Genomic DNA, 103894 nt, shown 5'->3' with positions numbered 1-103894 from the left:
CGATAAATCCATGATAATCTAACATTTCAATAAGCATTTCTCTACGGCTGGCCATGCTTTCCTCCTGGTTACCCCAGCCAACAGCTCCGTCCCCCCCGCAGATACTTGCCCGAGCCTCTCCAGCTTCTCCTTCACCCAAATCCAGATTGCAGATGTTCTGAAAGAGCTGAAAAACCTGGACCCTGGGCTAGACAATCTGGACCCTCTATTTCTAAAACTATCCGCCGCCATTGTTGCAACCCCTATTACCAGTCTGTTAAACCTCTCTTTCGTATCGTCCGAGATCCCTAAAGATTGGAAAGCTGCCGCGGACATCCCCCTCTTCAAAGGGGGTGACACTCTAGACTCAAACTGTTATAGACCTGTATCCATCCTGCCCTGCCTCTCTAAAGTCTTTGAAAGCCAAGTTAATAAACAGATCACTGACCATTTCGAATCCCACCGTACCTTCTCCACTGTGCAATCCGGTTTCCGAGCTGGTCACGGGTGCACCTCAGCCACGCTCAAGGTCCTAAACGATATCTGAACCGCCATCGACAAGAAACATTACTGTGCAGCCGTATTCATTGATCTGGCCAAGGCTTTCGACTCTGTCAATCACCACATCCTCATCGGCAGACTCGACACCCTTGGTTTCTCAAATGATTGCCTCGCCTGGTTCACCAACTACTTCTCTGATAGAGTTCAGTGTGTCAAATCGGAGGGTCTGCTGTCCGGACCTCTGGCAGTCTCTATGGGGGTGCCACAGGGTTAAATTCTTGGACCGACTCTCTTCTCTGTATACATCAATGATGTCGCTCTTGCTGCTGATGAGTCTCTGATCCACCTCTACGCAGACGACACCATTCTGTATACTTCTGGCCCTTCTTTGGACACTGTGTTAAGCTTCAATGCCATACAACTCTCCTTCCGTGGCCTCCAATTGCTCTTAAAGACAAGTAAAACTAAATGCATGCTCTTCAACCGATCGCTGCCTGCACCTGCCCGCCTGTCCAACATCACTACTCTGGACGGCTCTGACTTAGAATACATGGACAACTTCAAATACCTAGGTGTCTGGTTAGACTGTAAACTCTCCTTCCAGACCCGCATCAAACATCTCCAATCCAAAGTTAAATCTAGAATTGGCTTCCTATTTCGCAACAAAGCATCCTTCACTCATGCTGCCAAACATACCCTTGTAAAACTGACCATCCTACCAATCCTCGACTTTGGCGATGTCATTTACAAAATAGCCTCCAATACCCTACTCAAGAAATTGGATGCAGTCTATCACAGTGCAATCCGTTTTGTCACCAAAGCCCCATATACTACCCACCATTGCGACCTGTACTCTCTCGTTGGCTGGCCCTCGCTTCATACTCGTCGCCAAACCCACTGGCTCCATGTCATCTACAAGTCCCTGCTAGGTAAAGTCCCCCCTTATCTCAGCTCGCTGGTCACCAAAGCATCATCCACCTGTAGCACGTGCTCCAGCAGGTATATCTCTCTGGTCACCCCCAAAACCAATTATTTCTTTGGCCGCCTCTCCTTCCAGTTGTCTGCTGCCAATGACTGGAACGAACTACAAAAATCTCTGAAACTGGAAACACTTATCTCCCTCACTAGCTTTAAACACCAACTGTCAGAGCAGCTCACAGATTACTGCACCTGTACATAGCCCACCTATAATTTAGCCCAAACAACTACCTCTTTCCCTACTGTATTTATTTTATTTTATTTATTTATTTTGCTCGTTTGTACCCCATTATTTTTCTTCCACTGCAAATCTACCATTCCAGTGTTTTACTTGCTATATTGTATTTACTTTGCCACCATGGCCTTTTTTTGCCTTTACCTCCCTTATCTCACCTCATTTGCTCACATCATATGTTTGTTTTACTCCATGTGTCGTTGTATGTGTCGAACTGCTTTGCTTTATCTTGGCCAGGTCGCAATTGTAAATGAGAACTTGTTCTCAACTTGCCTACCTGGTTAAATAAAGGTGAAATAAAATAAATAAATAAACATTGAAGAATCTCAAATATAAAATATATTTTTTGGACTGGTACTGTATATATATAACCAATTATGAATGTTTAGCTGCTTGTTCAGTTTCGATTTATTTTACTGTTTAATACGTTAAATAAATCGACTTTCCGCTAGTTTTGTATCCGTATTGTATTATTTATGAAGAAGCAATGTGTAGACCCATCGCTGTGATTTGCTGTGCTTTTTGACCCTCCGTCGGTCCCGTAGGTAGATCTCGTTGAAGATGACATTCAAAATAGGTACCGTGTAGCTCATTTGATCTAAAAGCTACATATTACTTAGAGTTGCAGATGGCGATGTTATGTGTAAACTCTAGATAGATTATTGTTGTAATTTGTTATCGATTTAATTAGCTAGTCGATTTATTGACGGTGATTTCGTTAACTAGCAATAGTAGCTAACATTAGCTTGCAGGCTACAGCTGGTCTAACGCAGGGTTTTCTGGGTGCACGTTTTGGTTTTTGCCCTAGCTCATCACAGCTGATTCAAATAATCAAAGATTGAAGATGGGTTGGTTATTTGAATCAGCTTTGTAGTGCTAGGGTAAAAAAAAACTAAACGGTGCCCAGGACAGAGTTTGGGATACCCTGCTTTAACGAAACGAGGTCAGGGCTACACTGGCTGTCTCACTACGAAATAACTACGGTCTATGCTCTGAGATTACATTTGGATTATTTTGCCATGTTAACTACATTGACCAAATTTCAAAGCCGAAGATGGTTTGTCCAAGAGATAAGTCGACTATTTGCACAAGTTTGCGTTAGGCACGAGTTCATTGGCAGCTTGTTGCTAGGGCTCAAAAGCAACTTGGCAGCACAGAGGAAAACTGGAATCATGAATGTCAGCACGTCCTGTGCATTGTGCGCCAAACCTCGAATTTCTAAAAAGAAAGAACTTTCAGAAAAGAAACTGGTATGTCATGATATACTAGGCAGATGGCTATCTCATATCCTCTGTCCTCATCACACTAGCCAAGCACACGTTGGTTTGTTTATATTTGCAATACCCAAGTTAGCTAGTTTGTTTAGATTGCTTGTTTTCTTGGTCTTCTGCTTGTTTTCTTGGTCTTCTGCTCTATCATGCACTCACACATGGATAAGTAGATATTGATGACACTTAGTTAAGATGAAACATTGGTGCTATGCCAGTCCAGTGTGATATGAGTTTAGACCAATGACTTGTGTATATAGACTGCAGGTGGCGAGTTAACGAAGCTTATGTTAATGTTCACTTTGGGTTGCTCTGTTGCTCAGACTCGCCACTTTGTGGACCACCGCAATGTAAAGCTACTGGCTGGAGCAGGTGGAAAAGGGGCCTGCACCTTCCACAGTGAGCCCCGGAAAGAGTGGGGTGGACCAGACGGAGGGAATGGAGGTGATGGTGGGAACATAATCATCAAAGGTGTGTCAGACACACCGTCACACTCAAGTGGTGCACTATTCCCAAACAGAATTGTTTATTAGAGGTAGACCGATTTATGATTTTTTTTCACCGCCAATACCGATTATTGGAGGACCCCAAAAAAGCCGATGCCGATTAATCGGCCAATCTTTTTATTATTTAAAAAAATAAACATTTTTATTTGTAATGATGACAATTACAACAATACTGAATGAACATGTATTTTAACTAAATATAATATATCGCTAAAAATCAATTTAGCCTTAAATAAATAATGAAACATGTTCAATTTGGTTTACATAATGCAAAAACAAAATGTTGGAGAAGTAAAAGTGCAATATGTGCCATGTAAAAAGAAGCTAACGTTTGAGTTCCTTTTTTTCTTTTTTTTTTTTTTACCTTTATTTAACCGGGCAAGTCAGTTAAGAACAAATTCTTATTTTCAATGACGCCCTAGGAACAGTGGGTTAACTGCCTGTTCAGGGGCAGAATGACATATTTGTACCTTGTCAGCTCGGGGGTTTGAACTTGCAACTTTCCGGTTACTAGTCCAACGCTCTAACCACTAGGCTGCCCTGCCGCCCCTTGCTCAGAACATGAGAACATATGAAAGTTGGTGGTTCCTTTTAACATGAGACTTCAATATTCCAAGGTAAGAGGTTTTAGATTGTAGTTAATATAGTATTTATAGGACTTTCTCTCTATACCATTTGTATTTCATATACCTTTGACTATTGGATGTTCTTATAGGCATTATAGTATTGCCAGTGTAACAGTATAGCTTCTGTCCCTGTCCTCGCCGCTACCTGGGCTCGAACCGGGATCACATTGACCACAGCCACACTCGAAGCAGCGTTACCCATCGCTCCACAAAAGCCACGGGCCTTGCAGAGCAAGGGGAATAACTACTCCAAGTCTCAGAGCGAGTGACGTTTGAAACGCTATTAGCGCTAACTAGCTAGCCATTTCACATCGGTTACACCAGCCATTAGGCTGATAGGCTTGAAGAGCTGCTGGAAAATGAATGAATGCTTACGAGTCTGCTGCTGCCTACCATCGCTCAGTCAGACTGCTCTATCAAATCATAGACTTAATTATAACATAATAACACACAGAAATACGAGCCTTTGGTCATTAATATGGTTGAATCCGGAAACTATCATCGAAAACAAAATGTTTATTATTTCAGTGAAATACGGAACCGTTCGGTATTTTATCTAACGGGTGGCATCCCTAAGTCTAAATATTCTTGTTGCATTGCACAACCTTCAATGTTATGTCATAATTACGTAAAATTCTGGAAAATTAGTTCGCAATGAGCCAGGCTGCCCAAACTGTTGCATATACCCTGACTCTGTGTGCAATGAACGCAAGAGAAGTGACACAATTTCACCTGGTTAATATTGCCTGCTAACCTAGATTTCTTTTAGCTAAATATGCAGGTTTAAAAATATACTTCTGTGCGTATTGATTTTAAGGAAGGCATTGGTGTTTATGGTTAGGTACAGTCATCCCCAACTTTGCATCGATTATATGCAACGCAGGACACGCTATATAAACTAGTAATATCATCAACCATGTGTAGTTATCACTAGTGATTATGATTGTTTTTTATGAGAAGTTTAATGCTAGCTAGCAACTTACCTTGGCTTCTACTGCATTCGCGTAACAGGCAGTCTCCTTGTGGAGTGCAACGAGAGGCAGGTGGTTATAGCGTTGGAATAGTTAACTATAAGGTTGCAAGATTGGATCCCCCGAGCTGACAATGTGAAAATTTGTCGTTCTGTCCCTGAACAAGGCAGTTACCCCACCGTTCCTAGGCTGTCATTGAAATTAAGAATGTGTTCTTAACTGACTTGCCTAGTTAAATAAAGGTATAAAAAAAATTGGCAAAATCGACGCCCAAAAATACAGATTTCCCATTGTTATGAAAACTTGAAATCGGCCCCAATTAATCGGCCATTCCGATTAATCGGTCGACCTCTACTGTTTATACATTGTTTATAATCTCGTTACAATGTGTTGGTCTTCTGAGGTGCTCTCATTTGACTATTCAGATCAATGTTTTGATCATCAGGAGATCCACAATAGGCTTACAATTTCACAAGGATATAATCAGGCCGAAAAACATTTTTTTTAATTTGTAGGGATATTTTAACCAGGGCATTGGAGACTGTTTTCATATGTGTACTTCAAGCCATCAAGTCCTATTTCCGAATATCTGTGATTTGCGTGCCTCCAGTCGACCTGCAGGTGAAATCCCTGGCGCAGGTCGCCCCCGTTTACAAAGGAGACAACGGCGATTCAGGAGGCAGTAAGAACTGCTACGGACGCAACGCCAGCACAACCTACATCGCTGTGAGTTAGTTCCCATGACTACAGCTGGGGTGTTGCTTTTAATTAGGGGTTCTTTATATTATTATTATTTTTTAAACTTTTGTTTAGCCATGTAATTGCCACAAATACCAGATACTAAAATGCTGACTGTAAAATAGTGTAACTGAATATTGTTTGGTATTTTGTGATGGTGCAGGTGCCAGTGGGCACGGTGGTGAAGGAGCAAGGGAAGACGGTGTCAGACCTCTCCCAGCACAACCAGGAGTATGTGGCTGTGTTTGGGGGGGCAGGGGGAAAGGGAAACCGCTTCTTCCTGTCCAATGAGAACCGCGCCCCCATGACGGCCACCATGGGAGAGAGGGGACAGGAGAGGGTCCTCCAGCTGGAGCTGCGCACCATGGCCCACGCCGGACTGGTGAGACACGGAAGAGGGACTCACTCCACTGACTAGGCCTATCTTATTAAATGTGGGCTGGTTAAAATAATATTCTAGAAATATAAATGGTATGTACTCTATCCCCCCAAAATGTATAACATTTTCTTGATTTACCTGTTGGTGTGTGTCTTCCACTTCAGGTTGGGTTTCCCAATGCAGGGAAGTCTTCCCTTCTAAGGGCCATATCCAATGCCAGGCCTGCTGTGGCTGCCTACCCCTTTACCACCCTTAACCCCCATGTGGGTATTGTCAACTACAGGGACCATGAGCAAGTGGCAGGTAAAGGAGTTTTTGATTTTAGTGTTGTATATTGTTGGGCACAAAGGTTGGTGTTGTAGTTTACTGTCCCCATCCTCTTGTCTAGTGGCTGACATTCCTGGTATCATCTGTGGGGCCCATCTGAACCGAGGCCTAGGGATCTCCTTCCTGCGCCATATTGAGCGCTGTCGCTTCCTTCTCTTTGTCCTGGACCTGTCCTCCCCAGAACCCTGGACTCAGCTCCAACAACTGCGCTATGAGCTGGACCAGTACGAGCCCGGCCTCACCCACCGGCCCCACGCTATCGTGGCCAACAAAATGGACCTGCCTGGGGCTCGGGGAAACCTTGAGGCGCTCCGGGGCCACGTGGCCCACAGGGTGATTCCTGTGTCTGCCCTCACAGGCCAGAACACAGAGGAGCTGATCCTGCACCTCAGGGAGTTATATGATGGCTACCTACAGACCCATGGACAGGGCAGTGGGCAGGACATGCCCACCAGGTGGTAGGTCTGCCCTGGAAAAGGACTGAAAGACTTCCATGCCTTTTCCTCACTGCGCCTCACCTGCTAAGTGTATTTTGTTTAAATTATAGAACTAAATAAATACACTGCTCAAAAAAATAGAGGGAACACTAAAATAACACATCCAAGATCTGAAAGAATGAAATATTCTTATGAAATACTTTTTTCTTTACGTAGTTCAATGTGCTGACAACAAAATCACACAAATTATCAATGGAAATCAAATGTATCAACCCATGGAGGTCTGGATTTGGAGTCACACTCAAAATGAATGTGGAAAACCACACTACAGGCTGATCCAACTTTGATGTAATGTCCTTAAAACAAGTCAAACTAAGGCTCAGTAGTGTGTGTGGCCTCCACGTGCCTGTATGACCTCCCTACAACGCCTGGGCATTCTGATGAGGTGGCGGATGGTCTCCTGAGGGATCTCCTCCCAGACCTGGACTAAAGCATCCGCCAACTCCTGGACAGTCTGTGGTGCAACGTGGTGTAGGTGGATGGAGCGAGACATGATGTCCCAGATGTGCTCAATTGGATTCAGGTCTGGGGAACGGGTGGGCCAGTCCATAGCATCAATGCCTTCCTCTTGCAGGACCTGCTGACACACTCCACCCACATGAGGTCTAGCATTGTCTTGCATTAGGAGGAACCCAGGGTCAACCGCACTAGCATATGGTCTCACAAGGGGTCTGAGGATCTCATCTCGGTACCTAATGGCAGTCAGGCTACCTCTGGCAGGCTCATGGAGGGCTGTGCGGCCCCCCAAAGAAATGCCACCCCACACCATGACTGACCCACCGCCAAACCGGTCATGCTGGAGGATGTTGCAGGCAGCAGAACTTTCTCCGCGGCGTCTCCAGACTGTCACGTCTGTCACATATGCTCAGTGTGAACCTGCTTTCATCTGTGAAGAGCACAGGACGCCAGTGGCGAATTTGCCAATCTTGGTGTTCTCTGGCAAATGCCAAACGTCCTGCATGGTGTTGGGCTGTAAGCACAACCCCCACCTGTGGACGTCGGGCCCTCATACCACCCTCATGGAGTCTGTTTCTGACCGTTTAAGGAGACACATGCATATTTGTGGCCTGCTGGAGGTCATTTTGCAGGGCTCTGGCAGTGGTCCTCCTTGCACAAAGGTGGAGGTAGTGGTCCTGCTGCTGGGTTGTTGCCCTTCTACGGCCTCCTCCACGTCTCCTGATGTACTGGCCTGTCTCCTGGTAGTGCCTCCATGCTCTGGACACTACTCTGACAGACAGCAAACCTTCTTGCCACATCTTGCATTGATGTGCCATCCTGGATGAGCTGCACTACCTGAGACACTTGTGTGGGTTGTAGACTCCGTCTCATGCTACCACTAGAGTAAAAGCACCGCCAGCATTCAAAAGTGACCAAAACATCAGCCAGGAAGCATAGGAACTGATAAGTGGTCTGTGGTCACCAACTGCAGTACCACTCCTTTATTGGGGGTGTCTTGCTAATTGCCTATAATTTCCACCTGTTGTCTATTCCATTTGCACAACAGCATGTGAAATGTATTGTCAATCAGTGTTGCTTCCTAAGTGGACAATTTGATTTCACAGAAGTGTGATTGACTTGAAGTTACATTGTGTTGTTTAAGTGTTCCCTTTATTTTTTTGAGCAGTGTATTTACTCAACTGTGAAAATGGAATTGATTTAATAAATGCGTTTCAGTAAATCTGATTACTCATTGTTTTATTTACACAAGTACTGAGATCTGTGTACAAGGGTTAGTACTGATGACATCAGATAGTTATTGTGATGTCATATGTACTTGTGTTTTCCCTTATATCAACATCACACATTTTACCCCTTGGATGTCTAGAAACACACTTCATCAAAAATGCAAGTACTGGTACATCTTAGACATTTGGATTATTTTAACTACGCTGATAAAAAAATATTAACGCAACAGTTTTCCTTCTATGAACTGTCGCTCAATAAAATCTTAAATTGTTGCATGTTGCGTTTTATATATTTGTTCAGTATAATGACAGGAATTCTCATTGATGCATCTGTCACCTTCGCTAAAGGATTTTTCTGTGTTTCTTGGTTGAAAAACAAAACAGCAGTGAGTTTCTGCTGACCTTTGACCTCTTGAGAGCAAACGAGATCAGGTATGGGCTGGCACACCATGGCTAGGTTTCATTCTAGAAAACTGATCCCTCTGTCCTTGTTATATGGCAGAAACTAGGTGGAGCTAATGTATGTAAAGGGGAAACAATTAGAGAATAGAAGGGGATAAAATAAAATGTAGCGCTTGTGTTGTGGATGGGGTTGGGTCTAGTCATGTGACAAACAAAACAACATCCAATTTAAACTTGAGTGGGTGTGCAAGCAGGTTAGCAGGAAATAGCTAGGCTTTAACAGAGCTCTGTTGATGGTTTCTCACAGATTTTTCACTTTGGAACCTTTCAGATGTGTCTACTTCTTTCTACTCCACTTAGAAACACAATCATCAGCCTACACTCAGACCAGTCAAATAAAAATGGAAAAGACAGTTATACACTAATGCCGCGTTCGTGCTATAAGAATTATCGGAAGCTCCAAGTTCCCTGTGGGAAATTTCGCTTGATAGACACACCAAATCGTAATTACAAGTGGGAAACAGAAAATTGTGTTTGCCAAGTTGTGACTTTTCACTCACTGACCTTTTCCCTTTTCAACCAAAGGATGACAATCAGTTTATTACAATACATATTGACCTTATCAATATGTATAATGTAGCTAATTTGACCATATGTTAAACAAGCTAGCTAATAACTGGGAACTCGGAAAGAAATGTGGTCAAATCATGACATCAGTGATCTTTAGGTCAGAAAGTCGGAACTCTAGTTTCCGATTTAGAATTCCGGGTTGGATGACCGTTCAAAACGATTTATCCTAATCGTGTATCGTTTTCCCCCTAGTTCCCATTTGTCTTGAACACGCTATAGCCGGAGATTTACCAGTTCCTAGTTGTTTTGAACGCGGCATTACAGAGACTCACCAACCAATCGAATAAGAGAAAGGAGGCCTAATCAGTCGGTCGGATAAAGAGTGAAATGTAAATTAGCCAATGAGAGTTAGACAGAGCAGCTGGATATAATTTAGACTAGCCAATCACAATAATGCCATAGAGTGGAATCTGCAGTGGAATATGCCGGAACATTGGCAGTGCATCCTGGGTAAGAAAACATTGACAGGTGAATGAGAACAGTCGAGATAGAGAGTATCGCGCAGGATGAAAGAAAGAGACCTGGATAGAGAGCCGCTGGGGTGTGTAAAGCTTTCATCCTTGCGACAAATGAGAAATAGAACGACAATTGTAATGGCTTCTGAATGATGTTCGGGGAGTTAATGAGTTTAACACTGGTGCAGTGCAGTGTAGTGTGTTGAGCATGGCTACTTCTGCAGCAGACGTCTGTACTTTTAAAGGATGACCCACGACACCTGCCCTCAGGGCGCTGTTATTGTGGTCTGCATGCTGCTGTTGCGTCACATGTTCATTGTCAACTCGACGGGCCTCCACTACAGCTCAGTTTGTTCTCCCCTAAAGGTGAGGTGGAGTGCCTCCTCTCCACATGTATTTAATGAGGACATTGTTGACCTGTGAAAAGGTCTACTTTTAAGTATTGATTCATTCCGTATCATGTTGTTTATTCCATTTGGTTCTGCATTTGAAGTGTCTTTCTCTCCCACAGACCAGCATGTGAGAGAAATGGACAAAGAGAGTGAGAAGTGGGCCAGAATTCTGTGGGACTACCTTTGTCTGCCCCATTCTCTGGAAAAGGCAAGCCTTCATATCTGATTGTACAGACACATAAGATACGTTTTGACTGGATTTAAAATGAACTGCAATCAGAATTGTAAGCAGTATGATGCTACATCCTGCCCCATTATCTTTTGATTTGATATGATTATATGATATGCTCTTCTGGCTTCACCAAAAATAACAACATAATGATCTGTACTCTTTTAGGATGATGTCATACTCCTAGATTTTCTCTCAGGGTTTTGTAACAATCAATGCTGTCTCCTCTGTTGAATAATCATGTATGTTCTGTCAGTGATGTCATCATTTGAAATGCCATGATGTCCTCTGTTGAAGTGCCATAATCCTGTCATAGTGATGTCATAATTTATGTATCTGAAATTGCATCATAATCCTGTCTGATCTCAGAGTGATGTCATAATAGGCCTGGGTTGCCATGATGTGCGTGTGGCGGAGAGGTCAGCCGCTCTCTTCCTGGAAGGGTGGGCTCCTTGGCTGCTCTTCACTGGTTACCAAGGCAACCAGACTGCAGGTCAGCAAGACTGAGCATCATTCTCTCTTTCTGTCCCTCTTTCTGCAAGAAAGCACAAAGGCACACACGCATTCCATTTTTCTACCCAATGTCTGTCTTGTGTGGTCCAGGTGTGTGGTCGAGGCCAGAGGCTGACGTGTTCCTGGATGTGGCTCTGAGGATGGGAGTGCCCAGGGTGAACATACTGCTGGAGACAGAGGCCACCAACACTGGAGACAACATCTGCTTCTCATACAGGCTCCTCAAGGAGAGAAACATCCCAGGTGAGAGACTCCTCATTAGACACAATGATGGAGAACCTTTCTTATGAAATGTCTGTTATTGTTGTTGCGTTATTCTACAGCTAGGGGGCAGGACAACACAACTGAATCACTGGAACACATTTCAGCCAAGCCAATATTTTATTCCTATTACAGGAGGCTGTTGAGGGGAGGACGGCTCATAATAATGGCCTGAACGGAAACCATGGAATGGCATCAAACGCATGGAAACCATGGAATGGCATCAAACGCATGGAAACCATGGAATGGCATCAAACGCATGGAAACCATGGAATGGCATCAAACGCATGGAAACCATGGAATGGCATCAAACGCATGGAAACCATGGAATGGCATCAAACGCCATGGAATGGCATCAAACCAAACCATGGAATGGCATCAAACGCATGGAAACCATGGAATGGCATCAAACGCATGGAAACCATGGAATGGCATCAAACGCATGGAAACCATGGAATGGCATCAAACATGGAAACCATGGAATGGCATCAAACGCATGGAAACCATGGAATGGCATCAAACATGGAAACCATGGAATGGCATCAAACGCATGGAAACCATGGAATGGCATCAAACGCATGGAAACCATGGAATGGCATCAAACGCATGGAAACCATGGAATGGCATCAAACGCATGGAAACCATGGAATGGCATCAAACGCATCATGGAAACCATGGAATGGCATCAAACGCATGGAAACCATGGAATGGCATCAAACGGAATGGCATGGAAACCATGGAATGGCATCAAACGCATGGAAACCATGGAATGGCATCAAATGGCATGGAAACCATGGAATGGCATCAAACGGGAAACCATGGAATGGCATCAAACGGGAAACCATGGAATGGCATCAAACGCATGGAAACCATGGAATGGCATCAAACGCATGGAAACCATGGAATGGCATCAAACGCATGGAAACCATGGAATGGCATCAAACGCATGGAAACCATGGAATGGCATCAAACGCATGGAAACCATGGAATGGCATCAAACGCATGGAAACCATGGAATGGCATCAAACGCATGGAAACCATGGAATGGCATCAAACGCATGGAAACCATGGAATGGCATCAAACGCATGGAAACCATGGAATGGCATCAAACGGGAAACCATGGAATGGCATGGAAACCATGGAATGGCATGGAAACCATGGAATGGCATCAAACGCATGGAAACCATGGAATGGCATGGAATGGCATCAAACGCATGGAAACCATGGAATGGCATGGAAACCATGTGTTTGATGTATTTGATCCTATTCCACTCCAGCCATTACCACGAGCCCGTCCTCCTCAGTTAAGGTGCCACCAACCTCCTGTGATTCCTATGTACAGTATGCCGATGTGTATTTTGTCATGTACCCATTTGTGGTTGTCTACCCCAGCCAACAGGGTGATCCTGGTCCAGCAGCCCTTTATGGAGCGCAGGGTCTCTGCAACATTCCTGCGCCAGTGGCCTGACCAAGGGAAACACACGCATGCCATCGTTACCTCCCCCCAGATGGGCATCTCTGCCTACCCCCATCCCACTGTGGGCACTGCCACGGACCTCATCACATACATGCTAGGTATGTACTCTGTCCATAATCCCAGGACTTGTGTGGTATCTTAAAGCATTTAGACCATGTCAAATAAATATTTATATAGTAAGCCCACCTGTCATCTTTCTAGTGCAGGAATGTATGAAGGATATCAGAATAAAATATTGTAAAAGACGTGGAGAAACAACAGACCAGAATATGATGCTGTGAGTAAGGTGTAAACGTGTGTTCCAGGTGTTCTAGAGAGGATCCGTGACTACCCACAGAAAGGTTTCCAGGTGGAGCAGGAGATCACACCCAGTGCTCTCTCTGCCTACCACTGGTTCCTGCAGGCTGGCTACATTCCCAAGTGAATACATAACACACACACACACACACACACACACTTGTGCTTAAGTTTCGCTATGTTGATGCTGCTGATGGTTGGGAATTTAACATTAAATTTCAGTAAATTCATATTTTGCGAAGATGGTTGTTTCATTGATACCGTGACTTGAGGCGTATGAAAATATGCCACAGAACTCAATTTGTGCTTACCCTTATTTACATACCATATAGAATATACATTAAAAGACAACCTCAAAATATACACCCAAATAAAACAACTGGACTTAAGCCCAAGTGTTTAATTGATAATAATCTTAAACATGACCATCATGTATAACATCATTAGACTACTTTTGTTTTGCCATATGTGGGTAAGAGATGGTACGTTAAAAGAATGACCTCTTTCTCTCTCATTCACCATTATAGCACTATTTCATTGCATCCATCACATTTGTAAAATCAGAGCTAAAAAGTAATTGACATTCAAGTATTTTACACTCCATGTTGCTCACTTCCCTGGTCTGTTCTCAGTGGTGAAATACTTTTGTTTTCTGCTGGCTGGTAAAACCTGGCCAGTGTACAATAGAGTAGAATGTAGCATGATATGTACAACCAGGCTCCCTACGGCACAGCTGTACATAGCTACTGCCCTGCCATGTAAGATCCATTGGTAAATTGCATTTATTTTCCTTCCAGCACTGAGTTCCGTCTTGGTCTTTATATTGGTCATTGATCTCCATAGTCCTGTGTATTTTATGCTTTAAAAAAAGTTAAGTTTAACATTGCTTGTTGTTATCCAGATTTTCCAAGAGCAGGTTTGCTGTTCTACCTAATTTTTATGCATGAGTGATCCAGTTCAATTTATAATCCATGAAAGCAGCCGGTACCTAGCCTGTTATGCCCATGCTAACTAGTCAGTCCTGGCAGAGCCTCTTGCCCAAGAGGGTGAGGGAGAGGTGGGCTTAGGATGCGTTTGGGTATGGGGTGTTGCAAATGGAGGCCAGCGTGTTGAACCTGGCGCCCAAGTAGAGTAGCTTTTCCTGGTCGAAGGGGGTCTCTGATGGCAATAGCACCCAGCTGGAGGTCAGTCTCTAGGTCCCCCTCTTTAGCGTAGGGGTGGGGGGCATAGTCCCCCAGCTCCTCTCCGGGAATCTGCAGAATTAACATCCTCTGGAGAAGGAGGGAGGGATAGGAGGTCAAAGGTTAATGAAGGGATAGAGTTCACCAGAGATTTAAAAAATAAACATTAGAAACAGTTTTTTTTTTGTCACAGTCATGATTGTTTATGACTGCTGTACATTGTTACATGATTGAGTAGAGTCACCAAGGGCCTGGTGTTATTGAGAGAATAATTTTCTCCCCATGAGGAGTATCCTGTTTTTGTCATCATTGATCTGCTCATCGTTGACCCCTGAGTGATCAGAAACATACTCTACACACACAACCAATACAAAGCAACATTAATCAAGTCAACTACTTTTTCTGAGAGTTTCACAAGTTTAATTGAAATTTTAGATCTTGAAATACCTGTCCATAACCATTGGAGTGTAATTTTGTGGGCGCACTCTGAAACCAAATTCAAAATGTTGCAGTAGTTCAGTGCCACTGAAAATGTAATTGACAGGTCAAAAGTGGATGAAGGTAGTAGATTTATTAGACTTATATAGCCTACCTTGCGCAGAGAGGTTCCTTGTTGAAACTGTTCCCGTTGCTCTTGGTATGAGGAAAAATATCCTGAACACACCGGTGCTCGCATACTGGTGGACCTCTGTACAGCCTGGGGAAAGAGTATCATATTTACTTTGCTTGGATCAACAATTTTCCATTTGCCAAATATGCCCAGTGTGAACCAAAACAGTACTGATGAATGGTGATTAAATATGGCTGGTTTCCAAACCGGCATCTTGATTGGTAGAAAAGCAGCTTTTGCTCCCAGCAGACTGTCCACTTTGAGTGTGATACATGTAGGCACCTATGATCAAAATAGCATATTGTGTGATGGGGAAAAAAGCAATGACCAGAGATTAATGTGATGTTAATGTTGTCTGTAGTTACCTTGCAATCAGTTCCTGGGATCTCAATGTTAGATTTGATCTGACGTTCTTCAGAGTTTTCATCTGTCGGGATCAGCTTCAGTTCTCTTTTACTGGTCAACAGGAGGTACAACAGTAGACAACCTAGGAGGAACTCACACTTGAATAAATACAAATCTCCACACACACTGAAGTTCTAACGAACTATACCAAATCAACACTAGGTGGGGATGTAGGCCAGTATATCTTTCTCAAGTGTAAGATTCACATCAATGGTGAACTTTCCCCTAGGCACAGATCTAGGATCAGCTTCCCCGCCCCAATTCTAACCTTAACCATTAGTGGGGAAAATGCAAAACTGGCCCACAATTAACATCTAGGGGAATCTTCACCCTACTCCTAAGATTGACTTACTTTGCAGTAGCAGCGTGACACCGATGACAATCCCTACAGCCCTCGCTCCAATCTTGGTTCCAGAGGCCCTGCCGAGACTGTAGCTGGCCACCAGAGCAGTCATACACGGTGACGGACAGGTTGTGGAGGGCTCCCTGACCCTGCTGGTCCAACACCATGAGCAGAAGGTCGTAGTGACCTGCGTACCCTGGGTTCTCCTTCACCAGGTTCACTGTATCCTGGAGGGATGTGTAGTAAGAAAGAGAGTCATTAACAGCATTAGTTTAGCAAGTTTATGACTGCGTGAAGTGTAGGCTAATAGTATGAGACTTGGGCCTACTTGGTGTGTGAAACCTACAATAGTGGTGTGTAAAGGTCAAAGAGACCATATGTAATAATGGATGAGGAATGAGATTCCAGATAGTGTGTACACACTTTAAAAAAGGTGCTTTCAAGAACCTAACAGGGTTCTTCGGCTGTCCCCATAGGAGAACCCTTTGAAGAACTCTTCTTGGTTACCGGTAGAACGCATTTGGTCCTTCTGTGGCTCAGTTGGTAGAGCATGGCGCTTGTAACGCCAGGGTAGTGGGTTCGATTCCCGGGACCACCCATACGTAGAATGTATGCACACATGACTGTAAGTCGCTTTGGATAAAAGCGTCAGCTAAATGGCATATATATTTTATATATATATTTGGTTCTAGCTATAACTGTCCACCGATGGTTCTACATGGAACCCAAAAGGGTTCTATCTGAATCCAAAAACGGTTCTACCTCAAACCAAAAAGAGTTCTCCTATGGGGACACCCGAAGAACAGGTTTTGACGGTGTGGGTGAAGATTGGCGGATCGTTGACATCCTCCACCGTGACTGTCACCTGATGTGTTGTGCATTGAAGTCCACAAGCAAAGGGAAAAGGTGTTCAGAGGAAAGCGCATAGATGCGAGAAGGAATTCTACAACGAGCAAAATTATCATGCTGTTTGTATGTGGCTGCTATGAAAGGGAACTGTGTTTGCGTGTGATCAGGGGTGTATTAATTCCACCGATCCTGTTGAAAAATGTTTCTTAGAAGTAAAGAATTGGGGATAAAACATGCCTGAATTTGTCCAATAGAATCTCTTGTTTGCAACTATTGAACTGATTACACCCTAGATCAGCTAGACGCAGACAAGAGTGTGCAAGGCGGTATTGAATGTGTCACTGTCTGCCACCTTCATTACAAAATGTTCCTCTCGACCTGTTCACCTAAGTTGTAAATGTTCATTCATAGACTAGGTTTTAGCAACCTCATGATAAGTATAGAGAAATATTAGTATCATGTAGTAGACTAAACCTATCGATGTTATATTGAGCTGGGTGAATGGAATATGAATGACAGTCTATTACCAATATGCTGTAATAGAAATGGCCATGCTCATAAAAAAAACCATTAACGTCACCGACTGCCATTGGTAAATTAAATCCTAGTCTGAATGAACACAGATGGTTCGGTCCCTCTCACAATAAAACTCCTATTCCACAAGTCACCAGAGGGAATCTCAAATGGTCTTCCCAAAACTGTGTCCAAATTAATAGTTGCGCATGATAAACCACTGTCTGTCTGCCCGTCAGTCCATTGACCCTGCATCCCTCTATTCAGCAGATAATCGATAGCAAACATCCATCCTTACCAGTATCATGAGCAGACATGTAGTTGTAGTCATCCTCATCATGTATCCAACTGTGTGAAATGATGTTACTCCAATGCCACAGAGTGTGGGCTTGATCCCTAAGTACAATACAGATACAGTTCACCTGAGGTGAAAACACAGCTCAAGAGACGTGTCCTGGCTTCAGTATTTATTTCTCTCTCTCTTTCGCTCTCTTTTACTCTCTCTGAGGCCTTAGTCAGTCATGCAGTAACTACAGTACCAGTCAAAAGTTTGGACACACCTACTCATTCAAGGGTTTTTCTTAATTTTTTACTATTTTCTACATTGTAGAATAATAGTGAAGACATCAAAACTATTAAATAACACATATGGAATCATGTAGTGACCATACAAGTGTTAAACAAATCAAAATATATTTTACATTTGAGATTCTTCAAAGTAGCCACCCTTTGCCTTGATGACAGCTTTGCACACTCTTGGCATTCTCTCAAACAGATTCATGAGGTAGTCACTTGGAATGCATTTCAATTAACAGGTCTGCCTTGTTAAAAGTTCATTTGGGTTGTGCTTAGTGGGACTATCATTTGTTTTTCAACAGGACAATGACCCAAAACACACCTCCAGGCTGTGCAAGGGCTATTTGACCAAGAACGAGTGATGGACCCCCACATTTTTTGCAAAAAAATAATAACATTCTTTAGGCTTGCCTGTTTTGCATGTTATTTTGGTATTAATACATGTCACACATATATATTATATATACATTATATATATATATAATTTGAGTTAATAAAACCAAGTACAAACATGGTCTCTTTTTTGTTTTCTTGAATAAGGCAGCTACAAAATGCAGGTGTTTCAGCCTTGCTCAGTGCTTTCTGTGGTGGTGGGGCAGTATTCTGGTGGTGGGACAGTATTCTGTCACTCATGGGGACACTACATCACCTGCAAAGTCTTAAGGGGAGACCTCAAACATTCTAGCCCCTTGGGAGATGCCATGGAGTTACATTAGAAGTGCCCATCCAAGAAGGGTCAAGGACATTAGCCACAGATAAAATGACATAAAATCACTGGTCTTATCAGTAGTCTTGTATGTCTTCCATTTCCTAATAATTTATCCCACTGTTGATTTCTTCAAACCAAGCTGCTTACCTATTGCAGATTCAGTCTTCCCAGCCTGGTGCAGGTCTACAATTGTATTTCTGGTGTCCTTTGACAGCTCTTTGATCTTGGCCATAGTGGATTTTGGAGTGTGACTGTTTGAGGTTGTGGACAGGTGTCTTTTATACTGATAACAAGTTCAAACAGGTGCCATTAATACAGGGAACAAGTGGAGGATAGAGGAGCCAATTGCCTAGAGACTTTTAAGGTATACTTTTCGTGGCTGTTTATTTACCACCACAGACAGATGCTGGCACTAAGACCGCACTCAGTCAGCTGTATAAGAAAATAAGCAAACAAGAAAACCACTCACCCAGAGGCGGCACTCCTAGTGGCCGGAGACTTTAATGCAAGGAAACTTAAATCAGTTCTTCCAAATTTCTATCAACATGTTAAATGTGCAACCAGAGGGAAAATAATTCTAGATCACCTGTACTCCACACACAGAGACGTGTACAAAGCCCTCCCTCACACTCCATTTGGTAAATCCAACCACAACTCTATTCTCCTGATTCCTGCTTACAAGCAAAAATTAAAGCAGGAAGCACCAGTGACTCGGTCTATAAAAAAGTGGTCAGATAAAACTACAGGACTGTTTTGCTATCACAGACTGTTCAGGGATTCTTCCGATGGCATTGAGGAGTACACCACATCAGTCACTGGATTTATCAGTAAGTGCATTGAGGATGCCGTCCCCACAGTGACTGTATGTACATACCCCAACCAGAAGCCATGGATTACAGGCAACATTCGCACTGAGCTGAAGGGTAGAGCTGCCGCTTTCAAGGTGCAGAACTCTAACCCGGAAGCTTACAAGAAATCCTGCTATGCCCTGTGATGAACCATCAAACAGGCAAAGCGTTAATGCAGGGCTAAGATCGAATCATACTACACCGGCTCCGACGCTCGTCGGATGTGGCAGGGCTTGCAAAAGCTGTTCTGGACGACTGTGTGATCACGCTCTCCGAGGCCGACATGAGTAAGACCTTGAAGCAGGTCAACATATACACAAGGATGCGGGGCCAGACAGATTACCAGGACGTGTGCTCCGGGCATGTGCTGACCAGCTGGCAGGTGTCTTCACTGACATTTTCAACATGTCCCTGATTGAGTCTGTAATACAACATGTTTCAAGCAGACCACCATAGTCCCTGTGCACAAGAACACAAAGGCAACCTGCTTAAATGACTACAGACCAGTAGCACTCACGCCCGTAGCCATGAAGTGCTTTGAAAGGTTGGTAATGGCTCACATCAACACCATTATCCCAGAAACCCTAGACCCACTCCAATTTGCATTCCGCCCAAACAGATCCACAGATGATGCAATCTCTATTGCACCCCACACTGCCCTTTCCCACCTGGACAAAAGGAACACTTATGTGAGAATGCTATTCATTGACTACAGCTCAGCGTTCAACACCATAGTGTCCTCAAAGCTCGTCACTAAGCTAAGGATCCTGGGACTAAACACCTCCCTCTGCAACTGGATCCTGGACTTCCTGACGGGCTGCCTCCAGGTGGTGAGGGTAGGTTGCAACACATCTGCCACTCTGATCATCATCAACACTGGAGCTCCCCAAGGGTGCATGCTCAGTCCCCTCCTGTACTTCCTGTTCACCCTCGACTGCATGGCCAGGCACAACTCCAAACCATCAGAGACTCCAGTCACCCAAGTTATTGAGTGTTTTCTCTGCTACCCTAAGGCAAGCAGTACCGGAGCGTCAACTCTAGTACCAAAAGGCTCCTCAACAGCTTCTACCCCCAAGACATTAGACTGCTGAGCAATTCATAAAAATTGGGACAATTTACATTGACACCCCCCCCCCCTCTTGTACGCTGCTGCTACTCGCTGTTTGTTTATTACCTATGCATAGTCACTTCTACCTACATGTACAGATGACCTCAACTAGCCTGTACCCCTGCACACTGACTCGGTACCGGTGCCCCCTGTATATAGCCTCCACACTGACTCGGTACCGGTGTCCCCTGTATATAGCCTCCACACTGACTCGGTACCGGTGTCCCCTGTATATAGCCTCCACACTGACTCGGTACCGGTGCCCCCTGTATATAGCCTCCACACTGACTCGTTACCGGTGTCCCCTGTATATAGCCTCCACCCTGACTCGGTAACGGTGCCCCCGTATATAGCCTCCACACTGACTCGGTACCGGTGCCCCCTGTCCCCTGTATATAGCCTCCACACTGACTCGGTACCGGTGTCCCCTGTATATAGCCTCCACCCTGACTTGGTACCGGTGTCCCCTGTATATAGCCTCCACACTGACTCGGTACCGGTGTCCCCTGTATATAGCCTCCACACTGACTCGGTACCGGTGCCCCCTGTCCCCTGTATATAGCCTCCACACTGACTCGGTACCGGTGTCCCCTGTATATAGCCTCCACCCTGACTTGGTACCGGTGTCCCCTGTATATAGCCTCCACACTGACTCGGTACCGGTGTCCCCTGTATATAGCCTCCACACTGACTCGGTACAGGTGCCCCCTGTATATAGCCTCCACACTGACTCGGTACCGGTGTCCCCTGTATATAGCATCCACACTGACTCGGTACCGGTGTCCCCTGTATATAGCCTCCACACTGACTCGGTACCGGTGCCCCCTGTATATAGCCTCCACACTGACTCGGTACCGGTACCCCCTGTATAGAGCCTCCACACTGACTCGGTACCGGTGTCCCCTGTATATAGCCTCCACACTGACTCGGTACCGGTGTCCCCTGTATATAGCCTCCACACTGACTCGGTACCGGTGCCCCATGTATATAGCCTCCACACTGACTCGGTACCGGTGCCCCATGTATATAGCCTCCACACTGACTCGGTACCGGTGTCCCCTGTATATAGCCTCCACACTGACTCGGTACCGGTGCCCCATGTATATAGCCTCCACACTGACTCGGTACCGGTACCCCCTGTATAGAGCCTCCACACTGACTCGGTACCGGTACCCCCTGTATAGAGCCTCCACACTGACTCGGTACCGGTGCCCCATGTATATAGCCTCCACACTGACTCGGTACCGGTGTCCCCTGTATATAGCCTCCACACTGACTCGGTACCGGTGCCCCATGTATATAGCCTCCACACTGACTCGGTACCGGTACCCCCTGTATAGAGCCTCCACACTGACTCGGTACCGGTACCCCCTGTATAGAGCCTCCACACTGACTCGGTACCGGTGTCCCCTGTATATAGCCTCCACACTGACTCGGTACCGGTGCCCCCTGTATATAGCCTCCACACTGACTCGGTACCGGTGCCCCATGTATATAGCCTCCACACTGTTATCCTTACTGTGTTACTTTTTATTATTGCTTTTTATTTTAGCCTATTTGGTAAATATTTTCTTCTTCTTGAACTGCACTGTTGGTTAAGGGCTTGTAAGTAAGCATTTCACGGTAAAGTCTACACTTCATGTCTTCGGTGCATGTGGCAAATAAAGTGTAACGACCCTGGGTTTATAAGCGCGGAAATCGACCCTGCCGCTCGAGCATGCTTTTGCGGCACAGTCGATAGAGCGCCGGACCTCGGGCTCGAAGGTCAAGGGTTCGAGACCTGCTCCCTGCTGTTTCATTACAAAAGTATGATTTGATTTGATAAATTGGACACATCTGAGCGTCATTAATGTCTCTAGGACGGTCTAATAGGATAAAATGCCAGGGCTGAATTCTTGTCCCAGTCCATCCGTGACGGGAAGTCAATTCAACCCCAATGTCATTTACTTTAGAAGGTGGATACTGTATAAAAATATATTAGGACTTGCAATAATGTTACTAATAGAAATTGGTTTTCTAGCAAATGCATATGTATTATAAACAAATCAAACTGTTAGCTCCTTATCGATCCTCTGCTTAGGATATGTATTACATAACGTTGCAGCTCTACTGCAACATAGAGGACAATATTATCTAGTGCTTGATGTTGTGTGCATACTGTTTTTTATATGGCACAAACTTTACAGAATCAAGTCGTGTACCGCACCTCTACACACTCTAGGTCTCTCCACTCCTCTATTCTGTAGTATTACAGAACCTGTTCTACAACTTTGTCTGTAGCATCAACAAGAAGGGAGGGTCAGAGCATGTACTATCAGCATGATTCAAACTCAGTTTGCTGAGGGATCATTAGAATGGGTTAGATATGGGTACAAATGTAGATCTTAATTTGAGCCAGTTTGCTATAGCAGGAAAATAATCCTGCAGCAACAGCAAATGTGCATTATTATGTGGATTATAATTAATGGCCATTTTTTGTAGGGGTTGATATATTCTTCATAAGAGAAAATCAAGTCTGAAATGTCAACGTGGAAATTATGAACTTCCGAAGCCTTTTTAAACCTCAAATACACTACACGTTTTAAGATATCCTGCAAAAGAGTGGGCAAATTAGTGCCAGGACTACACAAAAAATGACCTTCTCCTATTCACATGAATTGTTACAGTGGGTGTGTCAGTTTTACGGAGAACACAAGGGGTTGTTCCAAGGAATCCATGTCATTGAAGTGATGTCATGTTTAGTGTGACTAACCTTGAAAACCGTTTAGGATCATAATCGTGTTTGTTGTGAGGGATGGCTGAGAGATACGGAGACACATTTCCATGATGCACATACTTTAATCAAATTTGAAATATACACAAAAACATTTTGATATATTGACTACTGATACAAAAGCGGCATGGTGGACGTTAGCAGGGAGTAAAAGAGAAGCAAGTCAAAAATGTTAAAAAAGACCAGTGCGCAAAAGTGAAGGAAACCAAGTCTAGTATTATACAGTGAACCTTTACGTTATGTTTAGGATACACAACAGCACAGCTTAGATTGCTCTTAACGGTTTGGTAAGGGCAGGGCACACATTGGTTCCAGGCTCTCAGATTAGCCATGGTTAGGCATTGTCACTTTTCTGCAGATAGGTAATGATTTCAAAATAGCTATCAATTGTTCTCCTGAATCTGCTGTGTCCCAATTCTATACTACCAGATAACTTGTTGGATTCTACTCCATCGAGGTCAAGAAATTAGTTGAAAGCAACATGTGTAAATCATTATCCTAAACAAAGAGAGGTTATGAATTATCATTAGCACAATAGTAAAACTCCCACAGAGGTGATGATGACGTTTCCATTCAAGTGTTGGCATCGAAGTTATCCCATTCTGGCATAGCTCGTAGATCAAGAGATGATAAACTGCTGCTGAAAAGTACTGTGAAGTGTGATAATAAAAAAACACATTAAACAACCAAACAACAGTGGTGGAAAAGTACCCAATTGTAATACTTGAGCAAAAGTAAAGATACCTTAATAAAAAAAGTGCTCAAGTAAACGTGAAAGTCACCCAGTGAAATGTACGGATAGCCAGGGGTACACTCCAACACTCAGACATTATTTACAAACAAAGCATTTGTGTTTAGTGAGGTTGCCAGATTAAAGGCCCTATCGATGAACAGGGATGTTCTCTTGACAATTGTGTGAATTGGAAAATGTTCCTGTCCTGCCAAGCATTCAAAATGTAATAAGTACAAAATGTAATGAGTTATTTTCTTTAGTAATGTATTGGAGTAAAAATAAAAGTTGTCAAAAATATAAATAGTAAAGTACTATAAAGTATTTATGCTCAAGTACTTACTTTACACCACTGCAAAACAATCACCATACAAACACACCCCGGCCCTGTCAAAACATAAATCAATAAATCCATCCGAGCATGATGTGGTTTATTCAGTGCAGTGATTCATTGTGGCTTCAGTCCCTCAGTCCCTCCTTGTGTGGGTAAAAGCCAATCCAGCTTGGTTTTGGTCTGTATTTTCTTTCCCCTCTGTCGTATGATCCAGAATCTCAATGGATGATGTTTGGTGTCACTGTGTCCTCTTCTCCAGCTGATGGCTCTCACCCTATCAGTGTCGTAGAGCAGTTACATTAGAACCATCTCCAGTCCCAGTCCAGCCAGTTGTGTGTGTTTGTGTTTGTGTTCATGTGTGTGCGTGTCTACAGCCTGATGTTCCTCTCCTGCATGTCCTGCCGACAGATGCCCTCCAAGGTGTTGAACTTTGACCCCAGGTCCCCCAGGAACTCCAGGTTGTCATCTAGATTGTTTAGCGACAGCTCGTCCAGTGACTGGCACTTGCTGCCTGTCCCCTCGTAGCCATACCCGTAGGGTTGGTAGTCCACCTCGTCTCCAATCATATGCAGCTTCTGGAGATCCAATGTGTCAATGTTAGAAAAAAGTTATCTTAAATCATATTTGAATTAGATTCTACAAAATCTTATAAAACTCTCAATACTAGTAACTAAACAAGTAGGCTATTTATATGTAATAGATCCAATAGAGGGATACTTCTCACATTACAGAATTTGTATTAATGATAAGACAAATATTACCACCATTTGTTCTTGTTTTGAAGACCATATGGTGCATCACACACATCTTTACCTACATGTCTCTCTCTGTTCCAACACCACAGGCTACTTACTGTATGTAACCTTTTCCACATGTCTCCATGGACATTTTCTGCATGTCACATACAGTACCAGTCAAACATTTGGACATACCTACTCATTCAAGGGTTTTTCTTTATTTTTACTATTTTCTACATTGTAGATTAATAGTGAATACATCAAAACCATGACATAACACATATGGAATCATGTAGTAACCAAAAAAGTGTTAACCAAGACAAAATATATTTTATATTTGAGATTCTTCAAAGAAGCCACCCTTTGCCTTGATTACAGCTTTGCAAACTCTTGGAATTCTCTCAACCAGTTTCATGAGATAGTCACCTGGAATGCATTTCAATTAAGAGGTGTGCCTTGTTAAAAGTTCATTTGGGGAATTTCTTTCCTTCATAATGCATCTGAGCCAATCAGTTGTGTTGTGACAAGGTAGGGGTGGTATACAGTGGGCTCCAGTGTAGCGCAACGGTCTAAGGCAATGCATCTCAGTGCTAGAAGCGTCACTCCAGACCCTGGTTCGATTCCAGGCTGTATCACAACCGGAGGCCCATAGGGCAGAGCACAATTGACCCAACGTTAGGGTTTGGCCGGGGTGGGCCGTCACTGTAAATAAAAACGTGTTCTTAACTGACTTGCCTAATTAAATAAAAAAATAAAAACTGAAGATCGCCCAATAAAAAATAAAAAACAGAAGATCACCCTATTTGTTAAAAGACCAAGTCCATATTATGGCAAGAACAGCTCAAATAAGCAAAGATAATCAACAGTCCATCATTACTTTAAGACATGAAGGTCAGTCAATGCGGAACATTTCAAGAACTTTGAAAGTTTCATCAGACCTAGAGTTGCCTCTGCTGCATAGGATAAGTTACCAGCCTCAGAAATCGGCAATTAACTGCAACTCAGATTTAAGCCCAAATAAATGCTTCACAGAGTTCAAGTAACAGACACATCACTGTTCAGAGGAGACTGCGTGAATCAGGCCTTTGTGGTTGAATTGCTGCAAAGAAACCACTACTAAAGGACACCAATAAGAAGAAGAGACATGCTTAGGCCAAGAAACACGAGAAATGGACATTAGACAGGTGGAAATCTGTCCTCTGGTCTGATGAGTCCAAATTTGAGATTTTTGTGTCTTTGTGAGACGCGGAGTAGGTGAACGGAGGATGTCCGCATGTGTGGTTCCCACCGTGAAGCATGGAGGAGGAGGTGTGATGTTGTGGTGGTGCTTTGCTGGTGACACTGTCTGTGATTTATTAAGAATTCAAGGCACATTTAACCAGCATGACTGCAACAGCATTATGCAGCAATGCACAATCCCATCTGGTTTGCACTTAGTGGGACTATAATTTGTTTTCAACAGGACAATGACCCAAAACACACCTCCAGGCTGTGTAAGGGCTATTTGACCAAAAAGGAGAGTGCTGCATCAGATGACCTGGCCTCCACAATCACCCGATCTCAACCCAATTGAGATGGTTTGGGATGAGTTGGACCGCAGAGTGAAGGAAAAGCAGCCAACAAGTGCTCAGCATATGTGGGAATTTCTTCAAGACTGACTACCTCATGAAGCTGGTTGAGAGAATGCCAAGAGTGTGCAAATCTGTCATAAAGACAAAGGTTGGCTACTTTGAAGAATCTCAAATATTAAATATATTTTAATTTGTTTAAAACTTTTTTGGGCTCTTACCCGATCTATGTGCTCTGAGATGTGCTGGTTTGACAGCAAGCCGAAGGAACGGGAATACCTCGAAGAGTTACTCTGAGGAGAGAGTGGAGAAAACACAAAAAAACAAACATGGATGATTGATGGAGGAACAACAGTGTGTCGTGTGTATGTATGTGTCAATGGTGTGGTGTCAAGTCGACCACATCCTGATAGTGCACGGCAACACTTACCCTCATGGTATTGTTCCTGCTTGTAGTCTGGTACTGCAATTAGAAAATACACATTCATATTATAAGGATCAACTGCATTAATGCACCCACTTCACTGTATAAAACCTTGATAACCTGTAGTTCATCTGTAATAACCTGTATCTATACACCTGTCAAATCATACAGCACTATGGTAAAGAATTCATAAAAGGAGGGTTATGTTTCCCTCTAGTGGCTGCCTGGAGATGTCACTCACCATGCCCCGCCCACCCTGGCTTCTCAGAGTTCCGTTGGCCTCGCCCATTCTCTGGAATGTTCCCCCTCCTGAGAACCCTCCCTCTCCTGACGAGGACACCTGGGTGACCTGGGGAGAGATGGAGGTTGAGTTCTGAGACACAGACGCTGCTGCTGGGACTGTACTGGATGGCTGCTGTTTGGCAAGCTCTGACCCAACTTCACTATTTTGTGATTCTTTTGTCATTCATTTTTACTTTATTTTCATGAAATGTATCCTCTATCATTTCTTACAACCGACAAGGACATTTGAACATCAGATCAGCAGTTAATTACCTAAATTCAGCCTTCATCTTCAACTCATCTGCCCTGAACTCTTTTTGTAATTCCGACCCAATTTTTGGAATACGCAAGAGGAAATGCCGGCATTACAGAGGCAAGAGAGGAAGGATCCTGAAGAGTGTAAGGCGAAGGGAAAATCGGCCACCTCTTCCCTCCATTGTACTTTCCAATGTCATTTGATAATAATTTGCTTCTAAAGTGATTCTCGAACTGCAATATTCTCTGCATTTCTGAAACATGGCTCTCGGTCTCCCTCACCACTAGGGGTGATAAAGTCGTTGACCACTGTTATTTTACCCACAAGCAAGCATACAAGGCCCTCCCTCGTCCGCTATTCGGCAAATCAGATCATAACTCTGTACTCCTGCTTCCTGTTTACAAGCAGAAGTTCAAACAGAAAGTACCTGTGACACAATTCATTGAAAAATGGTTAAAAGAATCAGAGAATATGCTACAGGACTACTTCGTTAGCGCTGATTGGAATATGTTTTGAGACTCCACCGATAACATCAACAAGCTAACAACTTCCCTCACCAGCTTCATTAGGAAATGCATCGGCGAATTTGTCCCCACAGTGAAGGTTCGCTGCGTCCCCAATCAAAAGCCCTGGATTAACACTGAGGTTGGCGCTAAACTAAAGAATAGGGCTTCCGCAGACAGGGCTTTCGCAGCCAACCCTGAGGCTAAGGCTGAGGACTGGAACAAGTACAAAAAGTCCTGCTATGTCCTCCGCAGAGTCATCAAACGAGCAAAAGGACAATATAGGAATAAGGTGGAATCATATTACACATGCTTAGACACCCGCCGCGTCTTACAAAGGAAGACCCAGCCGTAAGCTGCCCACCATTGCCTTTCTATCAGACGAACTCATTGCATTTTATGTGTGCTTCGACAATACCAACATTGTGCCGGGTGTGAGGGCCGTCACCGAACCCAGATGATTGGGTGATATCGCTCTCTACAGCTGTACCATTGAGAACACCTTGACTGGCTGCATGACTGCCTGGTATGGCAATAACACCGCCCTCGATCACATGGCGCTATAGAGGATGGCTTGAACAGCCCAGTAGGTCATTGGGGCCGAGCTCCCCGCCATCCAGAACCTCTATTAGGCGGTGTGAAAGGAAGGCCTGGATAATCGTTGAAGACTCAAGCCATAGACTTTTCTCTCTACTTTCGCACAGCAAGTGGTACCGGTGCATCAAGTCTGACACCAACAGGCTCCTGAACATCTTCTATTCCCAAGCCATAAGACTGCTAAATAGCTAACTAAATGGCTACACGCACTATCTGAGTTAACCCTTGTCACACACACTGACACTCCAACACACGTAAACACTCACTCCATAGTTTGCTCACACACATATACATTTATACTGCCGCTACACTCACCCACTCATATCCAATCATAATTTACTCTGCTGCTACTCTGTTTATCATATATCCTGATGCCTAGTCACCTTACCCCTATACAGTACATATCTACTTCTAGCGGTCCAGTATCCCTACACATTGTAAATATGGTACTGGAGCTGACCCTGTATATCGTATGCTTACTTACTTTCTCATGTTCTTCTTATTTTTATTTCGTGTGTGTTTTTGTTCTACTTTTTATTTTTTTTAGTATTACATCGATATTGATTACTGCATTGTTTATAGTTTGCAAGAAAGGCATGTGACATCAAAACTTGAAAGGTTATATACATTATAATGTAGACTGATGCCCTACTCCAGCTGACTGAATTGTTTACCACTGTTGTCACCACTATTTTGTTGCGTTAAGTATCTAACATGGTATGAGCATGTTAGATAATGACATAGTAAAAGGGAAAATGCACAAAGTGCAAAATGAAAGCATAACTGAGGATTATGAAGAGTTCAATGCTGTTATGTACACTGTGATGTAGTATCACTCAGTGTAGAACTACGGAAAATATACCACTGAGACAGGTAGGAAGGTCATTTAAGATCTTCACTCTTTGAAATGTCTCTCACAAATAGTTGACAGAGGTCAAATTCAATGCGTATCAGTGCTATTGACCAACGGAGTCAAGCTAAATAAAACATCTCCTCCCTGAAACAACGTTTCCCACAGTTCAGATTGAGCTGTAGCCAGTGAACATGGGCAGGCATGAACTGCAAGTATTTCACACTGCCCAAGTGGTTTGATGTGATGTGAGACTTCCATTGACTAGAGGTGAGATGCATCCAAAAGGGAAAAGTATTTCAAGTTATTTAAAAACATATACTTTTAAAAAAGTTTTTAAACAATGCATTGATGTTTGCATTGTGTGGACCTAAGGCTGAAACTTCAATGCTTGAAAATTGTCATTGTCAGTAAGGATGTCACTTACAATGGTCCTCCCTGGGGTTCTGTACATCTCATTGGTCTCTTGGGTGATCTCATTAGTCTTCTGAGTAAACTGTTAAATCATAGAGCAAGAATTAAGCACAGCATAAACAACAGTTATTTAGACTGTGATCAAAGTGTTGTAGTAAGATGGTAGAAGATATAGTAACTAGTCTTGTTATTGGTGGTGACAGAACATTTTAGTCACTTAGCAGACACTCTTATCCAGAGCGATTTACAGTTAATGAGTTCATACATTTCATTATTCTTTTTCTCCATGCTGGTCCCCCGTGGGAATCAAACCCACAACCCTGGCATTGCAAGCGCCATGCTCTACTGTACCAACTGAGCCACATAATATGATATACAGGTATGTGGAGTAGAATTTCTGTAATGGTGGCAAATTAAGTGGTGTAGTACAGATGTAGGATCTTCATTTGATCCCCCTGTTGCAGGAGAACTTTTCACTTATAGTGTATTTGAGGTTTTAAAAGACTTCGGAAGTTTGTAATTTCCACTTTGAAATTTCAGACTAGATTTTCCCTTACGAAAATCTATCAACCCCTACAAAACTGTCCATTAATTATAATCCACATAATAAATCACATTTCCTGTTGCTGCAAAATTATTTTCCTGCTGTAGCAAACTGGCTCAAATTAGAATCCTACTTCTGTAGCAGATAGAAAGGTAGGGACAGGTATATAATAGGTAGTTCTGTTCAAACAGTAGCACTATCTTACAGATAGGAGACTTGGCTCCAACTCATTCTCCATGGGCAAGCATATGATACATATTGCTTGTAAATCCCTCAATCTTAGGAAACTATCATTTAATGTTCCATTATATATACAAAAGTTATATGGACACCACTTCAAATGAGTGGATTCAGATATTTCAGTCACACCTGTTGCTTACAAAATCGAGCACACAGCCATGCAATCTCCACAAACAAACATTGGCAGTAGAATGGTCTTACTGAAGAGCTCAGTGACCTTCAACATGGCACCGTCATAGGATGGCACCTTTCCAACAAGTCGGTTTGTCAAATTTCTGCCCTGCTAGAGCTTCCCCCGGTCAAATGTAAGTGCTGTTATTCTGAAGTGTAGGAGCAACAACGGCTCAGCCGCGAAGTGATAGACCACACAAGCTCACAGAACGGGACTGCCGAGTGCTGAAGCGCGTAGCCGTAAAAGATGTCTGTCCTTGGTTGCAACACTCACTACCGAGTTCCAATCTGCCACTGGAAGCAATGTCAGCTCAATAACTGTTCATCGGGAGCTTCATGAAATAGGTGTCCATGGCCGAGCAGCCGCCCACACAAGCCTGAGATCACCATGCGCAATGCCAAGCGTCTGCTGAAGTGGTGTAAAGCTTGCAGCCATTGGCGTCTGGAGCAGTGGAAATGTGTTCTCTGGAGTGATGAATCACGTTTCACTTTCTGGCAGTCCGGTGGACGAATTTGGGTTTGGCGGATATCAGGAGAACGCTACCTGCCCATGCATAGTGCCAACTGTAAAGTTTGGTGGAGGAGGCATAATGGTCTGGGGCTGTTTTTGATGGTTTGGGCTAGGCCCCTTAGTTCCAGTGAAGGGAAATCTTAACGCTACAGCATACAATTACATTCTAGATGATTCTGTGCTTCCAACTTTGTGGAAACAGTTTGGTGAAGGCCATTTCCTGTTTCAACATGACAATTCCCCCGTGCACAAAGTGAGGTCCATACTGAAATGATTTGTCAAGATCGGTATGGAAGAACTTGACTGGCCTGCACAGAGCCCTAACGTCAACTCCATTGAGCACTTTTGGGATCAATTGGAACACCGACTGCGAGCCAGGCTTAGTCGGCCAACATCAGTGCTCGACCGCACAAATGCTCTTGTGGCTGAATGGAAGCAAGTCCCCGCAGCAATGTTCCAACATCTAGTGGAAAGCATTCCCAGAAGAGTGAAGGCCGTTATAGCAGCAATGGCGGGACCAAATCCATATTAATGCCCATGATTTTGGAATGAGATGTACGAGTAGGTGTCCACATACTTTGGACATGTAGTGTATGTTAGTCAGCGCCCTTCTAAATCTTCTGAATCTCGCTGATGTGGTCCACCGGGCCTACTTCACCATGCACGCTGTGTCCTACACAATCCAATACACTCAATGTCTTAGTGCATACTAATTCGCTCCATAATATCCGTACACTCTATACATCTCTGGTACAGACTACTTAGATGTGGCCTATACTTAGCTCTTTAGTAGTCACATCTGTACTGTATTTTATCATTAATATTCACCCTTTACAAAATGCAAGTCTCCTCCAAGACTTGTAAGCAAATGTTTAGGTTTCTAAAAGCACATTTTAAAGTGGAACTGCCACCTGTTCTGGGCGCTCTAACACATTCTTTGAGCAGATGAGTCATCTTCCCTGCACAGTCAGCCTTACCATATAAATGTGGTTTGGAGAATGTGGTCAGTGTTGTAGGCTTACTCACTCTGCATGTGGCACATGTTCTCATGAGTCACACCAAAATCATGGATGTGATCTTTAACTCTCTCATTGGTACTACAGAAACTAAATGATGCTAATAGTGACCGAACCTGCTTCATTGATTGATTACCATGCATACAGTATGTTTTAGAGGGAAGCACACACCCTACACAGAAACCACTAATTACCTGTAACTGTCGTGATATTAATTCCTTTCCCCTGCATCATATGACACCTCACACACTCTCACACGCTCTCTCACACACTCTCACACAACTCCACCTAACCGTGCAGAATACACCCACAGATACAACTTTGAAAAATCTCAGACCCTGTGTTGACCATAGACTGTTTTTTGTCTTTTTAAATAAGGGTTGTGACACGGAAAAATATGAGTTGCAGAAAGAATGAAAAAGAAGACAAGAAGAAAGTAAGAATAGTGGCCAGTTTACCGGTATGCCTGGGGTGGCCTGCTTCATTCCATCTATCACCTCCCTGTTAGGAGTGGTGGGGGTCAGGATCAACATGGGCTCACCCTAAAAGGTAGGGACAGGAGGAGAGGGAGAGAAGAAAAAAAGGAGGATATGGGTATAAGAGCGGAAGAGAGGAGACAGGTAAGTAGAGAGGATAAGAAAAGAACAAGAGTTTATGATTGCAGAGGAGAGGAAAGAGAAGAGATGAGAAGAAGAAAGAGAAAGAGATGAGGATAGGATAGAGATGAGGAGAGAAAAGAGGAAAGAGATGGGGAGAAATGAGGATAGAAAAGAGATGAAAGAGAAAAGAGAGAGGAAAGAAATGAGGATAGAAAAGAGATGAAAGAGAAAAGAGAGAGGAAAGAGATGAGGAGAGAAAAGAGATGAGGAGAGGAGAGGAAAGAGAAAAGAGATGAGGAGAGAAAAGAGATGAGAAGAGGAAAGAGATTAGGAGAGGAAATAGGAAAGAGATGAGAGAAAATAGATGAGGAGCGGAAAGAGGAAAGAGAAAAGAGATGAGAGGAAAGAGATGAGGAGAGAAAATAGATCAGGAGAGGAAAGAGGAAAGAGATGAGGAGAGGAAAGAGACGAGAAGAGGAAAGGAAGAAGAAAAGAGATGAGGAGAGAAAATGAACATTGAAAGTTATTACAAGATGAAACATCATGTCAGACTACAAACTGTTCACATACCAGACGAAGAATACCTGTCTTGCCAACAGTAAAAACATGCCTAACCCAGACTCAATGACAACAATAACATGACTAGGGTTTCAAAGCTACTGGTGATTTACCAAAGTTACCGGAATCTTCAGTAATTTTGGTTATTTACAGAACATCAATGGCAACCTATTGTAACTTTGGTCAATTATACTTGAATAACTAAAATGTATATATATTTTATATATCTGTGTCAATATCATCCATGAGTATCTAGTAGATAGACCATATGGTTCAAAAGAAAATAGCCCAATTCATGAATAAAGCATCGAACTAGTATCGAATTATGTAAATATATCACTAGCCACTTTAAACAATGCTACCTTATATAATGTTACTTACCCTACATTATTCATCTCATATGCATATGTATATACTGTACTCTACATCATCGACTGCATCCTTATGTAACACATGTATCACTAGCCACTTTAACTATGCCACTTTGTTTACTTTGTCTACACACTCATCTCATATGTATATACTGTACTCGATACCATCTACTGTATGCTGCTCTGTACCATAACTCATTCATATATCCTTATGTACATATTCCTTATCCCCTTACACTGTGTATAAGACAGTAGTTTTGGAATTGTTAGTTAGATTACTTGTTGGTTATCACTGCATTGTCGGAACTAGAAGCACAAGCATTTCGCTACACTCGCATTTAACATCTGCTAACCATGTGTATGTGACAAATAAAATTTGATTTGATTTGATTTGATTTGATTTGACCGAACATGGCATTATTTTCAATTACCTCTGAAACTCTTCACCGATTGACTTTTTCACAAGTGCCACCAGTTTGACGCAAAAACATTGACAACAAATACATATTGACATAATAAAATAACTACATACTGAAATAGTAAAGTAACGACATACTGACATAGTAAAATAACTACATACTGACATAGTAAAATAACTACATACTGACATAGTAAAGTAACGACATACTTACATAGTAAAATAACTACATATTGACATAATAAAATAACTACATACTGAAATAGTAAATTAACGACATACTGACAGTAAAATAACTACATACTGACATGGTAAAATAACTACAAACTGACATAGTAAAATAACTACATACTGACATAGTAAAATAACTACATACTGACATGGTAAAATAACTACATACTGACATAGTAAAATAACTACATACTGACATAGTAAAATAACTACATACTGACATAGTAAAATAACTACATACTGACATAGTAAAATAACTACATACTGACATAGTAAAATAACTACATACTGACATAGTAAAATAACTACATACTGACATAGTAAAATAACTACATACTGACATAGTAAAATAACTACATACTGACATAGTAAAATAACTACATACTGACATAGTAAAATAACTACATACTGACATGGTAAAATAACTACATACTGACATAGTAAAGTAACTACATACTGACATAGTAAAATAACTACATACTGACATAGTAAAATAACTACATACTGACATAGTAAAATAACTACATACTGACATAGTAAAATAACTACATACTGACATAGTAAAATAACTACATACTGACATGGTAAAACAACTACATACTGACACGGTAAAATAACTACATTCTGACATAGTAAAGTAACTACATACTGACATAGTAAAATAACTACATACTGACATAGTAAAGTAACTACATACTTACATAGTAAAGTAACTACATACTGACATAGTAAAGTAACTACATACTGACATGGTAAAATAACTACATACTGACATAGTAAAGTAACTACATATTGACATAGTAAAATAACTACATACTGACATAGTAAAATAACTACATACTGACATAGTAAAATAACTACATACTGACATAGTAAAGTAACTACATATTGACATAGTAAAATAACTACATACTGACATAGTAAAATAACTACATACTGACATAGTAAAATAACTACATACTGACATAGTAAAATAACTACATACTGACATAGTAAAATAACTACATACTGACATAGTAAAATAACTACATACTGACATAGTAAAATAACATAGTAAAATAACTACATACTGACATAGTAAAATAACTACATACTGACATAGTAAAATAACATAGTAAAATAACTACATACTGACATAGTAAAATAACTACATACTGACATGGTAAAATAACTACATACTGACATAGTAAAATAACATAGTAAAATAACTACATACTGACATAGTAAAATAACTACATACTGACATGGTAAAATAACTACATACTGACATAGTAAAATAACTACATACTGACATAGTAAAATAACTACATACTGACATAGTAAAATAACTACATACTGACATAGTAAAATAACTACATACTGACATAGTAAAATAACTACATACTGACATAGTAAAATAACTACATACTGACATAGTAAAATAACATAGTAAAATAACTACATACTGACATAGTAAAATAACTACATACTGACATAGTAAAGTAACTACATATTGACATAGTAAAATAACTACATACTGACATAGTAAAATAACTACATACTGACATAGTAAAATAACTACATACTGACATAGTAAAGTAACTACATATTGACATAGTAAAATAACTACATACTGACATAGTAAAATAACTACATACTGACATAGTAAAGTAACTACATACTTACATAGTAAAGTAACTACATACTGACATAGTAAAATAACTACATACTGACATAGTAAAATAACATAGTAAAATAACTACATACTGACATGGTAAAATAATTACATACTGACATAGTAAAATAACTACATACTGACATGGTAAAATAACTACATACTGACATGGTAAAATAACTACATACTGACATTGTAAAATAACGTAGTAAAATAACTACATACTGACATAGTAAAGTAACTACATACATTAAAATAACATAGTAAAGTAACTACATACTGACATAGTAAAGTAACTACATACTGACATGGTAAAATAACTACATACTGACATAGTAAAGTAACTACATATTGACATAGTAAAATAACTACATACTGACATAGTAAAATAACATAGTAAAATAACTACATACTGACATAGTAAAATAACTACATACTGACATAGTAAAATAACTACATACTGACATAGTAAAGTAACTACATACTTACATAGTAAAGTAACTACATACTGACATAGTAAAATAACTACATACTGACATAGTAAAATAACATAGTAAAATAACTACATACTGACATGGTAAAATAACTACATACTGACATAGTAAAATAACTACATACTGACATGGTAAAATAACTACATACTGACATGGTAAAATAACTACATACTGACATACGTAAAATAACTACATACTGACATGGTAAAATAACTACATACTGACATGGTAAAATAACTACATACTGACATAAAATAACTACATACTGACATAGTAAAATAACTACATACTGACATGGTAAAATAACTACATACTGACATGGTAAAATAACTACATACTGACATGGTAAAATAACTACATACTGACATAGTAAAATAACATAGTAAAATAACTACATACTGACGTAGTAAAATAACTACATACTGACATAGTAAAATAACTACATACTGACATGGTAAAATAACTACATACTGACATAGTAAAGTAACTACATACTGACATGGTAAAATAACTACATACTGACATGGTAAAATAACTACATACTGACATAGTAAAATAACTACATACTGACATAGTAAAATAACTACATACTGACATGGTAAAATAACTACATACTGACATAGTAAAGTAACTACATACTGACATGGTAAAATAACTACATACTGACATGGTAAAATAACTACATACTGACATAGTAAAATAACTACATACTGACATGGTAAAATAACTACATACTGACATGGTAAAATAACTACATACTGACATAGTAAAATAACTACATACTGACATAGTAAAATAACTACATACTGACATAGTAAAATAACTACATACTGACATAGTAAAATAACTACATACTGACATAGTAAAATAACTACATACTGACATAGTAAAATAACTACAAGTGTGTAAAATATATATAAAGGTTATTTCATGCTGAAACCCTCATATTAAACACCAATGGTATTCACTGGTATTCACCAACGGTATTCACTAAATGGTTTATATTTAGGATGATGTTTTACAGCTTTGTCATTCTATTTTTTATTTTAAAATAATCTTGTTTAATTATTACATATTTTACATGTGATAAGGCCACACAGAGTGCCAGAGATAGTTACAGACACCTGTGATATTCTGAAGTACCCAAGAAGGCCGCGAGATGTCTTGTGATAGATAACATAACATCTGTGAAAGACACACAAATTCTGGTAGTTTACTGGTAAACTTAGAAAGTTTCCATTAATATCCCCTCCCTTTGCAACCCTACACATGACATCTCAGTAAGTGATTGTATTGTACACTCCTGTCTTTGTGCTGAACACCCAGACACATAACTTAATGTATACATTCGGCACAAATACTGTAGATATACATGCACGTGAACATATCCACACACACCTTGCATGCACTGCCCCCTGCCTCCTCGTTGTATTTGATGAGAGTCTGGTTGCCCTCTTCTTGCAGGTTGAGGGGGAGGTGTGTGAACGTCTTACCGCCACACTCACACAGCAGGAGGAAAAGCAGTAGCACTGGGAGAGGGACATACAACCACAGTCACCACTAACAGTCATATCTCATAGCTTTTTACCATACAAAAATGAATGGATGTTGAGTCATGTTTTTATAACTTTTCATAGCATGCTGTATCACTGCTATCTATGTTTTAATTACAATAATGCATCAAAAGTTTGCTCTCAATTTGATAGATGTGATTTAGTTTAGACTGAATTGGTGTCTCTCTCTTTATTTTTTCCACTCTGAATTTCAGGCCACAAGCACTAAGTTCTACGAGTGTCTGAGTAACTGACTTACTGATTATCCTCCTACTCTATAACTATCCCTTATCCCTATATACAGTACTCCATTCCTATTCCCTTCTAACTCACGTAAGAGGAGCAGCAGTCCAGCCAGCAGCAGTCCTATAGCGGCAGGGCCCAGGCTGGAGCTCTGGGGGAGAGAGGCCCTACACTTGTCTCCTTTCCCACAGTCACACACTATCACCTGGACAATGTTATGTGCCTCCTGGCTTTGCTGGTCGAGGATCACCAGAGGCACTGTGTAGTTACCGTACGGCAGGGTCTTCAGACTGACCAGACCCGCCTCCATACCTGACCACCGGGGGGAGAGCGAGGGAGAGTGGTGAACGGAGAGGAAAAGAAGGTAGGAGGTTAATTAAGCAATAAGTCCTGAGGGGGTGTGGTACAGGGCCAAAATACCACGGCTAAGGGCTGTCCTTACGCATGACTCAACCCAGAGTGCCTGGATACAGCCCTTAGCTGTGGTATATTGGCCGTAAGGACCTGGCGTCTGAGTAGTGGTATTTTCTAGGTTAGCAGGTTGTATGGAGATAGTAGATGGATAAAAGCAGTGCTTTGGTGTGTGGGTGTGTGTGTGTCCGTGCGTGCGTGCGTGCGTGCGTGCGTGCGTGTGTGTGTGTGTGTGTGTGTGTGTGTGTGTGTGTGTGTGTGTGTGTGTGTGTGCGTGTGCATGCGTGTGTTTATGGGTGTGTGTGATTCTGCTGACCATTGGCAGGGTCCAGTTTCCAGTGGCTCTTCAGTGTTTTGTCTCCATTGTCCACTCCCAGGGAGAAGGAACAGGGGCATCCAAAGGGAGGTTTGTCCTTGTCTTCTACTGGCACAATCACTTTGTTACCACACATGACCAGCTCCTTCTCCACCAAAGAGGGTATGTTATCATTGATATCCCCCAGGTGAACCAGAATGGTGCCTGTAGCTGTGGCAGGAGGTTTGCCTGAGAGAGGAAGATATTCTTTAAATACTTTATTATGCTCAATAGCATATACTGTACATATGCATACGTACATACACACACAGCTACATGCATGTTCACACGCACACAGGTGCACATGCAGGCACACACACACACAGACACAGACAAACGCACACCTCACGCACTAACCGTCATCTATGGCATGGATCAGGATAGTGTATATGTTGTCTTTGTTGACGTGTGGTGACTCCCGGTCCATCTTCTTCACTGTGGTAACCGCTCCTGTCTTGTTATCTATGGTGACCCAGCCTGCTGGGTCCTCAACTAACTCATACCTGGTCAGGACATGGATGGGACAGATAGATGCTTACTTTGAATGCATACTGTACATACAAAATAAGTTGTGGTAATCAATTTCCCAACCCAGGTGAATCTGAGTCATCACATGTTGCCACCTACCTGATTTTTCCCACATCTGAGTCAACGTCAGTGACCTTGGGCGTGTACAGCACCTTCCCTGTCACCTCTTCCTCCTTCATGTACACGTCTACCACCTTTCTGTCAAACTCCGGGGGGTCGTTCACGTCAATCACCTTCACCGCCACGTTCACTCTCTGGGGGGGCGCGGTCAGGGTTTTAGGGGAGTTGGGCCCTCCTGAGCCACACACAAACAGAGGCTCCTCGTTCTCCACGGCGATCTCCACGTTGGTCACCGTCGTCTTCTCAAAATCCTTCCCCTGGGAAATGTAGTCAATAAGTCAATACAGAACAAAAACTACTTGGAACTGAAAAAACTACTTGGAACTAATACTAATACTAATCTTAATAATTTGACCAGTTTCTCACAGCAGGAAAGTAATCCTGCAGCAACAAGACATGTGAGTTAATATGTGGAGTATAATTAATGGTCATTTATGTAGGGGTTCATACATTTTTCATCAGGGCAAATCAAGTCTGACATTTTAAGGTGGAAATTACAAACTTTTGAAGCCTTTTTAAACTTTGAATACACTAGAAGTTTGCATTTACTGTTGTGCAGGAAAATGATCTGCAACAACAGAGTGATCAAATTAAAATGGCATATCTGTAAGTGACGTTGATGCTCAGAACCTTGTATAAGGTCATAAGGTCAAACAGACTCACCTTGATGACAGTCAGTATACCCTCGTTGGTCTTGGGGTCGGTCTCAATCTTATAGTTCCCTTCCTCGTTCCCCTTCACAATGGAGTAAACAGCCCGCCATGCGGGGGTGTTGGGGGTGTCTGCGTCAGTCACAGCCACTCGGAGTATCTCCCTATTGGACTCCATCTCCATAACCTGAGTATTGTACTGCACAGAAAGAAGGTAAAGTAAATATTTGTGTTTCACAAATTACTTAAGACATGTTCACTCAATCAATCAGTTGATCAATTGATCAATCAACCAACAAATCATTGAATCAGTCAATCAACCAGTCAACCAACTTGGAACTTACAGTCTTGTTTTTGAACACTGGCTGGTGAGTGTTGGAGTCTATTATGTGGAGGTTGACCACTGCAGTTGAGGACAGGGCTGGTTTCCCATGATCCTTAGCTTCAACAGTCACTTTATACATCTTTACTTTCTACATGAAGAACAAAATACATTAAATATTGATCCCACCATTTTTAAATACAGATTAAAATACATATTAAGAACCCCTTTGTAATATTGAGTTAGACCCCCTTTTTGCCCTCAGAACAGCCTCAATTCTTCGGGGCATGGACTCTAAAAAGGTGTTGAAAGTGTTCCACAGAGATGCTGGCCCATGTTGACTCCAATGCTTCCCACAGTTGTGTCAAGTTGGCTAGATGTCCTTTGGGTGGTGGACCATTCTTGATACACACAGGAAACTGTTGAGCATGAAAAACCCAACATCATTGCAGTTCTTGACACAAACCGGTGCACCTGGCACCTACTACCTTACCTCATTCAAAAAGGTGCTTAAATATGTTGTCTTGCCCATTCACTCTCTGAATGGCACATACACAATTCATGTCTCATTTGTTTCAAGGCTAAAACACCCTTCTTTAACCTGTCTCCTCCACTTCATCTACACTGATTGAAGTGGATTTAACAAGTGACATCAATAAGGGATCATAGCTGTCACCTGGATTCCCCTGGTCAGACTCCCCATGTCATGTTCATAATGTTTTGTGTATGTGTTTGTGCATCAAGTGGGTGTGTGTCTGTGCATGTAATGGCTTGTCTGTGTGTGCGTGTGTGTTGTAGTGGAATCTCACGTCGTAGTCGAAGCAGCCGGTGAAGGTGAGCTGGCTCATCTTGGTGCCCTTCACCTGCTTCAGGTTGATCTGGGGCTCAGCTGGCTCCTGAGACAACACCCTTAAACTGATGGCGGAGTTCTCTGTGTTCGCCTCATCCCTGTCCTTGACTATCAGAGGCACTGGCAGATAGCCTAAGACGGGGAGACGAGGGCAGGTGGGGAAGATCAGGAAGGATGAGGATAAATATTGGGGAAGAGGAGAGAAGATGAGAGAAGGGGAAATTAGTTCCCCTTTACATGTTCTCTCTGCTCAAAAAGAGCACCCACTTGCCACTTGATTTCTCAGCCGAACGCAATGACTGATTGGTTCTTGTGCGAACAGTCTAGTTAAGTATATTTTGTGCAAGGCCTATATGCAGGCATATGATTTACAGCCTTTCTGTGTACTGACCCTCTGGTAAACTTTCTTTCACACTGGCTTTCGTGACAAGGTTCTCAAAGTAAGGCTCATTGTCATTGATGTCCTTAATCGCCACGTCGAACCCCAGAGTCCTGTCCACGGGATTACCAGTCGCCTTGTCCATGATGTCAAAATTAATCTGTAGGAAATAATATTATGATTGTCAATTTATGTTTAGATATTCTTTTTGGTTAAGATAGTTTTATCTGTCTGTTCTGTAGTTTATCTGTAGTTTTATATTTTATCTGTCTGTTCGTCCGTCTGTCTGTCTGTCTGTCTGTCCGTCCTTCTGTCTGCGTGTGTTGATGCTTACGTGAAAGAAGGGGTATGTCTCCCTGTCGATGGACTTGTGTACAGAAACCACTCCGTCCGTTTCGCCGATGGAGAACACGCCCATCGGTTCCTCGGTCACTCCGGTTCCACTTATACGGAACTGGTAGTTGTTTATGAGCATTGGTGTTCTATCGTTGAATATCTGGAAAGACAGCCTTGTTGATGAGCAGTTTGCAGTGCTATGAATACTGTATCCCTGGTTTAGGAGAAGCCCAAAATGGGTCCAGGGTTTACAGGATGACTGACTACAGAGTTATGTTGGAAGCATCTGTTCTTCTGATGAATGACTATTATACTATTTATGTGCCCAGTGCTTTTGTACCTTGTTTGGTGGTGTATGATATTTTTACCTGTGTGGCTATCTTGGGAAAAGGTCCAGGGTCCTCCTCCACTAGCTCAATGGTGGACAGGACCCACCTTCTTTTGGAACGCACCAGCAGCTCCTTTAGGAAAGGGGATGAGGGCCATTGTACTTCTATCTTTAAACTCAAACATGTATTTCAAATTGTTCTCTCTTTTTTTCTGGAAATGCCCATGACATACCCGCTTTTCCCGCTTGTTCATTGTATAGTTGCCAGTATCGTGTGCCAGTGCTAATGCAACCATGATTGAGACCTGATGACATAAACAGTGCAAACATGCAATTAGAGAGAATATATGTGTGCATAGTAAAAATCCCAAAATACATAAAGGTCAAGGTGTGGTTCATCCAGTCATATTCCCACCCTGGGTTCGATCTAATAGCCTGCAGGTGAGTCATTGTAGGTGACAGACCTCTGGGAGACATGAGACATGTACATTTAATTAGAAGGAAAACTAAGAGATGGACACTTGTAGTTGGTCAAGGGATGGTCACATTGAAAAGTTGCACCACAAATTAACAAATTAAAAAGCTGAATAATATGTTTATTCAGGGTCAGGCATTAAAACGCAATGGGGTGTGTATTATGATGATTTAAGCAAAGCTCTTACGGTTGAAGGCAAGGTGAAGGTTTATAACAATTGATTTGGGATTATATTTACTGCAATCAATTGACATGTATATTACATAATAAGTAGTTTGAGAATGTGGAGCTACACCCCAATGAAGGCTGTCCGCTACACATTGACAGTTTTGGCTCAGTCCAGTAAAGAAGTTCAGAGTGAAAACGCAATTCGATAGATCTGTGATCGATTAAATTCTGGAGACTGTTACAAAGTATGACGTGAAATGAGGGCACTTGCATTCTCACCACCATGGACTCTGATAAAGTCATTATTGATTCAAAGCTCAGTGAACTGCCTACATGCTCAGACAGGTCGTTTTAGTAGAGAGTAGTTTTGCATTAACATTCCAAGAAAGTTATTTAGCATATTTCAGTAAGTGATGCTGTGAAGTTAGGTGAACGGACATGTCACTGTAAATGAGGTGAGAGATGAGAGGAGACAAGCTTCACAAAATAATGGTGGTAAAAGTTTAAGGGAAGATGGTATATTTACAGTTAAATAGAGTATGTGCAGAGCATTGAATAGCGTAATTACTTACGCCTGACATGATTTTCAACGGAAAGTCTAGTTGAAAAAAGTTCACCAGATAATACCAGTTTGCAAGCTAGATTCAGCTAGCCTACAGTACAGCTAGCTAATTTCTCTGAGGTGATTTGGCTAGCTAGACAGCTAATATGGACATAATCAGCTTTGTAAAACATGGATGAACTTGACTGATGCTCCAACAGGCAGAAGCAGAGATTCGAAGACTAGGGAAAATATTATCTTCCCATCAGTTGTTGATGTTTTGATTTGTAGTCTACTGCCCTGAAGCACACTTCACAGCTGAATCTAAAATAATAGGCATCCTTGCACACTCACACTTAAAACCTCTTAAGGATCCGCCCCTTTTTTCAATTTTCGCCTAAAATGACAGACCCAAATCTAACTGCCTGTAGCTCAGGCTCTTTAGCAAGGATATGCATATTCTTGGTACCACTTGAAAGGAAACACTTTGAGGTTGTGGAAATGTGAAAGGAATGTAGGAGAAAAAACAAAAAAAAAATTGTATTTTTTTGTACCATCATCTTTAAAACGCAAGAGAAATGCCATAATGTATTATTCCAGCCCAGGTGCAATTTAGATTTTGGCCACTAGATGGCAGCAGTGTATGTGCAAAGTTTCAGAATGATCCAATGAACCATTGCATTTCTGTTCAAAATGTTGGATCAAAACTGCCCAAATTTGCCTAATTTGTTTATTAATAACGTTTCATGTTCAAAACTGTGCACTCTCCTCAAACAGTAGCATGCTATTCTTTCACTATAATAGCTACTGTAAATTGGACAGTGCAGTTAGATTAACAATAATTTAAGCTTTCTGCCAATATCAGATATGTCTATGTCCTGGGAAATGTTCTTGTTTCTTATAACCTCATGCTAATCGCATTAGCTTACGTTAGCTCAACCGTCCCGTGGAAGGGACACCGATCCCGAAGAAGTTTTCAAGACAATGTCAATCAGATGGCAATGAAATCTCCCATTTGTCCAAAGTGTAATGGGTATATGCCTATATGTAGCCTAACTGAACATCAACGGCACCAGGTAGCCTAGTGGTTAGTGTTGGGCCAGAAACCAAAAGGTTGCTAGATTGAATCCCTGAGCTGACAAAGGAAAAATCTGTTGTTCCGCCCCTGAACAAGGCAGTTAACCTACTGTTCCTAGGCCGTCATTGTAAATAAGAATTTGTTCTTAACTGACTTGCCTCGTTAAATACAATGAAAAGCCCCAGCTAACACACCTGACTCCAATAATCAACTAATCATGATCTTCAGTTAAAAATGCAATTAGTTTAAGTCAGGTGTGTTTGCTAGGGATGGAGAAAAGTGTGACACCAATCAAGCCCTGAGGACTGGAATTGCCCAGGACTGTCTGGAGGGTTAAAACCCCTGGTAGGTATTTTGTGCCATTGTTTATGAGTTAGGCTAGATATACTAAAAACCTTTCAACATTCAGAGAGAAAACACTCAAAGCATTGCAGAGTGGCATACTGTTATTTTAAAGCATGGGAACAGGTTATAATGTTGTTTTACACTCTGGACATTTTTTTCCAATCCCACAAAAAACACAACAAAGCGCCTATGCAAAACCCTCACTGTCACTCAAAAATGTGTCTGCCTGCTGAAATTCTTTGCCTGTGTGTGTGTGTGTGTGTGTGTGTGTGTGTGTGTGTGTGTGTGTGTGTGTGTGTGTGTGTGTGTGTGAACCCCACCTGCCCCTCCCTCTGAAGCATGCATAGGGTACTGTAGCTACTGACATTACAGGCGTGATTCAGAAATTAGGGAGAGATTTTAATTAGAGAACATTGGATACACTTTTTCAATGCCAGTTAACAATATTATAGTTATCATGTTTCACATTGTATTTATCAACTACAAAAAGGTAAGAAGTGTTTTTATTTTAATTCTGGTGTTGCTCCACACATACAATCTTGTTAGCTAGCCAGCTTGTTAGCTAGCTCTGGAAAACTCTAGGTGACATTATGTGTAATGTAATGGATCTGAGATTCATGATCAAGAGCTAGCTCTGGTCCAACATTAGTTAAGCCAAAAACATTCAAAGTTCCTCCATAGAAGCCGATCCTCCGTAGGTATAATTCTGTGGGTCTAATTCAGATAATGCATGTCATAACAACAAGATGCCCAGTGCTTCATGCCCAGAGCTCTCTTCATCCTCAAAATTTAGGTCGCATGTCGCACCCTACACTACACTTCTATGTCCAATGCATGTACATAGCTTGCACGCTCCACAGCAAGTTACTCTATCCATTGGTGAAGCGATTTAATGTCAAGCTAAATGTAAAAAAAATGTTTTTTCAAATTGAGATTTAAAAAGGAACATAGAGGAACAATATTAACCATGACTTATTTTGGGTCGAAACGTTTCAGAACTTTATTTTGCTGGTCGGAACAGTGAAACTGAACACAAAAAATGAGGGTTCTGTTCAGAACGAAACGATTGGAAAATAATTTGAGTTCCAACCCCTGCTTTAGACAAATGTGCCTATTTTGTCAATGCTAATCTACTTTAGCACAATGAATTCTGTAGAAGCTGGTTTTGTACTCACTATCAGCTGAAGCAAGGACAACTTCCCCATTTTGGACCGTTCCGCTTGATATCCTCTGGGTGAGTGTCAACAACTCACCTGTGGTAGAGGAGCTTGAGACACTTGGTACAGGCAGTATGTGAGGGACGGCCCACTATCCCTCCAGGGAGAACAGGCGTGTTTGATCCTGTGTGCGTGTGCGTGTGCGTGTGCGTGTGCGTGTGCGTGTGCGTGTGCGTGTGTGTGTGTGTGTGTACATTATCAGGACCCTAATGTGCTAACAAATCACCAGAATGTCCTAACAAGGTAGGAAAACAAGAAGATTTTAGAAAATTCTGAACTTTTATCATGTTCTGAATTAGTTAAAATACTATTTTAGGCTTAAGGGTTACACTCTTAGAAAAAAAGGTGCTATTTAGAACCTAAAAGGGTTCTTCGGCTGTCCCCTTTGGAGAACCCTTTGAACAACCCCTTTTGGTTCCATGTAAAACACTTTCCACAGAGGGTTCTACCCACTGTTCTCCCTAACCTGTTCGCTGCACAGGACTGCGTGGTCCCCGGGACTGCCCAGGCAGAGAAGAACCAGAGTGAACTTCACTCCACTAGAGATTTCCCTGTTAGTTAACACTATCAACGTTTCCCTTTACTGTGGGAATTGTGATCGAATCAACGCAATATTAGCCACTTTCAATGCAACATACTGAAACAAAACAAACCATGCTTTTGTTGTAGGCAGAATGCAGCGGAGAGTAGGATTCTATTGCATTGACAGGCACTACTCAGGCCCATACTCTTCTACACAGACCTATGCGCCATAACCAGTCAGAGCTGCAGTACGCCTATATGCAAATAGATCAGTGCAATATACTGTATGGATCTGTGCCCTTCAGCGGTTGTGATTAGATGAGCTTGTTTTGAGATCAAAGAGAGAGCTACATGTAAGGACATGAGCACATTTGTACATTTGTTCATATCCTTTGCTTGTAAGTGATTTATTAGCCCCGTTACAGATAATGTGTAGTCAGCAATGGAGGAGTGATTACCTCCTACAAGAGCACAAAACGTGTGCATTTATAGACATTGTTGACCAATAAAATGTATAAAAATTATAAAATAATTTCTTTCATCTCTCTGTGTTTTCATAATTTGCTGTCAATTAGCAAGTGGCTGAATCTCACAGGAGAAATCATCCAAGTGAGGGAAACAGCGCCCCTCTGTCTCAGTATGTGTAGTCCATGTATCTGATGCTATCTGGAACAAAAGAGTATGACATGTTGCCGCCATAGCATTTGATTGATTGATGCTAGCAAGCATTTGGCCTCCCTTGATCATTTTTCAAAATAAAATAATCAGCCAATCAGCGTTGAGCTGAGCTCAATTGTGGGTTGTCCTGGCACAGAAAAATGCCCCCCCCAGGGGAAGTCAGTTTGGATTTGCCTTACACCAATCAAGTCACATCCTAAGCTAAACGTCATCGTTGTCAGTCAAAAGTGTCTGTTTCTGGTCTGCTTGTGTTGATGTCCTGCAGTAGCTAGCTTGCTAAATCAGCCCTTTCCTAAGCCATGGATGGAGATTGGATTTGGACTTGGGGTTTTGACTGAATTCTCTGTACAGACCAATGATTATGAAGGTGATTCTGGTGATTCTAACCATGAATTAATATATTGTGCCACTGGTCTGTGATGATTTAATTTCAATATGTAGCCTTAACTAGCTAACTTAGCTGATTCCTTTTTGCCCATGCATTTTAGCAAGGTAGCCTATGAAAACTAAAACTAAAAGAGTACTGTATGACATAACCATAAACCATTTTGCAAACATGAAACAAAAGGAGAATGGCATTGGCATTCAACTAATCTACAAGTAGGGTGAGTCAACATTATTTTGTTTAACTTGCGCATGCATGCAAGCACGGACACACACACACACACACACACACACACACACACACACACACACACACACACACACACACACACACACACACACACACACACACACACACACACACACAGAAATCAGTACCATTGCAAGCCACATCATACAGTGCATTCTGTAAATATTCAGACCTCTTGACTTTTTCCACATTTTGATACGTTACAGCCTTATTCTAAAATGTATTCAATTAATTGTGTTCCTCAAGCTGTACACAATACCCCATAATGACAAAATTAAGACTGATTTTTAAATTTTTTTGCTAATTTATTAACAAAAACCTTATTTCCTTATTACGAGTCAAATGTTTACTCTTTCTTACATTGTAGAATAATAGTGAAGACATCAAAACTATAAATAACAAATATGGAATCATGTAGCAACAAAAGAAATGTTAAACAAATCAAATATATATTTTATATTTGAGATTCTTCAAATTAGTCACCCTTTGTCTTGATGACAGCAATGCACACTCATGGCATTCTCTCAACCAGCTTCATGAGGTAGTCACCTGGAATGCATTTCAATTAACAGGTGTGCCTTGTTAAAAGTTTATTTGTGGAATTTCTTTCCTTCTTAATTAGTTCGAGCCAACCAGTTGAGTTGTGCCAAGGTAGGGGTGGTATACAGAAGATAGCCATATTTGGTAAAATACCAAGTCCATATGATGTTAAGAACAGCTCAAATAAGCAAAGAGAAACGAGAGTCCATCATTACTTTAAGACATCATGAAGGTCAGTCAATCCGGAAAATTTCAAGAACTTTGAACGTTTCTTTATGTGCAGTCGCAAAAACCATCAGGAAAGGAAGACCCAGAGAAAGGAAGACCCAGAGTTACCTCTGCTGCTAAGTTAATTAGATTTAACAGCCTTCAACAGAAATTGCAGCCCAAGTAAATGCTTCACAGAGTTCAAGTAACAGACACATCAACTGTTCAGAGGAGACTGCGTGAATCAGGTCTTCATGTTCGAATTTCTGCAAAGAAACCACGACTAAAGGATATCAATAAGATGAAGAGACTTGCTTGGGCCAAGAAACATAAGCAATGGATATTAGCCTGGGGGAAATCTATCCTTGGTCTGATGAGACCAAATTTGAGATTACTGGTTCCAACCGCTGTGTGTTTGTGAGACACAGAGTTGGACAGATGATCTCCGCATGTGTGGTTCCCACTGTGAAGCATTGAGGATGAGGAGTGATGGTGCGGGGGTGATGGTGTGGGGGTGCTTTGCTGGTGAAACTGTCAGTGATTTATTTAGAATTCAAGGCACACTTAACCAGCATGTCTACCACAGCATTCAGCAGCGATATGCCATCTCATTTGTTTTTGAACAGGACAATGACCCAACATACCTTCAGGCTGTGTAAGGGCTACAAATATAAAATATATTTAGATTTGTTTAACACTTTTTTGGTTACTACATGATTCCATATGTGTTATTTCATAGTTTTGATGTCTTCACTGTTATTCTACAGTGTAGAAACCCTTGAATGAGGAGGTGTGTCCAAACTTTTGACTGATACTGTAAGTATTCAGACACTTTGCTATGAGACTTGAAATTGAGCTCAGGTGCATCCTGTTTCCATTGACTGATCATCCTTGAGATGTTTCTACAACTTGGAGTCCATCTGTGGTAAAATCAATAGATTGGACATGATTTGGAAAGGCACACAACTGTCTATATAATGATTAACAACTCATGGTGTAATTGTAACAACATACAGGAACTCAAGTCATTTAGTTCACCTAACCTAGAATGCAGACCGTATTATCTCCCATGAGAATTTTCTTCCGTTATTGTCACAGCCGTGTATATCCCCCTCGAGCCGATACCATGACGGCCCTCAAGGAACTTCACTGGACTTTATGCAAACTGGAAACCATATATCCTGAGGCTGCATTTATTGTAGCTGGGGACTTAACAAAGCTAATTTAAGAACAAGGCTATTTAAATTCTATCAGCATATCGTCGGTAGCACTCAAGCTGAAAAAACGCAGGACCACTGACCCTCCTTTCGGCAAATCTGACCACGACTCCATTTTGCTCCTCCCTTCCTATAGGCAGAATCTCAAACTTGAAGTACCTGTGCTAAGGGCTACTCAACGCTGGTCTGACAAATCAGAATCAACGCTTCAAGATTGTTTTGATCACGTGGACTGGGATGTTTCGGGGTGGCCACAGAGAATAATATTGACGTATATGCTGACACGTTGAGTGTGTTTATAAGGAAGTGTATAGGAGATGTTGTACCCACTGTGACTATTAAAACCTACCCTAACCAGAACCGTATATAGATGGCGGCATTCGCACAAAACTGAAAGCATGAACCACTGCATTTAACCATGGAAAGGTGACTGGGAATATGGCTGTATACAAACAGTGTGTTTATTTCCTCTGCAAGGCAATCATACAAGAAAAACGTGATTATAGAGACAAAGTGGAGTCGCAATTCAAAGGCTCAGACACGAGATGTATGTGGCAGGGTCTACAGACTATCACAGGCTGCAAAAGGAAAACGAGCCACGTCACGGAAACCGACGACTTGCTTCCAGACAAACTAAACACTTTCTTTGCCCGCTTTGAGGATAATACAGTGCCACTGACGCGGCCCGCTACCAAGGACTGTGGGCTTTCCTTCTCCGTGGCCGACATGAGTAAGACATTTAAATGTATTAACCCTCGCGAGGCTGCCGGCCCAGACAGCATCCCGAGCCGCGTCCTCAGGGCATGCGCAGACCAGCTGCCTGGTGTGTTTATGGACATATGCAATCTCTCCTTATCCTAGTCTGCTGTCCCCACATGCTTCAAGATGGCTTGGGGGTATATCTGTTAAGAAACCTTTTGGACCTAGACTTGGTGCTCCAGTACCGCTTTTTAGCGGCAGGGACTGGGAGACTATTCAGGATCAAGGGAAAGATTAACGGAGCAGAAAGACCCCTTGATGAAAACCTGCTCCAGAGAGCTCTGGACATCAGACTGGGGCAAAGGTTCACCATACAACAGGACAACGACCCTAACCACACAGCCAAGACAACGCAGGAGAGGCTTTGCGACAAGTCTCTGAATGTCCTTGAGTGGCCCAACCAGAGCCCCGTCTTGAAACCGATCGAAACATCTCTGGAGAGACCTGAAAATAGCTGTGCAGTGACGTGCCCCATTCAACCTGACAGAGGATCTGCAGAGAAGAATGGGAGAAACTCCCCAAATACAGGTGTGCCAAACGTATAGTGTCATACCCAATAATACTCGAGGCTGTAATTTCTGCCAAAGGTGCTTCAACAAAGTACTGAGTGCAGAGTCTGAATACTGTAAAATGTCAGTCTATTTTTATACATTTAGAAAAATTTTGAAAATGTTGCTTAGTTGTTATGGGGTATTGGTTGTAGATTGATGAGAATAAAATAAAATCCATTATAATCAGGGTGCACATGGGCGGGGTCCCAGGTCTCCTCCGAGCGCTTAAACCATTCGTCCACCGCAGGAGCTCCGATCTGGCTCTGATGCCAAGGTGCCAGAACCGGCTGATACGCCAGAATGCACTGGAAGGGAGAGAGGTTAGTGGAGGAGTGGCGAAGTGAGTTTTGGGCCATCTCTGCCCAGGGGATGAACGCCGCCCACTCCCACAGCCGGTCCTGGCAATAAGACCGCAGAAACCTACCCACATCCTGGTTTACTCTCTCCACCTGCCCATTACTCTCGGGGTGAAAACCTGAGGTAAGGCTGACCGAGAACCCCAAGACGTTCCACAAACACTCTCCAGACCCTGGACATGAACTGGGGACCCCGATCAAAGACTATGTCCTCAGGTAACCCGTAGTGCCGGAAGACGTGAGTGAACTGGGCCTCCGCAGTCTGTAGGGCTGTAGGGGCAAAGGGATGAGACTGCAGGACTTAGAAAAACAATCCAAAACGACCAGGATGGTGGTGTTGCCCTGTGAGGGAGGAAGATCCGTCAGGAAGTCCACCGACAGGTGCAACCATGTAACCTCCCTCTGGGCAGGTGCCTGGGATCCTTGCACTGGGGAGAACACAGAGCAGGAGGAAACATAAACCCTCACGTCCTTGGCCAAGGTGGACCACCAGTACCCACTAAGGCAACGCACTGTCCGATCGATGCCAGGGTGACCAGAGGGGGGTGACGTGTGGGCCCAATAGATCAAATGGTCGCGGACAGCAGACGGAACGTACAGGCGCCCAGCTGGACACTGGGGGGGGAGTGGGCTCTGTGCGTAACGCCCGCTCGATGTCCGCGTCCAGCTCCCACACCACCGATGCCTGGCGAGGGTTCAGTCTCCTCGCCGCCCTGATGTACTCCAGATTGCAGTGGTCATTCCAGATGAGAAAAGGGTGTTTAGCCCCCAAGCCAATGTCTCCACGCCTTCAGAGCCTTGACAACAGCCAACAGCTCCCGGTCCCCCTGTGAGCTGTATCAGTGGTCTTGTATGTCTTCCATTTCCTTGCCCGGGAGGTGTGTTTGGGATCATTGTCATGCTGAAAGACCTAGCCACGTTTCATCTTCAATGCCCTTGCTGATGGTAGGCTTTGTTACTTTGGTCGCAGCTCTCTGCAGGTCTTTCACTAGGTCTCCCGTGTGGTTCTGGGATTTTTGCTCACCGTGTGATTATTTTGACCCCAAGGGGTGAGATCTTGCGTGGAGCCCCAGATCGAGGGAGATTATCAGTGGTCTTGTATGTCTTCCATTTCCTAATAATTGCTCCCACAGTTGATTTCTTCAAACCAAGCTGCTTACCTATTGCAGATTCAGTCTTCCCAGCCTGGTGCAGGTCTATAATTTTGTTTCTGGTGTCCTTTGACAGCTCTTTGGTCTTGGCCATAGTGGAGTTTGGAGTGTGACTGTTTGAGGTTGTGGACAGGTGTCTTTTATACTGATAACAAGTTCAAACAGGTGCCATTAATACAGGTAACGAGTGGAGGACAGAGGAGCCTCTTAAAGAAGAAGTTTAAGAGGTCTGTGAGAGCCAGAACAGGTCTGTGAGAGCCAGAAATCTTGCATGTTTGTAGGTGACCAAATACTTACTTTCCACCATAATTTGCAAATAAATTCATAAAAAATCCTACAATGTGATTTTCTGGATTTTATTCTTTTCATTTTGTCTGTCATAGTTGAAGTGTACCTATGATGAAAATTACAGGCCTCTCATCTTTTTAAGTGGGAGAACTTGCACAATTGGTGGCTGACTAAATACTTTTTTGCCCCACTGTATGATTGACACATTGGTGCAGTTCACCCCTTACCTTGAGACATTGTAGACTCCTATGATGCCATGTTTAAGAGCAGATTCACATCTAACACTATCTAACACCACACGCTATATAACACTGTACAATATTCATGAAATGCTTTTATTACAGCTTGAGAAGCTACAATTCCTGGGCTTTAGGCCAGTGTTGCTACTTTGTAAAGTGGAGGTGGAGGTGTGAAATGATGACCCCAAGAGCAACCTTGGTATAGTCCTCCAAAGTTTGCCTTAAAAAATGCAGGGCATTTTCGAAATTGTGGTAGAAAGTAAGATTACCTTATTTCACTTGGCTTAATTGGGGGGGAAACATTCTGGTTTCGGTAGATTGAAGTGAGGTACATTGAGTATGCAGACTTAACCAGAGCAATACCCAATTAAAATATCTGATTAGCCCACACATGTTTAAAGCCACAGTTTTCAGTATTGATTTATGGTAAACTGAGGGATAAGGTTGGAGAAATGTAGACAGAGCTGTGGATGCACGGATGGGCAGTCGATGATAGTTTTAAACACATTTAAAGCTGTACATTGCCTTCAAACAAACATAAACAATGCACTAATACAGGCTTAGTTCTTGGTACCAAACTTGCATACAAGTTGGAGTTACCTTTGCAGTTCAAGTTCCCTGTGAAGAATGGATTTGTAGATGGAAGAGGAAAAGGATATTGATAACTACAAAGTTGAAATATGTCTGAAATCATGCCATGTGTTGAAATTAGTAACCAGTGTTGTGGCTGACCTTCCTGATATCCACTCTAGCACAGGTGGGATTGTTATGAAAAGCATAGCAATATCATAGTTCCATAGTCTTAACGTGTGCACGGTGACCGTGGTACACATGTACTTTGATGTCACGCCCTGACCTTAGAGCCTTTTCATGTCTCTATTTTGGTTTGGTCAGGGTGTGACTTGGGTGGGCATTCTATGTTCTGTTTTCTATGTTTTTGTATTTCTATGTTTTGGCCAGGTATGGTTCTCAATCAGGGACAGCTGTCTATCGTTGTCTCTGATTGGGAATCATACTTAGGCAGCTTTCTCCTTTTGTCATTGAGGGAAGTTGTCTGTGTTAGGGGCACTATTGCCCTTGTAAGCGGTACGGTCGTTTTTGTTATTTATTGTTTTGTTGGCGACATTTGACTAAATAAAATAAAATTTACGCTCATCACGCTTAGCTTTGGTCCACTTATTCTTTCCAGGGAGACGCCGGTGACATTAGACCAGTGACCCATGACTCAACATATAGTGAGTGCAATCTAGGAAAATTGTCTTAGACACAGTATACACAAACATCCAAATTATTTTGGTGGAGTTTCCCTTTAACCGAACCCTTGTACCTAAACAATATCAACCCCCATTCCTAACCTTAAGTTTTCGTTCTGCCACTTCCATTTGAAATAGTTTAAAAACCCATGTATGGAATGCTTGCTTCAACAAGGGGAATACATGTGTAGAGCAGGTGTACATTTAGTCTGCAATTGTTCCTAAAATGTGTGGTCTTTCTGATCTTTTAAATAATTGATTGTGCCTCTCTCAGGTTGGATACCCTTTAACCCTGATGGCACCCCGAACGACATCACCCAGCTCAACAAAAGCCAGGCTAACATCCCTCAGGCCAATGACAGTCAGGCCTCCGTCACCCAGGCCTCCGTCACCCAGGCCAACATCACCCAGGCAAACGTCACCCAGGCAAAATACAGGCAGACTGACGTGTCCCAGGCCAACGTCACCCAGGCAAACTACAGGCAGACTGACGTGTCCCAGGCCAACGTCACCCAGGCAAACTACAGGCAGACCGACGTGTCCCAGGCCAACGACAACCAGGCCAAAGTCTCCCAGGTGAACAACAGCCCAGACAACATCACACTCAGATACCCCCCCTGACTCCGGACAGCCCGGATGACACTGTCACCCTGAACTCAATCTCAGTTGACTCCCTATCCCTCCCGACAAAGGGAGGAAGAAGGATGAAGAAGACATGAATGTTTAGTGCCTTGGAGCATTTTCACAAATCCACATCTGATTCTGATCTTTGTGTTTAGTACCTTTATTGGCACTAAAATATGTAAATTAAAAATGAAACAAAGTCTTGCTCTAACAAATCTTGGTAGCTGCCTGAGGTGGGTGTAGGAACAGTGAAAATATATTAAGATGACGTTTTTAGATCAGAAGTAGTTGAGTACATAAGGCTCCGTAACTGCAACAGAGTGATACTTCTGAAGATGTAAGATCTGTTGGGCAGTATGTGAAGGTGCACTCAAGAACAGTATTTCCCTCCCTTGTCTGACTCTGATAGCTGTCTCCCCTTCTCTTGGCTCTTTGAACTCTGTGGCTCATTCAATGCCTCACAGTTGCATTCCCAAGCAGGAAATCTGTAGATGATTGGTGTTTGTAGTTAAGGTCATCTTGTCTTTTTGTAGTTGAAAGGGAACTTAGTCATTCTGCTTTTGATATTGCAGTGTGCACAATGGAGTATGGCCAGTGAAGTCCGTGATCGGGGAAAGGTTGGGCCAGGCAAGGCATGTGGTCCTTCTGTGGCTCAGTTGGTAGAGCATGGCGCTTGTAACGCCAGGGTAGTGGGTTCGATTCCCGGGACCACCCATACGTAGAATGTATGCACACATGACTGTAAGTCGCTTTGGATAAAAGCGTCAGCTAAATGGCATATATTATTATTATTATTATATTTTATTATTATTATTATTATTATTATTAAATGTGATCGGGGAAAGGTTGGGCCAGGCAAGGCACAGAAAGAGAAAATAAATGTGATCGGGGAAAGGTTGGGCCAGGCAAGGCACAGAAAGAGAAAATAAATGTGATCGGGGAAAGGTTGGGCCAGGCAAGGCACAGAAAGAGAAAATATATGTGATCGGGGAAAGGTTGGGCCAGGCAAGGCACAGAAAGAGAAAATAAATGTGATCGGGGGAAAGGTTGGGCCAGGCAAGGCACAGAAAGAGAAAATAAATGTGATCGGGGAAAGGTTGGGCCAGGCAAGGCACAGAAAGAGAAAATAAATGTGATCGGGGAAAGGTTGGGCCAGGCAAGGCACAGAAAGAGAAAATAAATGTGATCGTATAACCTACTGTACGTATTATTGAAGATCATTGGCTGTTTATAAGAAAAATCACAATGTCCCATGATTAGGACCTTGTGTTTTGTGCAATCATTTCACATAGCCTGAGGATGGTTTAAATAAAGGTACAAGTACAGGCATTTCACATGATTTCACAAAACACAGGGTCGTACCCATGATTTCCCAATAGCAGTGGTACATAAAGGTGACGGACCCCATACACTTACCACAAATTCCTCGTTTTGCCAATTTCTCCATATGGTACATTGCTCTCCGTTACTGTTTTTTTGTATGATCATTAGCAGGGTATACATGAGGCCAATTTTAGCTTCAAGACACAGGCAAAAAATGAAATAATATATTGTGCTGATTCATTGGTATATTGAACCATATCGCTCGCCGTAGTTTAAAAACTCAGTGTGGATAGTGTTAACAATAACATTTTGGGATTCTGCCATCTATGCACCTTCCCCATTGTATCTCAGCTTATACATTTGATTAATTTATGTTTTTTTCTTTGCAGTGGGATGACGTTTGGCCAATTTGCTGTAGTGGTGGCGACTACAGTAGTAATGGTGGTAGTAATGGCAGATAGTCCACTTAAATATTTTGTCTTGCCCATTCACCCTCCGAATGGCACACATACACAATCCATGTCTCAAGGCTTAAAAATCCTCCCCTTTAACAAGTGACATCATAGCTTTAACCTGGTCAGTCTGTCATGGAAAGAGCAGGTGTTCTTGATGTTTTGTACACTCAGTGTGTACACAATGACTCTACAAGAATATAAATGAAAAATGTCATGAGGTAAGTACAATTACATATGTCTGCCTCACTCTCAGAGAAAAAAGTAGGTTTTACACAGTCAAATGTGACAAACAAAGAACTGTACAAATAATATATTTGTGGCATGAATATTTAAAAATAAATATATTCAAACATTTATCAATAGAATAATATGACAGTACAATAATATGAGATATAGGGTCTGGTCAAAAGTAGTGCACTTGGGAATAGGGTGCCATTTGGGATGAGACCTAACTCTAACCAAACACTATCGCATGAAGCCAGATTTATGATGATTTGAATTTGTATGTTAATATATGGGACACAAACATATTCCAACTAAACAATGGATATAAGGTGTTTTGCAACTAAACCAGTATAAAATCTAGGAATGAGTTATATTTTACAAACACATAAAGGAGCATAATATTTCTGATGGAAATAAACTCTTCAATTGTTGACCACCGTATTCCCTCCTTAGGTTTTATTACGCCATTATTTATAAACACCAAAGAAAGCTCAATCATATGTTTAACATTGTGTGGAAGTCATGGACTTTCAGTCCTTACATCTAAAGTGTTGTTTAAGAATTTAAGAGGGCTTACATTTTCCCAGGACCATCCTTCCTCTGTAGCCAAAAATAAGTGTCTGGGGCTGAGAGGTACAGAGAATTTAATTAAATGAGTCCCCCTTAAATGAAAGGGTGGTATTGTGGGGGACAGATTCACAGCTGCATGGAGTGGGCTTTTGGTGAAGGTAGATGGTATGACAGCTGTCTTCTGAAGCAACTCTTCCTGCTCTCAGGAAGGGAACCTGAACTGCACTTGTCTATTACATAGTAAGAAAAACAAAAAACAAAAAGCCTAATAAAATGTATTGAAGCCATAGTAATCCATCTGTAATGGATGTATGTACATGTAAAATACAGTTATTTGAAATGTCAACTACACACAACTACACACAAAAACAAATAACAATGTAAAAACTATGGTAACTCATAAAAGTTCAAGGCAACAAAACAACATCAGTATAATTACAAAGTACTGTAGTACCTAGGTTGCTCCCTCTTCTGCCTCCTCTTCATCATCACCACTGCTAATGTAGTCATATCCCTTCTGTTCCTCCTCATCCCCATCTAAAAGAAAAGAGGAGTTCAGACCCAAAGCAGTCTTGGACATTTGCCTGAGTAACTTAAGCCTCCCCCAAATTTCTGCGAGTCTCAGTAGACCTGTGTGTCCTTCTGCAGAATGTCCTGTAGTATAGGTACGAAAGAAAGACATCAAATTATTAACATACAGATACAAAATCACAAGACTGATCAAATAAATACATTAACTTGGTGGGAATTGACAGAACAATATCGGGATTTGTGTGAAATCAAACTAGCTGAAAAATGGTGGGTATGAGAGGAACCTGCCATCACTTGAAATCTGGGTCCTAAGGACCAACGCAAATCTGTTCAGAGAGGAACAGTGCTGGGCCATCTCCCTAACCAGAATGGTTTTCTCCCCCAAAAGGAGTATGCTCCGCACGTGCTGATCGTGGACCTTTTTTCTTGGTCAGGGTTGTAACAGATGATCCTGGAACAATTACAACCACATTAATTATGTATGGCCCAAAGAAAACTCCAGCATTCGCTAATTACATTTCAAACACGCACAACTGCTATGGATTTCCCAAGGCCAGATCTGCACTTAGGAACCACTCTCAGGATCAACCAGATTCCCCTCAACGATTTTAGGGAGTGCGCACAGGTGTCTATTCTGTGTTGAAAGGTTAACAAAGAAATATGTACACCTATATCAAATCAAAATCAAATCATATGCACGTGTTTACCAGATGTTATTGTGGGTGTAGCAAAATGCTTGCGATTCTAGCTCCAACAGTGCAGAAATATCTAACAATTTCACAGCAATACACACATCTAAAGTAAAGGAATGGAATTAAGAATATATAAATATTTGGATGAGAAATGTCTGTCCCGTTCATATAAAGGATCGGGAGACAGATGCAGGAATATGTAACAGTTTGTTCTATTACTACCCAAATTACAGCATGCCCTGTTAACTTCTTCGATATAGGGGGCGCTCTTTTAATTTTTGGATAAAAAAACGTTCCCGTTTTAAACAAGATATTTTGTCACGAAAAGATGCGCGACTATGCATATAATTGACAGCTTTGGAAAGAAAACACTCTGACGTTTCCAAAACTGCAAAGATATTATCTGTGAGTGCCACAGAACTGATGCTACAGGCGAAACCAAGATGAAATTTCAAACAGGAAATGCCCCAGATTTTGAAGGCGCTGTGTTCCAATGTCTCCTTATATGGCTGTGAATGCGCAAGGAATGCATCATACACTTTCTGTAGTTTCCCCAAGGTGTCTGCAGCATTGTGACGTATTTGTAGGCATATCATTGGAAGATTGACCATAAGAGACTACATTTACCAGGTGCTCGCTTGGTGTCCTCCGTTGCAATTATTGCGTAATCTCCAGCTGCGTGCATTTTTCCATTTGCTTCAGAGGAGAAACCCAACTGCCATGAATGACTTATCATCGAATAGATATGTGAAAAACACCTTGAGGATTGATTCTAAACAACGTTTGCCATTTTTCTATCGATATTATGGAGTTAATTTGGAAAAAAGTTTGGCGTTGTAATGACTGAATTTTCTGGTTTTTTTCTTAGCCAAACGTGATGAACAAAACAGAACGATTTCTCCTACACAAATAATATTTTTGGAAAAACTGAACATTTGCTATCTAACTGAGAGTCTCCTCATTGAAAATATCCAAAGTTCTTCAAAGGTAAATTATTTTATTTGAATGCTTTTCTTGTTTTTGTGAAAATGTTGCCTGCTGAATGCTAGCCTTAATGCTATGCTAGCTATCAATACTCTTACACAAATGCTTGTGTAGCTATGGTTGAAAAGCATATTTAGAAAATCTGAGATTACATTGTTGTTAACAAAAGGCTAAGCTTGTGAGCCAATATATTTATTTCATTTCATTTGCGATTTTCATGAATAGTTAACGTTGCGTTATGCTAATGAGCTTGAGGCTATGATTACGCTTCCGGATACGGGATTGCTCGATGCAAGAAGTTAAGGCACGGGACAAAGACCAAACAAACACGTATACAAAACACAGGGTTGAGACCCAAACAAAAGAGTGAGGAGTACCTCGAAAAAATACACGGGACGAGACCTGAAAACACAAGCATACAATGATACAATACGGGACGAGACCCGTAATCATCTGCACACTACAAGCGACACGAAAGCCTAAACAACAAGGCACATGTACTCACATGACCAACGGACATGGGAACAATAATCAACAGCCCAATGGTGAACCAAAGGCACATTTATACAAATATAAATCAGTGAGGAAATGGGGACCAGGTGTGTGCGTAATGGCACAGTTCAGTGCCTAGAGACCGGTGATGTAGACCTCCGAAACTGGTGCACGGAATGAGCAACAGTACCAAGGGCTCTGTGACGATCTCAGAGCGGCATAGACTAAGATACAGTAGACTAGAATAGAATACAGTATATACATATGAGATGAGTAATGCAAAATATGTAAACATTATTCAAGTGTTAAAGTGACTAGTGTTCCATTTATTAAAGTGGCCATGGATTTGAAATCAATGTATATATGCATCCTGTAATGTGCTAGTGATGGCTAGCTGATGGCCTTGCGATAGAAGCTGTTTTTCAGTCTCTCGGTCCCAGCTTTGATGCACCTGTACTGACCTCATCTTCTGGATGATAGCGTGGTGAACAGGCAGTGGCTTGGGTGGTTGTTGTCCTTGATGATCTTTTTGACATCGGGTGCTGTAGGTGTCCTGTAGGGCAGGTAGTTTACCCCCACAACTGCGGTTGTGGGCGTTGCAGTTGCCATACCAGGTGGTGATACAGCCCGACAGGATGCTCTCAATTGTGCATCTGTAAAGTTTGTGAGGGTTTTAGGTGCCAAGCCAAATTTCTTCAGCCTCATGAAGTTGAAGAGGCGTTGTTGCGACTTCTTCTCCACACTGTCTGTGTGGGTGGACCATTTCAGTTTGTCAGTGATGTGTACGCCAAGGAACTTGATAGATTTTTCTGCATAATTTAGAGTTATTAATGTAACTTTATTTGTTCTATATGTTTGGCTTTTTAATACAAGGCTGCATGATGAGACTAATGATGATTTGAATAAAGTTGCTTGAAAGTCATGAGCTGTGCAGGCTGTACACACTTCATCAGTCTCACATTCACAATTTGACAAGCACTTGATAATGCCTCAAATTTCACGGCGGCATCCCCTTTGTGTGACCGTAATGCACCCTAAAAAATCCAGGCCTTTTGCGCCCAGTGGCATTTGTGCCCTTGGCCCGGAGTGCTGCGTTGTGCTCTTCTCCCTGAGTGCTGCGTGCTCTGAAACACATCTCACTCACATGGCTCTCCATCACCTGATCGGGTCTTTCTCACAGGCTACAAATGAAAACAGACACATCGGGACGCAACTGCACGTGTCCTTATCCAATTCCGAGGTGCATATTGAATATATTGGAAGAACTGTCCACATTAAATTTTGTCAGCCAACAAGGTGAGTAGGCTTAACAAACATCAAAAGCACTAGCCCATGTCCATCTACTATCCCCCATAGTACTATTCTATTCTGTCCGAGAAATTTATATTCCAAACATATTCTTCCACAGTTGGAGATACGATAGATCACAAATTAATCCAACCACTGGCATCAAAAAATATTTTTCACAATGTGGCTGACACATCAGATCACTATGTTTAGCTTAAAATGTTGATAAACTATTCAGCTATTTCTTCACATTATAAGCTCACCAATGTGCATATGACAGTAGGCTATAGGGAAAACACCATTATCAAAAGTGACAGAAAATGTGATCATGCATGAAATGCTTTTATTATGAACTTGAAACTCATGCGCTGCTTATGTATGCCAGTTAGGCTCTACACCCTTTGATTTAATTTATACATTTCACATTTTTGTTATATTTTTTTACCCCTTTTTATCCCCCATTTCATGGTATCCAATTGATAGTTACAGTCTTGTCCCATCCCTGGTAATTCCCGTACAGACTCGGGAGAGGCGAAGAAACACAACCAAGCCAAGCAACACTGCTTTTTGACACAATGCCCGCTTAACCCGGAAGCCAGCTACACCATTGTCTTGGAATCTATTCTATTCTATTGTCTTGGTGCACTGCGCCCGGCCCACCACAGGAGTCACTAGTGAGCGATGGGACAAGAACATTCCTGCTGGCCCTATCCTCCCCTAACCCGGATGACACTGGGCCAATTGTGCGCCGCCCCATGGGTCTCCCAGTTGCGATCGGCTGCGACCGAGCCTGGACTCGAACCAGTATCTCTAGTGGCACGGGTTAGCACTGCGCCACTCGGGAGGCCATTCTACACCCAGTTTAAAGCGGATTAATGTGCTTCATTTTGAGAAGTTATTTGTCCACTTTAGTTGTGATACAAACCTTATCAAAACATATAGGCCTATTGGCTAGGCTACATGAGGTGTGCGAATATGAAAAGGCATTGTTTCTCTCCTTATGCTGGGCATCATTCATAAGTGATAATATATAATTCACAAGTGATAGGCTAATATTGTCACCCATCAGGCTATTCTTGAATTAATATTGTCTTTACATATACTAAATAACATGTGTGTCTCGAAACAGGGGCAGCGGGAAAAGTACATGTCATCTATGCTTTTCAATAGAGAATGGAGGTGTCACGCCCTGACCTTAGAGATCATTTTAATTCACTATTTGGTTAGGTCACGGTGTGACTAGGGTGGGCAATCTATGTTTTATATTTCTTTTTTTGGCCTGGTATGGTTTCCAATCAGAAGCAGCTGTCTATCGTTGTCTCTGATTGGGGATCATATTTAGGCAGTCTTTTCACACCTGTCGTTTGTGGGATCTTGTTTTTGTGTAGCTGGCTGTGAATAGCCCAGAATGTTACGTTTAGTTTTCTCCTGTATTGTTTTTGATGAGTTGCATATTTATTAAACAGATGGAACTGTAAGTACGCTGCCAAACTTACCCTAGTAAAACTGACTATCCTCATGTCATCCACAAAATTGCTTCCAACACTCTACTCCGCAAACTGGATGCAGTCTATCACAGACTCACGTTTTGTTACCAAATCACCTTATACCACCCACCACTGCGACCTGTATGCTCCAGTCGGCTGTAAATGGTTGCAAATACTTGCATTGTAGCAATATCATAAATAGATGGTGTCAATATAAATAAAATATACAGTATGAACAATATTAATCACGATATCAGTGATAGATGAGGTCATTATATACATACAATCAGGGGTAAAGTGGCTGAGCAGCAGAATAAAAAAAATTGTAGCCGCAACGTAGGAGGGAGTCATTTGACTAGAGGCACTGCAGGTAGAGATGATCCAGACTGTGGTGGAGCCTGTGCATGGTCCTCCAGGCACAATACCAGAGCACAACATTGTTCTTGTTTTGGCCACTGCAGTTATCATAATTCAGGTCCACATGTGTTTCCCCAACTCCGTAGTTGGTGAAGAAATGGTGCATGTAGTTGATGACTGCGCTGCTGCCTTCTTCAATCAAGTAGTTGACTTGTTGTGGTATTCCTTCACAGCAGACACCAAACAAGCAACACTTGCGAGGCGTTAAAATGTAGATTGGACCTGGCTGCATAGGTTCAGAAGGGTAGTGCAGCTGCAAACAACAAAAGAACATTAAGATCATTTACAATTAATTGTCTCACCCTTGTCAATCTGTCTTTTCTCCGCTCAGTGAAATGTATTTGCCTGCCTCTCAAATATGTACATATATATATATTTTTTTAATTATTTTTGTATATTTTTTTGTGTATATTTATCTATATCCATCTATGTTCTTAATCAGTATAAAGGAGGACATGTTGCTTACTTGTTAAGCAAAATCAAAGCTGTAATGCATCCTGATGTCTTTGCTTGCTGGTTCGGTAGGGGCCCACAGAGACAACTACAGGTCTTGACAGGTGGTCTTGCAGTCAGCAACCATCGTCTTGTAGACAGACCGCTCACTCTGAACAGGCAGGAGATGCTGCTCTTGCTTCTTCAGCTTGGCTGACTTAACAGCTTCTGGCAGATTAGCAGATCTGAAAACCTGAGAGTTGTTCCTCTAGCACTGCCAGCACAGGTCTGTCCTCAGCTTCGTGCTTGAGATGTGGGGCAGCAATTTTCTCCATAGATTCCTGAAGGACGACCGCCCGACTACACGTACCTCTGGAAAATACAGAAAAAATGTGAGGTCAATAAAAGTAGTGCCATTCATGTTGGAGGTCAATTAAATAATAATAATCAAAATGTGTTTATGCTTTACATACCAAGTGTTGTCATCGATTCCTTGTAGAGACTCCACACTGCTGCTTTTGTCACATGGGATGGCAGCAGCTTTCCAGCAAAGCGTTTGTGTCCTGGGTGGCGTCCTGGTAATACTATTCCACTATCCTCTGCGTAGTTGTTGATGAAGTTCACCACTCGCAGCAAGTCCTCGTGCTTTAGGTGTAACCAGCCAGCTTTAACTTGGGATCTTTTGTTTAGAGATGTAATGTTAACGTTAGCAAGCAATGTTTTTTTTAAACTAAAATCACAATCCATAGAGTAACGTTAGCAAGCCAGCCATCTAACCTCCGCTAATGTTAGCTAGCTAACAGCACATTTTAACTTGGTCTTTTGTTTAGACATGTAACGTTAATGTTTTTACCTAAATCAATATGGAACATTTCAAGAACTTTGAAAGTTTCTTCAAGTGCAGTCGCAAAAACCATCAAGCATTATGATGAAACTGCCTCTTATGAAAACCGCCACAGGAAAGAAAGACCCAGGGTTATCTCTGCTGCAGAGGATACGTTCATTAGAGTTTCCAGCCTCAGAAATTGCAGCCCAAATAAATGCTTCACAGAGTTCAAGTAACAGACACATCTCAACATCAACTGTTCAGAGGAGACTACGTGAATCAGGCCTTCATGGTCGAATTGATGCAAAGAAACCACTACTAAAGGACACCAAGAAGAAGAAGAGACTTGCTTGGGCAAAGAAACACGAGCAATGGACATTAGACCGGTGGTCTGGTCTGATGTCCTTGGTCTGTCCTTTGGTCTGATGAGTCCAAATTTGAGACTTTTGGTTCCAACCGCTGTGTCTTTGTGAAACGCAGAGTGGGTGAACGGATGATCTCTCCATGTGTGGTTCCCACCGTGAAGCTTGGAGGAGGAGTTGTAATGGTGTGGGGGTGCTTTGCTGGTGACACTCTCAGTGATTTATTTAGAATTCAAGGCACACTTAACCAGAATGGCAACCACAGCATTCTGCAGCGATACGCCATCCCATCTGGTTTGCGCTTAGTGGGACTGACTATCATTTGTTTTTCAACAGGACAATGACCCCAACACACTTCCAGGCCTGGTGTAAGGGTTACTTCACCAAGTGATGGAGTGATGCATCCGATGACCTGGCCTCCACAATCACCCAACCTCAACCCAATTGAGATGGCTTGGGATGAGTTTGACCGCAGAGTGAAGGTAAAGCAGCCAGCAAGTGCTCAGCATATGTGGGAAGTCCTGGAAGCTGGTTGAGCGAATGCCAAGAGTATGCAAAGCTGTCATCAATGCTACTTTGAAGAATCTCAAATATATAATATATTTTGATTTGTTTAACATGTTTTTGATCACTACATGATTCCATATGTGTTATTTCATTGTTTTGATGTATTTTCTATTACTCTACAATGTATAAAATAGTAAAAATAAATTAAAACCCTTGAATGAGTGCACTGTAGATGTGTCCAAACTTTTGACTGGGACTGTATGTAAGTGTGTGCATGTGTGCATGTGTGGGTGTGTGATTGTGTTGGTGTGTGCCAATAATGACCAGTTGCTGTGATATGTCACCTCAGGTCCTCAGGGCTTTAATAAGGTGCATTGTGTGGCAGGTGAGGCTCAGGTGTACACAGTTAGGTTCTCATCCTGATGCTCATCCTACAGTTAATTGATAATCCCCGAGAAGCCAGTGTTTGGAAGATATATTTTCACGGGTGTTGTCAGGCCCGATAGCCGGCAAACCCTGCCAATATATCCTCCAAACACTGGCTTCAAGGGCATTTACCACTTTTATACAATTGGTTAACAACATATTCAAATAATGATTTACATATTTAGATAAAAATGTTAAATTTATGAATTAATTCATATAATTTCATCCTTCCACAAGATATAGTCCCGACACAAATCAAGGGCTGCTACGCAAGCCGGCTGGTCATTCGTTCTATCGGTTCGGTTGCCAGTCATTCAGTCTTTTTGTTCTGTATGTATGGAGACGACCCAGTCGTTCATTCTAAATGTTCCATTGTAATACAGGCTGGCAACGTCCTTATCCCTTGCTTGCTAGCGAGCTAATTTAATCACTTCAAACAGTTAAGCCAGAATAACAACTGTATTTGTATTTGTTAAAGCTGTTTACTAGTGACATTTATTTGGACACATCCATAACAGTGAGGTAATAAGGCGTGATTTTGCCTGGAATAGAAAATGCGCTCTCTCGTCAGGACACGGTTATTCAGAGGACATAGCCAACAACACAGCTAACAATATCACTTCAAACTGAAACTGGAAAGACTGCAAACTAGCTGCACTTCGCTTTGTTTGGACTTTTTTCTATTGACATTTCTTTGTATATACAGTTGAAGTCGGAAGTTTACATACACTTAGGTTGGAGTCATTAAAACATGTTTTTCAACCACTCCACAAACTTCTTGTTAACAAACTATAGTTTTGGCAAGTTAGTTAGGACATCTACTTTGGCATGACAAGTAATGTTTCCAACAGATGTTTACAGACAGATTATTATTATTATCACAATTCCAGTGGGTCAGAAGTTTGCATACACTAAGTTGACTGTGCCTTTAAACAGCTTGGAACATTTCAGAAAGCTCTGACACACACACTTACCCCACCAGACATGCTACCAGGGGTCTTTTCACAGTCCCAGAATGATCAAATCAAGAAAGCGTACAGTATTATATAGAGCCATTATTGCATGGAACTCCGTTTCATCTCATATTGCTCAAATAAATAGCAAACCTAGTTTAAAAAACAGATAAAGCAACACCTCACAGCATAACACCTCTCCCCTATTTGACCTAGATAGCATTTTAGCATTTTTAAATGTATGTAGTTCTGTCCTGTCCTCTGTATGGGTGCAGAAAAAACACTCTAGGAGACTCATTAAACCAGTTGTGAAATGTGATGTCTTACCGTCATCCATTGACTCTGTTCTTTCTCCCAGACATGGACCCACCCCTGAGCCCTGTAAGAAATGATTCCATTTACAGGTCATGATTTAGAACATTACTCTATTCTGTCTAGAACTGTAGGGTAAACTGTGCCAATGTCTTGCATGCCAACCACAACATTATCCTGTCAGTGCCACTCTGATATATAGCACTAGGTGAAAGTATTTCAAAACACATAAGGTCAATGTGGCATCATACACAAATCCACATAAAAATCTTTCAGTTTAAGCTAGAGATATCTGAGACGTCCAGAAATTCTGTCTTCTCACAAAATCGTCTGTAGTGTCCGAATGGTTTGGCCTACACAATAATATCACACTAATAACAACCCTTTGTGCAAATTTAAATGGCAGTTGTTTTGCTTTAGGATCCCCACAGGCCTCAAAACTCGTCTGAAGGCCCCCTCTGGTGCCAGTTGAAAATATTTATGGAAGTACAGTATACAGGTATATATGTCTTCTGTTTAGTGGGGAACAAAAGAGGTTAAATACATATAAAAAAAATGTGTTCTGATATCTCTCACACATAGGATAGACACTTCAGAACAAACTTCATTTAGATTTTGGTGGGACTATGTGTTGTGTTGCTCCATGTAGTGAGTGTATTTGTTTGGGCTAATAGCAGTAAGGTCAAAAATAATTTGACAGGGCTTAAAAGTATGGGTTAAATACCAAACACTGAGGATTTGGAGGTCTATGTGACTGGCAATGACATCTAACAACTATTATAAACTTGACTAAATGACCTGAACTTAGTTTCAGATCAATTTACAGACAAAATGCAAGCGTATGAAAACTGTACAGAGCATCCAATGAAGTTGAAGGTAACACTTTACTCGGATAGTCCATCTGTATGTCATCGACAGACTATCAGTAACATTTCAACTAACTATCTGCTAATCCTAACCCTAGCTCTAACCCTAACCTTAACCCTTATTCCTAACCTTAAACCTAACCCTAGCCTTAACCCTTACTTTAACCCTTATACTAAACCTAATTCTAACCATAACTTTAGCAAGCAGCTGCTTATCAACAGATTGTCATACTATCTGTAGTTCATCTAAAGATGGAAGATCCAGACTTTCCAAATAAAGTGTGACCAAGTTGAATAGTGCCCAGGTTTCATGAGAATAGTCTTTTTACAGTGCACACAGTAAACATAATTCTACAGTAACCTAACCGATCCTTCGCCTCACTCCCCAACCTTTACTATTTCTTAATTTACATGGCTTTTTATAAGTATCAGAATATAGTTATGTGCCGACGGGTATTTTCTGTACAGTACGTAAAACAATGATATGCTTTGTGTCCTGGGGATGTTGGTGAGAGTTGTTGGCTAGAGTGTAGGATAGAGATGTTTTAGCTGAGGTTATGTCCAGAAGTGAAAAGGTATGGATTTGACTTCAATGGTATATTTTTGTTTTTATGCAGGCCTACTGTGAACAGTATAGGGACTGGGTAAACCTGTTCTTTTTCTTAGTGTCTTGATAGTGTGGGAATTACTGGGTTAATCCAAATGCTACGTATCATGTGTACTTTGTAGTCGATGAGGCAAAGAGTAATTTCTTGAGGTACTTAACAACAAACTCCTCCCTTCTAAATGACCCGAGATTCACACCCAGATGTCACGCTATCTAAACCCTATGATTTCTCAATAATTTCTCATTATAAAAGTAACTGGAACAACCTTCAGTTTCAATCCTGTTCTCATCTTCAGCTCCAGACTTGCCACTAGCGCCCCCGGACTTAAAACAACTTCCCTGTGACTAACCCAACCTCAACTCCAGGAAGAGACTCCTGAGGTTGGAACGCGGACTGAAAACTGGTTGGTCCTCATCTTGGCTCTGTTTTTCTTTTATGTGATTCCCAGACTGTGACGTGGAGGTCATTAAAATGATTTGTGATCACAAATGAACATAGAGGTATATAGAAGAATTCAAGTCTCAAATTGTTATTATATGCTAACAGCACAGTGTCAGAAGGAGACCCACAACTTTTTTTCTAGTAGAGAGCTTGAACACACACACCAACATGTATGGCACTCTAAAAAAAAGAAAATATATTGTATTTGTTTGGCAATTGTATTCATTTTATTCTTTATCTTGATTGGGAGCTCATAGAGAGAGGGAAATTATACACATAACTATGTTTTCCACTGTCAAAAAAAGGACCATTATAAAACCAGAAAGCACATACACAGTCACATTCATGGTACTCCGATGAGGAGTACAACCAGACAACATGAGGCTGCTCTCTACTGTTCTCTTGCAATGAACACATGCACACACACCCAGGCACACACCCACCCCCCCCACCCACATACACAAACCATTCCAGCTTGTTGATATACTCTAACACCCGAAAAACTGGCATAAACCACTTTGTGTGCCAAGTTTCTACAGTGTCTACATATCCAACCCTCAACATTCAGCTCAATAGGAGGCTACAGGGAGGAAAGACGCCCTGTTTGTCCTCACAAGACTTGATCATGCATAGATAGGCATACAATTGTATCTGAAGTGCCAGGAAAAAAACTGGAAATGATACACCTCATAGCAGATGATCAGAACATACAGTGCATTTACAATGTGGCATGCATTTCATGGTACTCAGATGAGATGAGTATAACCAGACAACATGAGGCTGGGGACTGTGTGGCTCACTCCTGTTCTCTACTTTTCTTTTACAGTTAAAACATCAGTATGTACTGAATTAAAACTGTGGGAAATCTTACCTTGTGATGGCAGGTGTGGGTGCAGGATTTTGCTCCAACCAAGCAGAAACAAAAGTCTGGGTATGGTTACGCCTCCCTAGTCTAGTAGCTAGTGTCGTGAATTTCCGGTAACTGGCTGGTATTGTCTGAATGAGACCAAGGCCTTTACCAATACCAAGGTGTTGTTCTGGTGAGACATTGCCTTAACTCATTCTGACATAGGGGAATGCCACACAGGGATGATTGTACTTCTAAATACCACTCTTAAATCTTTCTGACCCTCTTAAAGGGGCAAGCTGAGGTATGGGTCTGGAGAAATTGTTTACATTTACTTTGTTCACAAAGTAAACAAGCTTACATTTTGGGCTCTGATGGGGTACGGCAGTTGAGCTAAGCTCACGAGGCATGTATAAAATTCTTCAAGAATCAATTGGTACATGTCATTAACTTATAAGTAAAAAAATGTATGTAGCTACTGTAGATAACTGACTTAAAGATTTGAAATGGCCGTGGTCAAGGTGTCCTGAGCTGGAGGGAATAGCAATAGCAGAAACCAAAGAAGAGAATCCAGTATGCTAATGTAGACTAGTGTGTGTGTGTGTGTGTGTGTGTGTGTGTGTGTGTGTGTGTGTGTGTGTGTGTGTGTGTGTGTGTGTGTGTGTGTGTGTGTGTGTGTGTGTGTGTGTGTGTGTGTGTGTGTGTGTGTGTGTGTGTGTGTGTGTGTGTGTGTGTGTGTGTGTGTGTGTGTGTGTGTGTGTGTGAGTTGACTGTGTTATGTTACTACATGTTGGATCCTCTGTCAACGGTCACATAAAGGGAGGTAAATACCTTGACTGAGAATAAATGAAACCAAACCGCTTGAGACTTCCTCTACTAACTGTTCCAAATCATGCAGCAAAGAGTCATGTTAGAATTCAGTGTTTATATAGCAGCATTAATGAATGGATAGGATTGGATCTAGAATTTATTCTCACTAAAGCAGTTGTTCACAGGTTCTTGTGTGAGACAGACATCTGGACATTCCTCCCTCAAACAATGATATTCTGTGTATGATAAATATGGAGAACACAATATTGGCACCTTGATAATGGTTGAACACAATACACGTATATTGCTCTGAAGCAACAGAAGAAAAAAACAGTGAGAACTGAATGTTCCTTATAATAGTGCTAAGTAGAAACAATGAGGAGTCATCAATAAGTAGTTTCGTAGTTACGCAGAGAATCAATTCCCACTGGGCAAAAACTGGTTGCGTCAATGTTGTTTCCACATCATTTCAACCCAAAAATGCAATCTGATGACAATGAATCAAATGTGGAAAACTGATTCGATTTGCAAAAAGTCTTCAACGTAAGGGAATTTAGTCTTTCTTTCACCCAACTTTGAACCTAAATCACATGACATGGTGACATTTTTTGTTTATTTCATGTTGAATTCCCATTAGTTGACATTTCAACCAAATGTAAATAAACATTTGACGTTTAAATGGTGTCTGTGCCCAGTGGGTTGACCCATAACAACACACCAAAGAATAACAACGGTTGTCCATGCCAGGGGTTTCCCACAAGGAATTCCAGGGGAGTCAGTAACATGTAAAGAGGAAGTGATGGTACTGTATATGTATGGATCTCCGAGTTAGTCTGTTTACCATCTCATTGTTGTCATTGACAACAGTCAGAACAGCAAGTGGCTTGTGTCTCTATGACAACGGAGCGGACAGGCCTCACTTCTCCATCTTCTTCCTCTGCCTCTTCATCTTTTGTTCGAGGCACGGAGGTCAGCAACAGGGTGTCTGCGTGCACCTCCTCATCATCTGATTGGATCACATGGGTGTCGGTCCCGCCCCCGCTGGTGTCACTGGAGCCGGAAGAGGTGGATGACATGCGAGATTTTGACCCCTGGCGAATGTCGCAAGTTGGCACACTCTCCCTGTAGACAACTTCTTTACTCTCGTCTTCCTCATCTTCCTCTTCATCGTCTACCTCTGGTGTGGGCCAGAAGAGCAGACAGAAGACATGAGTAGAAAATAATAGGAAAAGGAACAAACATCATGACACTGAGATTCAACGCATAGAAATGATATGAAAAGACTGTAATTACCACTGAAAGGAATTTGTATCAATCCAGACAGTCTTTGTTGGGATCATTTGAAATGCCACTTACAGTTACCATCCTTTCACAGTACCTCACCATTTTCTCAGTAACATTTGAGATGGAAGTTTTATGTTCTGTTGATACCATCGCTATTATTAAATCAAATGCAATAACAGACTGATGAAAAAATGGTAACACTTTATTTGGATAGTCCATCTGTAGATGTTCTACAAACTATCAGTAACATTTCAAGTAACTATTGCGGTATCCCAGCAGGTCTACCCCGGGGAATGGTAATAGAGGGGAGGTACGTGAGGCGACGTTGGCTCCTTCTCCTGGGAATACGGCAGCTGGGCACCCCGACACGGACAGCTCCAAGTGGAGGTAATTAGGGGAAAGTGCCAACCAGGAGTGGAGGCCAAATAAAAGGAGGACTGTGGCACACCGTGAGGGAGAACGGGGAGAGACGACACCAAGCAAAAGTAGAGGAGAAGGACCACGCCAAACCAAAGTGATTTTCTTTGTTATGTTTATTTTCTGTCCTAGTAAAGTTGTTTTTGTTGACTAAAACCTCCCTGTCTCTGTGTCAATCTCTGCACGCTCAACCCAACACCCACGGTTAACCACACTATCTACTAACCCTAGCCCTAGCCTTAACTCTAACCTTAACCTTTACCCTAGCACTTAATCTAAACCTTAACCTAACGGTAACCTTAGCAAGCAGCTGCTTATCAACAGATCGTCAGTTGCTTATCAACAGTTACTTATCAACAGACAGTATGACCATCTGTAGAGCAAATAAAGTGTGACCATATATCCCTTGATGATAGGTGGGGCAAATCACATGCTTTCAAGTGAACATTCCTCAACTGTTTGTAATGAGTTTCTATTGGGTGTGATGGGTAAACCAGTTAATGACAGTAATATTGGCTATAATAGAGAAATATCAGTATGTCAATGGTGTCTAACAAATAAAACTGTTCCATTCATACTGAGTTATTGATATATATAAAACAAACCAAAAGGTTTGCACCGATTTCCACCGAGAGTCTCTCGATACCCCTGATCCCTCTCTCTCACCACAGTGATCTGATGCCAGGGTAAATAAAATTGCTTCTGATAACAGAATCTCTATTTTCCATATGTCAGTTTGCATGAAAGAGAAACACAACACCCTTTTCTGGGTGATGCAGACATTTCACACACACATAATACAAAAGCAGGTTCAATCTCTTGTGTCATACTTCTATCTTTAGTTTCACATCTTAAATGTGATACTGCACCAATCAGATTGTGAAGTCTCTGTGGGTGAGGGTAGAGCAGCAGAGTTTTGTAAGAGGACAGGGATGAGTTAATAAACCTGTAGAGTCACAATGACAGGAGCAGGAAAACCAGAGAGATAATAAGGTTCCATCCAGAACCACTAGACCACCACTAAAACCCCCAATAGAGCCACCACTAGAACCACCACTAGAACTACTAGAACTACCACTAGAACCACTAGAACAACCACTAGAACAAATCAAATCAAATCAAATTTTATTTGTCACATACACATGGTTAGCAGATGTTAATGCGAGTGTAGCGAAATGCTTGTGCTTCTAGTTCCGACAATGCAGTGATAACCAACAAGTAATCTAACTAACAATTCCAAAACTACTGTCTTATACACAGTGTAAGGGGATAAGGAATATGTACATAAGGATATATGAATGAGTGATGGTACAGAGCAGCATACAGTAGATGGTATCGAGTACAGTATATACATATGGGATGAGTATGTAGACAAAGTAAAAAAAGTGGCATAGTTAAAGTGGCTAGTGATACATGTATTACATAAGGATGCAGTCGATGATGTAGAGAACAGTATATACGTATGCATATGAGATGAATAATGTAGGGTAAGTAACATTATATAAGGTAGCATTGTTTAAAGTGGGTAGTGATATATTTACATAATTTCCCATCAATTCCCATTATTAAAGTGGCTGGAGTTGGGTCAGTGTCAATGACAGTGTGTTGGCAGCAGCCACTCAATGTTAGTGGTGGCTGTTTAACAGTCTGATGGCCTTGAGATAGAAGCTGTTTTTCAGTCTCTCGGTCCCAGCTTTGATGCACCTGTACTGACCTCGCCTTCTGGATGATAGCGGGGTGAACAGGCAGTGGTTCGGGTGGTTGATGTCCTTGATGATCTTTATGGCCTTCCTGTAACATCGGGTGGTGTAGGTGTCCTGGAGGGCAGGTAGTTTGCCCCCGGTGATGCGTTGTGCAGACCTCACTACCCTCTGAAGAGCCTTACGGTTGAGGGCGGAGCAGTTGCCGTACCAGGCGGTGATACAGCCCGCCAGGCTGCTCTCGATTGTGCATCTGTAGAAGTTTGTGAGTGCTTTTGGTGACAAGCCGAATTTCTTCAGCCTCCTGAGGTTGAAGAGGCGCTGCTGCGCCTTCTTCACGACGCTGTCAGTGTGAGTGGACCAATTCAGTTTGTCTGTGATGTGTATGCCGAGGAACTTAAAACTTGCTACCCTCTCCACTACTGTTCCATCGATGTGGATAGGGGGGTGTTCCCTCTGCTGTTTCCTGAAGTCCACAATCATCTCCTTAGTTTTGTTGACGTTGAGTGTGAGGTTATTTTCCTGACACCACACTCCGAGGGCCCTCACCTCCTCCCTGTAGGCCGTCACTAGAACCGAGACTAGAACCAAGACTAGAACCACTAGAACTACCACTAGAACCACCAGAACTACCACTAGAACTACTAGAACCACCACTAGAACTACCAGTAGAACCATCACAAGAACCACTATAACAACCACTAGAATCTCCACTGGAACCATGAGAACCACCACTAGAACCACCAATAGAACCACTAGAACTACCACTAGAAACACTAGAACCACCACTAGAACTACCGCTATAACCACCAGAACCACTAGATTCACCTCTAGAACCACCACTGGAACCACTAGAGCCACCACTAGAACAACTAGAACCACCACTGTAACCACCACTGGAACTGATAGGCCTTTGCACTCAAGTACAGAACAGTTCTACATTCTAGTTCAGAAGAGACTGGTCATTGTTGGAAGTGTGCGACCATCCTCCTCTATATGCATTTTTTAAAACAATTTTTAAAAGAAGCATGAAAAATGAAAACATGTATACTTTTTTGATATACTAAATATCTTAAAACATCTAACTGTAAGTCGCTCTGTAAAATAACTTCTACTAAGTGACTTAAATGTAAATGCATGTCACAAAAAAAAAAGGTTTTGCAAGGTAGTCTCAACAGCACCTCATATACCAGAGGAGGGCAAAGTTTGTCCTCCAGCTCCATTGACTCCAGTTCAAACCCAGGGAGAATGAACAGGTAACCAATCAGATCTCTTAAAGTAGCAAGTACTTTTTTCTTTCCCATCCAATCAAATAATTGAATAATCTCACATGCTGTAGCCCACATGCTTGATTCAGAAGATCAATATAGGGAGAGAGATTTTTAATTCAGAGAAGAATACATAGACATTTTCAAGTTAACTAAGCATACTAGAGCTAGCATGTTTCACAATGGAGTTATTCATTTGAAAAGGGTAAGACTGTGTTTTTAATTGTGCTGCTATTGTGCATATATGAACTTGTTAGCTAGCTACTAGCTAGCTCTCGACTATGGCGTAACTTAGGGCTTGCTGATGCCAGACGTAAACAATGCACATTGGTGCTGCAATGTTATAGTGAGCGCAGGGAAATTACTAACAGCTTGATGAAAAATATGGTATTTTTTTCCCCAAATGTCCTCGATCCTCCTCAAATTCTAAGTATAAAGTCACTACTGCTTTTGTTCCTTTTTTATAATGACCTGATTTCCACTCTAGAATGGCTAATTGTACATTCCACTCTAGAAAGAAAATCTCTCCACATTTAAACCTTATTTTAAGAAACGAAGTGACCAATTATTATGGGTCCCCTCCCCTAAAAGCACACCCGGTAGGTATGTTATTTATGGGGCTAGGAAGGTGGCATAATTACCTGGTAAAGGGGAGGCCAGTGGGCTGTTGTTGGCCCCAGAGTTGAGGAACACATCCAGAGCTTCCTGGTCAGAGATATCCATGAGGTCCATCTGCTCCAGCATGTCCACGTTCACCTCCATAGAGGAGATACTGCCCATGGGAGCTGTATGGACAACACATCACACTCAGATACTGGCTGTATATTTACTACTTATCATTAAATCAATGATGTGCTGTTTATTTGGACTGTAATGTGCGTTCTAATAAGTCCATAGATGACATAATAGAGGCTTATCCTTTGTGTACGTGTTGGGACTTCTGGTCCCACAAGAATAGTAAAATAACCAACATTTCACAAAATGGGACATTTTGTTGGTCCTCATAAGGTCAAATGCTATTTCTAAGGGGTTTAGGGTTAAGGTTATAATTAGGGTTAGGGTTAGGAACTAGGGTTAGTTTTATGGTTAGGGTTAGGAGCTAGGGTTAGGTTTATGGTTAAGGTTAGGTTTTTGGGTTAGGGTTAGCTGTTATGGAAAATAGGATTTTGAATGGGATTGAGTTGTGTGTCCCCACAAGGTTAGCTGTACAAGACTGTATGTGGGGTGTGTGTGTGTGTGGTTGTGAGTGTGCGGGTGTGTGTGTCTAGGTGTGTGTGTGTAGGTGTGTGTGTGTGTAGGTGTGCGTATTGAGCATCTCTCACGTTTCCTGCTGTCAATGTGCAGGTGAGCCGAGGACAGGAGGATGTCCATATCGTGCTGATACACCTCCTCAAAGAAGCGCTGTCTCTCCCTCAGTTTCAGATGCTGGGCTGAGTCATTATCCAACACAATCTGAGAGTTGTCTGTCTCCACTAGCAATCAAAACATAACACATACAACCCAAATGTCAATCAAAATCCTCAACAGGTATGTGTTGTATAGGTTGAGGTTTACATTGTCAGGCCAACAGAGGGCGGTAAAACATCAACATTTTCAGCTTGGGACTACCTGAATGTATTGGATTGCATAGATATAAGTTTGAGAAAACCCATTTAAAACATGTGGGATATACTCAGGATGAGGAGACCAATAACAATGCATTTCTTTGAACATGTAATAAAACATGTGCTATCACAGACTGGAACATGTTCCGGGATTCTTCCGATGATATTGAGAAATACACCACATCAGTCACTGGCTTTATCAATAAGTGCATTGAGGACGTCGTCCCCACAGTGACTGTACGCACATACCCCAACCAGAAGCCATGGATTACAGGCAACATTCGCCCTGAGCTAAAGGGTAGAGCTGCCGCTTACAAGGTGGGGGACTCTAACCCGGAAGCTTACAAGAAATCCCGCTATGCTCTGCGACTAACCATCAAAAAGGCAAAGCGTCAATACAGGGCTAAGATTGAATCATACAACACCGGCTCCGACGCTCGTCGGATGTGGCAGGGCTTGCAAACTATTACAGACTACAAAGGGACACGAGCCTACCAGACGAGCTAACTCACTTCTATGCTCGCTTCGAGGCAAGCAACACTGAGACATGCATGAGAGCATCAGCTGTTCCGGTCGACTGTGTGATCACGCTCTCCGGAGCCGACGTGAGTAAAACCTTTAAACAGGTCAACATACTCAAGGCTGTGGGGCCAAGCGGATTACCAGGACGTGTGCTCCGGGCATGTGCTGGCCAACTGGCCGGTGTCTTCACTGACATTTTCAACGTGTCCCTGATTGAGTCTGTAATACCTGTCACGTTCGTTGAATGGAGTAGACCAAAGCGCAGTGTGGTGTGAATCCATTATTTTATTGAATGACGAAAAAACACGAAGAACTCTTAAACAAAAACAACAAAACGAACGTGACGCTATGACAACAAGTGCAGACACAGGCAACTACACATAGACAATAACCAACGAACCACAATACAGAACAGGCTACCTAAATATGGTTCCCAATCAGAGACAACGACAAACACCTGCCACTGATTGAGAACCATATCAGGCCAAAACACATAGAAACAGACTAACTAGACATGCAACATAGAATGCCCACTCATATCACACCCTGACCAAACAAAACATAGAAACAAACAACTCAAATAATGGTCAGAGTGTGTCAATACCAACATGTTTCAAGCAGTCCACCATAGTCTCTGTGCCCAAGAACACAAAGGCAACCTGCCTAAATGACTACAGACCCTTAGCACTCACGTCCGTAGCCATGAAGTGCTTTGAAAGGCTGGTAATGGCTCACATCAACACCATTATCCCAGAAACCCTAGACCCACTCCAATTTGCATACCGCAGAAACAAATCCACAGATGATGCAATCTCTATTGCAATCTCTATTGCAATCTCTAGCTCTTTCCCACCTGGACTAAAGGAACACCTATGTGAGAATGCTATTCATTGACGACAGCTCAGCGTTCAACACCATAGTACCCTCAAAGCTCATCACTAAGCTAAGGAACCTGGGACTAAACACCTCCCTCTGCAACTGGATCCTGGACTTCCTGATGGGCCGCCCCCAGGTGGTGAAGGTAGGTAGCAACACATCTGCCACGCTGATCCTCAACACTGGAGCTCCCCAGGGGTGCATGCTCAGTCCCCTCCTGTACTCCCTGTTCACCCACGACTGCATGGCCAGGCACGACTCCAACACCATTATTAAGTTTGCAGACGACACAACAGTGGTCGGCCTGATCACCGACAACGAAAGAGACAGCCTATAGGAAGGAGGTCAGAGACCTCTGCCTGCCATCCAGGACCTCTACACCAGGCGGTGCCAGAGGACGGCCCTAAAAATTGTCAAAGACCCCAGCCACCACAGTCATAGACTGTTGTCTCTACTATCGCATGGCAAGCGGTACCGGAGTGCCAAGTCTAGGACAAAAAGGCTTCTCAACAGTTTTTACCCCCAAGCCATAAGACTCATGAACAGGTAACCAAATGGTTACCCAGACTATTTGCATTGTGTGCCCCCCCAACCCCTCTTTTACGCTGCTGCTACTCTCTCTTTATCTTATATGCATAGTCACTTTAACTATACGTTCACGTACATACTACCTCAATAAGCCTGACTAAACGGCGTCTGTATATAGCCTTGTTACTCCTATTTTCAAATGTCTTTTTACTGTTGTTTTATTTACTTACCTACACACACACACACACACACACACACACACACACACACACACACACACACACACACACACACACACACACACACACACACACACACACACACACACACCTTTTTTCGCACTATTGGTTAGAGCCTGTAAGTAAGCATTTCACTGTAAGGTCGTTGTAAGGCCTGTTGTATTTGGTGCACATGACAAATAAACTTTGATTTGATTTATGCATTTCTTTCGCGAATGTAATTTATGCCATTTCACTGGAGCCATTCTGAAATCCAAAATGTGGGTAACAAATTGCAGTCTATTCCCAGGAGAAAGGGAGGACACATGTCCCCAGGCACACCTCCAGTCAGTCCTGTCTTGTCCTGGGCTAACCAGCTGGGGTTGTATAACTGTGTTATGTCCTCCTCAGCACACTCCAGTCACACTCCCACTGGGCTTAATGAGCTGACACTGTGACTCATGTCACCCCCTGTGTGTGTGACTGCGTGTGTGTGTGACCTTGTGTGTGTGTGCATGACTGCTTGTGTGTTTGTGTGTGTATGTGTGTGACTGCGTGTGCATGTGTGTGATCTTGTGTGTGTGACTGTGTGTGTGTGCATGACTGCATGTGTGTGCATGCAAATGACCTGACATTGGACTTGGCTGTGGATTCAGCTAAACATTTAAACACTAACTTCTGCCATCTGAGTGACCATCCTTCTTCAGAGTTCTTATATGGTCTGTTTTCACGCTGTCAATCACAAGTGTCATCAATCAACACTCCTGATACTGAAGTTAGTAAGTTGTCACTCATTCCTTCTAGAAGCCTGTAATTCGCTCATTTGTTGGAGGCAGAGACCTTTTCAGACTCCAGTTTGTTAGACCATCTGTTGATATAGGGGATATTACCATGGAGAAAAGATGCATTCAGCCTGTATATTTAATTAAAAAAGAGCTTGAGAATGTTTGCTGTATTTAACCATTTCTGTGAGGTCTGTCTGCTTTAGGAGGCAGGCTGAGAGTTATGTGTGTCTCGTGCCATGCAGCCTGGATTGTGCCCTATGCAGAAGGGCATGGGATTGGAGACACCCACAAACCGAAGGGGGTGGGGTGGGGGGGTCGCTCTAATAAGAGAGTCACACAGGAATACCACGGTAACTAAGAGCTAAGACATTTACATTTACATTTAAGTCATTTAGCTGACGCTCTTATCCAGAGCGACTTACAAATTGGTGCATTCACCTTATGACATCCAGTGGAACAGCCACTTTACAATAGTGCATCTAAATCTTTTAAGGGGGGTGAGAAGGATTACTTTATCCTATCCTAGGTATTCCTTAAAGAGGTGGGGTTTCAGGTGTCTCCGGAAGGTGGTGATTGACTCCGCTGTCCTGGCGTCGTGAGGGAGTGTGTTCCACCATTGGGGAGCCAGAGCAGCAAACCGTTTTGACTGGGCTGAGCGGGAACTGTACTTCCTCAGTGGTAGGGAGGCGAGCAGGCCAGAGGTGGATGAACGCAGTGCCCTTGTTTGGGTGTAGGGCCTGATCAGAGCCTGGAGGTACTGAGGTGCCGTTCCCCTCACAGCTCCGTAGGCAAGCACCATGGTCTTGTAGCGGATGCGAGCTTCAACTGGAAGCCAGTGGAGAGAGCGGAGGAGCGGGGTGACGTGAGAGAACTTGGGAAGGTTGAACACCAGACGGGCTGCGGCGTTCTGGATGAGTTGTAGGGGTTTAATGGCACAGGCAGGGAGCCCAGCCAACAGCGAGTTGCAGTAATCCAGACGGGAGATGACAAGTGCCTGGATTAGGACCTGCGCCGCTTCCTGTGTGAGGCAGGGTCGTACTCTGCGGATGTTGTAGAGCATGAACCTACAGGAACGGGCCACCGCCTCGATGTTAGTTGAGAACGACAGGGTGTTGTCCAGGATCACGCCAAGGTTCTTAGCGCTCTGGGAGGAGGACACAATGGAGTTGTCAACCGTGATGGCGAGATCATGGAACGGGCAGTCCTTCCCCGGGAGGAAGAGCAGCTCCGTCTTGCCGAGGTTCAGCTTGAGGTGGTGATCCGTCATCCACACTGATATGTCTGCCAGACATGCAGAGATGTGATTCACCACCTGGTCATCAGAAGGAGGAAAGGAGAAGATTAATTGTGTGTCGTCTGCATAGCAATGATAGGAGAGACCATGTGAGGTTATGACAGAGCCAAGTGACTTGGTGTATAGCGAGAATAGGAGAGGGCCTAGAACAGAGCCCTGGGGGACACCAGTGGTGAGAGCGCGTGGTGAGGAGACAGATTCTCGCCACGCCACCTGGTAGGAGCGACCTGTCAGGTAGGACGCAATCCAAGCGTGGGCCGCGCCGGAGATGCCCAACTCGGAGAGGGTGGAGAGGAGGATCTGATGGTTCACAGTATCGAAGGCAGCCGATAGGTCTAGAAGGATGAGAGCAGAGGAGAGAGAGTTAGCTTTAGCGGTGCGGAGCTCCTCCGTGATACAGAGAAGAGCAGTCTCAGTTGAATGACTAGTCTTGAAACCTGACTGATTTGGATCAAGAAGGTCATTCTGAGAGAGATAGCGGGAGAGCTGGCCAAGGACGGCACGTTCAAGAGTTTTGGAGAGAAAAGAAAGAAGGGATACTGGTCTGTAGTTGTTGACATCGGAGGGATCGAGTGTAGGTTTTTTCAGAAGGGGTGCAACTCTCGCTCTCTTGAAGACGGAAGGGACGTAGCCAGCGGTCAGGGATGAGTTGATGAGCGAGGTGAGGTAAGGGAGAAGGTCTCCGGAAATGGTCTGGAGAAGAGAGGAGGGGATAGGGTCGAGCGGGCAGGTTGTTGGGCGGCCGGCCGTCACAAGACGCGAGATTTCATCTGGAGAGAGAGGGGAGAAAGAGGTCAGAGCACCGGGTAGGGCAGTGTGAGCAGAACCAGCGGTGTCGTTCGACTAAGAGACGGTTGATGATGACTTGACTGTACAGCTTATGTAAACTACAGCGCCCTTAGCCACCGAACCCACGGATCTGTCAAAGAGGTCCCACACATATAGGCAAGCAGAAACACACACGGGTGTGCACATGCACGCTGCACACACACACGCACACACACAAACACACACACACACACACACACACACACACACACACACACACACACACACACACACACACACACACACACACACACACACACACACACACACACACACACACACACACACACACACACAGAGAAACTTTGTTCTCCCACTCCCTGCATCTGTCTTAGTCCACTAATGATGTTTCAACATGTAGAAATATTAAATGAACTGGAATATCATCTAAACGTACCCTCATAATTTCTGTAAGTAGGCTGGCTCAGACAAGGTTCCACAGATAGATACTCACGAATCAGAGGCATCTGAATCTAATGTAATGAGTGATCATTGTATAATGAGCGTGGTATAATAATGATGCATTCTCCATTCATCTCTAAGTGGGCAACTTCAAAGACTGGGCTTGACGTTCAGGGCCAGTTCAGTCAAGGGCAATGAGACTGAGTCAGACACTGAGTATGGGAGTTCATTGTTCAACTTGCCATTAGTGATTATGTATATGTCAAGACTCATCAGCCATGTAGAAGTATTTGGGAAACTGGTGTAAAGTATGTAAGTTTGGTAACACTTTAGTTAACATCCAGCATCATAACACGTTATGACACGGTCATAACCTGTTATAATATGATCATAACACTGTCATGACACATATATTTAAACCTGTTGTGACATATATTGCGTTAGTTTATGGCTGGTGGTGACAACAACACTATAGTGTAAAAACCCACAAAACCAATCACACAAGGCAAAACATTCCATTACACCATAGCCTACTTGTCAACAGTCTGTTTATGTTGTTTAACATTTTGTTAATTATCATTGTTACTGCTCACACATTGATGTCAGACTTGCACCTACCCCAATGCTCTGTTGCTGATGACTGGGATAAATGCCGGAGCAGATTTCAGGAACAGGAGAAGACACCCTCTTTTTGACTGATGACTGACATAATGGCATGTACGTGATAGGCCTATCTGGCTTATATGATTATGATGGCCATAATGCTTCTTGACAATGTCATAAAGTTTTTTTTTATCTTAGTCTAAGTAAAGTGACACATGACGGTCATAATGCTACATGACAGTGTCATAAAGTGTATTTTGACGTTGAAATTGTACGTCTTTCCATGTCCTGAGGACGTCGGGAAATGCCTTCAAAACCGGCCAATGGGGACAACAGTGAGTAATATTCCCATCAATTGGGCTTGAATGTGACTGTGAGACCCCTGCTGCATCTGTGTCCTGATATATGCCATGCACCTCTGACACACTGTCTTAACCAACGGTCCAAAATAATAAGCCAATGCATGGTTATACAATAATGCCACAAAAGAACACATAAGTCCCAGTGGCTTTTCTTCAGAGCACTCAACATTTCCACTGGGTAAGTGCTTCTGTTGACTGTTGAGTTTGGGTCACATAAACCAAATATGCATTTAATGGAGGTTCCCATTCTCATTTGGTGATTGTGTCATGTTATTACTTTTATCCCACAAACTCTACTTATTAAATGAATGCATTTTCATGGTTACATGTTTTTCTTAATCTGCAGAGACCAGATGGTGAGGTCAGAATACTGCAGCCAGGCCAGAGTTCTGTCAGTGGGTGTTCTGTGACTACCACAAAGTTAAACACTCAGTTACAGTAGCTGTTGCATAGACATGATACATGTAAATCCATATAGTCTGTACCCATCACACAGTATCTATAAGTGTATTTCTGGACATATTCAATCCCTATCCCAGTCTGCTGTCCCCACATGCGTTAAGATGGCCACCATTGTTCCTGTTCCCAAGAAAGCTAAAGTAGCTGAACTAAATGACAATCACCCCGTTGCAGTCACTTCTGTCATCATGAAGTGCTTTGAGAGACTAGTAAGGGTCATATCACCTCCACCCTACCTGACACCCTAGACCCACTCCAATTTGCTTACCGCCCCAATAGGTCCACTGGCGATGCAATCGCCATCACACTGCACACTGCCCTGTCCCATCTGGACAAGAGGAATATCTATGTAAGAATGCTGTTCATTAACTACAGCTCAGCATTTTTCTTATATATATATATTTTTTTCATCTTTATTTAACCAGAACAAGTTCTCATTTACAATTGCGACCTGGCCAAGATAAAGCAAATCAGTGCAACACATACAACAACACAGAGTTACACATGGAGTAAAACAAACATACAGTCAATAATACAGTAGAAAAATAAGTCTATATACAATGTGAGCAAATGAGGTGAGATAAGGGAGGTAAAGGCAAAAAAAGGCCATGGTGGTGAAGTAAATACAATATAGTAAGTAAAACACTTGAATGGTAGATTTGCAGTGGAAGAATGTGCAAAGTCTGTGCAAAATCATTAAAAAGTGAAAGACTAAAGTTACATACATGGGATGCTTTAGTGAATTTCAGAATGTCTGGAATAGAAAAGGCAGAAATAAAACAATTCAATAAACATTCGCAGCCAGTCATCCAAAACATAGCCCTATGCAGTCGTTCAATTCCTATAGGTGGCAAAGGCTGAGGATGTGTGTTCAACAGGTAGCCAAGGGAGCCAAATAAATACAGTAGGTGGAAAGGTAGTTGTTTGGGCTAAATTATAGATGGGCTATGTACAGGTGCAGTAATCTGTGAGCTGCTCTGACAGCTGGTTCTTAAAGCAAGTTAGGGAGATAAGTGTTTCCAGTTTCAGATATTTTTTGTAGTTCATTCCAGTCATGGCAGCAGAGAACTGTAAGGAGAGGAGGCCAAAGGAAGAATTGGTTTGAGAGATAGAGAGAGTGACCAGAGAGATATACCTCACCGGCAACGGTGAGAAACTTGTTTTTAGAGAGGTGGATTTTTAAAAGTAGAAGTTCAAATTGGTTGGGGACAGACCTGGATAGTAGGACAGAACTCTGTAGGCTATCTCCATCGCTAACTATAACGTTGTCCGCCAAGATAGAACTGACAAAGTGGGTGCTGTTGCAATCTACTGCAAACATAGCCTGCAGAGTTCTGTCCTACTATCCAGGTCTGTACCCAAACAGTTTGAACTTCTACTTTTAAAAATCCACCTCTCTAAAAACAAGTCTCTCACCGTTGCCGCCTGCTATAGACCACCCTCTGCCCCCAGCTGTGCTCTGGACACCATATGGGAACTGATTGTCCCCCATCTATCTTCAGAGCTCGTGCTGCTAGGTGACCTAAACTGGAACATGCTTAACACCCCAGCCACCCTACAATCTAAGCTTGATGCCCTCAATCTCACACAAATTAAATCAATGAAATCAATGAACCTACCAGGTACAACCCCAAATCAGTAAACACGGGCACCCTCATAGATGTCATCCTAACTAACTCACCCTCCAAATACACCTCTGCTGTTTTCAATCAAGATCTCAGCGATCACTCACTCATTGCCTGCATCTGTAATGGGTCTGCGACCAAACGACCACCCCTCATCACTGTCAAACACTCCCTGAAACACTTCTGCGAGCAGGCCTTTCTAATCGACCTGGCCGGGGTATCCTGAAATGACATTGACCTCATCCAGTCAGTAGATGATGCCTTCTTTAAAAATGCCTTCCTCACCATCTTAAATAAGCATGCCCCTCTCAAAAAATGTGATATGCAACTTTTCAGGGAAGTTAGGAACAAATATACACAGGCAGTTAGAAAAGCCAAGGCAAGCTTTTTCAAACAGACATTTGCATCCAGTAGCACTAACTCTAAAAAGTTCTGGGACACTGTTAAGTCCATTGAGAATAAGAGCACCTCCTCCCAGCTGCCCACTGCTCTGAGGCTAGGAAACACTGTCACCACGGATAAATCCACTATAATTGAGAATTTCAATAAGCATTTCTCTACGGCTGGCCATGCTTTCCACATGGCTACCCCTACCCCGGTCAACTGCCCGGAACTCTCCACAGCAACCCGCCAAAGCCCCCACCATTTTTCCTTTACCCAAATTCAGATAGCTGATGTTCTGAAAGAGCTGCAAAATCTGGACCCCTACAAATCAGCTGGGCTAGACAATCTGGACCCTCTCTTTCTAAAATTATCTGCCAAAATTGTTGCAACCCCTATTACTAGCCTGTTCAACCTCTTTCGTATCGTCTGAGATTCCCAAAGATTGGAAAGCTGCCACGGTCATCCCCCTCTTCAAAGGGGATGACACTCTAGACCAGGGGTCCCCAAACTTTTTCCTGTGAGGGCCACATAACTTTTCCCTTCTCTGATGGGGGGCCGGTGTCAGTTTGTAACAGAAAAAGTGTGACGATCGTAGGGGAGCTTAAAAAATGTATTGTTTTCCAGAAAGCCACACATAACCAAATAACCCTTTCCAGGTTCTTTACAGAAAAAAAAGTCAGGAAACAAATAATAACACTATTAATGAAATAAATAATAACTAAATAACCCTCTCTGGGTTCTTCATAGAAAAAAAAGCCATGGAACATTAACTTTCTGTCGTGCCATGCACAATCTTAACAGATAAAAGTTCAGCTCAGTTGTCAGAGCAGAATCTCTCTGACACATATGAGCAGTCTCTTAAAGTTCTTGTGTTCCTTCCTTATAATCCTTTTGTAGGTTCCAGTAGGCTTGTAGACACCGCTGTTTGCAGCTCTCTCTCATCAACTTCCCTGTGAAAACCACAAAAGAAGCAGGTTGAGAAACTGAACTAAGTGATACAGCACCTACACAGCACAATACATTTCACTACCAGTATGGTTGTAAAGATGGATTTTATCCCAGTAGATTTTATTATGATTATATTTGTTTATGCTCAGAATGACTCATTCAAGTCAGAAAAGTGAGCTTACCTATGTATGTTCATCAGTGTGAACTGTGGGCCTGCATCTGGCTGGTGAGAAGTTGAATATCAGGTTCCATTCTAGTTACAGCCAGTCTCAAGCACTGATGCAAATGTTCATCTGTCAATCTTGATCTCATCGGGGTTTTCAGCAGTTTCATGCGAGAAAATGTTTTCTCGCAGATATACGTGCTGCCAAAAACTGTGGACATTTTCATTGCGTGTTTTTTGATGTTTGGATATGTGTCGTTTGGGAGGGCGGCATAGAAGTCAATGAGACTGTTGGGCTTGAATGCGTCTTTCAGAACATCACAGTTCTGTAACTCAGCCAACTCAAACTGATATGAAGGCTGGGCTTCATCAATGTCGGCAACAAAGGGGTTCTGAAAAAGACGGATTTCTTTTGCATGAACATGTAGTTCACTGAATCGCACACCGAACTGCGCCTTCAGCATTTCCAGTGCTTCCACGCACTTTTCAGCTGGGAACGGGACCGCTGGGTTCTCTCTCGACAGGTTTTGGGTAGCAGGAAGATGGACGAAGTTGCGCTTTTTCACTTGTTCCAAAAGCAGCGCTAATTTCACCTCAAATGCTTTTATGTGTGAATACATGTCGCAAATGAGTTTCCCCTCGCCTTGTAGCTGCAAGTTAAGGCTGTTAAGTATTTCTGTCACGTCTGTTAAAAATGCGAGGTGCCATTTCCATTCTGGGTCGATCAGCTCTGGGACCGTTTTGTCTTTTAAATGAAGAAATGCGTTAATTTCGGGTAGCAGCTCGCATCTTTCTTCTCGGGACACACCTCCTCCGCGACAGCATCCATACATTTCTTAACAAACTCTCCGTCAGTGAAAGGCTTACCGCTTCTTGCTATCAGTTTAGCAACCCGAAAGCTGTCCCGAACGGATGCCTGGTTCAGCTGAGCTTGGCGTACAAATGTATTCTGCTGAGATAGTAGTCCACTTTTTAGCTTTGAGAGTTTGTCTGCTCGTATTTGGCCTTGCAAGCTATCGTACTTGTCTTTGTGACGGGATTCATAGTGTCGGCGAAGATTGTATTCTTTGAATACCGCCACCGTCTCTTGACAGATGAGACAAACAGCCTTTTCTTTGCATTGAACAAAAAAAATAATCGTTTGTCCACTGCAGGTTAAATACCCTGCATTCTGAATCAATTTTTCTCTTACCTAACCTTTTCGCCATTATTCCGTTCTCTCTTTGACAGGGCCGGGCCTAGGATTTTTTTTCTGGAGGCCAAATAGGAAAAAAATTCGATAGCGTCTCTGGTATTGTTCAGAGGGCCGGGTTCAAATGTGCTGACGGGCCGTATCCGGCCCGCGGGCCGTAGTTTGGTGACCACTGCTCTAGACCCAAACTGCTACAGACCTATATCTATCCTACCCTGTCTTTCTAAGGTCTTCGAAAGCCAAGTTAACAAACAGATTACTGACCATTTTGAATCCCACCATACCTTCTCCGCTATTCAATCTGGTTTCAGAGCTGGTCATGGGTGCACCTCAGCCACGCTCAAGGTTTTAACGACATCATAACCGCCATCGATAAGAGACATTACTGTGCAGCCGTATTCATCGACCTGGCCAAGGCTTTCGACTCTGTCAATCACAACATTCTTATTGGCAGACTCGACAGCCTTGGTTTTTCAAATGATTGCCTCGCCTGGTTGAGTTCAGTGTGTCAAATCGGAGGGCCTGTTATCCGGACCTCTGACAGTCTCTATGGGTGTGCCACAGGGTTCAATTCTCGGGCCGACTCTCTTTTCTGTATACATCGATGATGTTGCTCTTGCTGCTGGTGATTCTCTGAACCACCTCTACGCAAACGACACCATTCTGTATACTGCTGGCCCCTCCTTGGACACTGTGTTAAGCCAGTACATGTCCAGGCCCGTCTGAAGTTCGCCAGAGAGCAAATAAATTAATAAAAAATCCTACAATGTGATTTTCTGGATTTCTTTTCCTCATTTTGTCTGTCATAGTTGAAGTGTACCTATGACGAAAATTACAGGCCTCTCTCATCTTTTTAAGTGGGAGAACTTGCACAATTGGTGGCTGACTAAATACTTTTTTGCCCCACTGTATATACTGTATTCTATACCACTGCATCTCACCTATGCCGCACGGCCATCGCTCATCCATATATTTATATGTACATATTGTTATTCATCCCTTTACATTGTGTGTATAAGGTAGTCGTTGTGAATTTGTAAATTACTTGATCGATATTACTGCATTGTCGGAACTAGAAGCACAAGCAATTCACTACACTCACATTAATACCTGCTAACCATGTGAATGTGACCAATACAATTTGATGTGATTAGATTTTGTATGACATTACTGGTCATAAAATAGTAACATCGAAGACCACAGCAACATAGAGTAATGTCACTAGCAGCAAGGCCAGCAGTCTTAACGTAGTTCTGGCTCTGATGGCAAAACAATAGCCAGCAGCAGATCAGCAGTCTTAAATTAACGTAGTTCTGGCTCTGATGGCAAAACAATAGCCAGCAGCAGATCAGCAGTCTTAAATTAACGTAGTTCTGGCTCTGATGGCAAAACAATAGCCAGCAGCAGATCAGCAGTCTGACAGCAGAGCTCTCTCTCTCTCTCTCCCTCTCTATCTTCTCCCTCCCTCCCTCCCTCCCTCCCTCCCTCCCTCCCTCCCTCCCTCCCTCCCCCTCCCTCCCTCCCCCTCCCTCCCTCCCTCCCTCCCTCCCTCCCTCCCACCCTCCCTCCCTCCCTCTCCATCTCCATCTCCATCTCCATCTCCATCTCCATCTCCATCTCCCTCTCTCTCTCTCTCTCTCTCTCTCTCTCTCTCTCTCTCTCTCTCTCTCTCTCTCTCTCTCTCTCTCTCTCTCTTCCCCCTCTCTATTTCTCTCCCTCTATCTCTCTCTCCCTCTCTCTGTCTTCCCCCTCTCTTTCTCCCCCCTCCCCCTCTCCTGCTCTATCTCTTTCCACAGACCGTCACTGACATAATGCATAGACAAGCACTCTGTCACTGACATAATGCATAGACAAGCCCTCCGTCACTGACATAATGCATAGACAAGCCCTCTGTCACTGACATAATGCATAGACAATTCCTCTGTCACTGAAATAATGCATAGACAAGTCCTCCGTCACTGACATAATGCATAGACAAGCCCTCTGTCACTGACATAATGCATAGACAAGCCCTCCGTCACTGACATAATGCATAGACAAGTCCTTTGTCACTGACATAATGCATAGACAAGCCCTCCGTCACTGACATAATGCATAGACAAGCCCTTTGTCACTGACATAATGCATAGACAAGCCCTCCGTCACTGACATAATGCATAGACAAGCCCTCCGTCACTGACATAATGCATAGACAAGCCCTCCGTCACTGACATAATGCATAGACAAGCCCTCCGTCACTGACATAATGCATAGACAAGCCCTCCGTCACTGACATAATGCATAGACAAGCCCTCCGTCACTGACATAATGCATAGACAAGTCCTCCGTCACTGACATAATGCATAGACAAGCCCTCCGTCACTGACATAATGCATAGACAAGCCCTCTAGGTTTTACAGTGATCCATTTTTTTTAACCTTTATTTAATTAGGCAAGTCAGTTAAGAACAAATTCTTATTCAATGTTATATTCACTGAGTGTACAAAATATTAAGAACAGATTCCTAATATTGAGTAGGGGCATGGACTCAAGGCTGGATACAAGGTATCGAAAGCCTTCCACAGGGATGCTGGCCCATGCTGACTCCAATGCTTCCTACAGTTAAGTCAAGTTGATTGGATGTCCTTTGGGTGGTGGACCCATACACATGCTCTGTGTTCGTGTGTGTGTGTGTGTGTGTGTGTGTGTGTGTGTGTGTGTGTGTGTGTGTGTGTGTGTGTGTGTGTGTGTGTGTGTGTGTGTGTGTGTGTGTGTGTGTGTGTGTGTGCGCGTGCGTGTGCGTGGGTGTGTGTGTGTGCGCGCGTGCGTGTGTGTGTGTGCGTGCGCGCGTGCATGTCAGTAAAATAAAAGTGACAGTGATGTTACGCAACCCATGTGTCTGTGCCTTAGTGTACTTTATGTCTGATGTTTTTGTCCTTCATTGTAAAGGCTTTCAGCTGTGAGCTGTGTTTGAGTGTTTACCCCAATAGCACTCAGGCAAACACATGATTTCATGTATTTTAATGCCATTGTGTATATCGAGGTCAACCAAAAGAAGACTAGAAAGTCAGTAATTTTTTATATTTACAGTTTTACAATGTTATATACACTGAGTGTACAAAACAGGTATCAAAAGCTTTCCAAAGGGACGCTGGCCCATGTTTACTCCAATGCTTCCCACAGATAAGTCAAGTTGGCTGGCTGTCCTTTGGGTGGTGGACTATTCTTAATACACACTGGAAACTGTTGAGCATGAAAAACCTAGCAGCGTTGCAGTTTTTCACACAAACAGGTGCTCCTGGCACCTACTACCAAATCCTGTTCAAAGGCACTTAAATATTTTATCTTGCTCATTCACCCTCTAAATGGAAAAAAATACACAATCCATGTCTCATTTCTCTCCTCCCCTTCATCTATACTGACTGAAGTGGATTTAAAAGGTGACATCAATAAGGAATCATAGCTTTCATCTGAATTCACCTGGTCAGTTTATGTCATGGAAAGACTGAGTGTATTTATCGTTATTTAATTACAGAAGATAATCTATTTAACATAAAGAACCAAGTGAAACTGAATAGGACCAAGTGAAACTGAATAGGACCAAGTAGAACTGAATAGGACCAAGTAGAACTGAATAGGACCAAGTGAAACTGAATAGGACCAAGTGAAACTGAATAGGACCGAGTATAACTGAATAGGACCAAGTGAAACTGAATAGGAACAAGTGAAACTGAATAGGACCAAGTGAAACTGAATAGGAACAAGTGAAACTGAATAGGAACAAGTGAAACTGAATAGGACCAAGTATAACTGAATAGACCAAGTGAAACTGAATAGGACCAAGTATAACTGAATAGGACCAAGTGAAACTGAATAGGACCAAGTGAAACTGAATAGGACCAAGTAGAACTGAATAGGACCAAGTGAAACTGAATAGGACCAAGTAGAACTGAATAGGACCTAGTAGAACTGAATAGGATCAAGTAGAACTGAATAGGACCTAGTAGAACTGAATAGGACCAAGTAGAACTGAATAGGATCAAGTAGAACTGAATAGGACCAAGTAGAACAGAATAGGACCAAGTAGAACTGAATAGGATACAACCAAAAACCCTGAGGCGAGCTACACAATGAAAGACTTTGATTTGCTGCACGAACTCTGCGGGTCAAAAAGCTAATAGGTTTCCTTTAGAGATGCATCCATTTTCCTCTCCATTTTCCTGTGTAGCAGATTAATCCCTCCAAGAATTTCTCCCCAGCATGTAGAGGAGAGGGCGAAGAGGCAGAGAGAGAAGAGGGGGAGGTAGTGGTTAAAGGGGCCAGGGGAGTGTGGAGACTGACTGGGGGAGCTGGACCACATGATTATCCCTCATCCCCATGGTTACCCATCCGTGATCTGACCTTTCTCTTCTCTTCTCTTCTCTTCTCTTCTCTTCTCTTCTCTTCTCTTCTCTTCTCTTCTCTTCTCTTCTCTTCTCTTCTCTTCCTCTTCCTCTTCCTCTCTGTAGGCTTCCCGTGCGCAGGTCTGGGCTTGTCTCCCTGACCATATCTTGCGAGGGCCAAGCAGTAGCAAACTGTGTGTGTGTGTGTGTGTGCGTGCGTGCGTGCGTGTGTGTGCGTGCGTGTGTGTTTGAGAGAGAGTAAGAGAAAGAGAGAGAGAGAGAGAGAGAGAGAGAGAGAGAGAGAGAGAGAGAGAGAGAGAGAGAGAGAGAGAGAGAGAGAGAGAGTAGAGATTCTCTGGCTCACACCCAATCCTCTCCCCTCGGGGGTGCAGTGATAGTCTTCCCCACCTCTTTACAGTTTCTAGCTGACCTATCTCTCAGTATTACTGCCATTATTTACAGGCTATGAAGACCTGTCAGTATACATTCAGGCTTAGTGGTAATAGAGTACTGGATAAGATCGGTTATCCATCTTCCTTCTAGCTAATCTCTCTGTCCATCTCTCTGATTCTTCCATTTCTCTTCTCCCTTAGTCAGAAGAGGGAGGTCCACTCTATGACCATGGGCTAATCCTGTAGGCCTGTATTCCTAGAGCCATTAAAGCACTTCAGTGAGGGGTAAATGTTTGACCTTCATCCCTTCCCAAAGGCTGCACATTTAGTTCAATCAGAGCAGGTCTCTAATTCAGTCTCCATAACCTTCACAGACACTTAGAATAGAGATGCTAAACCTCCAGAGATGAAACGGTCTGGTGCCAAATAACCTCACACATACCCCCATTTCCCAGCCCAACACTCAAACACATTTCAAACACATCTTAGGTTTTGTTAGCTAACATTTAGCTTATTGCAAATTACAGTGCCTTGCGAAAGTATTCGGCCCCCTTGAACTTTGCGACCTTTTGCCACATTTCAGGCTTCAAACATAAAGATATAAAACTGTATTTTTTTGTGAAGAATCAACAACAAGTGGGACACAATCATGAAGTGGAACGACATTTATTGGATATTTCAAACTTTTTTAACAAATCAAAAACTGAAAAATTGGGCGTGCAAAATTATTCAGCCCCTTTACTTTCAGTGCAGCAAACTCTCTCCAGTTCAGTGAGGATCTCTGAATGATCCAATGTTGACCTAAATGACTAATGATGATAAATAATAAAAAAGTATGTGGACACCCCCATCAAATGAGTGGATTCAGCTATTTCAGCCACACCCATTGCTGACAGGTGTATAAAATTGAACACATTGCCATGCAATCTCTATAGTCAAACATTGGTAGTAGAATGGCCCGTACTGAAGAGCTCAGTGACTTTCAATGTGACAGCGTCATAGGATGCCACCTTTCCAACAAGTCAATTTGTCAAATTTCTGCCGTGCTTGAGCTGCCCCGGTCAACTGTAAGTGCTCTTATTGTGAAGTGGAAACGTCTAGGAGCAACAATGGCTCAGCTGCGAAGTGGCAGGCCACACAATCTCACAGAAAGGGACCGCTGAGTGCTGAAAGCATATTGAGCATAAAAATCATCTGTCCTCGGTTGCAACACTCATTAACATGTTCCAATCTGCCTCTGGAAGCAATGTCAGCACATTAACTGTTCGTCAGGAGCTTTAGGAAAGGGATTTCCATGGTTGGGCAGTCACACACAAGCCTAAGATCACCATGCGCAATGCCAAGCGCCGGCTGGAGTGGTGTAAAGCTCGCCGCCATTGGACTCCATCTGGCATTCGGACGGACAAATCTGGGTTTGGTGGATGCCAGGAGAACACTACCTGCCCCAATGCATAGTGCCAACTGTAAAGTTTGGTGGAGGAGGATTAATGGTCTGGGGCTGTTTTTCATGGTTCGGTCTACGCCCCTTAGTTCCAGTGAAGATAAATCTTCACACTACAGCATATAATGACATTCTAGACGATTCTGTGCTTCCAACATTGTGGCAACAGTTTTGGGAAGGCCCTTTCCTGTTTCACCATGACAATAACCCCGTGCACAATGCGAGGTCCATACAGAAATGGTTTGTCGAGATCGGTGTGGAAGAACTTGACTGGCCTGCACAGAGCCCTGACTTCAACCCCATCGAACACCTTTGGGATGAATTGGAATGCCGACTGCAAGACAGGCCTAATTGCCCAACATCAGTGCTCAACCTCACTAATGCTGTTATGGCTGAATGGAAGCAAGTCCCCGCAGGAATGTTCCAACATCTAGTGGAAAGCCTTCCCAGAGGAGTGGAGGCTGTTATAGCAGCAAAGGGGGAACCAATTCCATATTGGTGTCCATTATTTTTTTATGAGATGTTCGGTGTCCACATACTTTTAGCCAAGTAGTGTATATTTTAATACTGTTCTCCCTCCTTCCTCCTCTTTCTCTCTCTGCAGCATGGACCACATGTGACGACCTCATTGTAACTCTGACCATGGTGGTCCTGTGATGGACCACACATGTTCAACATGAACCAAACACAAACCAAAGTCAACCACATCCCTGCTTATTGTCATTTTTCCAATCACAGAGGACCTTACTGGTCAAACACTTTGACAATGTCATCATCAATTGTACCTCCTTTAACTTAAACCAGGTAGGTGAGGTTTGGATTCGGTGAAGCTGCGGTGACAATAGCGTCAGGTTATTGTATCAAAAATACATTTTCTGTCACTGACCGTGGTGTCAATCACACCTATTGTGTAATACTAAATATATATGTATCTTATTTTCGGACTAATCTCAGTATCCATCTCTTTAGTACAGTATGTATCAGTTTAAACCAATCTAAACCAATCTACAGTACAGAAAGATGGACAGACAGCAATTAATTAGACATGGAAAGTTATCCAAAGACCGTTACAGTGTAATATGACTGTCCTACTGAAGCCTAATATCCTAAAATTCAAAAAAAAAAATCTATTTACAGTATGATTAGGATCACAATTAAAGCATAATTATTAACTTATTGGCCAGAAATTATATGCTTACTGTAAGTTTGGGGAATTTACAGGACAGTGGTAGACAGGTGTTTACATAATTGAATATAAATGCACCATTGTGATGAACTCCCTCCCGTCTATTAGGAATAACTACTACCACTTTAAATTACTTTCAGAGCTGGTAGAGACCGGCAACATAAAGTGAGTTACTCACATGACTGACGCTTGTTGTGGTTGGTCGATCCAGACGAGGATGTGGACATGGTCCAATCGAGGGGGAGGGGGGGTTGCAGACAGTGATGGAGAATGTCTACCCTCTGTGTATGCAGGTATGTGTGCGAGAGAGGGAGTGCGTGTATGAGTGTGTGTGTCCACTCCTGTCAGAGTTCCAGGACAGGACACTGCGGTGTGTAAAGCCTGGTCATCTAGTCTCTAGATCTGTCGAGAATGCTTAAAAAACAAGAACATTGAGATAGGCCTCACAGGAAAACACTCCTTCTGTTCTCCTCTTGTCTGTCCTGTATTTTTTACTCTCTCACCTGATTTGGCTTTGTAGTTCCCTCTCTCCGTCCTCTTTTGCTACACTTTCTTTCAGCAGCTCTCTCTCTCTCTCTTTATCTCTTTCTATATTTCTCTCTTTATCACACTCTGTCTTTATCTCTTTATATTTTTCTTTATCTCTCTCTCTTTCTTGCGGCTCTCTCTCTCTCTCTCAAATCTGGTAGGGTAGTGCAGAGCGGTGCAGAGCTGCAGCTTAGGAACAGAGGGAGAGAGTGTGGGTTAAGGCAGTGCGGCCTGTACCAAGTGGACACCCACAGAGGGGACAGCATGTGATAGAATAAGGTGGAGCAGTGCTTCTTACATAATGTGGAGGAACGTACCAGGATAAGTAAAACCCCTACTCTGTATAAAAATATAGATCTGTAATTATCTAAGGGACAGGGTGACTGACAAATAGTAAATATGAGGAAAATATTCAGCAGCTCTTGAAGGAAAATGTAATCAAATAAAATAAAAATTTGAATCAAGAAGACACTTTCATTCTTTAGAGTCTAAGCCATTGGGGGAGTGGGGGTGCTAAGCTGACATGGGATTGTTTTAAGATGGTCATTTTGGTATAAAAATATATTTAAAAAATATTTGATGAAATATTGATTTTGACCTTTACTTCTGAAGCCCATAGAAACACATTTAATATCATAAATGGCAAAAAGGACAGTTAAAAAATAAGTAATTAGAAACAAGGTTTTGAAGTGTCTGTCCTAAATATATACAGTACCAGTCAAAAGTCTGGAAACCCCTACTCATTCTAGGGTATTTCTTTATTTTTACTATTTTCTACATTGTAAAATAATAGTTTAGACATCACAATTATGAAATAACACTTATGGAATCATGTAGTAACCAAAAAGGTGTTAAACAAATCAAAATATATTTTACATTTGAGATTCTTCAAAGTAGCCACCCTTTGTATTTGATGACAGCTATGCACACTCTTGTCATTCTCTCAACCAGCTTCAAGAGGTAGTCACCCGGAATGCATTTCAATTAACAGGTGTGCCTTGTTAAAAGTTATTTTGTGGAATTGATTTCCTTCTTAATGTCACGCCCTGGTCGAAGTATAGTATGTTTGTCTTCATTTATTTGGTCAGGTCAGGGTGTGACATGGGTTATTGTGGTGCGTTTTTGTCATGGGGTTTTTGTGGGGTGTCTAGCATAGTCTATGGCTGCCTGAGGCGGTTCTCAATCAGAGTCAGGTGATTATCGTTGTCTCTGATTGGGAACCATATTTAGGCAGCCATATTCTTTGAGTATTTCGTGGGTGATTGTTCCTGTCTCTGTGTTTGTAGTCACCAGATAGGCTGGATAGGTTTTCACGTTCCGTTTGTTGTTTTGTATTGTTCGTGTTTTTGTCGTTCAATAAACATGTATGGAAATTACCACGCTGCATTTTGGTCCGACTCTCCTTCGGCGGAAGAAAACCGTAACACTTAATGCGTTTGCGCCAATCAGTTGTGTTGTGACAAGGTCCATCATTACGTTAAGACATGAATTTCAGTCAATGCGGAAAATCTGAAGAACTTTTAAGTGCAGTTGCAAAAACCATCAAGCGCTATGATGACACTGACTCTCATGAGGACCGCCAGAGTAAAAGAAGACCCAGAGTTACCTCTGCTGTAGAGGATAAGTTCATTAGATTGCAGTCCAAATAAATGCTTCACAGAGTTCAAGTAACAGACACATCTCAACATCAACTGTTCAATGGAGACTGGATGATTCAGGCCTTCCTGTTCGAATTGCCTCAAAGAAACCACTATTAAAGGACCCTAATAAGAAGAACAGACTTGCTTTGGCTAAGAAACATGTGCAATGGACATTAGACCAGTGGAAATCCGTCATTTGGTCTGACGAGTCCGAATTTGAGATTTTGGGTTTCAACTGCCATGTCTTTGTGAGACGCAGAGTAGGTGAACAGATGATATCCGCATGTGTGGTTCCCACCATGAAGCATGGAGGAGGAAGTGTGATGGTTTGGGGGTGCTTTGCTGGTGACACTGTCTGTGTTTCATTTAGAATTCAAGGCACACTTAACCAACATGTCTACCACAGCATTCAGCAGCGATATGCCATCCCATCTGGTTTGTGCTTAGTGGGACTATCATTTGTTTTTCAACAGAACAATGACCCAACACACCTCCAGGCTCTGTAAGGGCTATTTGACCAAGGAGAGTGATGAAGTGCTGCATATGTTGACCTGGCCTCTACAATCACCCAATCTCAATACACTTGTTTTGGCATGAGTTGGACCGCAGAGTGAAGGAAAAGCAGCCAACAAGTGCTCATTATATGTCGGAACTCTTTCAAGACTGTCGGAAAAGTATTCTTCGTGAAGCTGGTTGAGAAAATGGAAAGAAAGTGCAAAGGGGGGCTACTTAGAAGAATCTCAAATAGAAAATATATTTTGATTTGTTTAACACATTTTTGTTTACTTTGTGATTTCATATGTGTTATTTCTTAGTTTTGATGTCTTCACTATTATTCTACAATGAAAAATAAAATATGTGAAAATAAAGAAAACCCTTGAATGAGTAGGTGTGTCCAAACTTTTGACTGGTACTGTATATTTTTACACATATTTAACCCCTTTTTTGGGTAGGCACAAAACTACATTCATACTTTTTTTTCATCATTCCCAGTTACCTTCAGATGAGTCCCATGATACTAGTGGGGGTCGTAGAGCATACATCGCTCTAGCTCTGCCACCTTTCACCGCAGATGCAGAAGTGAGACACTGGTGGATGCGGTTGATTGAGATGCATCTGATGTAAAAAAAACAACAACGAATTGGCGGATTTTGATGGGAATTGTTTTGTTGCGTAACTTAGATTGAGGCACTGGTGCATCAATCGACTCTAGGGTGTTAATTGTCTCCTAAGATTAACTAAATATCATCCTCATCTTTGGTTCACTCTTCTGTTCATGTGCATGGTGGGAAGGAAAGGTGCTGCAGTGAGGATTATTTAGACTTATCTGACACTGAATGACAGAGTACAGGACAGGCTGTGTATCAACATGTAACAAGCCCTGACCTTCTAAGCACTCACATTCTCTCATTCCTCCAGAGTTGTACATAATACATGTAGCTCTTGGGGGGAAAAGTGAAGCGGTGCAGCTTGCTGATGACCTTGTTGCTAATGTATATTCAGCAGCAATGCTTTAAAATGGAAAATGGTATCACTTACAGGAAGTTCACTACCTCTCTCCCTAAACCAGTTAAGTACTCTGATTTTGAATAAATATTTCAGTTTCAATTTATTATATAAGTATATGTATTCTTGATTACCAACAACAGCAAGACAGCCAATAGGGAGGAGGTAAGGGCACTCGGAGTGTGGTGTCAGGAAACAACCTCTCACTGAACGTCAACAAAACAAAGGAGATGATCGTGGACTTCAGGAAACAACAGAGGGAGCAGCCCCCTATCCACATCGAAGGGACAGCAGTGGAGAAGGTGGAACGTTTTAAGTTCCTCGGCGTACACATCCCGGACAAATTTAAATGGTCCACCCACACAGACAGTGTGGTGAAGAAGGTGCAACAGCGCCTCTTCAACCTCAGGAGAATGAAGAAATGTGGCTTGTCACCTAAAACCCTCACAAACTTTTACAGATGCACAATTGAAAGCATTCTATCGGGCTATATCCCCGACTGGTACGGCAACTACACCGCCAATAACCACAGGGCTCTCCAGAGGGTGGTGCGGTTTGCACAACACATCATCGGGGGCAAACTACCTGCCCTCCAGGACACCTACAGCACCCGATGTCACAGGAAGGCCAAAAAGATAATCAACAACAACAACCACCTGAGCCACTGCCTGTTCACCCCGCTATCATCCAGAAGGCAAGGTCAGTACAGGTGCATCAAAGCTGGGACAGAGAGACTGAAAAAAAGTTTCTATCTCAAGGCCATCAGACCGTTGAACAGCCATCACTTGCACAGTGAGGCTGCTGCCTACATACAGACTTGAAATCATTGGCCACTTTAATAAATGGATACTAGTCCCTTTAATAATGTTTACATATCTTGCATTACTCATCTCATATGTATATACTGTATTTTATACCATCTATTGCATCTTGCATTTGCCGGTCGATCATTGCTCATCCATATATTTATATATACAGTTGAAGTCGGAGGTTTACATACACCTTAGCCAAATACATTTAAACTCTGTTTTTCACAATTCCTGACATTTAATCCAAGTAAAAATAAAGGTCAGTTAGGATGACCACTTTATTTTAAGAATGTGAAATGGCAGAATAATAGTAGAGAAAATGATTTATTTCAGCTTTTATTTCTTTCATCACATTCCCAGTGGGTCAGAAGTTTACATACACTCAATTAGTATTTGGTAGCATTGCCTTTACATTGTTTAACTTGGGTCAAACATTTCAGTAGCCTTCCACAAACTTCCCACAATGAGTTGGGTGAATTTTGGCCCATTCCTCCTGACAGAGCTGGTGAAACTGACTCAGGTTTGTAGGCCTCCTTGCTCGCACACGCTTTTTCATTTCTGCCCACACATTTTCTATAGGATTGAGGTCAGGGCTTTGCGATGGCCACTCCAATACCTTGACTTTGTTGTCCTTGAGCCATTTTTCCACAACTTTGAAAGTATGCTTGGGGTCATTGTCCATTTGGAAGACCCATTTACGACCATGCTTTGACTTCCTGACTGATGTCTTGAGATGTTGCTTCAATATATCCACAAAATTTTCCTACCTCATGATGCCATCTATTTTGTGAAGTGCACCAGTCCCTCCTGCAGCAATGCACCCCCACAACATGATGCTGCCACCCCCGTGCTTCACGTTTGGGATGGTGTTCTTCGGCTTGCAAGCCTCCCCCTTTTTCCTTCAAACATATCGATGTTCATTATGGCCAAACAGTTCTATTTTTGTTTCATCAGACCAGAGAACATTACTCCAAAGAGTACAATCTTTGTCCCCATATGCAGTTGCAAACAGTAGTCTGGCTTTTTTCTGACAGTTTTGGAGCAGTGGCTTCTTCGTTGCTGAGCGGCCCTTCAGGTTATGTCGATATAGGACTCGTTTTACTGTGGATATAGATACTTTTGTACCGGTTACCTCCAGCATCTTCACAAGTACCTTTGCTGTTGTTCTGGGATTGATTTGCACTTTTCGCACTAAAGTACGTTAATCTCTAGGAGACAGAATGCATCTCCTTCCTGAGCGGTATGACGGCTGCGTGGTCCCATGGTGTTTATATTGTTTGTACAGATTAACGTGGCACCGTCAGGTGTTTGGAAATTGCTCCCAAGGATGAACCAGACTTGTGAAAGTCTACAATTTGTTTTCTGATGTCTTGGCTGATTTCTTTTGATTTTCCCTTGACGTCAAGCAAAAGAGGCACTGAGTTTGAAGGTAGGCCTTGAAATACATCCACAGGTACACCTCCAATTGACTCAAATTATGTCAATTAGCCTATCAGAAGCTTCTAAGGCCATGACATCATTTTCTGGAATTTTCCAAGCTGTTTAAAGGCACACTCAACTTAGTGTATGTGTCTGACCCACTGGAATTGTGATACAGTGAATTATAAGTGAAATAATCTGTCTGTAAACAATTGTTGTAAAAATGACTTGTGTCATGCACAAAATAGATGTCCTAACCGACTTGCCAAAACTATAGTTTGTCAACAAGACATTTGTGGAGTGGTTGAAAAACTAGTTTTAATGACTACAACCAAAGTATATGTAAACTTCCGACTTCAACTGTATGTCTCTTTACCAGCAAGTTTCTTGCAGTAAGTGGCCGGCTCCATTGTAGGGTAATTGTGAGCTTGACTTCTCCTGCTGCACCATAGACAATTGAAATAAAGAGACGCACACGCACACACACACACACACGCACACGCACACACACACACACACACACACACACACACACACACACACACACACACACACACACACACACACACACACACACACACACACACACACACACACACACACACACACACACACACACACACACACACACACACAGCAAATTAACTATGGGACCTTGGGGGTGGTTTATGAGCAGTTGAACCTGAGGGGTTCTGACAAGGCCTCTCTCTAGTAAGGGGCTAAGTTGCATCAAACATGCAGCTGGGAAACACGAGGCAACTCATCAGCTAACCAATAAAACTCCTTCTTAATCTGTAGCGCACTGGGTTCACATACTCCGAATACAACAGGTATATAGACCTTACAGTGAATTGCTTACTTATACAAGCCATTAACCAACACTGCAGTTTTAAGAAAAATAAGTGTTAAGTAAAAAATGTATGTAAAATTTGTTGTACAAAAATAACAGCAACAAATAATTAAAGAGCAGCAGTAAAATAACAATAGCGAGGCTTTATACAGGGGATACCGGTACAGAGTCAATGTGTGGGGGCACCGGTTAGTAGAGGTAATTGTGGTAATATGTACATGTAGGTAGTGTTAAAGTGAATATGCATAAATAATAAACAGAGAGTAGCAGCAGCGTAAAGCGGTAGGGTTAGAGTGTTGGACTAGTAACCGAAAGGTTGCAAGATCGAATCCCCAAGCTGACAAGGTAAAAATCTGTCTTTCTGCCCCTGAACAAGGCAGTTAACCCCACTGTTCCTTGGCTGTTGTTGAATAAAGGTAAAAAATAAAATACAGGGAATTGGGCTATGATGTTTTATGACATAGTTACATTGTGGTGCTGGGATGACCCATATTTACTGTGATGTTATGGTGTCCTGGGGGTTGTATTCTCCCAGATGTCCACTCACACATATCTAACAGACTAGAGCACCTGCTGCAGGGATTACATCTGTCTGATAAGACAAGGACAGGAAGGGAAGGAGGGGGCGAGAGAGAGGAGAGGGGGAGGGGAAGGGATAATGGCATGGGGGAAGAAGAGATAAAGCGATAGAGAATCAGGAATGAGGAGGGAAATTACAGTGGTAAAACCAATTGCAGAAAAGAGTGGGTGAATGAGAGAGAGTCT

General features: G+C 42.4%; 5 protein-coding genes and 3 long non-coding RNA genes across 14 annotated transcripts; 3 read left to right on the top strand and 5 right to left on the bottom strand.

Moving 5' to 3' along the window:
- Nucleotides 1–2208: 2208 nt before the first annotated feature.
- mtg2 (mitochondrial ribosome-associated GTPase 2) lies at nucleotides 2209–8688 on the top strand. 2 transcript variants are annotated; one of them, XM_035738227.2, is made up of 6 exons: nucleotides 2209–2943; nucleotides 3285–3405; nucleotides 5675–5790; nucleotides 5966–6184; nucleotides 6346–6484; nucleotides 6570–8688. In XM_035738227.2, the coding sequence occupies exons 1-6, from the start codon at nucleotides 2713–2715 to the stop codon at nucleotides 6968–6970; spliced, it is 1227 nt and encodes a 408-aa protein (XP_035594120.1). In that variant the 5' UTR covers nucleotides 2209–2712; the 3' UTR covers nucleotides 6971–8688. The 2 variants fall into 2 exon arrangements, with proteins under 2 accessions (XP_035594120.1, XP_035594119.1); XM_035738226.2 differs by having other exon boundaries at nucleotides 2210–2943; nucleotides 3285–3432.
- Nucleotides 8689–10017: 1329 nt separating this feature from the next.
- Nucleotides 10018–18324, top strand: LOC118359646 (uncharacterized protein SCO4629-like). Of its 3 annotated transcripts, none has more exons than XM_052482015.1 (7): nucleotides 10018–10172; nucleotides 10689–10777; nucleotides 11168–11291; nucleotides 11402–11554; nucleotides 12966–13148; nucleotides 13356–13470; nucleotides 18127–18324. In XM_052482015.1, the coding sequence occupies exons 1-7, from the start codon at nucleotides 10145–10147 to the stop codon at nucleotides 18170–18172; spliced, it is 738 nt and encodes a 245-aa protein (XP_052337975.1). In that variant the 5' UTR covers nucleotides 10018–10144; the 3' UTR covers nucleotides 18173–18324. The 3 variants fall into 3 exon arrangements, with proteins under 3 accessions (XP_052337975.1, XP_035594116.1, XP_035594118.2); XM_035738225.2 differs by having other exon boundaries at nucleotides 10148–10263; XM_035738223.2 differs by lacking the exon at nucleotides 18127–18324 and having other exon boundaries at nucleotides 13356–13577.
- Nucleotides 14450–17787, bottom strand: LOC118359645 (uncharacterized). Of its 3 annotated transcripts, none has more exons than XM_052482018.1 (6): nucleotides 17547–17787; nucleotides 15896–16113; nucleotides 15346–15625; nucleotides 15121–15225; nucleotides 14976–15014; nucleotides 14450–14618 (listed from the first exon to the last, which is right to left on the bottom strand). In XM_052482018.1, the coding sequence occupies exons 2-6, from the start codon at nucleotides 15996–15998 to the stop codon at nucleotides 14609–14611; spliced, it is 537 nt and encodes a 178-aa protein (XP_052337978.1). In that variant the 5' UTR covers nucleotides 15999–16113; nucleotides 17547–17787; the 3' UTR covers nucleotides 14450–14608. The 3 variants fall into 3 exon arrangements, with proteins under 3 accessions (XP_052337978.1, XP_052337977.1, XP_052337976.1); XM_052482017.1 differs by having other exon boundaries at nucleotides 14976–15225; nucleotides 15346–15420; nucleotides 15504–15625; XM_052482016.1 differs by having other exon boundaries at nucleotides 14976–15420; nucleotides 15504–15625.
- Nucleotides 18325–23307: 4983 nt separating the features above from the next.
- Nucleotides 23308–46748, bottom strand: LOC118359641 (cadherin-like protein 26). The gene is made up of 19 exons (XM_035738219.1): nucleotides 46622–46748; nucleotides 43073–43144; nucleotides 42880–42972; nucleotides 42510–42671; nucleotides 42188–42335; nucleotides 41756–41928; nucleotides 40969–41097; nucleotides 40638–40823; nucleotides 39954–40231; nucleotides 39684–39829; nucleotides 39288–39515; nucleotides 38651–38872; nucleotides 38163–38293; nucleotides 32898–32981; nucleotides 29971–30039; nucleotides 27297–27404; nucleotides 27062–27094; nucleotides 26853–26924; nucleotides 23308–24901 (listed from the first exon to the last, which is right to left on the bottom strand). Exons 1-19 carry the CDS (start codon nucleotides 46649–46651, stop codon nucleotides 24695–24697), a joined length of 2571 nt encoding a protein of 856 aa, XP_035594112.1. The 5' UTR covers nucleotides 46652–46748; the 3' UTR covers nucleotides 23308–24694.
- Nucleotides 45788–56866, top strand: LOC118359642 (uncharacterized). The gene is made up of 2 exons (XR_004820721.2): nucleotides 45788–45936; nucleotides 55333–56866. It is a non-coding gene; the product is annotated as an uncharacterized LOC118359642 (long non-coding RNA).
- Nucleotides 56867–57020: 154 nt separating this feature from the next.
- On the bottom strand, nucleotides 57021–67946 carry LOC118359643 (uncharacterized). Of its 2 annotated transcripts, XR_004820722.2 has the most exons (4): nucleotides 67673–67946; nucleotides 65051–65256; nucleotides 64612–64949; nucleotides 57021–64398 (listed from the first exon to the last, which is right to left on the bottom strand). It is a non-coding gene; the product is annotated as an uncharacterized LOC118359643 (long non-coding RNA). The 2 variants fall into 2 exon arrangements; XR_008082954.1 differs by lacking the exon at nucleotides 67673–67946 and having other exon boundaries at nucleotides 65051–66094.
- A 3419-nt stretch (nucleotides 67947–71365) lies between these two features.
- On the bottom strand, nucleotides 71366–97115 carry LOC118359640 (dysbindin domain-containing protein 2-like). Its single transcript, XM_035738218.2, has 4 exons — nucleotides 96556–97115; nucleotides 77527–77676; nucleotides 76846–76989; nucleotides 71366–72712 (listed from the first exon to the last, which is right to left on the bottom strand). Exons 1-4 carry the CDS (start codon nucleotides 96602–96604, stop codon nucleotides 72390–72392), a joined length of 666 nt encoding a protein of 221 aa, XP_035594111.1. The 5' UTR covers nucleotides 96605–97115; the 3' UTR covers nucleotides 71366–72389.
- LOC127912500 (uncharacterized) lies at nucleotides 87287–89171 on the bottom strand. The gene is made up of 2 exons (XR_008082953.1): nucleotides 87825–89171; nucleotides 87287–87644 (listed from the first exon to the last, which is right to left on the bottom strand). It is a non-coding gene; the product is annotated as an uncharacterized LOC127912500 (long non-coding RNA).
- Nucleotides 97116–103894: the final 6779 nt, after the last annotated feature.

The sequence above is a fragment of the Oncorhynchus keta genome, chromosome 27, assembly GCF_023373465.1.
Source record: "Oncorhynchus keta strain PuntledgeMale-10-30-2019 chromosome 27, Oket_V2, whole genome shotgun sequence".
NCBI lineage: Eukaryota > Metazoa > Chordata > Actinopteri > Salmoniformes > Salmonidae > Oncorhynchus > Oncorhynchus keta.
The sequence above is the reverse complement of the archived record's forward strand: the minus strand, read 5'-3'. Positions and strand labels throughout refer to the sequence as shown.

Excerpts from the sequence above, each read along its gene's own strand:
- LOC118359646 (XM_052482015.1), top strand. The coding sequence starts at position 10,145 with ATGCCGGAACATTGGCAGTGCATCCTGG. Across the intron at positions 10,173-10,688 it reads ACATTGGCAGTGCATCCTGG|ACCAGCATGTGAGAGAAATG; the intron begins GTAAGAAAACAT and ends TCTCTCCCACAG. Across the intron at positions 13,149-13,355 it reads CCTCATCACATACATGCTAG|GTGTTCTAGAGAGGATCCGT; the intron begins GTATGTACTCTG and ends CGTGTGTTCCAG.
- mtg2 (XM_035738226.2), top strand. The coding sequence starts at position 2,713 with ATGTTAACTACATTGACCAAATTTCAAAGCCGAAGATGGTTTGTCCAA. Across the intron at positions 2,944-3,284 it reads AACTTTCAGAAAAGAAACTG|ACTCGCCACTTTGTGGACCA; the intron begins GTATGTCATGAT and ends TCTGTTGCTCAG. Across the intron at positions 6,185-6,345 it reads CCATGGCCCACGCCGGACTG|GTTGGGTTTCCCAATGCAGG; the intron begins GTGAGACACGGA and ends CTTCCACTTCAG.
- LOC118359641 (XM_035738219.1), bottom strand. The coding sequence starts at position 46,651 with ATGGGGAAGTTGTCCTTGCTTCAGCTGATA. Across the intron at positions 40,824-40,968 it reads CAGTGTTCAAAAACAAGACT|TACAATACTCAGGTTATGGA; the intron begins GTAAGTTCCAAG and ends CTTTCTGTGCAG. Across the intron at positions 32,982-38,162 it reads CAGGGGGCAGTGCATGCAAG|GGTGAGCCCATGTTGATCCT; the intron begins GTGTGTGTGGAT and ends CCTACCTTTTAG.
- LOC118359640 (XM_035738218.2), bottom strand. The coding sequence starts at position 96,604 with ATGTCCACATCCTCGTCTGGATCGACCAACCACAACAAGCGTCAGTCA. Across the intron at positions 77,677-96,555 it reads CCACAACAAGCGTCAGTCAT|TGGAGACAGACAACTCTCAG; the intron begins GTGAGTAACTCA and ends TTTGATTGCTAG. Across the intron at positions 72,713-76,845 it reads ACTGGCCTCCCCTTTACCAG|AGGTAGACGATGAAGAGGAA; the intron begins GTAATTATGCCA and ends GGCCCACACCAG.
- LOC118359645 (XM_052482016.1), bottom strand. The coding sequence starts at position 15,998 with ATGACTGCTCTGGTGGCCAGCTACAGTCTCGGCAGGGCCTCTGGAACC. Across the intron at positions 15,626-15,895 it reads TGTCACGCTGCTACTGCAAA|GTTGTCTACTGTTGTACCTC; the intron begins GTAAGTCAATCT and ends AGTTCCTCCTAG. Across the intron at positions 15,421-15,503 it reads TCCCAGGAACTGATTGCAAG|GTGCCTACATGTATCACACT; the intron begins GTAACTACAGAC and ends TTTTGATCATAG.